At 43.2% G+C, this 144,179-nt stretch overlaps 3 protein-coding genes and 2 long non-coding RNA genes across 9 annotated transcripts in view; 1 reads left to right on the plus strand and 4 right to left on the minus strand.

The window, feature by feature from the left end:
- Window positions 1-43,579: 43,579 nt before the first annotated feature.
- LOC121841527 lies at window positions 43,580-52,827 on the minus strand. The gene is made up of 3 exons (XR_006080576.1): window positions 52,626-52,827; window positions 46,507-46,753; window positions 43,580-46,387 (listed from the first exon to the last, which is right to left on the minus strand). It is a non-coding gene; the product is annotated as an uncharacterized LOC121841527 (long non-coding RNA).
- An 18,383-nt stretch (window positions 52,828-71,210) lies between these two features.
- LOC112229928 (syndecan-2-A) lies at window positions 71,211-104,971 on the minus strand. The gene is made up of 5 exons (XM_024396076.2): window positions 104,473-104,971; window positions 80,736-80,850; window positions 80,087-80,256; window positions 78,214-78,343; window positions 71,211-73,567 (listed from the first exon to the last, which is right to left on the minus strand). The coding sequence occupies exons 1-5, from the start codon at window positions 104,530-104,532 to the stop codon at window positions 73,404-73,406; spliced, it is 639 nt and encodes a 212-aa protein (XP_024251844.1). The 5' UTR covers window positions 104,533-104,971; the 3' UTR covers window positions 71,211-73,403.
- Window positions 104,972-120,281: 15,310 nt separating this feature from the next.
- LOC112229292 lies at window positions 120,282-121,818 on the minus strand. The gene is made up of 3 exons (XR_002950162.1): window positions 121,732-121,818; window positions 121,458-121,591; window positions 120,282-121,194 (listed from the first exon to the last, which is right to left on the minus strand). It is a non-coding gene; the product is annotated as an uncharacterized LOC112229292 (long non-coding RNA).
- A 2,694-nt stretch (window positions 121,819-124,512) lies between these two features.
- LOC112229927 (probable thiopurine S-methyltransferase) lies at window positions 124,513-127,640 on the minus strand. Of its 2 annotated transcripts, none has more exons than XM_024396075.2 (9): window positions 127,527-127,640; window positions 126,469-126,585; window positions 126,235-126,327; window positions 125,973-126,105; window positions 125,518-125,570; window positions 125,346-125,420; window positions 125,148-125,233; window positions 124,976-125,020; window positions 124,513-124,821 (listed from the first exon to the last, which is right to left on the minus strand). In XM_024396075.2, exons 2-9 carry the CDS (start codon window positions 126,564-126,566, stop codon window positions 124,703-124,705), a joined length of 702 nt encoding a protein of 233 aa, XP_024251843.1. In that variant the 5' UTR covers window positions 126,567-126,585; window positions 127,527-127,640; the 3' UTR covers window positions 124,513-124,702. The 2 variants fall into 2 exon arrangements, with proteins under 2 accessions (XP_024251843.1, XP_024251841.1); XM_024396073.1 differs by having other exon boundaries at window positions 127,443-127,531.
- A 13,372-nt stretch (window positions 127,641-141,012) lies between these two features.
- Window positions 141,013-144,179, plus strand: part of LOC112229926 (exostosin-1c) — a 103,912-nt gene continuing 100,745 nt past the window's right edge. For 3 of the 4 annotated variants that reach the window (XM_042309950.1, XM_042309947.1, XM_042309951.1), the window contains exon 1: window positions 141,226-142,296. The gene's annotated coding sequence lies outside the window, so the exon portion shown is untranslated. The other variant, XM_042309948.1, reaches the window with a different exon arrangement.

The raw sequence follows: 144,179 nt of genomic DNA on the forward strand, positions 1-144,179 counted from the left end.
CTTGAAATTGCATGTGGTAATGTTTTTTGCAGGATCTTTGTAGAATATTGACCCATTTTGAGTGACAAAAAATCCTGTGTTCTCTACTCCAACAATGAATCAATCGTCGTCATCTTCTTCTTCTGTGGATTTTATATGGCGGTTGGCAAGCAACTTTACGATGCATTACCGCACCAAATGGACTGTAGTGTGGATCTTGTTCAGCTTTCAATCACCTACTTGGGGGTATATGCTCATAAAATCCAATGAGGTAGATGGGAGAGGCGGGACTTGCAGTGCATCAAGTGTCTAAAATAAAACCAAGTATTTATGACCAATTACTTTAGCGCCTGGCTATGCAGATGCATGTTGGACGCGTGCAAGCAGTTCGGATGAAATGATTGAATAACATGTACGTGTACACGCTGGCGGTCTGGTCAGCATTGTCAAACTAGGGTCAAGATGGTTGATAGTCCATAATTATACGCACTTAAAATGAACTATATAATTTAAATGATGTGTCAGTCACTGTTGCTTTAAACGCCAATGATATTGCAGCAAAATCAGGAGGCAGGCAGCTAGTCACATCTGACCTCATTTACTATTTTGAAATGTATGTAGCCCTGTAAGCATTGATATATGAGTCTTTCCACACACTTAATTTGAGCCTTTTTGCTACAGCAACAGGAAATGTGAATTATTATGTGGCTTATAATTAATGGACATTTTTGTAGGGGTTGACACATTTTTTTTCATAAGGGAAAATCAAGTCTTAAATTTCAAAGTAGAAATTACAAACTTCCGAAGCCTTTTTAAACCTCAAATACACTACAAGTAAAACCATTTGTGCATTTCAGGAAAGTTCTTCTGCAACAGGGTGATCAAATTAAGATCCTACATCTGTAGTAAGATCACATGTGAACTCAGTCTCTCAGGCAGATGGCTGTCAGTAATGTTGCATACCTGCCCTGAGTAAAATCCGTTCTAGATTGTTTGACAGGAGTTTACTGTTCCTTAAAATTGACTATCTATCTGACTAGCCATCATTCTGAATCTATAGCTAGCAGGTCTTCAAGTATACATTCCACTCTACGAAATTACATTTGGAATAGATTTGTAAGACTTCACACTTCTGAGAAAAAAGTTATTTACACATGATGGATTCTGAGAAACTTTTAGAAGAGGGCAATATAAACACATACTTTAATACAAACGAATATGAATCAGACTAAATACCATGCAGTGTGTTGCATTTCTCATGGCATTTGTAAATCCTTGCAAAGCCAATGTTTCTCAGATGTGTGAGATTAGTTGAATGTTAAATTTGATATATTCCTCAGACAGAATAGGCCGCAATGGTGGCATTTCAAGATAAAGGAACAATGTTTCAAAGTTGATCACACTGTCATTGTGGAATTCTGTTGTTGAATATTTTGGGCAATTCCAAATTTGGGAAAGAAAAATAATGTGAGTAATGGCAGGAAAGATGCCATTAGCCTTGTCTGTGGTGAGAGGCAAAACACAACCATATGAGGTACTATGGGCCCAGGCTCAAGACAAACCCGTAGGGACCAATGCACAACGCACTGCGAATGGAAGGTTTCGACATTTATCTCATCTTAAATCACCATGTACTGCAACACAAGAGAGAAACCTAACTCTCGCAGGAGAGGATTGGAATCCATGTTAGCGAGGCAAAAAATAAAATATCAAGGGAGGGTCACAGAAACTACACTCAGGGAAAAAAATAGCACACATCACATGGATCCGAATGCATATGAGACAGGGCCAATGAGGTGCATCTGACGAAGAACATTCCTAAATGATGTGTGTTCTTTATTTCTCACGCTCTTGTCTGAAAAAGTTCAGTCAACAGTCCCTGGTCTCTGTACCTCGCCACTTCTGAGATGCCGGAGAGTTGCAGTTAGCATTCCCAGATTCAGATGAACAAGTACATTTACCACAACATGACCAAAGGGACTAGCATTTCCCTCTCTACTTTTGGCTTTCAACACAAGAGAGCTAAGACACCTATTATCATTGTACATGAAAACTGACAAGTCTGGTATCTAGCAATTCTAATCAGGCAAGGACAAGGTTCAAGCCTAATTTGCTTAAAAAGACAACCATGTTTAATTACGGATAAAATGTCTCACTCCTCTCTCAAACTGCATTTAAAAAAAAAAGAGAGATACAGTACACCCCGGGGAGCTTTGGAATAATGACCCAATGGTTGTTATCGCCTCCATTTCAGACAGTTGAGGTGTTTAATAACTGAAGTACCATCTCAATCTCACCAGGGGTTTCACTGCTCATTTTAAACCTAATAATATGTTGCTCTTCGGACTTCGCTTACACTCCGAAGGCAATTCAAGGTCTGTCAAATATCCCCTGCCAGACACCCAGTCTATCCTGCCAGCACCTGATCTGATCTGCTGCTACACAATATGGTGGCGACAGGCAAAAACACCACTCTTATGCAACCCAGAGTTTTAGAGCACGTTCCCGACTCGGAATAGTGAACGGCTACAGTCAGACAGATGGGGGGGGATTACAGGGGAACAGCAAAGAAAAAGGCGAGAGGGGACAGAAGATCAAATTGCATGTAAATGAAGATTTTGAGCTTTTAGTGATAATAGTCCCATAGAGACGTCTGTATTACACAGAGTTCACAAGATGGCTAACTGCTTATGCAACTGGGGAGTGGGGACGTGCAAAGTCTCTGCATATTAAGTTAACTCCTCAAATCCCTGTCAAATTCAACCTGCCCATAGAGACTCGCTCAGTTGGTGGTATTTCTATCTGAACACCCAAGAAGAGTATGAGCCATCTTTCATGATTGGTTGTATTGGTTGTATAACAAGTTCCTTGATAAAGCGGCCATTCCCCTTTGGTAATTTCCTCAGAATTCTTTAGCCGTAGCATATTTCTTACATCTTGAGAAATTACATCAGACACCTGCACCCAACTATGCTGACACAAAGCTACACACTTTGAGGTCTGGTCCCGAAACCAGCACACTAACGTCACAACCCTCAGACACCGACACAGGACTCCGTTTTAGAGTACTTTTAACCCCCCACCCCACCCCATTTGCAGAAACAGAGTGCTCTTACTGCAGCTCCGGCAGAGTGATCCAGCTGGGCTTTTATGAGATACTGGAGTGGGGCTTTGCGTCAGGAAGACTGGCCGGCTTGTGGGGAGGACAGAGGAGCCATTTAGTTGCCCCCATCCATCCCCTCACTGATCCTCTTTAAAACATTCATTCATAAACTCCCGGAGCCACGTACTCCACATCAAACGTAGATCTTATACGAAAAGCACTAAGCTGATGCATCTAGGAAAGAAAAATGGAGAGAAACAGATAAACAGGACTATGTACAGATAGAAATGTATTTAAATATTGATGGACTAAATATATTCAAAAGGAATTGTGTTTTTTCGTGCAGTAGTGACGTCGGAATACTGATTTAAAAGCAAGAGGACTTGAATAGATTTTGAATGGCCAATTAAGCAGCTGCATCTTTGGAAGTTCAAAGTGTGGAAATGGTATTTACTGTCGGTTATACTGTATATTCTCCAGGGTCTTTCTCTAGAAAGGCTGAGATTTTTAGCTTTTTCAAAAGGCGTATGCATCTGTTCTGCCTTCACTTAGAGAGTTCAGCGTTTTTAAAATGTATTTTTATTTTTTTAAACTTTGTGGCATCTTTTGTTAATGCTGCCAAAACTTTAGTCAAATCCCAGTACGGAGAAACCATCCACATTTTTGAAATGTCAATATAATACCATTTAACATCATGGTAACAACTTAATTTAACCCTGATCACCCTTTGTGGGGTGTTGAAAGACTGAAAATGAGGTAGTCTAGGTACCGGTAGTCTACATTTTGGCTAGGCTGTTTAGGCTAATATTCTTTGATGGTAGGTATGGGTATGCTAACCTCACTAGCACTCAAGTATTTCCATGTCACTTGTGTCCTTTTTTGCAGGTGCTTATCTTCCATATTCAGCCGACCTGAATGTTGAAAGGATTTCCACTGTGTAAATACCCTTTCAAGCATTAAACTAGGATGTATCATGTATTTTTTTAGATCCACTGAAGTGGACACGCTAACCATGGCAACAAATAGAGTAACAGACACAACATAAACATTACTGTCTCGGAACATACGGCTGTTGTGTCTCTCTCGTGTTTTTCTCTTCTTTTCCCAGAAGTCTGAATTCAGAAATGTCGTCCAAACTTGCTAGCTCGCCACAGATCCCCATTCACGTCTAGAATGTAGCAGTTGATGCAATTTGGCATGACAGATTTATGCTTTAAATACCAGGGACATTACAATATGAGAGCAAGGCAAAAGAATGAGATGGGAGGAGAGCAGGAGGATGATTGTGATTAAGATGAGGAGGCAACAGTGGACGAAGATGAAAGAGAGATATTCACATGAGAATTCGATTGGACAGGCGTGTCTCTCAAACACTCCGCGGTTCACTTCACCATCCATTAAAACCATCCATCCTTTCTACAGAGCATCAGCCCTTTCACTTTCTTCACTGTCAAGGGGAAGAGACAAAGTGGACATCGACGGCGAAGGTGGGGGGTCTCTCTAAATAAATATTGGATTGTTTCTTTATTCAATGTCACATTTGATTTGTGGCTAACGCCATGCGTCGCCTTTGATTTGTTGCTATTGGGTTTGATATGCAAAAGGCCTACGTGCCAGATCCGGTGATGCACAGCTAATTGGCTCGGTGGGATGCGGAGTCGAATCTGGAGGCACCGTGTTCTACTGAGTTTGAAACCTGCGTGTCCCTTGTTAGTTCCTAGAATCACCTTGGCTAAGGTTTTACAACATGGAATCCCTTAGTTTGTCATTAGCAAGGGCAGCAAATATGCAGGCTGCCAAAACATCCCATTCTGGATGGGGTGCTGGCTCGCCCCTCTCCTCCCCTCCTTTGAACCACATAAATCACAGACTGTCTCTTCAAGGTTGACCTCTTTGTGAACTGCTGCTGGCTTTTGAGAGCTGTTTAAATAGCAGAGGCAAGAAAAAAGACACTAATGCTTCACAGGGGGATTTTACTATTCAGATTGCATACTTTAGCTCAGTCTTAGAGTATGTCAAGAGGGTGATTAGAAGTGAAAACTTTGTACAACGACAGACCCATTTAAATGAATGGGTGAAATCACACTCAGTGGACGAGACGCTGTCTCCTACTTCTAATGGGTAATGACATTTGATTAGGCAAACGATAAAAACACACAAGTTGACCTCTTCTAGCAAGAGCATAATCTACTTGCTTTTCAATATTGCTATTTGTGTATCTCTTACGAGAATAATTCATTCTGGAAGACTATCAGTTTGATACACAAGGCAAAGGACCAGTATAAACAGGTTGTAGCTAGCCGTGGTTACCGTCCGTGACTGGCACGACACCAGAGTGTTCACAGGCTCTGATAGGCTACTGTGACACCCCACAGAGATAGTGAGAAGGACAGAGAGTAAAAAAGACAAAATCATTGTGGGGCGTGGTAGGCAGGAAATTAAGTCAACAGTCTCCCTCCTTTCCTCCCCTAAAGAGAATGACTGTAGAAGCTATGGGGCCATGGTCCTTTGCTTTCTCTATTCTGCTTCGGGGGAGTTAGCGAGCTAGTTTTTTACGAAACAGCCACTACACTGAACAAAAATATAAACGCAACATGTAGTGTTGGTCCCATATTTTTTGAGCTGAAATAAAATATCACAGAATTTTTCCATATGCACATAAAGCTTATTTCTCTCAAATTTTGTGTGCAAATTTGTTTATATCCCTGTTAGTGAACATTTCTCCTTTGCCAAGATAATCCATCCACCGGACAGGTGTGGCATATCAAGAAGCTGATGAAACAGCAAGATCATTATACAGGTGCACTTTGTGCTGGGGACAATAAAAGGCCACTAAAATGTGCAGTTTTGTCACACAACACAATGCCACAGATGTCTGAAGTTTTTAGGGAGCGTGCAATTGGTATGCTGACTGCAGGAATGTCCACCAGAGCTGTTGCCAGAGAATTAAATGTTAGTTTTCTACCATAAGCCGCCTCCAACGTTGTTTTAGAGAATTTGTCAGTACGTCCAACCAGCCTCAATTGCTCACAATTGCAGACCATGTGTATGGCGTCATGTGGGTGAGGGGGTTGCTGATGTCAACGTTGTGAACAGAGTGCCCCATGGTTGCGTTGGGGTTATGGTATGGGCAGGCATAACCTACGGACAACAAACACAATTGCATTTTATCGATGGAAATTTGAATGCACAAAAATACCGTGATGAGATCCTGAGGGTCCATTGTGAGGCCCATTTTTTTTTATGTATCTGTATTCACAGTCATGTGAAATCCATAGATTAGTGGGGCCTAATGAATTGATTTCAATTGACTGATTTCCTCAAAACAACTGTAATTCAATCAAATCTTTAAAATTGTTGCATGTGGCATTTATTTATTTGTTCAGTATAAAATGAGATGAGAAAATGTAACTCGAGCTGTGTGGACTGTGGCATCAGATATGAAAACATAGCCACAAAGGAACAGAACAAATGTGTGTACGAACCTAAACACAGATATGCATGCATTGCTGGGTAGGATAATTGTATTACTAGACTTTGTAGCAGTGAATATGAAATGAGGAGTTTTCATTAATCATGTTCTGGGGTAAACACTCATGCAAATGTCAAATGTTTTCAAAATAGATGACAAAGGTCAGGTCTAATACAGAATCAGGTATCTCGTCTTTGTAAGTAATGTAATGTTGTATTCTTTCTATACTATTGTCACAAAGACAAAAGGTATGCAGAAGGAGATTAAAGCTATATTTCTGGGTTTGGGAACAACTAGCTAAATGTCTAACTGCAGTAGTGGAAGCCAGTGGTGATTCAGCCAGGGCTTTTTGGTAAAAGAAGATGAGCTCCCCACAGATGGGCAAGTGAAAGTGGGCTAATTAATGATTCATCTAACTTGGCCACAACAGAAAGACAAAAACATATCCCAGGTTGAGAAGCACTTCAGATTTCTGGCAGAGAGGGTAAACGCAGGCAAAGATGTCATCCTTCATGCTGTTTACTGGACCTTATGCACATTGTGTCCATAAGAAATTGACCAAGAAGAAAGACAGACAAGCTAAGCTACGGGCATGAATGGACCTCCATCAATGCTGAAAAGTATTCTTTCTGACAGACATTCATATTGAGTTATTAAGTTAGCCAGCTAGCCAGCTAGCTAGCTAGCGCAAAACTGTATGGCATCGGGAATATGTGAAAAGGAAAATAAATGGAGATAGAACGATATGTGGAGTAAACATAACAAGGTTTTTAATGTTGATTGGTTTTAATGAGATTGTAATTCTAATTAGCCGGTAAGGAACTCTTAATTATTGAAGACTTTAATATGAGCTGTATTAATATAATACATTAATGGGGTGGCAGGGGAGCCTAGTGGTTAGAGCGTTGGACTAGTAACCGGAAGGTTGCAAGTTCAAACCCCCGAGCTGACAAGGTACAAATCTGTCATTCTGCCCCTGAACAGGCAGTTAACCCACTGTTCCTAGGCCATCATTGAAAATAAGATTTTTTGCTAAACTGACTTGCCTAGTTAAATAAAGGTAAAATAAAAGAATATATATATAGTCTGGCCATTAATCAAATAAATCCACCATATTAGGGGTGAGATAGCAGTGTTTTCTGTGGAATTTCAATGAACTTGTTCAATTAAAAAATGTCATGTGTACAAGTACAAGGAAATGCCTTTCTTGGGAGCTCTTTACCAACAATGGAGTAATCAATGATGTAACATTTTTTTTAAATCGAAATAAGAAGGGCATGAGAAAGTAAGCTAGATAAAAACAGGGTCAGTTCCAGGGTCAGTTCCAGTACCATATTTACAATGTGCAGGGATATTGGAGTGGTAGGGGTAGATATATATAGTGGAAAAGGTGATTAGGCATTAGGATATATGATAAACAGACAAGCAGCAGTGTATACGATGAGTGTATGTGAGTGTGTGTACATGTGTGAAGAGTCAGTATGAATGTGTATACTGCAGAAACATGAGACTGGGCAATTCCACGTTAACGGAATCCCCCTGCCCCGTTGAACTCAACGTTTAACAAACCATACAACTCTATGCACAAGGACTACTTTGAACAACTTAAACAGAACATTTCACAAAAACACATTTACTGGAAGAACTGTGCCATGCAAAGTTTAGTAGCAGAATTGAGGTCAAATCTCCCTCCGTTTTTCATGCTGGCACGTTTTCCAAACCATCTTAAATATCTGCTCCAAATTAAGATTCAAAGATCGTCTTCAGAAAGAATGGGGTGTCAGCTATGACATGACACCTTGAGTTTGAAAAAAAACAATTTCGGTTATTGAGCTACAGTATGTGAAGTGGATTTACATCCGGGTAACGGAACTACGGTAACGGAATTACATTATGGGTCCTTGATCTGTACTATATAGAAATGCATAGTTATTTATATGAATATCATTATATTCATGATAATATATCCTGAATAGGTACACAAAGGTAAAAATATCCAATATCCTTCTTTCGCATATTTGGGTATTAATCTACACACCAACTATTATTGTAATGAGCTCCGCCCCCAAAACAAGACCACATTTGGTTGGTCCGGGCCTGACTGAATCGGAAACAATCATAGACGTCTTAACCTCACAAAAAAAAAATGAATGTTCAGGAACTCATTCGGGATCTCAATGTATTGTTGTGAGTTAGAATAGTAGAATACACTGACAGGCACTCAATTAGCCATGTCAGCTAACCATTTTAAGATTGGTAAGGTAGTCTAGCCAGCTATCTAAACTTGTAGTAATCATGGCCGAACAGTGACCAGGCACGCAGGGTACGTGCCCAGGGGCCCTGACCTCCAGGGGGCCTCCATCAATTTTGTTAGTCACTCTCACTCAAATATCATTAACATGGTATAAGTCATGGCAAAATGTGTAGAATTGCAGGAAATTAGCTGTAAAACTGCAACAACAACAATTGTGCCTCATGGAAAAAGAAGTAGAATTGCATGAACATTTTTATAAAATTGCCAAATGTTTTCTGCCACATATGTAAAACTGCAGAAACCACATTCTCATCTAGGGCCCCCAAAAGGCTAGAGCCAGCCCTGATCACAGCACAGCAGAGCACAACACAGGCCAATTGAGTAGAGTTCAGTACAGTATAGTACAGTACATTACAGTAAAGTAGATATGTTGAGTACAGTACAGTAAAATGAAGTACATTATACTGTACTCTACTCTAGTGTGCTCTACTGTACTGCACTGTGCTGTCCAAACTTGTTGAAACATCTATGATTGGTTCAGAATTGGTCCGGCCAGGGCGGACTGACCAAGTTTAAACTACTTTTCAAGACCGGTGTTGGTCGGTGTTTAGTGGGTGAGGATTCTTGTTACAGTAAATGGAAAGAGGGTATGTGGTAGGTGTCATGGTAGGTGTCAGTAAGAGCCAGGAGAGGTGACATTAACTGGAGAGAGTGAGAAAAGAGAGATAGGGAGAATGAGATGGAGCGGTTGTCCAGACTGAGTGTTTAACACTCTTGGTTTGACCACCAGACGACAGAAAGAGAAAGAAAACAGTTATGAGCTGAACATAACAGTATGCCAGTGGAAGGGTGACCCAACTGTGGTTTGTGACTACTACGATTTCACATTGTAGCCAATTAATTTGCAGTAATTCCGTTACCGATTTGGTAACATAATTACGAGTTTTAATTACTTAATAATTCATAAACAAACTTGATATAAGTAAAAACACTATAACTACCTTTATTTGTTTGTTTTTTTCTCCTCACGAGGGAGAGAAATCTGAAAATATTTTAAAGATACTGTTTGTGGGTCTTTGGTAAACATATTACAAGAGGCAATGTTTCTTAAACTTACAAAAGGCAAATAATTTCTCCAAAACTAAATGTAAGTGTTGATATTAGTTGGCAAGGGTCTTCACTTCAACATTATTGTGTTTTGAGACTTTTTCTGGGAGATGTTGTCTTAAACTCCACAGAGGAACTCCAGAGCTGTCAGAGTGACCATTGGGTTCTTGGTCACCTCCATGACCAAGGTCCTTCTCTCCTGAATGCTCAGTTTGGCTGGTTGCCAGCTCTAGGAAGAGTCTTGGTGGTTCCAATCTTCTTCCATTTAACCATTTAAGAATGACGGAGGCTAATGTGTTCTTGGGGACCTTTGATGCTAGACATTTTGTGGTATCCTTCCCCAGATCTGTTCCTCGACACAATCCTGTCTCGGAGCTCAACGGACAAGTCCTTCAACCTCGTGGCTTGGTTTTTGCTCTGACAAGCACTGTCAACTGTGGGACCTTATATAGACAGGTGTGTGCCTTTCCAAATCATGTCCAATCAATTGAATTTACCACAGATGGACTGTAATGAAGTTATAGAAACATCTCAAGTATGATCGATGGAAACAGGGTGCACCCAAGCTCAATTTCGAGTCTCATAGCAAAGGGTCTGAATACTTATGTAAATGAGATATTTCCGGCGTCTTTTTCTGTGTTGTCATTATGGTGTATTGTGCGTAGATTGATGAGGGGAAAAGCTATTTGTAACCTCACAAAATGTGGAAAAAGTCAAGAGGTCTGAATACTTCCCGACGGCACTGTATATAATTAATTCCTACTAAATCTGTATTGTATTTAACTGCAGTATAGTATTATTACTATTCATGTGAACACTGTTATTATTATGGACATTGGTATTGACCATGATCTTTACCCTCCTGTAACGTCATCACCCGGCGTCGAAATCTTACAACGTGGCACTACCTCACGTTGAGTTGGCAATATCGCTCTCAGTACTCCATTACTTGTACACGGCTGTACACCTTTATTTTCTAGTTTGATAGTAAAGGCAATTAACATTGAAATGTGGACATTCCTGGTCAAGTTACCACAGCGCCCATCGGTACTTTTAGATGGAAATGCCCGATCAGAAAGTTGAATAAGAATAACAGAAATCAATTTATTTCTCAAAGTAAAAAAAAAGGAGAGATATACATACAAAGGGATTTAATAGTAGGAAACATTTCTACACAATGCAAAATTTCAGCACCTTATCGAGGGGAAATATACCTCTTACAACATTACTATAAAATTTCATGAAGCGAACATGGTGTGGACTGTACTTCATGCGCTATCACAGTGATTCCCTTTTTGAACAGCTTGTAATATGTTGACAATGGGCCATTTTTAGGTGAGGTAAAAAAAGTTATCAAACTTGGTATTGACAGGAGATGGGAGGGAAAACATGAATATAACAGATTAAATGTAAAAAATTGAGTGACATTCAATTTCAAGATTATACTGCTTGGGCTGATTGACTGTCATAACAGTCTTTGGGAGATGAACTACCTGTTACGAAAGGTGCCAATGTTGTTACGTAACAAGTATAATTGGAAGCCAGGTTATGAAATTTAGCAGCCCCCCAAAAAAAAGGCACTTGTCTTTTCCTACTAACACCGACTTTGCGGATAAATACTTTGTTGAGAGAAAATGTACTTGATACAGTTGTGATGAATGCACTAGTTGTAAGTCGCTCTAGATATGAGACATGGAGTTGACAAAAAATGTAAAATGCAGAGAAACTGACAAATCAGTCCATGATGCCTCAGTGTGCAACATTTTAAACCACAACCGCTGCTCACCATGCTTACCTGGATAAACCTCAATACAATTTGTAGACACTGTTTATGCAGATTTATGTATATCTTTTCACCACTTCAAAATCACTTCACCCACAAATTACCTGCCAAAGGAGACAGCCTGCTTGTGTGCAAATTAGGCCTATTTGCTCAGCACAGACCTCCGAAATCTCCCTGTCTCTCTTTCTTCCTCTCCCTCTCTCCTTCCCTGTCACCTGTCAACACTGCCTTTTGATCAAAGGGAAGAGAAAACGGCTCAAACAAATATGCTTTTCTCTGTCAGTCCACCGTGGAAATTAACAGCTGTTTCAATCTTAAAGCGCAATCATGTGAGCCAGGCAGCCATCTGTCAATCACAACAACGCAGAATACAGTTTAAACAGAAAAACACTAACATTTACTAAACTATTTGTCCTACGCCGTTCTGTGAATGGTTCCGAGTTACTAGAATTAAGTGTGGACTAGAATTAATAAGAGGGGGCCGCTGTAGCTTGATTATTTTTGGATTCAACATTAAATTAGCGAATGAAAGTGCATTGAATAATAAATTCATACCTGACGAGTCTCAGGAAGCAAAACGGAGGACACATTTGTGTTCGTGAGAGTCTCATCTCTTGATGGTGGGGTCATATTAGTTTATAGCTCAAACCATCCAGACTGGACAGATGTTTTTGTGAGAAGACCTGTTTCGGAGTTGGGACGCCAGCGTCAGGGACTTGAGATGAGTCCCGTGAAGCTTTTGGTTGTCGTAGAGAGTCTCAGCTTTTCTAACGCTACAGAAGTTCGGACACTACAGAGTTTTTCATGAGAAGACCGAGTTTCTGATCTGACATATAACTCTGTAGCTCTGCCACCTTCCACCGCAGATGCGGAAGGCCATGGATTGAAATCTCTAGCTTAAACCTGGCCCCCAGTGTCCGGTCTGGAGCGTGAAGTCACGAGCTCTGCTGTTTGGCTACTTTGTAGCAACCTAGCGATGCCAAAAGCTCTGGTCTGCCCTAGAAAGCCTATGTAAATTACAATCGCCAGAACCGGCAAATATGTGGTTTTTGGACAGCGGTTTCTGGGCTCTAAAATTTGTTTAATGTGATCAAGTTCGATCCTCATGGAGAATTGTTTTAAAGTTTGCTACAAATTGAGATGCATGTATTCAATTAAATAGTGATTCCTTCTGAATCACACAGGACCACGCTCTGAAACAGACCAATCACGGGCAGGCAGGCAACGAGGAGGCTCGAGCCCTCATGCACGCTCTTTGCACGTGCTCCCAGCAGCGTTGGGTTGACTCGCTCAGGCAGAATGAAAATGACTACATCAACCATGATCCTTTGCTAATAACCGCCACTTTCACCATGATCCTTAGCGAGTTTTTGGTGCATTCAGGCTCATTCAGCAAAATGGCCTTCAAATTCAAATACTTCCGGCTTCATGAGCCATTGAGAGTTTTACATAGGAATACATGGATGACGGCCAGGCTATCCATATCTACTGGTTTTAATGTCAATTGCTTAAATGGATGGATGTTGATGGCAATTTATTTATTATCCTAATTCGATTTCCACACGGGCACGACATCAACCTTATTAACTTGTGTGATTTCTCTGACTCTCACAGTAATGTTAACCGACAGAAAGTTATGCCATCATAACATTTTCAACAGAAATTGTCTTCATGTTAGGTCTGAGTAAAACAGGTTCTGGCCTGATATTTTACTCTGTTATCAAGATTGAGGCACATAGGTGGTTTGAAATACATGCCTCTGCTCTGTGTCTTCATGTCAGGAGGATATTTGTTTTTGTGCTAAGAGTGCAAAGAAAACAAGGAGTCACATTAACCCTCCCCCCAGCCACACTCAGTCATGAACTTAAACTAACAAAAGAGAAAAGAGCAGGATGTGAAACCACACACAAATTCAATAAGATGCGGAAGAACCACCCCTCCCTCCACAGAACAGTTGCACCCACCCACCCATAGAACTGCTACAGGTACTCAAGGTAAGTAGATGCACGATTTTATCTGAACCACCACAGAACTCCACAATTCCAATAGTGAAAGTTATGGCTTTTTTGCGCCATGCATTCATGTCACCGAAAGCTGTAATTGAGCTACAGTGATTTCCAAAAGTATTCAGACCAAAATGTTGTTATTTTACAGCCTTATTCTAAAATTGATTAAATTGTTTCCCCCCCCTAAAAAAAACTGTTTAAGATTTTTGGGCAATTTTTAAAAAAATATTACATTAACATAAGAATTCAGACCCTTTACTAAGTACTTTGTTTAAGCACCTTTGGCAGCGATTACAGCCTCGAGTCCTCTTGGGTATAACGCTACAAACTTGGCACACTTGTATTTGGGGAGTTTCTCCCATTCTTCTCTGCAGGTCCTCTCAAGCTCTGTCAGGTTGGATGGGGAATGTCGCTGCACAGCTATTTTCAGGTCTCTCCAGAGATGTTAGATCAGGTTCAAGTCTGGGCTCAGGCTGGGCCACTCAAGGACACTCAGAGACTTGTCCCGAAGCCACAAGTCAGAACCGTCCAGAATAGTGATGCTGGACAGGTGGGTAGGTGTGGGCAGTGATCGGTTAAAGAGCACGCATTTAGTTTTGCTTGCACTTAAGAGCAGTTGGAGGCCACGGAAGGAGAGTTTTATGGCATTGAAGCTCGTCTGGAGGTTAGTTAACACAGTGTCCAAAGAAGGGCTAGAAGTATAAAGAATGGTGTTGTCTGCGTGGAGGTGGATCAGAGAATCACCAGCCGCAAGAGCGACATCATTGATGTATACAGAGAAAAGAGTCGGCCCAAGAATTGAACCCTGTGGCACCCCCATAGAGACTGCCAGAGGTCCGGACAACAGGCCCTCCGATTTGACACACTGAACTCAACTGAGGCAGTTGGTGAACCAGGCGAAGGCTGTTGAGTCTGCCGATAAGAATGCAGTGATTGACAGAGTCGAAAGCCTTGGCCAGGGCGATGAATACAGCTGCACAGTATTGTCTTTTATCATTGGCGGTTATGATATAGTTTAAGACCTTGAGCATGGCTGAGGTGCACCCATGACCAGCTCAGAAACCAGATTGCATAGTGGAGAAGGTACGGTGGGATTCGAAATGGTCGGTAATCTGTTTGTTAACTTGGCTTTCAAAGACCTTAGGATAGATATAGGTCTGTAACAGTTTGGGTCTAGAGTGTCTCCCCCTTTGAAGAGAGCGATGACCGCGGCAGCTTTCCAATCTTTGGGGATCTCAGACGATACGAAAGAGAGGTTGAATAGGCTAGTAATAAGGGTTGCAACAATTGCGGTGGATAATTTTAGAAAGAGAGGGTCCAGATTGTCTAGCCCAGCTGATTTGTAGGGGTCCAGATTTTGCAGCTCTTTCAGAACATCAGCTATCTGGATTTGGGTGAAGGAGAAATGGGGAGGCTTGATGAAGTTGCTGTGGGTTGGGAGGGTGCAGAGCTGTTGACCAGGGTAGGGGTAGCCAGGTTGAAAGCATGGCCAGCTGACATGCATTGTCAACTGTGGGACCTTATCCAGACAGGTGTGTGCCTTTCCAAATCATGTCCAAATCATGTCCAATCAATTGAATTTACCACAGGTTCTACAATCAAATTGTAGAAATATTTTAATTGTAAAAATATTTTTATTTTTTATGTATCCTTTATTTAACTAGGTAAGTCAGTTAAGAACAACTTCTTATTTACAATGACGGCCAAAAAACGCTGGGCCAATTGTGTGCCGTGCTATGTGACTCCCAATCACGGCCGGATGTGATACAGCCTGGATTCAAACCAGGGACTGTAATGATGCCTCTTGCCCTGAGATGCAGTGCCTTAGACTGCTGCACCACTCAGGAGCCAAACATCTCAAGGATGATCTATGGAAACAGAATGCACCTGAAAATGTTTTATATAATAAATTTTAGAATAAAGCTGTAACGTAACAAAATGTGGGAAAAGGGAAGGGGTCTGAATACTTTCCAAAAGCACTGTATGTCAATAAAAGACAGTAACCATTCATGTTTAGACAATGAATGGGGAGGTTTCCATCGACATGCAACCATTTTTTGAGGCTGGCCAGACAATATCCATTTTCCTGCAAAGACAGATCCAATTTGGAGGTGTCGTAGAGGAGTATAATCTGCAGTGAGCATGGAATATGTTCTGAGAGAATTGGAAGCAAATGGGAGACAAGTCTCCAGAATTGGGCCGCTTTTAAGAAATGCAAGTATAGATCAGAAACCAGTCCCCTGAGTTTAGGTCGGTTCTAAAAAAGAAAAAATGCGGAGGGGGTGAATTGGTCATGTTTTGCCCCAGGTGACACCATAAGCTTGCATGGCAGAGCAACGTTTTTAAAAGAAGAAGGATTTACCCGGTAAATTGAAAGTTGCTTGCAAATCCTGGAATGCACGGAGCCCCCCCTCTTCGAGAACATCAGCTGCGATGTGTATGCCTTTGTCACTCCACTGGTGGAAGGATATAGAATTCCCCCCCAGTCAGAGGTCGTAATTTTGGGACAAAGAAGTGTGATGGTGCCAATTGGCTTTGGTTTTGGATAACTTTTCAGAGGTGTGCCACAAAGGCGGCCGATGTTATAAAGTCGGCAAATTTTGTTTTGGAGTGTCTCAAGGAAATGTTGGAATGGATCAGATCCTGCAAACCTGTGCGGATGTGCTATGTTCTCCTCTATGGGACACTAAGCCTCAGTAATGCTAACTGACAGAAGGCTATTTCATTGTAAAAATGTTCAACAGAAATTGTCTTCATGTTAGGTCTGAGTAAAACAGGTTCTGGTCTGATATTTTACTCTGTTATCAAGACTACGGTGGTTTTAAATCCATGACTCTGTCCCGTGTCTTCTGGTCGGGAGGATATTGAATAAGAATGAGAGGTACAGTAAGTCTGGATTGATTTGTTCAATGTTGGAAACAGAGAATAAATAGCAAGGAAACCATTTGAATCAGCGTCCCTGATCGAGCTTAGTTGAGACGATGGTCCAATACAGACTGTATTACAGGATTTGGAGAACACACCTCTGTTTGGCTGTCTGCAGGAAATGGAGTCACAGTCTAAGTCTAATGACTAGCTCCTCCCAGGAGGCGAGAGTATCAGTCAAGGGAAACCTTGGGGTGCCTGAGGGATTGGATGCTGGAGAAAGCCCACTTGATACCCCTACACCAACATACACTGTACACACACACACACACACACACACTGTACAGACACACAAGTCTGAACACCCTCATACACACACACTGCTTTAGGCAGACGTATTGTGTCTGGAGTCTGGGGTTTATGACAGCTCTATTGTTGGCAGTCATCCCTTCGGCCATGGCCATCCACTTGTTAAAGCAGGGTCAGCAGAGTTTTAGAGCCCTAAAAACCTGAGACAGCAGACTGTGGAAAGTGCAAATGGTTGGACATTCTCAGGTTTGTATCCGTCTCCATTGTTAATGTTAAAGACTTGGGTCTAAGCTGGGTCCCAGACAGTGGGCCCCAATAAGAGCTTGTTCAGTATCAACACACCCACTTAAAATCTGCTCATATTAGGATGATTTATGTTGTGTAGAGCTATAACTTAATGAACACAGGAACCTGCCTGCTTTCCCTATAGCGTTAAAGAATATCCTGCTGCTTTCACAGCCACAGAGCACTAAAGCTGTGCTTTTGAAATGAATAAAATCAGTATCTCTCTCTGTTAATATAAATGTACTTTAATCAAAATAAGACACATTAAGCCCCTGTCACAACACAGAAATCTGATAATCTGAAAGATTAGTAGTTGAGGTTCTGCAGTGCTTTCGAATCAGAGGGGATTACCAAAGGGTACATGAGAGCAATGTGTTATGGGTAAAAATGTACCCAGAGACAGTGTGTCCAGCCACATCTTTCCATTGTGAACCCTTAGTGCCTCATAAGTGTCACCTTCATGACTTCTGCCCCCCGGGTGATTTACACAAGCCAAGTATTTCACTGCTGAAGCTGAGGGAGTGAAATTATATCCCTGGCTGCTACCCTGAACCTCCCCCTCAAACCCTTACAGTCGACCCCTTCCACCATTCAAACACCAGACTCGTTCAACATATAAACAGCTTTCTGTGCCACTTATTCACCCGTGTGTGTGTCTAATATTCAGATTAACAGCGTCGCTAAATGTTCTGTCATTACTGCCTGTTTCTGGGGTAGCTCATGCCTCCCTCTTGAACCATAGAGCCACCCTGAGACAACTTAATTTAGAATAGAGAATATACACTGAGTGTACAAACCATTAGGAACCCCCCACAACCCCCTCCCACACACACACACACACATTTTCCCTCAGAACAGCCTCAATTCGAAAGGGCATGGACTCTACAAGGTGTTGAAAGCGTTGCACAGGGATGCTGGCCAATGTTGACTCCAATGCTTCCCACAGTTGTGCCAAGTCGGCTGGATGTCCTTTGGGTGATGGATCATTCTCAACACACACAGAAAACTGTTGAGTGTGAAAAACACAGCAGCGTTGCAGTTCTTGACACAACTACCATACCCCTGTTCAAAGGCACTTAAACATTTTGTCTTGCCCATTCACCCTCTGAATGGCACACACACACAAACCATGTCTCAATTGTCTGAAGGCTTAAAAATCCTTCTTTAACAAGTGACATCAATAAGGGGTCATAGCTAGATTCACCTGGTCAGTCTATGTCATGGAAAAAGCAGGTGTCTTTACTGTTTTGTATGCTCAGTGCATAGCCTACTGTACACCTGAAACATAAAACACCTGGGGAGATCAAAGCACCCAAAACGGTCGATTTACCATATATTGAGTACTCATGTCACTTAATGCTAAAATGACTCTCCGTGGCTAACTGTATGCTACAATGTTTGTTTGACTGCACAAGTAATATGATATTCTATCTGTTAATTAAGTGCAGTTTTGATCTTTAGAGAGCTGTCATTCTAACCCACCAAACCTTCACAAAACAATATGCTAGCTGCACGATACTACATGTCTTTGTTAGCGTACTTATCCCACACTCTACTTCCTGCATCTCACAGGCTTCTCTCTGCACAACTACCTTACCTCATAGCATGCAACTCCAGTCTCTTTTAACTGCCCCCAAACAGTGTTGACAAGCTGTGTCTCCCAGATATTGCTAGCAGAATGCCCTACTGTTTCTCATTGCGTGCTAAACTAGCAGAAGACTCCATTGAACCTAGTAAAGATCTGTTGTACCCTAGGGTCTTTATTTTGATGTGAGACAGGACTTTTTCTAAGTTCAGAGGGAGTTTACAGATGACTGCTGGGTACCGAATGCCAGTTGAATTCTCTATGAGGTCCATCAATGTGACACATGCTAACTCCCTGTCTTTATCATACAATGAGGTAGTGTAACAAATGGTGAGGCGGAATAATGTCTTCCTCTGAACTTCTTCTACTGAGGATGGAAAGAGCCATTCACATCACCATACAGGTCAGAGAAATTCAGATCGATGAGGTGCTATATACTTCCTTTACTCTGAGGGCATGCCATAGTGTCCGTACCTTACTCAAGGTCGATGATGCATTTAGCCAGCGTGTTCATTTTCCTTTTTCTTCAGCAGCAAGTTCTGGAGAAACGCAGGCAGCACAAACAGGAAGTGACTGGTGGAGAAAACCATGAAAAGAGAGTCAGAGTAAATGAAAATGTTTCATAGATTCACCAATAATCTATGCTCCAGGGAAAGTCAGTCATTTTCTGATGATACCATGACATTTTACAGAAACCGCAGCGCCGAGCTGAATATAAATATACTTTTGAACAGCTCCCAGTGATGTCAGTTCCTGCCACAAAATTGCTGGCTTTATCTCCAGTAAGCCACAGTAAACAGTGAGCTGTTCCTAGTGATTTTGACGTTCTGACCCACTGTAAGAAGATTATATTATCACTGGACTGGGACGAGCTCTATGGTTTCCTACTCAAGGCCATACTCAACAGTGGGTGGCTTATTGCATTGTGAGAGTGGGAATAAAAAACTAGAAGGAAAATAACTTCATATAAAATAATGTCGGCCATCAGCTAGCCTTCAGGAGCTGCAAAGCATGAGTACATACTGTATTATGCAATTTCTACTGAAGGTCTTTTAAGTCCAGCTCCTGTGCTTAGTTGGATGTGCCTAAAAGCTCTATTTTCATCAAAATGAAAAGGCTCACCAGGACTTGATTTCCTGTGCTGGACGTTGAACCTGTGATTGGCTCAGTAGTCTCACTATCAACCCACCTTAAAATGAGCAAGAGACAAGGGGCTTGGTTTATTACATTAGGTGAATATGACAAACCCTTCTGACCGCGGTTGTCTGAGCTCTACAAAATGGAAGTGAACCTGATGAGGTGATTGGTGATAAATGTCCAGGGACAGCTGGATTCAGACATACCAAGCGTGATGACACTGGGTCAGAGTTCACCTAAGCTGGAGCCAATATAATTGGAAATGGTAAACTGAATCATTGCCCCAGTATCTATTTTTCAAAAATGAAAAAATCACAGCTGGAGTAAGAGGCAATAATGTCAGCTGATATCACATAGAAGTTTCTAGACTACAGTATACAACTAATGACTCTGCAGCTGGCTAGATGAGTTTCTATGGTATATAACTCATGACTACATAGATAGATGTGGTATGACAAAGTGTTGATACACAATAATTTGGACATTATACTTATGACTCATTCCTTCAGTCCATGATGAACCACGATGACCTAGATCCTCCTCTTCCTAAGGCACCACAACAATCTCCCACGAGTTATGTTTAGAGCTTCAGTGGAGGTCACAGTGAGGTTATGACCTCGGGGCAGCAGGAGTTTGCTCCGCAAGCCACCCGTCTACATTCCCCCTTATGCAGATTATTATGCAGGTATGTAGGGGCCAGATAGAGATCAGGTTACTGCCGAGTCCTCATTCATCAGGGCAATGAAGAAAGCCACATGATAAAAATCACCAGATGCCATTAATCAACCACAATACCAGGCTGATAAAGTCCCTGGGAGAACCGGGAGAACTCAAACCCACCACATTAAAATATGGAGGGAAAAGGAGAAGAGGAGGACACTGTATACCCAGCAGAGAGGATGTCTGACATAAGACTTATTAGCACAAATCAGTCCAATCATTCCACTGCTAAACTGACACAGGGGCCAGAAGAAGATTTATGGATTAGGAGTATAACTTTTCCTTGACGACGGAAGCCACCTGCTCATAGAATCTCACAGGGGAAATTGTTTTGAGAGAAATGTTATCATGGGATTAAATTTACTGCTTTAAAAATCGTACTTTACTTCCCTTACGGCCAGGCAGTCTTTAACACCGATTTCTGCAGGCCATTTGTGTAAATAACTAGCAAAATATCATAGCCTCATGCAGAGAAACTGTGTTTTATTATTTACAATATACAATATATATAAACATTCAGGTTGAATTTAAGACTGAATTCAGCAACTGAGGCGTTATCTTTTGCTACCTGAAGCGCATCCAAATGGCTCCTTCCTTGCAGAGATTTTAAATTAATTCTAAAAAGCTGCACTTCTATTTTTGTCTGGTAAGGTCTTTCATCCTCCAGTCAGATTTACATGTATATGAATATGCAGAATCCAAAACAAAAGAAGCCAGTGAGTAATGAGTATGCCGGGGATACACAATACACTTCCTGGTGCAGTAGTTCTGACGATAGGACAGATCCAGACAGCTTCCTTAGAGGAGACTAGAGAGATTTACACACGGTTTAGTGTTCTGGCTCTCTACCCACCTCTGAATGGCTTCAGGATTTAGAAACAAAGATAAAGCAAGAGAAAGGGGGGTAAATAGATAGAGCTATAATTAGGTGACAGAGAGTGAACGAGAGGCAGAGAGAGAGAGAAAGAAAGAGCGGAGGACATTGGTATTTGGTGCATTGGAGAGAGAGAGAGAGTGAGAGCAAGCGAGAGAGAGCAAAGGAGAGAGATTAGCAACCAACCAATGAGAGCTTGGGGAGGGAGTGTAACATTTTGGCCAGTGGAAAGAGTGCAGGGTTAACAATTGGCCACACATGCTCATCGTGGGTTAGTGATGGGGGTGGGGGAGAGAGCTTTTCACAAATGTTGAAACCCCTATGCATGATGTGACCTCAGACATGCAACAGGGGCCAATGGCTTAATGACTGTAGACACACACACGCAACAACCAATGAGCGTGGTATCAGCTGTTGCTGCCCCTGAAACCACAGTCCTCTCTTAGGATTGAATACACACAGTAGCATATGTCTGCCCTGCTTGTGTGTATCTGTACGCCTAGCATGGCTAAGTATGTGCATTGCACATGGGTTTTGTACAAAAATGTGTGTCCATACATGCGTACATGAATACTATATGCATTTTGCTAAACACCCTTTACTTCGACACCGTTCAAAAGTTTGGGGTCACTTAGAAATGTTCTATTTTTGAAAGAAAATAAGATTTTTTTTCTCCATTAAAATAACATCAAATTGATCAGAAATACAGTGTAGACATTGTTAATGTTGTAAATGACTATTGTAGCTGGAAACGGCTGATTTTTGAATGGGATATCTACATAGGCATACAGAGGCCCATTATCAGCAACCATCACTCCTGTGTTCCAATGGCATGTTGTGTTAGCTAATCCAAGTTTATTCTTTTAAAAGGCTAATTGATCATTAGAAAACCCTTTTGCAATTATGTTAGCACAGCTGAAAACTGTTGTGCTGATTAAAGAAGCAATAAAACTGGCCTTCTTTAGACTAGTTGAGTTTCTGGAGCATCAGCACTTGTGGGTTCGATTACAGACTCAAAATGACCAGAAACAAAACACTTTCCTCTGAAACTCAGCAGTCTATACTTGTTCTGAGAAATGAAGGCTATTCCATGCGAGAAATTGCCAAGAAATTGAAGATATCGTACAACACTGTGTACTACTCCCTTCATAGAGCAGCGCAAATTGGCTCTAACCAGAATAAAAAAAGGAGTGGGAGCCCCCGGTGAACAACTGAGCAAGAGGACAAGTGCATTAGAGTATCTAGTTTGAGAAACAGACACCTCACAAGTCCTCAACTGGCAGCTTCATTAAATAGTACCCGCAAAACATCAGTCTCAACGTCAACAGTGAAGAGGCAACTCTGGGATGCTGGCCTTCTAGGCAGAGTTGCAAAGAAAAAGCCATATCTCAGACTGGCCAATAAAAATGTAAGATTAAGATGGCAAAAGATCACAGACACTGGACAGAGGAACTCTAGAAGGTCAGCATCCCAGATTTGCCTCTTCACTGTTGACGTTGAGACTGGTGTTTTGCAGGTACTATTTAATGAAGCTGTCAGTTGAGGACTTGTGAGGCGTCTGTTTCTGTGGTTAAGTGTGCCTTGAATTCTTGAATTTGAATTTTTGAATTAAAAAAATGTGCTTATCTTTCAAAAACAAGGACATTTCTAAGTAACCCCAAACTTTTGAACGGTAGTGTATGTAAGGATGTCACTGTGAAGACGTCACGTCACGAAAATGATGTGCACACTTCAATGGGGCAGAACTCAGTGTGTTGTTGTGATTCTGAATGGCCAGATAGCTAGCAACAATGACACGAAGATGCATAGGTTGCTTTTTTCATTTTGATATTTTTGGTCACTGTCTATGTGTAACAGTATAACTTTAGATCGTCCCCTCAGGGACCCTCTGCACACATCAACAACAGTCACCCACGAAGCATCGTTACCCATTGCTCCACAAAAGCCGCGGCCCTTGCAGAGCAAGGGGAACCACTACTTCAAGGTCTCAGAGCAAGTAACGTCACCGATTGAAATGCTATTTAGCGCGCACTGCTAACTAAGCTAGCCGTTTTACATATGCTAATATAGCTAAGATTCGCTAGCTAGCTAACCGACAACTGTAACAATGTATATGAGAGTCAGCAAGTGCTCATTGTGCAATGAAAAAAAAAATTGACACTAAATATAGTTATCAACAATCTAAACCAACCGGGTCTGTTTTTGCCCCATAGTTGCGCACGCATCGTTTTTCGTTTCTTAACAACCAACCCATCTATGTGGATATGGGTCGGAGTATGTCGGCTATGAGCTTGTGTGTATATAGTAGGCCTGGGTAGTCTCCAGCCAGCAGTCCAAGCTAGCCTCATTAACAGTGGTCTCTAGCAGGAGCTGTGCTCGTTGCACTCTGAATGTGGTGACTGGGAGAGAGATAGGGTTTCAGCCCTGATGCCATTCTCAGCTGTGAATGATCCTATAACCATATGTTAGCTAGCTAGCTAGCTCCCTCCCAAACACATACACCGAGGCTCATATAACCAAACATACATGGGCCAGCTTTTTCAACAATGTGTCTGCTTACGTACGGTAGGCTACTCCCAGATACCGCACATATACAGTATGTCTAAGCATGTGTGAGTATAACAGCACACACCGACACACAAAAAGATGCAAGCATACACAGGCATAAGGGCATACATGAACGGATGCATGCAAGCACACACGCACACACACACAAACACAGGCCTTCAAAAACACACTGCCCTGAAAACCTGGACATGGACCCAGAAATTGAAACTTAAGTCTGGGTGTCTCACAAAAGCATGGCAAAATGAAAATATGTTGTGTAATTATTTCCCTTAGTGTTGTTTTCCAGGGGGAGACATTCAAAGCCCCTCTCCTTTCCTACTCTCTTGCCTCGTTCCTCCATCCTTCCCTTCTCCCAGAGACCCTCCACCTCCAAAAGCACAAGTAAGAGGATTTCAACACCCACCATCTCAGATGGTTCTGTAATCGTTTCTGTTGTAGGTGCCAGATACGATTAGTATTCCTGAAACATTATTTTGTTGAATATAATTTGATCTCTAAGCAATGTAATTTTATTTTATAGGATTCAGATAACATTAAATAAATATAGTACCCAATATCTGATTTAGACCAAACTTCTTCCTACAAATGAATAGTACATGAGGAATCCCCAAAATACATGAGGAATCCCAAATGGTCAAAAGCCGACTCCCCACATCCCATGCCAATCCCACCCCAACAACCAGTTCTCTATGTTTGACAAATAATATGAAGCTGTGGCTTGGAGTGTTGCTTCTCCATACTATGTAATGTATTCCATGTGAATCTGGTGATGTGTTTTTTCCCCGTTCATTGAAATGAGTTACTGATGTTGCTTACATTATTTACCATAAAGTAGTGTGAAAGTAACAGGTTTTGAACACTCGATGCAGCTGTTCTTGCTTTATTGCCACACTCTTTTATCAATTTTACTGGTCTCTTGTGTTAATTAAACAGATCACAACATTGGTAGGAAGACATTTGGTCCAAATTGGATGTTGGGTACTATATTTACTGAATATTATCTGAATCCTATAAATAAAATGACAAAATTTGGGTGCAATCAATTAACTTCATAAGTAAAATGACATTTCAACAAAATAATGTTTCAGGAATACCAACTACAGAAACAATTTTAGAACAATCTGAGCTGATGGGTATCATGGCTTGCTGAAATTACATGCTAATGACACCCCCGCCAGTTCACCTTAGTTCAGGAGAAGTTCGTATTTCGAGCATATGTGCAGAGACTGCCACTGTGGCGCTATTTGTTGGGAGCATCTGACAAAATGGAGCGCCCGTGGGTTGAGAGAGCTGTGAAGCAGCAGCATAAAAAACACATCGCCCTGTCACCGCAACCCACACACACACACACACACACACACACACACACACGCACATACGGGGTGGATGCAATTACAGAGAGCTCTGACTGGAGGAGCTCAAGATAAACTCTGTCAGTTTTTTGTGGTGAAAAAGTCCCGCCTTTCATCTTTGAGTTGCTCCCTGCTATTTGAGAGTTTGAGTTGGTGATATACTCCGTGACATGAAGCTCATAAGGGTGGGAGGAGATGGGTGTATGGAAGAGGATGATGAGACAATGTGAGGAAATTGAACACGACTGTAAAAAAATAAAAAATCATCTTTATAGGTAATTGGAAGCCCATTGCTTTTACAGTGGACGACAGTGACCTCTTGGTTTGAGAGTGAGTGAAGAAGAGAATGCAGGATACTATGTAAGCGCTGTATGTTTGCTGTGTACTTTACAGATGGACCCTAGTCCTATTGGAAGTATGGCTCAGTGTGTATGGACTTGATGAAACGTCTAATTCAAATAGACAATGTCCTGCTGTAGCTAAAAGTAAATATTCACAAAGGTAAAGTCAATGTGTATCTATCTAAAAAATCAATGATGTATAATCGTGGCACAATCACCATCACGTACACCAGGGCTTAGTGGCAACACAAATCGTCCAGGTGTTCCCAGTTGACACGTGGTGATAAAACTATACAGGCATGACTAATACACAGACCTTTGCAGAGGAGAATAGGGGTTAGCCTGCCCAGATGGAGGCCCTCATTAACACCTAGCCTAACGACATTCTGTTTCCTCTCAGAGAAAAGAAATCCAGGAAATCCTTTGGTAACTATGTTGGCGCCCGACGTGGTTCTCTCCAGAGTTCTAGGCCTTGAAATAGATTAGAGACAGCCATTTGCTCTCAGCTCTTTCAAAAAACACGTCAAGAACTGATAGAGGAAGACGGAGCTACAGAGAGTGTGAAGAAAGGTGTCACATTGTCGTAAGGGTCTGCTCGTTCATCACTGGCCCCATCCCGAGGAATCGTCACAGAGTGAATAGTCCTTGATAGAACCAGATTGATGTCGTCGCAATTTACTTGACAGCAAGTTGATTGTGTCACCAGCCTTCTTAAGCGCCCTCTTTCATCCTGCCAATCCATCCAATCCACACAAGGGGCCTCATCTTTCAAAGGCCCCTCTGAATGCGATAAGCAAGGGAGATCATAGTGATGTATGCTGGAGGTGAATGGAGAGGAGAGGGGGATGGGATGGAGGATAAATCTAAAGGCTAGTTAAAGAGGTTGCTGGGCGTTTCCATTCAAGGAAGGCCCAAAAATACTTTGGGCATTTTAGATTGTTATGGTAATTCTCACATAAAATCTTAATTGAGAGGAAGGATATTTTATATGCTTTTATATTTGTAACACACTATTTTGAGAAAATTTTAGCCCAATTTTAGGCCCTTTTTAGACTTATACATGCCTCCTGTAAGACACTATGATCCGTGAAATGTACATGAACACAGACAACATCTTGGTGTCATGATACAACTTTCTTTTCTTCTCTAGAACCTTCATATATACTCCTTATTTTAGAACAGCCATAAAGAAGTATCCTATATTGACACCAAGATGTTGACTGTATCATGTGCGGTTCATGAATTACTGAACCAGTTCATAAAGTTAGCCTTCAGGTCATTAAGCCCTTTTGTGAGTCAAGCTCCACTGTTTGCCTATTGGCCGCTCTATTGACTTGCCTGTACATAGCTCAAACTGTTTTCGCACTAATTTAATAGTGCAGGTCGCTCGTTCCCAGCAGTAGCCACAGTTACCAGCCCTGAAGAGGTAGCAATGCTAACAGACAACATGATCCTCATGCGCTTTGTTATCCCATTTAGGCAAATGAAATCAATCTCAGTGCTCTTCACGAAGTACTCTCAGTGTTGCTGTCTGGGCCAAATGGGTCAAACGAATGTATTTTCATCAAATGTTTAGGATTAAGATGAAAAATGGGGTAAAACAGATAGATTTACGTCCATTGTTTAGGATTAAAGGGTATTTCTAGTAGGTGGAGGGATTATGTTTGCTGCAGGTTTATATGATTGCTGGGGAAAAGAGATTAATGATGTCATCAGTGGAGGATTCAGCTCATTACCGTGGCGACTCTGATGTATGTAATCCAGCATTCCACTAATGAAATCATAATTATTTTGCTTGTTTTTAATTACTATGACAAAACGCCACAGCCACAATAGCAATACAGATGCAATAGACTTAATAAAGCATGACTGTACTCCATGACAATGCCCATTCAATATCCATGTCCACATGATCATAAATCAATTATAATATATTAAGGAGAAGACAGGGGGTTGATAAAACTACTAAAACTATATGCTCTCTCTCTAATGCACTGTCAATGCGTTTCCCATTGTGGAGAAAAGTTTTATGGAGAAATAGAAATGAAATAGGAGAGAATATGAGATATGGAGAGAGAGAGAGAGAGAGAGAGAGAGAGAGAGAGAGAGAGAGAGGACATGAGCCAGGTTTGCGGGGTGGTTGTGAAAGAGGAGCACAGTGAGATGCCAGGTCTGGAGATGATGTCCTCGTGGCCCATGGGGTGAGCTAGCTAGCTAACGATAGCAGAGGGGGTTAGAGTTCATTTGAATGTCTGAATGTCCCCCATTGTTTAGGTGCCTGCCTGCTCACAGATGTGCTTCAAACGACGACGGGGGGGAAGGAACGTCACGCTCTGCGACGCTATCTCTACATCTCCACCCGCATCTGCTGCTACCAACCAACATCTCTCTAACCTCCCTCCTCCCTCACCCCCCCATCCATCCCACATACAGTCACTGGAGTCATTTGTCATGTGTGCCATATAGCCTTGATGTAGTTGGAACGAACAAAGCATGAGACAAAAGTTCCTTGCGGATCCAAAAATGTACCCCCCACTTGTATCCTCACTGCACGCACAAGTATGCACACAGAGACACGCATACACACACGCATACGCACATACCCCACACATACAAACACTAACTTTCCCCCTTGCCCACATGCATTATTTATGAGCATCAATTCCCCTTACCTTTGATCCCTAACCTGTGTTTTTAACAGTTCATCCACTCTATCCCATAATAGGTGACTTATTGTGTCCCAGGCTGTGGACACAGGTGACATGGACCGATGGACTGAGCTGTCGATAGAAGTCGGTTGTGTCCCAATCAGGCACCCTATTCTCGTGACTTTCGACCAGGGCCCATGTAGGGAAGAGGGTGCCATTTGGGGACACCGCCATTGTGTCGTCAGAACCAGAAGGCCTTGTCATCCCGGTCACTCATCTGCTTTGACCGGGACTGAGTGACCGAGTACCAATGACGAGCTCTATCTGTTTGAGCAGCTCTGATGAACCAAGAGGATATGAAACAGGCTTTTAGCTGCTCTCTGGATAATTGGAGACTATTGCATCTGTAATGTTATGCCAATGTGAAGGGTCTTAAAGTATGTCGAAACAAAGTTAGCACCATTTTGTACAAGTCACATGTTCTGTCTCATCATAAACACACATGTGTTTGAACTGCACTAAAGGCTGTGAATTTAGTCCCAGAGTTTCTTCCTTGTCGGATCACGGTCTACGAAAAAACTCTTGACCCTACTTATTTAATGTATACACAATATACAGACAGTGTACATTAAGATGGAGGTTTTCATTATTGGTGACATGATGTATACTCTGGCCACTGTGACTTTTAACCCAGTCATTCATTGTATCTCATATGGAGAGCACAGTTGTTCGCCTTACACGTGTTGGCCTCTGGAGGGGATTAGCTGTACAATAACAAACTCTCAGTTGGGTGTGCGTGCGCACGCACGCGCGCTCACACACACACACACACACACACACGTCACTCACTTCCTGCCTATTCTACCGAGCAGAATGTAAAATACAGAGAGTTCTACCACCTGCTCCTGTTCACTCTCAATCATGACCGTAACCTCCATCCTGTCCCAGTCATCCTCCAGTCACATTACTATTCAATATGATGTAAAAAAGAGCGCATGACTCCTTGAGCTTGGTTGGTACCAATGCAAACAACAACAGGAATGTCCCCCTCTAACCAATCCATACACACACGATGCAAGCACACACAAACATAAGGGCACACACGTGTGTGCAGGTATAACAACAAAAAAATCCAGAAAAAATGTTATAAATTGATTTGCATTTTAATTAGGGAAATAAGTATTTGACCCCTCTGCAAAACATGATTTAGTACTTGGTGGCAAAACCCTTGTTGGCAATCAGAGGTCATACGTTTCTTGTAGTTGGCCACCAGGTTTGCACACATCTCAGGTGGGACTTTGTCCCACTCCTCTTTGCAGATCTTCTCCAAGTCATTAAGGTTTTGAGGCAGACGTTTGGCAACTCGAACCTTCAGCTCCCTCCACAGATTTTCTATGGGATTAAGGTCTGGAGACTGGCTAGGCCACTCCAGGACCTTAATGTGCTTCTTCTTGAGCCACTACTTTGTTGCCTTGGCCGTGTGTTTTGGGTCATTGTCATGCTGGAATACCCATCCACGACCCACTTTCAATGCCCTGGCTGAGGGAAGGAGGTTCTCACCCAAGATTTGACGGTACATGGCCCCGTCCATCATCCTTTTGATGCGGTGAAGTTGTCCTGTCCCCTTAGCAGAAACACCCCCAAAGCATAATGTTTCCACCTCCATGTTTGACGGTGGGGATGGTGCTCTTGGGGTCATAGGCAGCATTCCTCCTCCTCTTCCAAACACAGCGAGTTGAATTGATGCCAAAGAGCTCCATTTTGGTCTTATCTGACCACAACACTTTCACTCAGTTGTCCTCTGAATCATTCAGATGTTCATTGGCAAACTTCAGACGGGCATGTATATGTGCTTTCTTGAGCAGGGGCACCTTGCGGGCGCTGCAGGATTTCAGTCCTTCACGGCGCAGTGTGTCACCAATTGTTTTCTTGGTGACTATGGTCCCAGTTGCCTTGAGATCATTGACAAGATCCTCCCGTGTAGTTCTGGGTTGATTCCTCACCGTTCTCATGATCATTGCAACTCCACAAGGTGAGATCTTGCATAGAGCCCCAGGCCGAGGGAGATTGACAGTTATTTTGTGTTTCTTCCATTTGCGAATAACCACACCAACTGTTGTCACCTTCTCATCAAGCTGCTTGGCGATGGTCTTGTAGCCCATTCCAGCCTTGTGTAGGTTTACAATCTTCTCCCTGACATCCTTGGAGAGCTCTTTGGTCTTGGCCATGGTGGAGAGTTTGAAATCTGATTGATTGATTGCTTCTGTGGACAGGTGTCTTTTATAAAGGTAACAAACTGAGATTAGGAGCACTCCCTTTAAGAGTGTGCCCCTAATCTCAGCTCGTTACCTGTATAAAAGACACCTGGGAGCCAGAAATCTTTCTGATTGAGAGGGGGTGAAATACTTATTTCCCTCAGTAAAATGCAAATCAATTTATAACATTTTTGACATGTGTTTTTCTGGATTTTGTTGTTGTTATTCAAATAAACCTACCATTAAAATTATAGACTGATCATTTCTTTATCAGTGTGCAAACATACAAAATCAGCAGGGGATCAAATACTTCCCCCACTGTACACACACATACGCCGCACACACACAAACACACGCGGGCACACACACCATATATGTACTTACAGAAATAAAGGCATAACAGCCCCACCTGTCCTGCTCTGTCACGTTCATCAACGACAGACAGTCATGTCCCTGTAAACCATGTAGTCATGGCCCTGTAAACCATGCAGTCATGTCCCTGTAAACCATGTAGTCATGTCCCTGTAAACCGAAGACTAATGCTATTTTAACCATCAAGCTATTACTCGTGTGGTCAGGGTGGCCACGTGCGTAGGGAGTGGATGAAAGGATGAGTGAGGGCATGCTAAGCAGCGACTACGCTCTTGAAAAGACAAGGAAATGAACAAGAATCTGCCACATAATCAGCTTAGTCAGGGACCTGCAGTTACACAGTGTGCTTTTGAGGGCCTTTCATTTAGAACAAGTGATACCTCAACAAGAACACCGCTGCTGGAATGAAATGGACCCTGGTATAATCACGGCAGGCACAACTGTGGTAGTGGGTGAGAACAGATCTGCGTGTGTGTGTGTGTGTGTGTTGTGCTGTGCCTGTGCATTTGTATGTCTCCCTCACTGTACATCTGAGACCTTCAAGTCAAATCCAAGTGTATTGGTCGCGTTCACAGATTTGCAGATGTTATCACAAGTGCAGCAAAAATACTTGTGTTTCCTGCTCCAACAGTGCAGTAATACCAAGCAATGGAGAAGAAAAACTACACACATAATCCGGAAAAACAAACAAATGAAGTTATATAGGATGAGCCATGACCAGAACACAGTATATACATACATTGACTGTACAAAATATTAGGAACACCTTCCTCATACTGAGTTGAACCCACTTTTGGCCTGAGAACAGACTCAATTTGTCTGGCCATGAAATGTAAGGTGTCGAAAGCATTCCACAAGGATGTTGGCTATTGTTGACTCCAATGCTTCCCACAGTTGTGTCAAGTTGGCTGGATGTTCTTTGGGTGGTGGACCATTCTTGATACACATGGGAGACTGGTGAGCGTGAAAAACCCAGCCGCGTTGCAGTTCTTGACACACTTTATTACTTTTCTCTGGCAAATGTCCACATCCACATGTCTAATCAAACTGAAGTGAGTCTCTGCTTTACTCTGAGGAAGTATCTATGGACTGAGTCACTGAGTGACCCACTTACTCTCAGGAGTACACCTCCATAATGATGAGCAGCAAGTTGCATGCTAGCAGCTAATGAATATGAAACTGTGTTATAATTTAAACTGATCTAAAAGATAATCTGTAGTGATATACATATGAAGACTGTTGTAATGAATAGTAGAAAAGTGATTGAAGTCAATTGTCTCAAGGCTTAAAAATCCTTATTTTACCTGTCTCCTCTCCGTCATCTACAATGATTGAAGTGGATTTACCAAGTTACATCAAGAAGGGATCATAGCTTTAAACTCGATTCACCTGGTCAGTCTATGTCATGGAATGTTTTGTATACTCAGTGTATAAAGTGGCTCACTTCTTCCCTGTAGGCTGTCTCATCGTTGATGGTAATCAGGTTTACCGCTGTTGTGTCGTCAGCAAACTTGATGATTGAGTTGGAGACGTGCATGGCCACGCAGTCAAGGGTGAACATGGATTACAGGAGGGGCTGAGCACACATTTTACCTTTGCTTTCTTGGGTACAGAAACAATGGTGGACATGTTGAAGCAAGTGGGGACAACAGACTGGGATGTGGACTGGATAATGGTGCCGAAGGAGATGGCGGCCATTTTACGACCCCATAACCAATTATGCTATTTTGTATGTTTTTGTTGCGTTATTTGTAACTTATTTTGTACATAATGTTTCTGCCATCGTGTCTTATGACTGAAAGAGCTTCTTGATATCAGGGCAGCAATTACTCACCCAGTACTGGAGAAAATCTTCTTCAATGAGTCGGATGGGACAGAAAAACTGTAATATCTTGTGTTTCACAGAGTCGAGGCTGAACGACGACATGATTAACTTACATACAACTGGTATGTTTTAAGCTTTTTCGGCAGGATAGAACTGCGGCCTCTGGTAAGATAAGGGGCGGCTGCCTCTACATATTTGTAAACAGCAGCTGGTGCACCAAATCTAAGTAAGTCTCGAGGTTTTGCTCACCTGAGGTAGAGTATCTCATGATAAGCTGTAGACCACAGTATTTACCAAGAGAGTTTACATCTATATTTTTAGTAGTTGTCTATAAACCACCACAGACAAATGCTGGCACTCAATTATACAGCCATAAGCAAAAACGCTCATCCAGAGGCGGCATTCCTAGTGGCCAGGGACGTTAATGCAGGGAAACTCAAATCAGTTTTACCTAATTTCTATCAGCATGTTATTCCCTCCGCAAGGCAATCAAACAAGCTAAGCATCAGTATAGAGACAAAGTAGAGTCGCAATTCAACAGCTCAGACACGAGAGGTATGTGGCAGGGTCTACAGTCAATCACGGACTGTAAAAGGAAAACCAGCCCCGTCGTGGACCAGGATGTCTTGCTCCTAGACAGAGTAAACAACTTCTTTGCTCGCTTTGAGGACAATACAGTGCCACTGACATGGCCCGCTACCAAAACCTGCGGGCTCTCCTTCACTGCAGTTGACGTGAGCAAAACATTTAAACGTGTCAACCCTCGCAAGGCTGCAGGCCCAGACGGCATCCCCAGCCGCGTCCTCAGAGCATACGCAGACCAGCTGGCTGGTGTTGTCACGCTCGTCATAATGATTGGACCAAGGCGCAGCGTGCGTAGAGTTCCACATATTTTAATTAACCGAAAATCACCAAACAAAACAAACAAGAACAAACTAAACGTGAAGCTAATGGTGTGCACACAGGCAACTATCTGTAGACAAGATCCCACAAAGCACAATGAGGAAATGGCTACGTAACGATAAACAGCTGTCTCTGATTGGGAACCATACCAGGCCAACATAAATCATTAATCACCTAGATGATCCACCCTAGTCACTATCACACCCCAACCAACATAGAGAATAAACAGCTCTCTATGGTCAGGGCGTGACAGGTGTGTTTACGGACATATTCAATCAATCCTTATCCCAGTCATGCTTCAAGAGGGCCACCATTGTTCCTGTTCCCAAGAAAGCTAAGGTAACTGAGCTAAATGACTACCACCCGTAGCACTCACTTCCATCATCATGAAGTGCTTTGAGAGACTAGTCAAGGACCATATCACCTCCACCCTACCTGACACCCTAGACCCACTCCAATTTGCTTACCACCCCAATAGGTCCACAGACGATGCAATCGCAATCACACTGCACACTGCCCTAACCCATCTGGACAAGAGGAATACCTACGTGAGAATGCTGTTCATCGACTACAGCTCAGCATTTAACACCATAGTACCCTCCAAACTTGTCATCAAGCTCGAGACCCTGGGTCTCGACCCCCTCCCTGTGCAACTGGGTCCTGGACTTCCTGACGGGCTGCCCCCAGGCGGTGGGGGTAGGTAACAACATCTCCACCCCGCTGATCCTCAACACTGGGGCCCCACAAGGGTGCGTTCTCAGCCCTCTCCTGTACTCCCTGATCACCCACGACTGCGTGGCCTCCAACTCAATCATCAAGTTTGCAGACGACACTACAGTGGTAGGCTTGATTACCAACAACGACGAGACGGCCTACAGGGAGGAGGTGAGAGCCCTTGGAGTGTGGTGTCAGGAAAATAACCTCACACTCAATGCCAACAAAACAAAGGAGATGATTGTGGACTTCAGGAAACAGCAGAGGGAGCACCCCCCTGTTCACATCAACGGAACAGTAGTGGAGAGTGTAGAAGAGTTCCTTGGCGTACACATCACGGACAAACTGAAATGGTCCAACGTAGCAGCTCCTCTTCAACCTCGGGAGGCTGAAGAAATTTGGCTTGTCACCAAAAACACAAACTTCTACAGATGCACAATCGAGGACATCCTGTCGGGCTGTATCACAACCTGGTACGGCAACTGCTTCGCCCATAACCGTAAGGCTCTCCAGAGGGTAGTGAGGTCTGCACAACGCATCACCGGGAGCAAAATACCTGCCTTCCTGGACACCTACACAACCCGATGTCACAGGAAGGCCAAAAAGATCATCAAGGACAACAACCACCCGAGCCACTGCCTGTTCACCCCACTATCATCCAGAAGGCGAGGTCAGCACAGGTGCATCAAAGTAGGGACCGAGAGACTGAAAAACAGCTTCTATCTCAAGGCCATCAGACTGTTAATAAAACAGACATCACTAACATTGAGTGGAAAAATGTATGTAATAATGGAAAAATGTATGTAATAAATGTATCCCTAGCCACTTTAAACAATGCCACTTTTATATGTTTACATACCCTACATTACTCATCTCATATGTATATACGGTACTCTAGACCATCCACATAAATATATATTTTTTATGTACATATTCTTGTTCATTCCTTTACACTTGTGTGTATAAGGTAAATGTTGTGAAATTGTTAGGTTAGATTACTCATTGGATATTACTGCATTGTCGGAACTAGAAGCACAAGCATTTCGTTACACTCGGATTAACATCTGCTAAACATGTGTATGTGACAAATTCATTTGATTTGATTTTGATTTGGGGTGAAATGTGCAACCAGAGGGACAAAACTCGAGACCACCTTTAGTCCACACACAGAGATGCGTACAAAGCTCTCCCTCGCCCTACATTTGGCAAATCTGACCATAATTATATCCTCCTGATTCCTGCTTACCAGCAACAACTAAAACAGGAAGCAACAGTGACTTGGTCAATGAGAAAGTGGTCAGATGAAGCAGATGCTAAGCTACAGGACTGTTTCGCTAGCACAGACTGGAATATGTTCCGGGATCATTTCGATGACAATGAGGAGTACACCACATCAGCCACTGGCTTCATCAATAAGTGCATCGATGATGTCGTCCCCACAGTGACCGTATGTACATACGCGAACCATAAGCTATGGATTACAGGCAACATCCACATTGAGCTAAAGGGTAGAGCTGCCGCTTTCAAGGAGCGGGACTCCAACCCGGAAGCTACGCCCTCCGACGAATCATCAGACAGGCAAAGCGTCAATACAGGACTAAGATTGAATCGTACTACACCGGCTTCGACACTCGTCAGATGTGGCAGTGCTTGCAAACTATTACAGACTACAAAGGGAAGCACAGCCACGAGCTGCCCAGTGACAGAAACCTACCAGACGAGCTACAGTACTTCTATGCTCGCTTCGAGGCAAGTAACACTGAAACATGCATGAGACCACCAGCTATTCCGGACGACTCTGTGATCATGCTCTCCGAAGCCGATGTGAGTAAGACCTTTAAACAGGTCAAGATTCACAAGGCCGCAGGGCCAGATGGATTACCAGGATGTAAACTCTGAGCATGCGCTGACCAACTGGCAAGTGCCTTCACTGACATTTCCAACCTGTCCCTGACTGAGTCTGTAATACCAACATGTTTTAAGCAGACCACCATAGTCCCTGTGCCCAAGAAGACTAAGGTAACCTGCCTAACTGACTACAGACCTGTAGCACTCACATCTGTAGCCATAAAGTGCTTTGAAAGGCTGGTCATGGCTCACATCAACACCATTATTCCAGAAACCATAGACCCACTTCAATTTGCATACTGCACCAACAGATCCACAGATGATGCAATCTCTATTGCACTCAACACTGCCCTTTCCCACCTGGACAAAAGGAACACCTATGTGAGAATGATATTCATTGACTACAGCATTCAACACCATAGTGCCATCAAAGCTCATCACCAAGCTAAGGACCCTGGGACTTGACACCTTCCTCTGCAACTGTATCCTGGACTTCCTGACGGGCCGTCTCCAGGTGGTAAGGGTAGACAACAACACATCCCCCACGCTGATCCTCAACATGGGGGCCCCTCAGGGGTGCGTGCTCAGTCCCCTCCTGTACTCCCTGTTCACTCATGACTGCATGGCCAGGCACGACTCCAACACCATCATCAAGTTTGCCGATGACACAACAGTGCTGATCAGGCCTGATCACCGACCGCAATGAGACAGCCTATAGGGAGGAGGTCAGAGACCTGGTCGTGTGGTGCCAGGACAACAACCTATCCCTCAACATGATCAAGACAAAGTAGATGATTGTGGACTACAGGAAAAGGAGGGCCGAGCACGTCCCCGTTGTCATCGACGGGGCAGTAGTGGAACAGGTTGAGAGCTTCAAATTTCTTGGTGTCCACATCACCAACAAACTATCATAGTCCAAACCCACTAAGACAGCCGTGAAGAGGGCATGACAAAGCCTACTCCCCTCCCTCGAAGGAGACTGAAAAGATTTGGCATGGGTCCTCAGATCCTCAAAAGGTTCTACAGCTGCACCATCGAGAGCATCCTGACTGGTTGCATCACTGCCTGGTATGGCAACTGCTCGGCCTCCGACCACAAGGCACTACAGAGGGTAGTGTGTACGGCCCAGTACATTGACTGGGTCCAAGCTTCCTGCCATCCAGGACCTCTATACCAGGCGGTGGCAGAGGAAGACTGTTCTCTCTGCTACAGCACAGAAAACGGTACCGGAGCGCCAAGTCTAGGTCCAAGAGGCTTCTAAACAGCTTCTACCCCCAAGCCATAAGACTCCTGAACAGCTAATCAAAGGTCTACCCAGACCCATATTTTACACTGCTGCTACTCTCTGTTTATAATCTATGCATAGTCACCCATATGTACATATTAGCTCAATTACCTCAACTATCCAGTGCCCCTTCACATTGACTCTGTACGACTCTGTACGACTCTGTACGACTCTTGACTCCTCGCTTGTTATTTTACTGCTGCTGTTTATTTATTTGTTACTTTTATTTTCTATTTTTCACTTCTCTATTTTTTTTGTTTTGTTAACTTCTTAAAGCATTGTTGGTTGAGGGCTTGTAAGTAAGCATTTCACTGTAAGGTCTACACCTGTTGTATTCGGCGTATGTGACAAATGCAATTTGATTTGATTTGATTTGAAGAGGTTAAATATATCCTCTTCCAATACATACATTGGGGAACGTAGCATCACTGCAAAGACCGAACAGATGGTAATTTGGTATTGTATGACGCTAACAGGATGCTAACTTGAGTCCTGTGAAGTCGATTGGAAACACTTCTCAGATTGAGGGATCTCTTTAACTCTTTTCCAGCCTTTCTTGTTCCAGCACAAGGTCAATGACCAGTCGCCATGACAGAGTACACACAGTTCAGCCCAGAAACCGCCCACTCTCAAACAGACACAACAAATATGTACTCAAGTAAACCAAAAGCGGAGGTGTACATTGCGACACATCCCCATAGATTTTGTAACACAGAGCGTCCACTCTGAAATGTCCCTGGTACTCTGTGGACAAAATACACCACCCCCCCCTCCAGCGATGACAGGCTTCATTAGTCCTGTACTTTTCCATTTTCCCAAAGTGCTTTCTCTCCCATCCCTCTTCATTAGAAAGCATCTCTGAGTGACATAACACATGTCACAAATATCCTCCTCCCTCCTCCTGACCCACAGCAATGATTAAAAAAGGCTGAAAAGGGAATAGGATAGGATTTGCGCCCTCTGAGCTGGTGTGTGTGTGTTTGTGTGTGTGTGTGTTGTGCTGTGCCTGTGCGTTTGAAAAATAAGTCAAAATAGAAACCAACCTGGCATATTGCATGTGTGTGTGTGTGTGTGTGTGTGTGTGTGTGTGTGTGTGTGTGTGTGTGTGTGTGTGTGTGTGTGTGTGTGTGTGTGTGTGTGCGTGTGTGCGTGTGGGTGTGTGTGTGTGTGTGTGCAGAAGAGTATGACAGATATTCTCTCTCTCTCACACACACACACACACACACTCCCCAGCATAACTAAAGTACATGAGTTGTGAGTTGACGTGAAAATCTCTAATATATTTTAGTTCAAATTTTCCTCTCCTGGAAAGTAACAAAGTGAGCTATCATAGTACGTCATTATTATGGTGTACTGGAGGATGAAGATGTCTCTGAGGCCTGATCTAACATCATTTATGCGTCTTCCAGATGGCCAGAGTATGTAGATACATTTTGTAAACTGATCCTACATGTGCCGTTATGGGAAACCTGTACTTTAAAATATCCAAGACAGAACCGCAGATTCATCCTTGGTCCCCGTTGAGTGTATTATAAAACCTGAGTGCTTTATTAGGGCTGTTGCAGTGAGCAGCCCAGACAAAGAGGAGTGTTTTATAAATGGTGGCACACCCATCTATGGCAAACAAATGTTCCATTCATTCCCTCAGTCAGTGTATGTCCTCCAACAATAGACTTGTACCACCAGTCCACCTATGAGATTCAACAATTGGCAGACATTTTAGAGAAGTAGAGTCTACAATGGTACTCCCTGCTGGTTTATGCCCACTGATGGTGGGAAAGGTAAAGTTGTATCACGGAGGGCCAAGCAATTACGATCAATATTTAATCTAAGATACATACATGTACGTACTTCACTTGTATAACTTGGCTGGAATGGTGATGTTACTTCATACAATGTACTTTCTCTCTAAGCTATTGAGACGCAGCAATCTGTTCTCTATATAAGCCTTTAATAAAGATACTTATGGGTGTCTTTAGGTCCATTTTGAATTGGCAGAGAACAGGAATCTTGTTTCACCCAGATGAAATCATGGATCTCTGCCAAATGACCAGCTGTTTCTCCACCCTTTCTCAATTTCCTTGAAATAGTGTGTTATGAAAGTAGTAGGGTGAGGGCAGCAAGGGTAACCTAGCAACAAGACAGACAGACTGTCCTAAGGACTTAGTGGTGTCATCTAGAGGCTACTGACCAATGGTGAGAGTGGGGAGAAATTAAGAGAAAAAGAGTGAGAAAAGAGGGTGAGAGAGGGAGGAGCAGAGGTGGATTGGCCAGATGGGCTGAACCATTTTTTATTTGGGTGGGCTGGTCGAAATTGTCACATATCCAAATATATATTTTTTATATAAAAATAAAACAATGAAAAAGGTGACACGACCGGTATTTCTCTGTTATGCTCATCTGTAGGGTAGGTGTTGATTCAGGGGAACACATATGACAAGCACTAATTTGCAATATAGCCTAAATTGTTAGCTTGGATTTTATAACGTATAAGGCTTAAAGGGCAATTCCACCACTTTTCAACCTCATATTCATCATCACCAGCACTAAACCAGTGCACCGTATGTGAAAACAGTGTGTTGCTATGATCTGTTGTTAAAAAGATAAGGATAAAGGTCCTAAAAAATGCAGGGTAGGATTAAAACGTTTTTTTTTTTTTAAATGTAATTTTCAAAACCTGCAAGGAGTTTCTAGCCAGAGGGAGGGTATTTTCTTGCTCCCCATGTCATTTAAAACATGTCATCAGGTTAGAACTTTTTAACTTTATACGTCTTTCTACAAAACATAGAATTGTACCATTTTGACATATGTTGACACTGGTATTGTGCTGGAGATAATGAAAATGAGGTTGAAAAGTGTTTTAATTGCCCTTTAAGTAGACAGACAGACAGACAGACAGACAGACAGACAGACAGACAGACAGACAGACAGACAGACAGACAGACAGACAGACAGACAGACAGACAGACAGACAGACAGACAGACAGACAGACAGACAGACAGACAGACAGACAGACAGACAGACAGACAGACAGACAGACAGAGGCAGACAGACAGACAGACTGTGTGTGTGTGTGTGGGTGTGCTCAGTTGTTCATCTATTGCAGGCATAGTAAAAAAGGCAACCTTGCAAGGACAGACACACACACACACACAGACAGACAGACAGACAGACAGACAGACAGACAGACAGACAGACAGACAGACAGACAGACAGACAGACAGACAGACAGACAGACAGACAGACAGACAGACAGACAGACAGACAGACAGACAGACAGACAGACAGACAGACAGACAGACAGACAGACAGACAGACAGACAGACAGACAGACAGACAGACAGAGAACAAGAAGAAGCATAGTGGCAGCAGAGAAGATGCTGAGACAGATAGACAGCACAACAGGGTGACAAACAAAGTGTCCAGAGCGGAGGACACAGTTATAGTGGTGAGTTGTATCTCTAGTGGTGTTTTTACATGTTGTACTTGTTTAAAACATGAGCTAGTTCAAAAAGTTACTGGTACAGAAATTGTTGAGAAACTCTATACTGTATTGCCAATGTTATTGTGTCAGTACTTCTACCTGTGTCTCAGTACAGCTAGAAAAAAGGGTTCCAAAAGGGTTCTTCAGTTGTCCCCAGTTTTGGTTTCAGGTAGAACCCTTTGGAGGTGAGTTGGTAGCATGCACAATGATGTGGATAAAATTCCACGGTCGAATTCTTGTCCCAGTCTGCCCCTGGAGAGGAGAGAGATGGGGAAGAGAGAGCTCTATAAAGCAAAGGAGACAGAGGGAGAAAGAGAGAGAGAGAGCAGAGAAAGAGAGAGGAAAGTGCCCTCTCCTCCAACTCCCAGGCTGCCGCCTCAGACAGCTTGGCATAAGTAGCGGGGTGGCCAGCCGGCCTCCCATTTCATAAACACTCTGTAAAAGCGTAAATTGGTGCTAATGGGCGACTGTCTGGTTTTTTAAGATGTTGCATGCAACAACTAGAACTTTACAGTGCATACAGCCCAATTTTCTCAGCGAGTGAAAAGTTAGAGTGAAATTGGTGCCACGGCTAAGGGTGGGGTCAAGGCCGAAAACGTTGTTTCCTCACAGGCTTTCAAAAACAAGACCACAAAAATGTTAAATATGACTTGTGACTCAAAATGAAAGGATTTTCTGACTCTAGAGTATTGTGTAAACCCATAACGCATAGGAATCAAATTACTTTACAATGTTATTTTATGCTATGGGCTGATATTATGTAACATATTGCTTCCTGGTCTATAATTTAACAGTCTCCATTTTCTTATGAACCAGACACTAAAGCCCATTGATAGATATGATGCCGACAGTAGGGATACAAGTAATTTATGCAACGAGATTACTTTGCTCATCCACTATTACATTACCCTCCCCGAAACCACCAGTGAATCAAATGTGAATTACACTCTCAAAAATTCTGCCTATATACTTGCTGTAAAATAACGAACAACTTCAGGGTGTTTTTTTCAAAGGAACAACTGAGAATGTGTTGTTGAATGCACACTAAACTCTAGATTAGAGTCACGCCAGTCAAGAAAAAGTAGATACTGATCTATTTTGAAAAGAGTCTAACATATCTTATTGACTATGGTTCTGCTATGCATAATGATGAACAGAAATGGTCTTGAAAGTATGGAGTGGTAGATACTGAGTGTACAAAACATTAGGAACGCCTTCATAATATTGAGTCGCACCCCCCTTTGCCCTCCTTTGCCCTCAGAACAGCCTTAATTAGTCGGGGCATGGACTCCAAGGTGTCGAAAGCATTCCACAGGGATGTTGGCCATTGTTGATTTCAATGCTTCCCACAGTTGTGTCAAGTTGGCTGGATGTCCTTTGGGTGGTCGACCATTCTTGACACACATGGAAAAATGTTGAGTGTGAAAAACCCAGCAGCGTTGCAGTTCTTGACACACTCAAACCAGTGGGCCTGGCACCTACTACCATACCCTGTTCCAAAGCACTTAAATCTTTCACCCTCCGAATGGCACACATACACAATCCATGTCTCAATTATCTCAGGGCTTAAAAAATATTTCTTTAACCTGCCTCCTCCCTCCCCTTCATCTACACTGACTGAAGTGGATTTAACAAGTGACATCAATAAGGGATCATAGCTTTAACCTGGATTCACCTGGTCAGTCTATGTCATGGTGTCACGCCCTGACCGTAGATTGCTTTGTATGTTTCTACTTTTTGTTTTGGTCAGGGTGTGATGTGGGTGGGCATTCTATGTTTGTATGTCTAGGTTTTGTATTTCTATGTTTTGGCCGGGTATGGTTCTCAATCAGGGACAGCTGTCTTTCGTTGTCTCTGATTGAGAACCATACTTAGGTAGCCTGTTTTCCCACTGTTAGTTGTGGGTGGTTATTTTCCGTTGAGTGTTTGTTGCACCTGTCAGAACTGTTTCGGCTATTCTTTTTGTTATTTTGTATTCAGTGTTCAGTCAGCATAAATAATATGAACACGTACCACGCTGCACCTTGGTCTTCACCTTCTTCTAATGAGTGCCCTTTACACACGGAAATAGCATGTTTTGTGCATTCAGTGTATATGGATTGGTATATACAGTTCCTTACGTATTTATTTGGGACGCTAAAACGTTAAAATGCGTCTCTATACACAAGCGTTTTGGACTTCATATGAAGCGACGGTACAAAAGGTCACCTTTTATTTGAAGGTTTTTTTTGAGGTTTATTTGATCTGTTTTACCGTTTAGAAATGAAAGCACTGTGTACCAGTCCCCCCCATTTGAAGGTGTCATAAGTATTTGGGCTAATTCACCATGTGTTTTAAAGTAGTCAAAGGTTTAGTGTATGATCCCATATTCCTAGCATACGATGACAACATTAAGCTTGTGACTCTACAGACGTATTAGATGCCTTTGCATTTGTTTTGGTTGTGTTCCAGATTATGTTGTGCCCAATAGAAATGAACGGTAAATCATTTATTGTGTCGTTTTTTTGTCACTTTTATTGTAAATAAGAATCAAATATGTTTCTGAACACCTCGACATTAATGTGGATGCTACCATGGTTACAGATAATAATGAATTCATCGTGAATAATGATGAGTGACAATGTTACAGAGGCACAACTATCATACCCCAAAGATATGCTAACCTGTCATAATACCCACAAAAACGGTCAAACAGGGAAATGGTTCCAATCGTTTTCCACCATTCGTTTGTCCCATAGGGGTTTTAAAACCCCATAATAAGAGCTGTGTTTCGTATTGGCTACGGTCGTTTTGATAACCATGGAAATCTCTTTCGGACAAGGAGACTTTTATCAATATAGTCGGCTCCATTTATGCTCAGATTCGAAAAGGCTAATTAGCATCAAAGTAGACATCATACAAGACTACAAATCCCTGCAAGCTCCTGCACGTCATCTCTAGCTGACACCTTTGCTAACGGGTATTGTGTCATTTTAAACTTGCACAAGACAGCAGAGAATTGTCCATTAAATGGAAATGTAGAGAAATGTACCCAATTTATTCATTACTACATTTAGCTAACATTAGATAGTTAATCGAGAGATTCTTCCACATTAGCAGCTAATTAGCATTTCATTTTTAGGGGGTAAATACAGGCAAATACATTGATAAAAGTCACCTTATCCTGGAGAGATTTCCACGGTTACCAAAACGTCACGCCAGCATAGGCCTACACGAAACACAGCCCTGATTTGAAGTGTTTCTGAAATCCCCTATGGGAAAAACGAATGGTGGAAAAACGATTGGAACTATTTCCCTGCTTGACTGCTAGGTTTTATGGGTATTGTCACTCATACTGCAAAAAGATTAACACAAACATACATTTCTCTTGAGTCTAAACTGAGATGATGACTCATGATGACTCATGAGTAACCCAAAGTTACTTAGAAGTAGCTCCACTTCATTCTCTGCATCTCTGCATGTCTGCAATGTTGTGAATCATACAAAAACCATACAAATGAAAGAGTCCTTGTTGCCTAGATCTTACCCTATATTGTACCTGATGGTCTACTGTATTTGTATTTTTTAGTTATTATGGATCCCCATTAGCTGCTTCCCAGGCAGCATCTACTCTTCCTGAGGGGGAAAAAAAAACATTAAGGCACTTACATTACACATACAACAAAATATAAAACATCATATAACATTGTTACACCACTACATATCTACAACACAAAATGTACAATAGCACCATCCAACAATATCACAATGTATGTGTGTGCAGAGTGTGTGTGCTAGCCGCCGTGTGTGCGTGTGTGTGTGTGTGTGTGAAATTGTTAACGCCATTCCCTATTTTGTGCAGTAGTATTTGAAACAGTGAACACATTTGCAACTTTTTTCTCTCCTGATGAGAACAACGTGTTGATATTCTGTGAACAAAACACTTTTAATGAATTTTGTATTCATTGATGATCTTGTATTTACAGTTTTGCAAAAGTGGGTCTAAAATATGCAATCCAGAAAGAAAGGCAAGGAAACGATCAGATATTCTTCAAATGTATTTAAGAATTTGATCATTATACATTTGTAATACTGTAGGTAAGTTTAACCACATTTGCAAAAATGAATTACTTAAAAATCATACAATGTGATTTTCTGGATTTTAGTTTTAGATTGAAGTTGAAGTGTACCTACGAGAGAAATTACAGACCTCTATATGCTTTGTAAGTAGGAAAACCTGCAAAATCGGCAGTGTATCAAATACTTGTTCTCCCCACTGTCCTCCCTGCTCAAAATTGAATTCTGCACACAAATGAGACACACACAAACATCAAATGAATGTAACTTAGTGACAACCGAGATCACACTAACATGACATATTCAAAACACTACTAACATAACCTATTTGAGTGAAAAGACTAAGATTTTGTTTTTATACTTTATACTGTCTGTGTTTACTCAAACAAGAAAGGAACACACATGCAAACATTTTCGTTTATATATCTCAACATGACAAGTAAATACATTTTGCATATACAAAGGAAGAAAAATAGGCCTATTTGTACTACTGTACTGTATATTAGATCAATTGTACGGAATAAATAAATAAACTGTTTAAAACATAGTAACATCTAAATCATTTCAAGAAACAAATAATCCATTGCAAAAATAAAATCAGTCATGTCTCTTGTTTTGGTCCGGCCACAGATTTTCACCAATATCACAGGCAATATTCTCCTTGGCCAGACAGCGCAGGAAATATCTTCTGTCATGACGCCTCCACACCTGACAGAACTCTGTTGAAATGTCACCACAGGCCTCCTCCATTGCCTGGAGAAGGGCCATACGTTCATGGGGTTTGTGATCATACACCTTCAACCGCCGTGCTGAAAACAACTCCTCAGTGGAGTTGAGAAATGGGGAATATGGTGAGAGATAAAGAATTGTAAACCAGGGATGGTCATGGAAGGAGTTGTGGACCTGAGCAGCCCGAAGAAAACTCACGTTGTCCCAAATCAGAACATACATTTGCTGTTCAGGATCACCTGGCCCTATCTGCTCTGGCTGAAAAGATTGTCATGTAAGGTGTTCGGGAAATGAAGGATTTGGGCAGTGTTTTATGGTCCAAGGGTGGCATGGCAGTGGATTACCCCATTGTGGCTCATTGCTGTGCATATGACGACATTTGCCCCGCGCTGGTCAGGTACCTCAATGAGGGCGCGTTGACCAAGGATGTTCCTTCCTCTCCTCCATGTCTTCTCTAAATTGAACTCAGCATCATCGGTGAATATGAGTTCTTTGGGGATAGGACTTGCATCCAACTCCATGATTCTCTGAAATGACAGTAAATACTGTAATTGCTGTATAGTGAAGTTCAGTGGCAACACCAATGGGTCTCTGTTTCAAGAGGGTAATACTAGTACATTACTTACTTGCACATACCATTACTTACTTGCACGTACCGTTTATCCTTCACTCTTTGGGAATTCCTTTCAAACGGGACTCTGTAGATTTGCTTCATCCAAAGATGGTGTTTCTTAATTAAGGATGGTTGATAAGCTCACTCTGATGTTAAGGAAGATGGCAGGGTTTTCAATAATCTGTTGCTGGATTTCTCGTAGTCTTGTGGCATTATTTTCAACTACTATTTACACAATGGCAGCCTCCTGTTGGTCTGTAAATAGACGCGTCTTTCAGTTCTACAAAAACAAAATTGCATACAGTACAGTAAACACTGTAGTAATACAGTATACAAGATAAACATGTTACAAAGTAGTATAGCTCCCAATTTCACACATACAGTAATACATGAAACATTTGGTGGTTTGACCACATGGACCACCACAGTTGCCCGAATGTCATCAGATATTACTCTCCTTGTTCTTGGTCCTCCTCCACCTCGTCCTCCACCACCTCCACCCCCACCTCCACCTCCACCATCTCCTCCTCCTCCTCCACCACCTTCACCCCCACCTCCTCCTCCACCTCCACCTCCTCCTCCACCTCCACCACAACCTCCACCTCCACCTCCACCTCCACCCTCCACCAACTCCACCTCCTCCACCTCCACCTCCACCCCTACCTCTCTCTCTGCCAAGTTTGCTTCCATTGTTCTCCAAACACAGGAGTACTCACCTGTGGCCTTTTTATCCATACCAAAGGTTGCAAAGTGAACATTTACACAATTAGTGTTTGCCCATGTGAAGAGTGAAAGTGACCAATTGGTAATTGAGCTTAGCTTGTTGAACCATGCTGCTTTTCATTTGCACACAAGATATTTTAGTTTTGAAGGTCGTGCCAAAGGTAGAGAATTGTGTTGTGTTTTGCCAAATGTTTTTTAAAGAATTGCAATCTGAGTGTAAAGCAAAACATGTGCCAGTAGTATTGCAGATTTGGTGTATGGTTCTGCTAAAGGAGTTACAGGTTTGGGTCATTGTGCCTCAAGTTTTGTGTGTAAACAATTGGGAAAAACTGTAAACTGAAACATGTTCTTGTACAGTGGCAATTTGGAATTACCTGGATTTCTACATACACTTTACATAACATTTGATCTAAATCACAACAATAGACAAGCTCAGTGTGCTTAAACTAACAACACACATATTATTGTATTGTTCTTTTCTATATTGAATACATCATTTAAACATTCACAGTGTAGGTTGGAACAAGTATGTGAACCCCTAGGCTAATGACTTCTCCAAAAGCTAATTGGAGTCAGTTAACCTGTCAACTAACCTGGAGTCGAATCAACGAGGTGAGATTGGAGATTTTGGTTAGAGCTGCCCTTCCCCATAAAAAACACTCACAAAAATGTGAGTTTGCTTTCTACAAGAAGCATTGCCTAATGTGAACCATGCCACGAACAAAAGAGATCTCAGAAGACCTACGATTAAGAATGGTTGACTTGCATAAAGCTGGAAAGGGTTAGAAAAGTATCTCTAAAAGTCAGTCCGGTAAGACAAATAGTCTATAAATGGAGAAATGTCAGCGCTGTTGCTACTCTCCCTAGGAGTGGCCGTTGTCACGACTTCCACCGAACTCGTTTCCTCTCCTTGTCCGGGCGGTGTTCGGCGGTCGGCGTCACCGGTCTTCTAGCCATCGTTGATCCACTTTTCATTTTCCATTTGTTTTGTCTTGTTTTCCTACACACCTGGTTTCCATTTCCCTCATTAAGTGTTGTGTATTTAACCCTCTGTTCCCCCCATGTCCTTGTGTGGAATTGTTTGTTTGTACTGGTGAGCGTCAGGTTCATGTTACTGGTGAGCGTCAGGTTCTGTACCCATGTAGGTTTTTCTTTTATTGCCGTTGGTTTTGAAATTAAACTGGTCCGGCTATTACCTATTTCTACTCTCCTGCGTCTGACTTCAATGCCACCAGTTCCGCAACCCTTACAGCCGTCCTGAAAGATGACTTCAAGAGCACAGCGCAGAATGCTCAATGTTAAGAAGATTCCTAGAATGTCAGCTAAAGACTTACAGAAATCTCTGGAAGATGCTAACGTCTCTGTTGACGAGTCTACAATATGTAAAACACTAAACATGAATGGTGTTCATGGGAGGACACCACGGAAGAAGCCACTGCTGCCCAGAAAAAAACATTGCTGCACGCCTGAAGTTCGCAAAAGACCACCTGGATGTTCAGCAGCACTACTGGCAAAGGATTCTGTGGACAGATGAAAGTAAAGTTGTGTGTGTGTGTGTGTGTGTGTGTGTGTGTGTGTGTGTGTGTGTGTGTGTGTGTGTGTGTGTGTGTGTGTGTGTGTGTGTGTGTGTGCACATGGGTGAAAGAGAGAGCTCATGCAAGAGAGAGCGAGATCATACAAGAGAGAGAGATCATGTGAGAGAGAGAGACAGAGAGAGAGAGAGACACAGAGAGAGAGGCAGAGAGAGAGAGAGACAGACAGAGAGAGCGAGATCATACAAGAGAGAGAGATCATGTGAGAGAGAGAGAGACAGACAGAGAGAGAGAGAGAGACACAGAGAGAGAGGCAGAGAGAGAGAGAGAGACAGACAGAGAGAGCGAGATCATACAAGAGAGAGAGATCATGTGAGAGAGAGAGACACAGAGAGAGAGATCATGTGAGAGAGAGAGACACAGAGAGAGAGAGACAGAGAGAGAGAGAGAGATGCTGCCTGGAGGTGACAGCATTCCCTCCCACATATGCCCCCCCTAGGCACAAATATGACAACATAACCAGCAAAAACGGGTCACAACTCCTGCAGCTCTGTCGCACGCTGGGTATGTACATAGTCAATGGTAGGCTTCGAGCGGGCTCCTATGGTAGGTACACCTATAGCTCATCTCTTGGCAGTAGTACTGTAGACTACTTTATCACTGACCTCAACCCAGAGTCTCTCAGAGCGTTCACAATCAGCCCACTGACACCCCTATCAGACCACAGCAAAATCACAGTCTACTTAAACAGAGCAATACTCAATCATGAGGCATCAAAGCCAAAGGAACTGAGTAACATTAAGAAATGCTATAGATGGAAGGAATGCAGTTTGGAAACCTACCAAAAAACAATTAGGCAACAACAAATTCAATCCCTTTTAGACAATTTCCTGGGTAAAACGTTCCACTGTAATAGTGAAGGTGTAAACTTGGCAGTAGAAAATTTCAACTCTATATTCGACCTCTCAGCTTCCCTATCAAATCTAAAAATCTCAAATAGAAAACCGAAGAAAATTAACAACAATGACAAATGGTTTGATGAAGAATGCAAAAATCTAAGAAAGAAATTGAGAAACCTGTCCAACCAAAAACATAGAGACCCGGAAAACCTGAGTCTACGCCTTCACTATGGTGAATCACTAAAACAATACAGAAATACACTACGGAAAAAGAAGGAACAGCATGTCAGAAATCAGCTCAATGTAATTGAAGAATCCATAGACTATAACCACTTCTGGGAAAATTGGAAAACACTGAACAAACAACAACACGAAGAATTATCTATCCAAAATGGAGATGTATGGGTAAACCACTTCTCCAATCTTTTTGGCTCTATAACAAAGAATAAAGAGCAAAAACATATACATGATCAAATACAGATCTTAGAATCAACTATTAAAGACTACCAGAACCCACTGGATTCTCCAATTACATTGAATGAGTTACAGGACAAAATAAAAACCCTCCAACCCAAAAAGGCCTGTGGTGTTGATGGTATCCTCAATGAAATGATCAAATAAACAGACAACAAATTCCAATTGGCTATACTAAAACTCTTTAACATCATCCTTAGCTCTGGCATCTTCCCCAATATTTGGAACCAAGGACTGATCACCCCAATCCACAAAAGTGGAGACAAATTTGACCCCAATAGCTACCGTGGAATATGCGTCAACAGTAACCTTGGGGAAATCCTCTGCATTATCATTAACAGCAGACTCGTACACTTCCTCAATGAAAACAATGTACTGAGCAAATGTCAAATTGGCTTTTTACCAAATTACCGTACAACAGACCATGTATTCACCCTGCACACCCTAATTGACAACCAAACAAACCAAAACAAAGGAAAAGTCTTCTCATGCTTTGTTGATTTCAAAAAAGCCTTCGACCCAATTTGGCATGAGGGTCTGCTATACAAACTGATGGAAAGTAGTGTTGGGGGTAAAACCTACGACATTATAAAATCCATGTACACAAACAACAAGTGTGTGGTTAAAATTGGCAAAAAACACACACATTTCTTCACACAGGGTCGTGGAGTTAGACAGGGATGCAGCTTAAGCCCCACCCTCTTCAACATATATATCAACGAATTGGCGCGGGCACTAGAAAAGTCTGCAGCACCCGGCCTCACCCTACTAGAATCCAAAGTCAAATGTCTGCTGTTTGCTGATGATCTGGTGCTTCTGTCACCAACCAAGGAGGGCCTACAGCAGCACCTAGATCTTATGCACAGATTCTGTCAGACCTGGGCCCTGACAGTAAATCTCAGTAAGACCAAAATAATGGTGTTCCAAAAAAGGTCCAGTCACCAGGACCACAAATACAAATTCCATCTAGACACTGTTGCCCTAGAGCACACAAAAAACTATACATACCTTGGCCTAAACATCAGCGCCACAGGTAACTTCCACAAAGCTGTGAACGATCTGAGAGACAAGGCAAGAAGGGCATTCTATGCCATCAAAAGGAACATTTCAACATACCAATTAGGATTTGGCTAAAAATACTTGAATCAGTCATAGAGCCCATTGCCCTTTATGGTTGTGAGGTCTGGGGTCCGCTCACCAACCAAGACTTCACAAAATGGGACAAACACCAAATTGAGACTCTGCACGCAGAATTCTGCAAAAATATCCTCCGTGTACAACGTAGAACACCAAATAATGCATGCAGAGCAGAATTAGGCCGATACCCACTACTTATTAAAATCCAGAAAAGAGACGTTAAATTCTATAACCACCTTAAAGGAAGCGATTCCCAAACCTTCCACAACAAAGCCATCACCTACAGAGAGATGAACCTGGAGAAGAGTCCCCTAAGCAAGCTGGTCCTGGGGCTCTGTTCACAAACACAAACACACCCTACAGAGCCCCAGGACAGCAGCACAATTAGACCCAACCAAATCATGAGAAAACAAAAAGATAATTACTTGACACATTGGAAAGAATTAACAAAAAAACAGAGCAAACTAGAATGCTATTCGGCCCTACACAGAGAGTACACAGCGGCAGAATACCTGACCACTGTGACTGACCCAAAATTAAGGAAAGCTTTGACTATGTACAGACTCAGTGAGCGTAGCCTTGCTATTGAGAAAGGCCGCAGTAGGCAGACATGGCTCTCAAGAGAAGACAGGCTATGTGCTCACTGCCCACAAAATGAGGTGGAAACTGAGCTGCACTTCCTAACCTCCTGCCCAATGTATGACCATATTAGAGAGACATATTTCCCTCAGATTACACAGATCCACAAAGAATTTGAAAACAAATCCAATTTTGAAAAACTCCCATATCTACTGGCTGAAATTCCACAGGGTGCCATCACAGCAGCAAGATTTGTGACCTGTTGCCACGAGAAAAGGGCAACCAGTGAAGAACACACACCATTGTAAATACAACCCATATCTATGCTTATTTATTTTATCTTGTGTCCTTTACCATTTGTACATTGTTAAAACACTGTATATATATATATATATGACATTTGTAATGTCTTTACTGTTTTGAAACTTCTGTATGTGTAATGTTTACTGTTAATTTTTGTTGTTTTTCACTTTATATATTCACTTTGTATGTTGTCTACCTCACTTGCTTTGGCAATGTTAACACATGTTTCCCATGCCAATAAAGCCCTTGAATTGAATTGAATTGAATTGAAAGAGAGACACAGAGAGAGAGAGACAGAGAGAGAGAGAGAGAGAGAGAGAGAGAGATAGAGAGACACAGGGAGAGAGAGAGACAGAGAGAGAGAGAGAGAGAGACAGACAGAGAGAGAGAGAGACAGAGAGACAGAGAGACAGACAGAGACAGAGACAGAGAGATTAGATTGTTCTACCTGGTTATGTATTTCTCTAACTTCTCTTGCATTGTAGGAGTAGAATATTATTCTCACCTATCATTGAACTGTTATAGATCCAGCAGACATTGTCTCTATCTAGGTTATTTCCCAAAGGTATAACTCCTGAAAATCACACACAGAGCATAGCTGTCTCCAGCATCTAGACACATGCAGAAGAATTCCATTTTTCCATCTTTCATGTTAGCTTTTAATACTTCTCTTTTGACAAAGGTTACACACGACTTCACAATGCAGTCCCGATTGCCGTCTATTTCTTGCTTTCTTTTGACTTGCCAATCACAGTGACTAACGTGACTGGTTTTGCCGCACATTGCCATGCAAGCCCACACTTGTCAGTGCAAGCCCAGGGAGCATTTAAGATGGGTGTGTGTACAACTGAGTGTTTGAGCAACAACAAAAAAGTCCCTTACTTTGATGTCACACTTCAGTGGAGTCCATAGTTACTGAGAAGTACAAGTGGCCTTGGTCTGGCTTTGCAGGAAGGGAGCATACCACAGCAAAATGAGAAGATGCTGCCTTTCCTATTCGCTTGAAAAATGAAAGGGAGGACCTTCGAAATGTGATTTAAACTATTATTGAACAGTTTCTACACCATTGTTCCAGTCATGATTTGTTCATGTTCATCAACATACATGCATATGAATAAATGTATAAACCTTTCATTGTGAGGACCTGTAATCACCATGAACAACAGTAACACAAAGTTTGAACGCTTTTGTTGGTTGACAGGTTGTACTGTAGGTCATGTGCTATTTTACAAACATTCCTTGAAATCACAAGAGGTTGGTGGCACCTTCATTGGGGAGAACAGGCTCGTGGTAATGTCTGGAGTGGAATGGGTGGAATGGTATCAAATACATGGTATTAAATACGTACATGCAATTACATACAGTGCATTCGGAAGGTATTCAGACCCCTTCCCTTTTTCCACATTTTGTTGTGTTACAGCCTTATTCTAAAATTGATTAAAACATTTTCCTCATCAATCTACACACCGCTACCAAGGACCCCCTCTCCTTCTCCGTGGCCAACGTGAGTAAGACATTAAAACGTGTTAACCCTCACAAGGCTGCCGGCCCAGACAGCATTCCTAGTCGCGTCCTCAGAGCATGCGCAGACCAGCTGGCTGGTGTGTTTACGGACATATTCAATCTCTCCGTAACCCAGTCTGCTGTCCCCACATGCTTTAAGATGGCCACCATTGTTCCTGTACCCAAGAAGGCATAGGTAACTGAACTAAAGGACTATCGCCCCGTAGCACTCACTTCTGTCATCATGAAGTTCTTTGAGAGAATAGTCAAGAATCAATCACCGTCACCTTACCTGCCACCCTAAAACCACTTCAATTTGCATACCGCCCCAATAGGTCCACAGACGATGCAACCGCCATCACACTGCACACTGCCCTATCCCATTTGGACAAGAGGAATAACTATGTAAGAATGCTGTTCATTGACTACAGCTCAGCATTCAACACCATAGTACCCTCCAAGCTCATCATTAAGCTTGAGGCCCTGGGTCTCATCGGAGCCCTGTGCAATTGGGGCCTGGACTTCCTGACGGGCCGCCCCCAAGTGTTGAAATTAAGAAACAACATCTCCACTTTGCTGATCACTGGGGCCCCACAAGGGTGCATGCTCAGCCCACTCCTGTACTCCATGTTCACCCATGACTGCGTGGCCATGCACGCCTCCAACTCAATCATCAAGTTTGCAGACGACACAACAGTAGTGGGCTTGATTACCAACAACGACGAGACAGCCCACAGGGAGGAGGTGAGGGCACTCTGAGTGTGGTGTCAGGAAAACAACCTCTCACTCAATGTCAACAAAACAAAGGAGGAGATTGTGGACTTCAGGAAACACCCTATCCACATCGACGGGACAGCAGTGGAGAAGGTGGAAAGTTTTAAGTTCCTCGGCGTAAACATCACGGACAAACTGAAATGGTCCACCCACACAGACAGTGTGGTGAAGAAGGCACAACAGCGCCTCTTCAACCTCAGGAGGCTGAAGAAATGCTCCTTGTCACCTAAAACGCTCACAAAGTTGGCCAAATGAGAGCATCATGTTGGGCTGTATCACTGCCTGGTATGGCAACTGCACCGCCCACAACCGCAAGGCTCTCCAGAGGGTGGTGCAGTCTGCACAACACATCACCAGGGGCAAACTACCTGCCCTCCAGGACACCTACAGCACTCGATGTCACAGGAAGGCCAAAAAGATCATCAAGGACAACAACCACCCGAGCCACTGCCTGTTCACCCTGCTACCATCCAGAAGGCGAGGTCAGTACAGGTGCATCGAAGCTGGGAACGAGAGACTGAAAAACAGCTTTATCTCAAGGCCATCAGACTGTTAAACAGACTTGAAATCATTGGCCACTTTAAAAAAATGGATCACGAGTCACTTCAATGATGCCACTTTAATCATGTTTACATATCTTGCATTACTCCTCTCATATGTATATATTGTATTTTATACCTTCTATTGCATCTTGCCTATGACGCTTGGGCATCGCTCATCCATATATTTGTATTTATATGTACACTACCGGTCAAAAGTTTTCGAAAACCTACTAATTCAAGGGTTTTTCTTGATTTGTACTATTTTCTACATTGTAGATGTCACGACTTCCGCCGAAGTTGGTGCCTCTCCTTGTTTGGGCGGCGTTCGGCGCTCGCCGTCAAGGGCTTTCTAGCTGCCACCGAACCATGTTTCTGTTTTCCATTTGTTATGTCTTGAGTGTACAAACCTGTTTCCCATTTAGTTATTGTTATTTCCCTTATTTAACCCTCTGGTTCCCATGATGTGTTGTGCGTGATTGTTCCTGGTTTGTGTTAGTTGTTTTGTGTTAGGGTTTGTTATTCCCTGCGTGGATTTATTTTCCTGATTATTTTCCAGACTAAAGTTCGTTATTTTACTCAGTTCTGTGTCCTGCGCCTGACTCTGTTCACACCTCTGCACAACTAACACCTGACAGTAGAATAATAGTGAAGACATCAAAACTGTGAAATAACACATATGGAATCATGTAGTAACCAAAAAAAGTGTTAAACAATCAAAATATATATTATATTTGAGATTCTTCAAATAGCCACCCTTTGCCTTGATGACAGCTTTGCACACTCTTGGAATTATCACAACCAGCTTCTTGAGATAGTCACCTGGAATGCATTTCAATTAACAGGTGTGCCTTCTTAAAAGTTCATTTGTGTAACTTCTTTCCTTCTTAATGCTTTTGAGACAATTAGTTGTGTTGTGACAAGGTAGGGGGAATACAGAAGGTAGCCCTATTTGGTAAAAGACCAAGTCCATATTATGGCAAGAACATCTCAAATAAGCAAAGAGAAATGACAGTCCATCATTACGTTTAAGAAATGAAGGTTAGTCAACACGGAACATTTCAAGAACTTTGAAAGTTTCTTCGTGTGCAGAGGATAACTTCATTAGAGGTACCAGCCTCAGAAATTGCAGCCCAAATAAATGCTTCACAGCTTTCCAGTAACAGACACATCTCATCATTAACTGTTCAGAGGAGACTGCGTGAATCAGGTCTTCATGGTCGAATATTGCTGCAAAGAAACCACTACTAACGGACACCAATGAGAAGAAGAGACTTGCTTGGGCCAAGAAACACGAGCAATGGACATTAGACCGGTGGAAATGTGTCCTTTGGTCTGGAGTCCAAATTTGAGATTTTTGGTTCCAACAGCCGCGGGTGAACGTATGATCTCCGCGTGTGTATTTTCCACCGTGAAGCATGGAGGAGAAGGTTGATGGTGTGGGGGTGCTTTACTGGTGACACTGTCTGTGATTTATTTAGAATTCAAGGCACACTTAACCAGAGAAACAGACGCCTCACAAGTCCTCAACTGGCATCTTCATTAAATAGTACCTGCAAAACAACAGTCTCAACGTCAACAGTGAAGAGGCAAATCTGTGATGCTGACCTTCTAGGCAGAGTTCCTCTGTCCAGTGCCTGTGTTCATTTACCCATCTTAATGTTTTCTTTTTATTGGCCAGTCTGAGATATGGCTTTTTCTTTGCAACTCTGCCAAGAAGGCCAGCATTCAGGAGTCGCCTCTTCACTGTTTACGTTGAGATGTTTTGGGGGTACTATTAAATTAAGCTGCCAGTTGAGAACTTGTGAGGTGTCTGTTTCTCAAACTAGACACTCTAATGTACTTGTTTTCTTGCTCAGTTGTGCACTAGGGCCTCCCACTCCTCTTTCTATTCTGGTTAGAGCCAGTTTGCGCTGTTCTGTGAAGGGAGTAGTACTCAGTGTTGTATGAGATCTTCGGTTTCTTGGCAATTTCTCACATGGAGTAGCCTTCATTTCTCAGTTGCTGATAATGGGCCTCTGTATGCCTATGTAGATATTCCATTCAGCCGTTTCCAGCTACAATAGTCATTTACAACAATAACAATGTCTGCACTGTATTTCTGATCAATTTGAATTTGAAAAAAAGTATGGACATTTCTAAATGACCCCAAACTTTTGAACGGTAGTGTGCATACCCACAAGTTTTATCAACACTGTTTTCTTACTTTATTTGACTGTTTTTCTACATAATTACTTTATCTCAACAGACCAGAGTTTAATAGACAATCAACAGTTTTATTTTTCATTCATTTACCTTTCAAAAGATAGTCAACTAAAAAAGCCCTTCAGTCTTTTGGAATGCACCAAAGCAAGCCTGTTAAATGTATACTGTTAAATGTATATTACCAATCATAGTTAAAATGTTTAAAAAAAAATTTGCAAATGTTATGCCAACTTGCATATGAATGCCTGCCGAACTGCTCATTTGATGAATACATCATTTAAAACGGTCAGACCCTAAAAATATGACTCAATAAATCATTTACGGGGTAACTATCGGGCTTGTTCTCAAGGCATATGGCAGCTCCACAGGACTTAAAAACCTCTGAAATTGCTTTGGCAAGCCGCTCAAGGAAAGGAGCAATAGAAAGGGGGAATAAGTCATTACGGGACGTTCTGCTATACTCCGTCTGAAAACACTTTGGAGAAGCCTTTTCTTCTCTCCACACTGCCTATATGGAATAAGTGTTGATCTCAGTCATTATTGACTCGCCCAGCCATCTCATAACCTAGCTATTGACTGAGCTATTTGGTGCAGCAAATTATACTGCTCCCACAGAACAGCTTTATATTCTAGCACTAGCCATGTGAGTACAACTACTTGCGAAAAGACTAGAGTTACAGAATAGGGTTTTTGATTATATGAGGAAGTGCTAGTTGTAGCAGTTGGACAGAGGCAATATGGGAATAATAGACCTATCTAGGGAGAACCTTGTTAAATTGAATGTCAAGATGCTTCGAGTTATACTTTGTGTGAAATTGCATGTGGAATGTGATTGTTATAATTCTATATATTTGCATACGGTATACGAGTGCAATATTGCAATGTGGTTATGAATGCATACTTTATGTTTATCACATTTATCACCATCATCATATAATACAGTATGAATGCCGAGATATCCCTTTCTTATATAGTTCTCCTGTCAAACATCCTCACCTTCTCCCCTCTCTGACTGGACGTTGAGTCAGATTGTTTGTTCAGTGTTCCTGGATAGCTGGGAAGTGTGAGGTGTTCCAAGCGAGTGCCTGAAACCTTCTGTTCGACCACCCGTGGAAAAACACCTCGTACACAGAGTCACGGTGCTGACTTCATTGTGTCTACACAGCAGCGGAGAGGGGAGGGGAGGAATAGGGAAAGGAGAGAGAGAGAGAGAGAGAGAGAGAGCAATGTAAAGAGGTGAGACTAAACCATGCTGCTGCACTAGTGTTTTCTTTCAAGTCATTAATCTCTCAGTGGGTGCCCAACAAACACCAGGGCCGGGATGAGAGGGGCCTAGAATCACACAGACCAGTCTTGGCTCGAACCCTGCACAGTCTCCCTTCCAAACAACGCAACCAAGTGTTAAATGTACGCATGCCAGCCCCAGCCAGTTTAACACAACATCACATGGGGCGGCAGGGAAGCCTAGTGGTTAGAGCGTTGGACTAGTAACCGGAAGGTTGCAAGTTCAAACCCCCGAGCTGACAAGGTACAAATCTGTCGTTCTGTCGTTCTGCCCACTGTTCCTAGGCCTTCATTGAAAATAAGAATTTGTTCTTAACTGACTTGCCTAGTTAAATAAAGAAAAAATAAAAACATGACGATACGTGGAGCCTCGATGGAGAAAAAAAACTCACAGAATACATTATTCATTGAATTTATTGTATAATTCCATAGATATGCATTACATAGTTACATATACTGTATAGACTGTCATTGATTACAAATGTTTCCCTCAGTTCTAATAAATATTGAATCTATAGTATTAAAAATTTATATTTTTCTCCCCCTTTTTTTCTCTCCCCAATTTCATGGTATCCAATTGGTAGTAGTTACAGTCTTGTCTCATCGCTGCAACTCCCGTACGGACTCGGGGGAGGCGAAGGTCGAGAGCCACACAACACAGCCAAGCCGCACTGCTTCTTGACACCAAAGGAAGAGGGGAGTGATGGAGAGAGGAGGAGAAAGAGGAGGAGGAAGAGGGGAGTGATGGAGAGAGGAGGAGAAAGAGGAGGAGGAAGAAGGGAGTGATGGAGAAAGGAGGAGGAAGAGGGGAGTGATGGAGAAAGGAGGAGGAAGAGGGGAGTGATGGAGAAAGGAGGAGGAAGAGGGGAGTGATGGAGAGAGGGGGGAGTGATAGAGAGAGGAGGAGGAGTGATGGAGAGAGGAGGAGGAGTGATGGAGAGAGGAGGAGGAGTGATGGAGAGAGGAGGAGGAGTGATGGAGAAAGGAGGAGGAGGAGTGATGGAGAGAGGAGGAGAAGTGATGGAGAGAGGAGGAGGAGTGATGGAGAAAGGAGGAGGAGGAGTGATGGAGAAAGGAGGAGGAGTGATGGAGAGAGGAGGAGGAGGAGTGATGGAGAGAGGAGGAGGAAGAGGGGAGTGATGGAGAGAGGAGGAGGAGGGGAGTGATGGAGAGAGGAGGGAGTGATGAAGAGAGGAGGAGGAGGACGTGAGTGATGGAGAGAGGAGTAGGGGAGTGATGGAGAGAGGAGGATGAGGGGAGTGATGAAGAGAGGAGGAGGAGGAGGGGAGTGATGGAGGGAGGAGGAGGGGAGTGATGAAGAGAGGAGGAGGAGGAGGGGAGTGATGGAGAGGAGGAGGAGGGGAGTGATGGAGAGAGGAGGAGGAGGAGTGATGGAGAGGAGGAGGAGGGGAGTGATGGAGAGGAGGAGGAGGGGAGTGATGGAGAGGAGGAGGAGGGGAGTGATGGAGAGGAGGAGGAGGGGAGTGATGGAGAGGAGGAGGAGGGGAGTGATGGAGAGGAGGAGGGGAGTGATGGAGAGGAGGAGGAGGGGAGTGATGGAGAGGAGGAGGGGAGTGATGGAGAGGAGGAGGAGGGGAGTGATGGAGAGGAGGAGGGGAGTGATGGAGAGAGCAGGAGGGGAGTGATGGAGAGAGGAGGAGGGGAGTGATGGAGAGAGCAGGAGGGGAGTGATGGAGAGGAGGAGGGGAGTGATGGAGAGGAGGAGGGGAGTGATAGAGAGAGCAGGAGGGGAGTGAAGGAGAGAGGAGGTTTTTCTGTAAAATAGCCCATGGACCCACTTTGTTAAGATAACAGTGCCGCAGCGCTATCACCTGGGGCAACAGCCAATCGGCAGCACTTTCCCAGAATCCTATAGGGGTTCCATCTCTCTTTTCTGACCCCCCCTGTAGGTAATGAGATGGGTCCTGCATGCCTAGTTAAGTGTGCACATTATCCATAACCTGATCATGGAGAGATGGAGATAGAGAGAGGGAAAGAAGGGTGGAGAGAGAGTGAGACGGAGTGAGATAGAGCAGGGTGGGAAGAGGAGAGAAAGCATTTCGGGGAGACGTAGGTCCTTTTTGAAGAGGACACGGGCGCTGCACAATCATGGCATACTTCAAACAGGCTTCATTAAAACATTGCCTGGAGACCAGAAACCCCCGCTCCTTCTCTCCACTTTTCTTCTCTCTCCCTCTTTCTCTCCTCTCCTCAGCTGCAGTGACAGCAGGTAAAGAGGGAGTGAAGGAAGGAGGGACAAAGAGGAGAGAGAGAGGGAGATAAGAGAGAGATCAGCGAGGCAACAAAACGGGGTCTTTGGAGTGGATAATGTATTTTCTTAGGGACTTTTTTCTCTTGTGGTTGCTCATGTATGCCCAGGAATCCTTTCTGATCCTATTTTGTTTTCTCTATGGTGAGGTTACAGAGAGAACAATATGTGTGCATGTGCTTGAGTGAAGAATTCAAATGGGACCATTGCCAATGGCTAAGGAGCCTACTGTAGCTTGTCTGGTCCGAGTGTAAAAAAACATTAAGAACTCCTGCTCTTTCCATGACATAGGCCGACCAGGTGAAAGCTATGATCCCTTATTGATGTCACTAGCTACATTAGTGTGGATGAAGGGGAGGACAACCGGTGAAAGAATGATTTTTAAGCCTGCAGACAATTGAGACATGGATTGTGTATGTGTGCCATTCAGAGGGTGAATTGGCGAGACAAAAGGCGTATGTGCCTTTGAAGGGGGTATGGTAGTAGATGCCAGAGAGAGTAAGGGTTAGCTTCAGGATAATGTTATGACCATGCACTATACAAGAGGACAGTAAAAGTATCGCCCACAGACAGTACAATATTAATAACTCCTTAATCCACACTACTCGTAGTATAAAACCCTTTCCTACCATCATCGGGTTCAACATTTTATCTGATGGATATCTCATGAATATGGCATTATAGTCGTTATAACTTGAATGCCTGTTCTACTATTCCTGACAGCAGTCGTCAGATGTATATCGCCACGGGTTAGATCAGTTGAAAATTATAATCGGCATGAAAAACGTCGTTTCATTTTCCATGATTTGTTAGCAGGCATTTTGCTGCTCATCAGGATGGAGGTGTACTCCTGAGAGTTGGTGGAAGATCAGTGACTCAGTCCATTGGTAATTCATCAGAGTACAGCAGACTCCAGTTTGATTAGGCGTTTGGACGTGGACATCGGCCAGTAGGGAGGTAATGAAAGCAGGAGTAGCTCGTCACTTAGCGGCACACGGATATTTGTCACCACTCGATGATACGGCCGAATTGTCGAACGCGATGAAAACAGCTTGGTGACAAAAGTCAGTAAAAAAGTGTCACGACAGCTTCATTCGTCTCATATATTGACGTGTGGAAGAGAAAACGAATGACACTTCGAATCACCTTTTTGGAGAGACGTTGTATCCTTCTCTTTTACATGATTAAGGCAGAAGAATATTGAACATGTTTTAAAAGTTTGTTTAAAAAAATTATCCAATGTTAGTGTCTCTGGGCAGTAGATAACGTGTCCTTTGTGAGAATGAAGATGTATTTTCCAATGTCTTAGGAGAGAAATGTCTTGTTGCTAAGGTAATGAGATCTCCAGGGGTCCGGAGCTCACAAAAACTGTTTGTGATGAATAGATAATTATACATGGGGAGAAACAAAGCAAAGATGGGATCAGCATGTTACACTTATCCCGCTCATTGCATTGCCTCTGTGAGGGGGGTCGACACTATAAAGTGTATCTGATGCAGCTTTGATTCTCCTTTCCCTTCATCTCTATCCGCAGCACAAAACGTACAATATGTTACAAATTTACAAAACGTATGATATGTTACGACTTCCAATTTGTTGTGGCTGTCATTAGCCAGGTGGCTAACGCTAACGTTAGCTCACTCTAGGGTTTAGGGTTTAAGGTCAGGATTAAGATTAGGAGTTAGGTTAAATCACTCATTCCATGGAGGGCCGAGTGTCGGGTTTTCGCTCAACCCTTGTACTTAATTGATGAACTAAGGTCACTAATTAGTAAGGAACTCCCCTCACCTGGTTGTCTAGGTCTTAATTGAAAGGAAAAAACAGTTAAGGTTAGGGGAAGGGTTAGCTAAAATGCTAAGTAGTTGCAAAGTAGTTCAAAAGTAGTAGCTATGTTGTTGCAAAGGTGTTAACCTTTCACTTGTGAGTTCCAAATATCTCTTACAGTCACCACCAGCGTGAGGGAGAGGTTCCAAAATGTGATTGTTACGCAACAGGACAGTTAACCCAAGCCGCCTTCAAACCAAGGCACACTGCCTGCGAATTATATATAGGCTATGTTGCAATTTGTCAATTTCAAATTATTTTCCAACAAGTTTTATTTTCTAACAACAGTTTGAATTGAGGTGTGCTTCACATAGAAGGAGCCCATTTCACTGTTGCAAACAATTTATGTTTGTGGCTTTACTAAGCCGGACAAACATCTCTCTTCGACAAGAGCCCAAGCACTTCTCCAGTGTTTCCCCAGATCAAGTATTTAGACATCTGAGCATCTCCCGTCAGAACAGAACCTGCACAAACTGTGTCCCCATGGCACATTTTCAGGCTGTCGCCCGCATTGCATTCGTTGCTGTTTTCCTTATTAATAATAACTTTGGACATGTGTGTGTTCCTATCAAAGTAAGTACCTTATTATGTTATCATTATAGTTTCTGTATATTGGGTTGTCATTTCTACTGTAGCATAACGCACTGTATGTATGCATGGAGCATAATGTATTTACTGTTTTATTCACATGTTTTCAAGTACTGGTGACAAATCATGCATTACGCTTCTTGCATAGATTGTAATGGACACATATGATATGTGTAAAATACTTTTTGGAAGATTGTACTGATTATGATGAGCTAAATGCCAGGTATGTGTGGCGCCATGTTTGTTGATATTACACAATGCATTCCGGTTGTCACGTAAACGTCTGTCAGACCAAAGATGTTATAACAAAACGAGGTGAAGGGATGGTTCACTTGACTGACTTAGATTGTAACTGTTGTTCCTCAGGGTTGCCAGATAAGACCCCTCTTTCCAGGGGTATTATTTTTGTTTATCTTGTAAACTTCTCCTGTATTTGGCCCATATTTATTGATGAATCCCCCCACAATACCTTCCCCCATTTCCACCCAAAAATGCTGTTTAGATGCGTTTGTTGCATCTCACATTCTGTTGCTATTGTTCCAATCACATGTTTGCGGTGGCACGCTGCAGGGACCACTCAACAATGATCACAAATATGTGATCGTTTACATCAAAGGGTTAATTAGCTAAAATGCTAAAGTTGTCCGTGATGAGATTCGAACACGCAACAATTTGGCTTGCGAGACATTTGCGTTCTACGCCTACTCATCCACACGACCAACTACCCTCCTTTCGTTTTTGCCTAAGTAACCTATCATACTAATTGGAGTGTCTCAGATTGATGTTTACTATGTTATGTCTAGTCTATGAGACCAGTCTGCATGCTGCGGTTACCGAGAACCAGAGTCGAAGAACACGGTACAGCATAGTTCCAATATTGCTTCAGATACCAGAACTAGAGGCCCGTAACTTTACTAAACCCTTATTACAAAATGACCAAGTGTGACTTATACCATTACCTCTACATATTTTCCTTGTAGCCCTAGATAAACACACCTCATTCAACTCATTGAGGGCTTGATGATTAGTTGACAAGTTGAATCGGGTATGCTTGTTCAGGGTTACAATGAAAAATGTGTACTGTTTGGTGTACTCGAGGACCAGTGTTAGTTAAACACAGATTTCTACAACGAATTTCCATGGGCTCAAAGCTCAAATCCATGACTCATTCTCTCTCCTGAGCATCCAACTTAATTAGAATATAATGATTATAAACGGTCCTATCAGAAAGGCCTTAATCAAAACAAAACTTTCATTTTTCAAAATAGGCCTCCAATGAGCTGGTGGTATTAAAATTAAGCACACTATCGTGTTCCTTGGTGGAGGGAAGAGGAGAATGCTGCCGTGATGATTTCTAAATCCTATCAGGGGGTACTATGGTGGCACATTGGCATTTATTATCAGTCAGTGTTTAATCAAGCGCCGGAGTGATTAAGTAGCAAATTGAGGAGCTTGTCATTTCTCAAAATTGAGTTTGTTGTGTGTGTGAGCAAGGGATATTATTCGTTATCATCTCACAGCCATTTAATGATTAAGATTCTAATTCTGTTATTTTTACAAAACTAAATTCTTTTTTTACCATTTTGTTTGACATTTGAACTAACTTTGATTGCCAGATTTACGGCTTTTCTCAAACTGAGACACCGTTTAAAGCTGCATTATGTAACTGTTTGGGCGACCCAACCAAATGCACATAGAAATGTGAGTTATAGATCTGCCATTCTAATTGAAAGCAAGTCTAAGAAGTGTTAGATATGTTCTATAAGAAGTGTTAGATATGTTCTATATGCGCAATTTCTACGCATCCTGTTCCTATGTTGTTTGCGTCTTTTACTTCCGGTTTTGTACACCAGCTTCAAACAGCTGAAAATACAATATTTTTGGTTATTGAAAATACAATTGAAGTCGGAAGTTTACATACACCTTAGCCAAATACATTTAAACTCAGTTTTTCACAATTCCTGACATTTAATCCAAGTAAAAATTCCCTATTTTAGGTCAGTTAGGATCACCACTTTATTTTAAGAATGTGAAACGTCAGAATAATAGTAGAGAGAATTATTTAATTCAGCTTTTATTTCTTTCATCACATCCCAGTGGGTCAGAAGTTTACATACACTCAATTAGTATTTGTTAGCATTGCCTTTAAATTGTTAAACTTGGGTCAAACATTTCAGGTAGCCTTCCACAAGCTTCCCACAATAGGTTTTGGCCCATTCCTGCTGACAGAGTTGGTGTAACTGAGTCAGGTTTGTAGGCCTCCTTGCTCGCACATGCTTTTTCAGTTCTGCCCACAAATTTTCTATGGGATTGAGGTGAGGGCTTTGTGATGGCCACTCCAATACCTTGACTTTGTTGTCCTTAAGCCATTTTGCCTCAACTTTGGAAGTATGATTGGGGTTAAGCTTTAACTTCCTGACTGATGTCTTGAGGTGTTGCTTCAATATATCCACATAATTTTCCTGCCTCATGATGCCATCTATTTTGTGAAATGCCAGTCCCTCATGCAGCAAAGCATCCCCGCGACATGATGCTGCCACCCCCGTCCTTCACGGTTGGCATGGTGTTCTTCGGCGTGCATTATGGCCAAACAGTTCTATTTTTGTTTCATCAGACCAGAGGACATTTCTCCAAAAAGTACAATCTTTGTCCCCATGTGCAGTTGCAAACCATAGTCTGTTTTTTAAAATGGTGGTTTTGGAGCAGTGGCTTCTTCCTTGCTGAGCGGCCTTTCAGTTTATGTCGATACAGGACTCGTTTTACTGTGGATATAGATACTTTTGTACCTGTTTCCTCCAGCATCTTCGCAAGGTACTTTGCTGTTGATCTGGAATTGATTTGCACTTTTTGCACCAAAGTATGTTCATCTCTAGGAGACAGAACGCATCTCCTTCCTGAGCGGTATGACAGCTGCTTGGTCCCAAGGTGTTTATACTTGCTTACTATTGTTTGTACATATGAACGTGGTACCTTCAGGCGTTTGGAAATCGCTCCCCTGGAGATCTACAACGGCTAATTTCTTTGGATTCTTTTGATTTTCCCATGATGTCAAGCAAAGAGGCAATGAGTTTGAAGGTAGGCTTTGAAATACATCCACAGGTACACCTCCAATTGACTCAAATTATGTCAATTAGCCTATCAGAAGCTTCTAAAGCCATGACATCATTATCTGGAATTTTTCAAGCTGTTTAAAGGCACAGTCAACTTAGTGTATGTAAACTTCTGACCCACTGGAATTGTGAAACAGTGAATTATAAGTGAAATAATCTGTCTGTAAACAATTGTTGGAAAAATTACTTGTGGCATGCACAAAGTAGATGTCCTAACCGACTTGCCAAAACTATAGTTTGTTAATAAAAAATGAGTGGAGTGGTTGAAAATATTTTTTAATGACTCCAACTTAAATGTTTTTAAACATCTGACTTCAACTGTATATTTTACAACTGTTTAGACGGTACAATTATTCTCTACACTTTAGATTGCTAATTTTGTCACATAAACTGAAATTAGGATAACTATTTGAATTTTATCAACAAGGAAATGGAAGAGCGATTTCAGCATATTGCACCTTAAAGGAACAAAATGGCCCCACTGTAGGTTTTGCTGTCCAACGATCCATGTAACATCCCTCTAGGTTTAACTCAATAGTTAATACGCAAAGGAAACTATGAAACTTTATAGTTTGCGTTGGCTTCGTCAATGATTAAACGAGTTACAGCCAGGTATGTGATACATTAGCACCATTCTCATCTGAGCATCGGAAATGTTCAAAACCTTATCAAGCTAAATCTGTAAGCATAAATCGTGTCATTACCGTAGGTTCATCTGAAAACGAAAGCTGTTAAGCGTTTCAGAGATCACAAAGTGTGTTTTTCACGGGATTCTGACACGAAACGTAGTTGCAAGTAGCTAACTGTTCAAATGATGATAAATGTCTTGCCTGGAGAAAGACAGTGCATGATATACACTACCAGTCAAAGGTTTGTCTTTATTTGTACTATTTTCTACGTTGTGGAATAGTAGTGAAGACATCAAAACTATGAAATAACACATATGGAATCATGTAGTAACCAAAAAATGATTAAACAAATCAAAATATGTTTTATAGTTGAGATTCTTCAAAGTAGCCACCCTTTGCCTTCATGACAGTTTTGCACACTCTTGGCATTCTCTCAATCAGCTTCATGAGGAATGCTTTTCCAACAGTCTTGAAGGAGTTCCCACATGTAATGAGCACTTGTTGGCTGCTTTTACTTCACTCTGCGGATGCCAGGTCATCTGATGCAGCACCATCACTCTCCATACTGATCAAATAGCCCTTACACAGTCTGGAGGTGTGTTTTGGGTCATTGTTCGGTTGAAAAACAAATGATAGTCCCACTAAGCGCAAACCAGATGGAATTGCATATCGCTGCAGAATGCTGTCATAGCCATGCTGGTTAAGTGTGCCATGAATTCTAAATAAATCACTGACAGTTATCACTGACAGTATCACCCGAAAAGCACCCCCACACCATCACACCTCCTCCTCCATGCTTCATGGTGGGAACCACACATGCGGAGATCATCCGTTCACCTACTCTGCATCTTACAAAGACACAGCGGTTGGAACCAAAAATTTCAAATTTGGACTCATCAGACCAACGGACAGATTTCCACCGGTCTAATGTTCATTGCTCTTATTTCTTGTCCCAAGCAAGTCTCTTTTTCTTTTTGGTGTCCTTTACTAGTTGTTTCTTTGCAGCAATTCAACCATGAAGGCCTGATTCCCGCAGTCTCCTCTGAACAGTTGATGTTGTGATGTGTCTGTTACTTGAACTCCTTGAAGAATTTATTTGGGCTGCAATCTAATTTATCTTATTAACTTCTCCTCTGCAGCAGAGGTAACGCGGGGTCTTCCATTCCTGTGGTGGTCCTCATGATAGCCAGTTTCATCATATCGCTTGATGGTTTTTGCGACTGCACTTGAAGAAACTTTAAAAGTTCTTGAAATTTTCCGGATTGACTGACCTTCATGTCTTAAAGTAATGCTTATTTGAGCTGTTCTTGCCATAATATGGACTTGGTCTTTTACCAAATAGGGCTGTCTTCTGTATACCACCTCTACCTTGTCACAACATAATTGGTCTGCTCAAACGCATTAAGATGGAAAGAAATTCCACAAATTAACTTTTAAGAAGGCTCAACTGTTAATTTAAATGAATTCCAGGTGACTACCTCATGAAGCTGGTTGAGAGAATGCCAAGAGTGTGCAAAGCTGTCATCAAGACAAAGGGTGGCTACTTTGAAGAATTTGTTTAACACTTTGTTGGTTACTACATGATTCCATATGTATTATATCATAGTTTTGATGTCTTCACTATTATTCTACAATGTAGAAAATAGGTTAAAAAAAAATCTAAAACTTGAAAGAGTAGGTGTGTCCAAACGTTTGACTGGCACTGTATGTGTTATAGAAATTGTTGCGCAACCTTAGAAGACAATATTCGCCGTATCCATAGATTTCTTGTGTCTCGTTGGTACAATCAACAGGGAGGAAACAGTAGTTCACCTCCCCACAGGGGCCAATTACAGTATCAGGCCATTTTGCGGGGGGGAGACTGCTTTTCTTTTCCTTTTCACTTCCTCGCCTGTCAAAACTTGAATCCAATAAAGTGTCTTCAACAAATGAACAGCTCTTTGAATGACTTTCTCTCGCAGTCCTGAGAATGAAGAAAAGTGGGCAATCGAGAGAAACATGCTGACCGCATGAGTGATGTAGCGGCAACAACAACAAAAAAGGGTGGGTAAAATAGTGTTTACGCCGAGAGCATTACAAACGTGTTCTCTGACCTTTAGGGTACTTGTTGTGGCGTGAAGCTAGAAGTGGGGAGTTTGAAGGTGTACCGGAGGCGGTATTGTTGGGAGTTTAGGCCAGAAGAAAACTATTTGGTACATAACTAAGGCCCCTACAATTTTTCTTGGTGCGCTTTATAGGGCGGCTGTGGTGCAGTCACACTTCATTACACCATGTTCAGCTGACTTTGCTCTTAGATCTGTCTGGTCAATTCGGATGAAGTGTCTGTAACGGCTGTCGTAGGTGGAAGAAGGTGAGGACCAAGGTGCGTGTTCATACGTTTAATAATGGAACTGAACACTGATTAACAAAAACACAGAGAACAAACCCAAACAGTTCTGTCTGGTGCAGACACAAAAAAACAGAAAGCAAACACCCACAACCAAAATGGGGAAAACAGGCTACCTAAGTATGGTTCTCAGTCAGAGACAACGAACGACACCTGCCTCTGATTGAGAACCATACTTAGGTAGCCTGTTTTCCCCATTTTGGTTGTGGGTGTTTGCTTTCTGTTTTTTTTGTGTCTGCACCAGAGAGAACTGTTTCAGTTCTTCTTTGAACCAAACACATAGAAATATAACATAGAAAAAAGAACATAGACTACCCGTCTCCTGCCTGGTCATTTCTCCACAACACAAATATTACACTACCCAACCCAAATCACGCTCTGACCAACCTAACACAAAGACATAAAAAAGGAACTAAGGTCAGAACGTGACAGAATCAGTCCAGAAATGCAGTCATTTAGCTACCTTGCAATTTGGCACAGAACAGCTTGGAACTAAACTCTTTCCACTGATGCCTAATAATACCATCCATCCATCCATACAACCCTTCTAACCACCTCTTCTTGGCACAGATGTTTGGCAATGATAGGTGTTGTCCAGTAAGGTTCCTGTGGTGTTTGACCCTGTTTGTGGCCATACAGATGGCTGTATAGTACAGTGCAGTGGCCCAGTGGTGTGTCAGTTGGCTGTGTTTGGTTCACTGAGGTGCTATGGGTCCACACCGGCCCTGGCTTAGCCTCCAGCCATGAGTCCTTATGAGGCTTGACAGCGTGTTTACTTTGGACGCCATTTCCTAGAAGTTTCTGCATGGTTTGGTGCTCACTAACAGTTGATGGCCGGCCTCTTTATTGAATTAGTTCTGTGTCAGAGCATGAGAGTGAGAGAGGGAGAGAGATAGAGAGAGACGGAGTGGCTTTTGTCCTCTTTCGACATCCACCTAAACCCCTTTCCCTACTCTCTCTCCTACTGAGAGGGTCATGAATTTATGTTCCACGCTCTGACATATGCACGCGGACACTAACCCCAACACAAACATCAACAGAGTCAACCATTCAGGGGGTTATACATTGTGGTCGCACACAAACAGAAGTGGGGAAACTGGATGGATGTGTCGGAGATCCTATTGGATCTCTGCTTTATTCTATTGAGATGCCTCTCTTTGGGATGTGTTGTACATGTATCGCTTTCAGGGCAAATATCACAAACTGACGTATAACGACCTTGTCCTGTATAGAGAAGCGTATTCGTACAGCAAAACGGCCTGTGCTTCAACCAGTGATAGCATGTCTTCCTTGACCCATTGATCAAGCAAGAAAAAACACACAAACTCACATACGGTACTCTCCCACGCTACCAACTATAGCACACCCACATCCCGCATCCTCCCACTTCTTCAAAGAGAATACAAATGGCTTCTTCAATCCCAACACTTTGAAGCATGGAGGTCCTCGCAGCCATTATTCAACTGGAGCGTGAGTAGCCCCATTCTGAATGAACCTTGATCGCATGCTAGTTGTAGTGCGCTGGCACTCTAAGCCAAGATTTCAGATGCTCTTTAACCTGTCATCTATGACGGATCCGGAAGCCTCAGGAGCACTATGTCACTACTGTAACAGATATGGAAACCAAATGCAGGATAATCCCCCAGTTAGCACTTTACATCCCCATTATACTAATCTCAATCCGGAGCCCATTCAGATTAGTTCAGTAAAATGATAATGTTCCGTCCATCGCTCATAAAGATTAGTCATCACACTGATAATCCCAAATCGAAGCCAAATGGTTATTTATCGGTTATTGGGTGGCGATATATGTGCTGACGGGTAAGTAATGTATGCTTTTATGGTATATAGTTGATGTTATTCATTACCTAGATGTCAGCATCTGTAAAAAGGCATCTTGGGAAACCAGTATACAGTATTCCTCGGTCATTGATTGTGGCCTGAGGGAGGAAAAACAGTGAAGAGAAAAGACACTGAGATCGATATTAGGCCACAATGTTTATTCAGTAGTGTTGTTTCAACGTATAGGTACAATACTGTCTGCTTTTGTAAGACAAAAAAAAAAAATGCCAGTCATTATCATCACCCCCCTGGTGTAATGTACGCACCTCCCTATTCTCTCCAAGAGAGCGAGTACATTTCCAAATGGTAGGCACTTTGAAGGTTTAAAACATTGGTGAATATACATTTGTATATATAATATATCTTTTCATATACTAATAAGCAATTGGACTCAATGGTCAGAGCTCTAATAGAAATAAAAATATATATATTTTTTAAAACAAAGAAAGAAATGTGGCCATAATGGGAATATGTATAGTGATGGTGAGAATACCGTCTTTGGGTTTTGTTTATGCAGTTCAGTACCTTCCTTTCTATGATAAGCTGAGAGAGAGAGGGGGGGGGGTTGCAGGTAGAGGGCAGAAGCTTGAGGGTATAGCAGAGTGGGGAAGGAGGAGGAGGGAGGGTTGCATGGAGAAGGATGGCCTCAGATTGGTGGTAGGAGTTCAGATGACAACGTCTATTTCACATTACCGTACAGCTCAACATCTCAAAAGGCAACTTCACTATCTGTTGTAACTTTCTCCTCGTTGCAGGTTCATGCAGAGGGGACCGTTTTCATGAGAAAGGGTGACGACAACAACAGGTCAATCCCGTACCTTTGTACCTTTGTTGGTACATGTTTTGTGCTTGGTAACCAACCTCACACTGTCTGATAATCGCTCTCAGGAAAGCTCTTCCCCGGTAAACAGAGCAATTCTGCGGACCAGCACCTGTATTGGGATTAGCACAAATCGAGATGCATTGACTGACCACAACACTTGAAGCTTTAGAAAAAGGATCCAAAGTTCCATTTCACTCTTAACAACTGGTACTGAACCACTGGGAACATCGCTGCCATCCGCACAGAGCTGACTCATTTCAATTGGCAGCTGGTGCGTGTCCAGTAGTACATAACAGGCCGCCAGAAAGGATCTCCTGACTAAACCAGCGACACGGGGAGACAAAAACACTGGGCGAGCTGGCAACACAGTGGAGTGAGACAAAGGGGAGGGGCCGACAGGTCCATTGGCTCTGGTCCAATCTGATTACCATGAGGAGATGGAGAGAGTGCTGGGGGTGAGAGTCAGAGGTGGAACAGGCAAAGTAAACTAGGGGGAAATATTGGGGGTGGAAGGGAGCCAACGCCCCTGAGCCAAATTTAACCCCAAATATACTAAACACTCTGAGCTGAACGAGACCAGCAGAGGAGCAATGCAGTGAATGTGCAATGTGAAAAGTTGTATGCAATTAAATCAAATGAAATAAACATCCACAAGACACACTGTAAAGTAGATCTTATGTCTTTTTCTTGAGCCCCTGCCACATCTTCGCTTTTAAAGACCAATTCCCGATTATAAACACGTACGCTGTATAAGAAATGGTTTTGACCAAGAGAAACATTGAAAGAAAACAAAACAAGACAAACAAAAATGAAATTAAACGCTCACTTTCCACTAGATGGGTGTGAGAGCAAGAAAATAAACATTGTAACCTGAAGGGAGAACATTTACATTGACCGTTATCAGCGTTAATATGAAGACCAAAGTACTTCATGAAAACTACAAAGGCATTTTTTTTTTTTTTTTTTTACATCTGAGAAAAAAAAAGATAAATTAATGAAATACACATTTTAGAGATCAATGTCAGACATGCTAGGACAAAAAAAAAAAAAAAAAAAAATATGAAGTAGGATTGATACAGAATAATTATATTCAATTATTTCCACTTTTAAAAATATTCTTTACAAATACATACTGCTACAGTTAAATAGTAGTCAGTGACTAAAAACAGCTCCTTTGACAGAAGACAGATGGAATCAGTTTTTCTCACCTTTACAGATTGTGTTTTTTGTTTAGTTTTTTTCAGCCTTTTCAAATAATACACAAAATGTTTAAATACACTGAGATTTGCCATAAAATAAGCAATGCTTGGCTTTTCATTTAAAAAAAAGAAGAAAGAAAATGTCTTAATTACAATACTCTATGCAAAAGCTTTCCTTTATGTATTTTTTCGTCAATAAATGTTTAACTTTTTTTGTTGTTGTTGTAATTTAACAGCTTTTGTCGTTGTCATGGACTGCCATAAACTGTCACTGTGATTTGTCAATCTTCTCGCGAGGGGGCGGGGCTTTAGGCATAAAACTCCTTGGTTGGGGCCTTCTGATATGCTGCCCCAGAGGGTTTCTTCTCTCCCAGGTCGTAGCTGCCCTCATCCTTCTTCCTCATGCGGTAAACCAAGAGGAGGATGAGGAAGATGGCAAAGAGGAAGCCAATAACTCCGCCCGCAATGACAGCTGTGGACAGAGAGCAGGAGAGATCAGAGGTTAGAGGTCAAAGGCTATTCAGAGGACACTGAATCTTACAGCATCTAGAGAGGGAACTTTGAATGCACTGTACCCTTTCGTAAGCAATCTACCAGTCAAGCTACTCAACATTACTCCCAGATCTTGCCCTTTTTTCTTGTGTGCTAATTCTTTACATAGGCTTTCGTAATTTTCCCATTAATACTTGTATGAGGTTTCTTTATAGTCCTTAATCTGTTTTAGGGCCCTCATGATGAAACAATCTCCCCTCTGCTTCAGTTTTATGTCCACATCTTGGACTGGCCCCTTAGCCCCATGGGTAAAAAGAAACCTGCCACTCTTACAGCAAATTACCCTCCTGGAAACCGTGCAGTGCCTCGGTGTGGAGCGGATAAATGTACATGAAATGACGACAATTAGAGTTGTGGGAGCCATGGGGGACAGGAAGAGGAAAATTAGAGGTATCGAGGACAGGAGGAGGTTAGCTAGCCACGTCTGTTTGCACAGTGGGCTGGGCCTTCTGGTCTCTGGGTTTTACATTGAGTTAATCCACAGTATTTACAGGCTTGTCAAGGCCTGGGTTTCAGTGGATGTGGCCAACGTGACAGTAATTGAAAACAAATGAAAAAAGTAGCATACCTAGCAGACAGACTTTGAAAAGTCAGCGCCTCACATGTCTACAAGGTAGATCGTTTGAACAATTTTGAAATACACTAGTTAGACAAATATTCAAGTTTGGGTGTAACTTTTAGAAATGTCAAACTTTGGAATAAATATAAAAATCCAAATGCGCAAAGGCAACTAACTGGATGGATGTTTGTGGGATACACACTACATGACTAAAAGTATGTGGACAACTGCTCGTCGAACATCTCATTCCAAAATCATGGTCATTAATATGGAGATGGTCCCACCTTTGCATCTATAACAGCCTCCACATACTTCTGGGAATGATTTCCACTAGATGTTGAATCATTGCTGCGAGGACTTACTTCCATTCAGCCACAAGAGCATTAGTGAGGTCGGGCACTGATGTTGGGCGATTAGGCCTGGCTCGCAGTCGCATTTCCAATTCATCCCAAAGGTGTTCGATGAGGTTGAGGTCAGGGATCTGTGCAGGCCAGTCAAGTTCTTCCACACCGATCTCGACAAACTATTTCTATATGGACCTCGCTTTGTGGGGGCATTGTCATGCTGAAACAGGAAAGGGCCTTTCCCAAACTGTTGCCACAAAGAAGGAAGCACAGAATTGTCTATAATGTAATTACATGCTGTAGCGTTAAGATTTTCCTTCACTGGAACTAAGGGGCCTAGCCCGTATCATGAAAAACAGCCCCAGACCATTATTCCTCCTCCACCAAATTTTATGCATTGGGGCATGTAGCGTTCTCCTGGTATCCGCTAAACCCAGATTCATCCGTCGGACTGCCAGATGGTGAAGCGGGATTCATCACTCCAGAGAATGCGTTTCCACTGCTCCAGAATCCAATAGCGGTGAGCTTCACACTACTCCAGCCGATGCTTGGCATTGCGCATGGTGATCTTAGACTTGTGTGCAGCTGCTCGGCCATGGAAACCCATTTCATGAAGCTCCCTACGAACAGTTCTTGTGCTGACGTTGCTTCTAGAGTCAGTTTGGAACTCTGTAGCGAGTGTTGCAGCCGAGGACAGATGCTGCTCCTAGATGTTTCCACTTCACATCAACAGCACTTACAGTTGACAGGGACAGCTTTAGCAGGGCAGACATTTGACGAACTGACTTGTTAGAAAGGTGGCATCCCAGTTTGTCTATGGAGATTGCATGGCGGTGTGCTTGATTTTCATACACCTGTCAGCAACGGGTGTGTCTGAATTAGCCAAATCCACTCATTTGAAGGGGTGTCCACATACTTTTGACCATGTAGTGTATTTCCAGCACAACTATATTGACGTCCGAATTCATCCTCATCCATTTCACTTCTTCCCAGGAACTAACAGACGGCTGTCACAACAAAGCAGAACTAAAGTAGCAATCCATTTGTAGCACACGACATGTGTATCTCTGACACTGAAGGGAAAACTGCATCAGTGAGTGTGATTTCCAGTCAGATCATTTCCCTAGTTCGCATTTCGCTAGAGCCGGGGAATTAACACTAAATTGGAGCAAACCGCATTATGAACTCTGGAAGGTCCCACTGAGGGGTAATTTAGTTTATATATTAAACTGGTTATTTTCAGGAGCTGTAAAGAGCTTAGAGAGCTTGACAGACGTGGGGAGAAATCCCCCTTGCCCTTAGATGTGTGTTACTGCACCATTACTACCCTGACCTATTAACAGCACGATTAAGGAATGATCAGGAAATAAACTAAATGTATAACATCAATGTTAAAACGACTGTATTATAGATGATTAGGTGTTTTCATCAAGAGTCCCTTTGCAGAACATAGATGAAGTTGCTGCACAAGTGCCTAAAGATAAAGGATGTAGTGAAGATGCAACCAACTAAATGTGCCTGACATCAAGTAGACACATTTTGATCCAAGCATGGCACCTGACCTACTTCATAATCAAAGACGTACTCAAGAACTCAGTGGAGAATTCAAACGGCAGTCCAGTTACCTGACAGTAGCTAGGTTTCCATCCAATTGGAGACAGATTTTAGTGTGAGTAATTCAAAAATCTGCATAAAAACATGTACTGAATTAAAAAGGAAGTGAAATGGGTTTCCATCGCATTTTGAACTCTACTGATGGTGTTGTCACAAAAACAATTGTGTTATACAGCGAATGTGCTCACTCTGGACTTGGCAAATGCCCTCTAGCCAACAGCACGCAGATACAGTGCGGATAGGCTACCTACAGTGCCTTCAGAACGTATTCAAACCCCTTGACTTACTCCACATTTTGTCATGTTACAGCCTGTTTTCAAAAGGGATTAAATCCATTTTTTTCTTTGCCATCTACACACAATACCCCATTATGCCAAAGTAAAAACATGTTTTTTACATTTATTTGAGCAAATATCTCATTTACAGAAGTATTCACACAAATGATTCAAGCTCTGTCAAATTGCCATTTTCAAGTATTTTAAGCCGAATTAAGTCAAAATTAACTGGGCCATTCAGGAACATTTAATGTCGTCTTGAAAAGCAACTCCAGTGTATATTTGGCCTTGTATAATTGTAATTGTATTCTTAAAAGCTGAATTTGTCTCCCAGCGTCTGTTGGAAAGCACTGAGTATACTACTTTTATAAAGCCAGCTTCAGTTAGCTTCACATTCTAGCTCAGGCTTCATCCATACTATGACTCTAGCTGGCTTGTCATATGTGGCTAGGATGTTTTGCTTTGCTCTATTCCGTTTTTTTTAATCCTAAAAAACTCCCTTGCTGATGACAAGCATACCCATAACATGAAGCAGCCACCACCATGCTTGAAAATATGAGGAGTGGTACTCAGTAATGTGTTAGATTTTCCCCAAACATAACGCTTTTTATTCAGACAAAGTTGATTTCTTTGCAAAATTGTAGCAGTTTTACTTTAGTGCCCTATTGCAAACAGGATGCATGTTTTGGAATATTTTTTATTCTGTACAGTCTTCCTTCTTTTAGTATTGTAGAGTAACCACACTGTTGTTGGTCCATCCTCAGTTTTAAGCTTTCACAGCAGTTCACAACAGTTTAAACTCTGTAACTGTTTTAAAGTCACCATTGGCCTCATGGTGAAATCCCTGAGACGGTTTCCTTCCTCTCCGGCAACTGAGTTAGGAAGGACCCCTGTATCTTTGTAGTGACTGGGTGTATTGATACACCATCCAAAGTGTAATTAATAACTTCACAATGCTCAAAGGGATATTCAATGTTTGCTTTTTCATGTTTATCGATCTACCAATAGGTGCCCTTCTTTGCTAGGCATTAGAAAACCTCCCTGGTCTTTGTGGTTGAATGTGTGTTTGAAATTCACTGCTCGAGTGAGGGACCTTACAGATAATTGTATGTGTGGGGTACAGAGATGAGGTAGATATTCAAAAATCATGTTAAACACTATTATTGCACACAGAGTGAGTCCATGCAACTGATTATGTAACTTGTTAAGCAAATGTTTACTCCTGAACCTATTTGGGCTTGCCATAATGAAGAGATGTATTACTTGATTCAAGACGTTTCAGATCAAAACAATTCTATGAATTTGTCAAAAATTCTGAAAACATAATTCCACTTTGACATGACGGGGTATTGTGTGTAGGCCAGTGGCACACAACACCTCTATTTAATCCATTTTAAATTTAGGTTGTAACACAACTAAATGGAGAAAAGTAAAGGGGCTGTGAAAACAAAAAAATACAAAAGAGCGAGATTATTTGTATTTGTCAAACAGCAGCCAAGTATCGATCGCCATGTCACCCGAATAAGACCCTCGATATATATTCGAAAATAGCATAAAGCTTAAGTACTTTAGGCGCATAAAAAGGTTAGATGGAAACCTGGTTGGTCATATAAGAAATTCAACCTAATTTCCTATTTAAAAGCTCACAACTCATAATCAACCTCTAGTCGATCACAAACAGTAGTCTAGTGTAGATGTGTAGACGCAGGTGCAAGGACTGCAACCTGTGTCCACTGTCCAAACCACCAAACCCCAGTGTGGTTTCTGTACATACCTGCCAGCACCTCTGTTCTCTGGAAGAGGTTTTCCGAACGCACCTCGATGGGTTCCAGGGGGGAGCTGGGGACACCGGTGGTGCTGGTGATCTGGTTCTTACGCTCGTCCTCTGTGACGGATACAGGGGGCTGGGAGGAGAGAATGAAAGAGTTACAGATTGAGGGATACATACGGGTTCTGTACCAACATAATGGCCTGGAGCCTCATTTGTCAATCGTGCGTAGGCACAAGTCTGGGCGTAAATCGGCCGCGCGGGATCATTTCCACGCAAAGTGCGAGATTTAGCAACGTTTCCTCGACAGTGTGCGTACGTTTACGCACAACCGTGACCATGTGTACGTACGCATAGTGCCAAGTGGTGGAATAAGTGAACTGCTTGTCAAGCGTAGAATGTTGAAAATGTCATAATAAGTAATCATTCAAGAAAACGTCATTGTATTTACATTTGACCACGTCAGTGCATTTGTACGATAATAATCCATATAAAGTAGAGTCATTTGTTCAATTAGAGGCACGTGTGAAAGTGAAAATATTGTTGAAACACTATAAAAGTCTAAGATGATGGGGAATCGAATGAGAGGCTAATCTTGCTCTGTTGGAAGATTCAGCACACGCTGCATTTTGCAGAGATTGCGTTTTTAGAGACGTGCTATCCACCCTTGTGTTTTTGGCAGCGGGCACATATTCAGCGGGCGCTTGCCAATCGGCATCTTTCAGCCCTCGACGAGCCAATGTTTTGGATGCAATTCTCAGCAAAACAAATGTACAATCTCCAGACACCATCGCACAACAGGTTGAAGTCAAGGGGGATTTCTTTACCATCAACGGGTTCCAAAATACGACCGGAGCAATAGAGGGCACCCACGTGGCCATAAAAGCACCATCCCAAAACGAGTTCAACTCTGTGAAACAGAAAAGGCTTCCACTCTTAATGTGCAGGTGATCAGTTAAGTGATGCGCAAAAGACGCTGCTGAGATTGGTGGCCAGGTGGCTAGGTGGTACGCACGACTCGTTCGTTCGGCACGACAGCGATGTCGGCCTATACGCCTACAGGAGGGCGCTGTTGAGGATGAGGGGCTTATTGGTGAGTATATTTTCCATCGCTAAAAGCAACTAATTGTCCTAATGGTCGTCTCTTTATAGCTGTGTTTTTAATTCTAACGGTCAAGCCACAACTGAACGAGCCAAATAAAACCTTTTGGTTGTTTGTTTTTTGTTTTTGCGACGTTGTATTTCATGGTACGGCGTTGTATACTCCCCACGGGCTTTAAAGGGGTGACATTTTGACCATATTTGGTTAATTAGGGTTGTTTGGAAATGCATATAGCCACGGTCGTATTGCTACTATCCATCCCTAGTCTCTTCAGATCCGTAATGATTGAAGGGGCTAGGGGAACAGGAAAGAGACCACTATTGGCAACAAACCTGTGTCCTTGACTTGGCTTAAGGGGAAGTGACTGCCCCTTACCTAGGAAATAATCCCCCTGTACACCATGGTGGGTCCAGGAGTTGATAGTGTTCCAAAATGTGAGATTATGGCTGTTGGTACAGTAATCCAGCATAACGTACCACAGACCAGATCAACATCAGGGGTCTAGATGACTACTTGATCCTTATTGATCCTAGAATTCCAGCATTGGGGTCAATGCATGTTCAACTATTATCTGGGGGTGGTGAATTGAAAGGCCCTCAAAGAAAATAGCAGTCAATTGTCAACCTGTTGATTGTACTAAGGAATATCTACCATATGCAGCAGATAAGGACTGGTCATAGGGCAGTTCGGGCAAATGCTCAATGGGCTGGTCCATCTTTAGCTCAGTGGGCCGGTCTAAATAGTCTGGTGTATGGGTTGGTTGTTCTGTTCCCTCACCTCTGTCCGGACTGGCTTCCTGGGCGTTTGCATTGGCAGGTCCTCTCTGGGTGTGGCTGTCTCCACTCTGGGAGTGAAGTCTTTGGTGGAGTCCTTGGTGGGTTCTGCTTTGGGGGCAATGTACAGCGTGCTCACGGTCACCGCCTCCTCGAACACCTCCTCGCCAATGCCTGCAGAGCAAGATGAAGAGATAGCACTGTTTGTACTACTTCCCCGGAACTCAATCACTTTCACTTTAATGTCTGCTGAAGGCGAAAGGTCGTTTGAGTCTGTGTTTAAATGAAATCCTGAAATCATAAGATCTTTGTTTTTAGAAGTACGTTACATTCGCATTCCTAATTCAATTGCAACAGACAAAAGCCACCTCCTGATATTCCCGAATGGGATGAGGTGGAGCTAATGTGAGGTAAAAACAAGAGTTCGCTACAGTTGCCATAGCACTTTGTTACAGCCTGCTTTGCTTTGGCCGCCTGCCTGTCGTTAAAACGTTTCGTAAAAGGTGCTTCGATACCTAAGTGAAACCTCAGTTTCGACAGACATGCCTGTTCTGGGTGAAAGACACAGTATACAGCAGTGACTGTTTGTGTCCGCCAGCCTGCCTCCCTGTGCGTGTTGACCCAGTTGAAGGCTACCGTGACCAGACTCTTACCTGACCCTGACCCCGAGTTAAAGTCGTCGTCGTCCTCGGGGTAGTAACCCCCGGACCCTGTGTCGTCAATGAAAAGGTCGTCCACTTCGGAGGACGACTTGGCCGCGTCCGCTATCTGAAAGGGAGAACAACAGAAACATAAGACTAAAGTGTTGGAGGATTTAGACTGTAAAGAGACCACTTTTCAGTGTGCGAGTCTGACATAACATTCCTGTAGCCACCACTTTTGTCTTGGAAAATACTTCTAGCGGTGAACACATTCTTGGATACTACGGTCTCACCTTTGGTAGGAGGCACTGAGTTTCATTGAAAAGTGAACACCAACGCTCTTATCACTGGACTCAAAGCCGTAGTTGCCCCAAAAAGAGTTGCATTGGTAGTTTCGGGAACTACAGAATGTTCTGCCAGGTACGACCATTGTTATATGCTTGAACATCGTAGTCCGTGTACCTCCGAGGAAACTTGTCTCCACAAACCGCGCTGGATAATATCACTTTCTCAAGAGATATAACACCCCCCTCTAAACAGATGAGCATTAAATTAGACGTCTAGCCCCGCCCGCCATCGTTGCCGGGGGGTGAAAGTCCATAGAAGTGTGTGTGTTTGTCTTACAGCTTAAACGGAGTAGCCAATAGGGAAGCTGAAATTGAACTATGCTGTTTGTGTGACTTGCAAAGGCATCAACCCCCTCGAGACTATAGCATGCTAGTTAATAAAATGTTATGTCATCCATCCTCAATTTCCTTTACACACAACATCATAGAAACTCTGTGTAATGACTGCACATTGGACAAAACATTGCCATTGCTGTGTGCGTGCATGTGGAATAGCTGGGTAGCTGGGTAGGCCCCATGGCAACCTCCATGGCAACCTCCAACCAACCTCCATTCAACCTCACTCAGAGCCCGGGTGTGATGTCCCCTCCATACTGATGCTACTTAAGAAAAGGGCCACAAAAGAGGGCCAACAATAAATCATCCCAGCGTTGCTAAGGTGCTTGTGTGGTGGTGGTGCGAGGTGCTGATAAACCTGACACGAAATGAACTGGGATTTGATTTTACACTCGGTGCTTTTCCAGAAAAGGCCGGGGAAGAAAGAGTTTCGGAGGGCCTGACATAAGAGATTACTCTTTTCTTTGGAAGGAAGCTGTGATAAAGGTAGAAAAGTAGTAGGTTTGTGTTGTCTGTCTGTTTGTCTGTCTGTCCTTGCAAGGTTGCCTTTTTTACTATGCCTGCAATAGATGAACAACTGAGCACACCCACACACACACACACACACACACACACACACACCCACACACACACACACATTATTCAATACATCACAAATATAAAGAAAGAAACGCTAAACAATGACACTGCTATAGTGTACAAAGGGCAAGCACACAGTGAATCAAAGCAGATATTAATTCTAGAGCGGAAATTGTCAGTAAACTCCTGCCCCCTTATCACTATTGACATTTTGAACCTTCCAGGAAGACTTGCCTTTGAATTAAAAAAAAAAAAAAAAAATTTAACCTTTATTTTACTAGGCAAGTCAGTTAAGAACAAATTCTTATTTTCATGACGGCCTAGGAACTGCCTGTTCAGGGGCAGAACGACAGATTTGTACCTTGTCGGCTCAGGGATTCGAACTTGCAACCTTTCAGTTACTAGTCCAACGCTCTAACCACTAGGCTACCCTGCCGCCCCAATTATTCTCACAAGCTGGGAGTTCCAAGCCTAGAACCCCATAACAAATAAGTGCCATCCCCATAGAAACATTAGGCTACTAGTAATTCTATTTCTAACCATTCTCTCGTGTATGGAAACCCTCTTCTCCTTCCAGATAGTGTCTTCTGTGTTTGTTTACTTTCTTTCCACAGAAAGTGAGAGGCCAGACAGTGCACCGATTCTTTTTCAGCTCGTCAACTAAATGGCAATTAGGCTATTACAGCCTAATGCTGTTCCCCCTCGTGGTGCTCTTCACAAACAAAGCCTGCTCTACACATGATCTGACTACTGCGCACTGGCATTCTTTCAACTCAAGACATAAAGGCTTTCTTCCAAGCAGGCTTTTTCTCTATAAAGACGAGGGCTCTAGAGTACGGACAGACATCTGTTAAGGCTTCAAGCACACACACACACACGCATGCACGTACACACGCGCATTTGAAATACTTTATTTGAATCCACCAATCAAATTTGCATTAAAAAAAAGGATCTGAACATTTCAAAGGTCCCTGTATGTATGACACTCAAGGGTACAGAAAGCACATCCTTCTCCAAACAGCCAGGCTGCCCACCACAGCTGAAAGAGAGCAGTACCTAGCCAAATGCTTTGCCCTAGTTTTTGTCGGGCCCGCAGTCTGGAGGCCACGCGCCGCACGCCTGTGTACGTGGCCGAGACTGCCAAATATCAGCCCCACCAGCTTGCACCTCCACCCGAGACTGTCCAAGCGTGCCACGCGGGGCTGGTATTTAAGAAGCTTCCTGGCAAAGGCCTGCTCCATGGAGCCGTCAAAAGAGCAGCCCACTTCCAGAATGAGCCCTTCCCCCTGGCCTCCCCCCCACAACAACAATATTTGACACACAGGAACACATCATCATCATCATTATCGTCACACCAGCTTCCCCTTACACAAGAATGTTTCTGTATGTGTGCTGGTGGTGAGACTACTTCACCTCTCTGGCTATCAGGTCAACAAGGTGGTCATGTCTAGCAACGCACCAATCCTCTAATGACCAGCAGCCATTCACCACATGGGCAATGGACTCCATTACATTTGACTCATGTAGAATACAAAATGGGTCATGGTTCGCAGGGTTCCAGAGTGGTAGATTATATTTTGTTGGTAGGACTTGCAGCCTCGCCTTGGATGAGATGTTCCATCATGGGTGACAGAAGCCTCCACGACAACACCGAGATCTGACCACAACTGCATCAGAGGCCGTCACTGGCTCAGTTTGCACATCAGTCCGTGTCCACCTGAGCTCCACTCCAGTCTGGTTACACAGGTCGTTGAGGTCAGGTTGAGGTCAGGACAGTCTGACCAGACACCAAAGCACGCAGCGCGAGTGTCCAATTTCCCATTGACATTCCTCCAGGAAGTTGTCCTCGGCGTCCATGTCTAGTGGAACCTTCCTCCCCTCTTTTCCCTTGCATTCATTTATGTGAAATTTGTAAAAAATAAATTAAAAAAAGGCTATTTAAATAATTTTTTATTCTAGGTCTCTATAGAGTATGGACAGACATCGGTTAATGCTTCAAGCACACGCACATGCACCCCCCCCCAAAAAAAGTGATAATGACGTAGTCATTCTCCACCTCCAGCTATGACCCTAACTAACACAGTGAGAGTGAGAGCGGTCGGATACAAAACATACAATCCCTCTCCACTGGTATGAATAAAGGGGAGAAAGCCCGTAGAGAATTCACACAGCCAATCAGAGCCTTAGCCGAGACCCTAACAAGCAACGAGCAGCACCTAGTCGTGCGCCTGACCGACTGACTGACTGACAGGGAGACTGCGATAACAAGGGTCTAGCAGCACTGTGGCTTCTATTAGAACTGAACTACAGCAGTTCCTACTGTCTGTCTGCTCCTCATGAACAACTAGTGGCCAGCAGGAGGCTTGGTGGTGATGCAGTCGGTCTCCATAGAGACCTTGTCTAGGGAAAGAAACATAATAGACAAGAGGAGGAAGAAGAGAGGGGGAGGAGAGAGGAGAGGAGAGGCAGAAAGAGGAAAGAGGAGAGAAAGAGAGAGAGATTATGTGCTGCAGTAGACAATCTGTTGCCAGCAGGTTGCTTTGCTAAAAGCCTGTCAAACCACCAAACCTATGCCTGGCGGTGTCTGGAAGCCAAAGAGGCTCTCTCGATGGCTTGGGCAGTTAGCTGTGAGCTAGCGCTATTGTATGTATGTGTGTGTGTGTGGGGGGGAGGGGTAGTTAGAGTAGGGGATGGGTGGCTAAGGGTCGTGGGGTTAGTGTAGGGTAGCTTGGATGAGCCATCTTGCCCCATCTCTAATCCGCGTTGACACACTGCATTCACTTCTTACACGGTCAATATTAACTCACCCCGAGACAGGGGAGACGGGAGAGACGGGGGAGAGACGGGGGAGAAAAAGAGTGTTCCTCAAAGGTATGCAGACACGCATGAATACACTCACACACGCATGGGCTCACACACACACGGACACACGCGCGCACACACACAGACACACAGTAAGGCTTCACAGGAGTGGAAAACAAGAGACAGGGGACAAGGGGGCAGACACTGCCTCAGACATTCTTCGTCAGTCTGGTGCTCTGTTCCCGCTCTAAAATATTTCCTTAAGAGTACCTCAAATGAACTATGAGGGCGAGCGACGCCCATGACATCAGAAAGCACTTGACTTGCAATGCCGTCCTTTCATGTTTCATGAGAATATCCACTCATGCCACCTATGGTACCTCACAGTACAGTGTCCAGGCTATATTAAGCCTTCAATGGTCATCGGTCAGTATTGTCCTCTTCTGTAAGACCATTGGCTACCGCTGTACTATCAAAAGAAATCGGTCTCCTCTCTCCTCTCATGGCAAATAAAAGTAGGGCCTGCTGAACGTCGATGACTTTCTGAATGAGAAAAGGCCTGGGTGTCTCTGTGTTAATCTCTAAATAATAAAGTGCAGGTAGCTGTGAGTTTATCTGTAAACTCAGCGAGCCCAGATCCATACGGCTCAATACTGCCACCACTCTGGCCTCCTTCCTGTCTCTCTCCCACTGGCACGTTTACAGGTTTTTTTGTGTGTTTTTTTGTTATCGGCCCTGAATGGATGGACGGCTACGGCTTTTCCCTGTGGCCGACCTGGCTGGGAGGAAAAGATTAGGGGGGTGACTGGGCGAGAGCAATTAGCTTGAGTGGGCTAAAATGGCTGGGTTCAAGATGCAGTGTTTCAATAGTGAAGTGTTTCAAGAAGTTAAGAGTTGACTCTTGCTATTGGTCCTATGTGGAATTTAGTGTGTATCTTATTGCCTTAAGAGATACCGACAACAACAACGGACTTCTAGGTTGGCATCGGTCGGCGGCCATTTTGTAGGATAACGCTAGAACCTGCTAACACTAAACAAACCAGCAGGAAGCTAGCTTCATAATGTATGTTTGCTGGTGAGGATTTGTTTGTCGAATGCATTTGGGGGTTGAGAAATGAGTTGAAAAATACCAACGCTGCACCAATGGAGGTGGAGTTCAAACAGGGACCCAGAAAATAAACAAAATGCTTGTGGTGGTGGGGGAAAGGAGGGGGAGTAGGGTGGTGGGGATGGGGGTCGTCTCTCAGCCGCTCTTCAGAACCTTCAACTTTTATTGCCCTCCCGGGGATCATAATAAGGAACTAATCGATCGTCTTTGAGACACTGGAGGGCAGGGGCTGTTACAGCAGGAAGTTGACACAAATCAAACTCTCCCTAAAACCAGACTGTGTGACCTAGAGCTATTCCAGGAGTGTGGGGGACAGCTTTGTAGCGTGTGTGTGTGTGTGTGTGTGTGTGTGTGGGGGGGGTGACATTTACCATGAGAAGCAGCCTAATCCAGGAAACAGAATCTGTTCATCTGGCTCTGTTGCTAGCAGCTCACTTTGCCACATGTTTCTTTTTGCATCACGCATAATAGCACAACATAATGCATTCATGATAGGGATTTCTGGTTAATGATTGAACTTCATATTCTTTTTTAAAAGTATATAAAGTAGAAGTCGACCGATTAATCGGAATGGCCGATTTTAAATATTTTTTTTATATATTTTTTATACCTTTATTTAACCAGGCAAGTCAGTAAAGAACACATTCTTATTTTCAATGACGGCCTAGGAACGGTGGGTTAACTGCCTCGTTCAGGGGCAGAACGACAGATTTTCACCTCGTCAGCTCAGGGGATACAATCTTGCAACCATACAGTTAACTAATCCAACGCTCTAACCATTGCACTCCAGCGAGGAGCCTGCCTGTTACGCAAATGCAGTAGAAGCCAAGGTAAATTGCTAGCTAGCATTAAACTTATCTTATAAAAAACAATCAATCATAATCACTAGTTATAACTACTAATCCAGTTTAGCAGGCAATATTAACCAGGTGAAATTGTGTAATTTCTCTTGCGTTCATTGCATTCAGAGTCAGGGTATATGCAACAGTTTGGGCTGCCTGGCTCATTGCGAACTAATTTGCCAGAATTTTACGTAATTATGACATAACATTGAAGGTTGTGCAATGTAACAAGAATATTTAGACTTAGGGATGCCACCTGTTAGATAAAATACCGAACGGTTCCGTATTTCACTGAAATAATAAACGTTTTGTTTTTGAAGTGATAGTTTCCAGATTCGACCATATTAATGACCAAAGGCTCGTATTTCTGTGTGTTATTATGTTATAATTAAGTCTGATTTGATAGAGCAGTCTGACTGAGCAGCAGCAGGCCCGTAATCATTCATTCAAACAGCACTTTTGTGCGTTTTGCCAGCAGTTCTTCGCAAGCACAGCACTGTTTGACTTCAAGCCTATCAGCCTAATGGCTGGTGTAAGCAATGTGAAATAGCTAGCTAGTTAGCTGGGTGTGCGCTAATACCGTTTCAAACGTCACTCGCTTTTAGATTTGGAGTAGTTATTCCCCTTGCACTGCAAGGGCCGCGGCTTTTGTGGAGCGATGGGTAACGCTGCTTCGAGTGTGGCCTTTGTCGATGTGTTCCTGGTTCGAGCCCAGGTAGGGGCGAGGAGAGGGACGGAAGCTACACTGTTACACTGGCACGTCCAATAATCAAAGGTATATGAAATACAAATGGTATAGAGAGAAATAGTCCTATAAATACTATATTAACTACAACCTAAAACCTCTTACCTTGGAATATTGAAGTCTCATGTTAAAAGGAACCACCAACTTCCATATGTTCTCATGTTCTGAGCAAGGAACTTAAACGTTAGCTTTTTTACATGGCACATATTTTACATGGCACACATTTTTACATGCCATATACATGGCACATATTGCATATTGGCACATATTACTTTCTTCTCCAACACTTTGTTTTTGCATTATTTAAACCAAATTGAACATGTTTCATTATTTATTTGAGGCTAAATTGATTTTATTGATGTATTATATTAAGTTAAAATAAGTGTTCATTCAGTATTGTTGTAATTGTCATTATTACAATAAAAAAATATATTTAAAAAATCGGCAGATTAATCGGTAACAGGGTTTTTGGTCATCCAATAATCGGTATCTGTATCGGCGTTGAAAAATCATAATCGGTCGGCCTCTAATATAAAGACTTTAAAATCCTAATTGGAAAACGAAAGACCCAGTTAAGAGGAGCTAGACAGACGAGTGCTGACAGTATATGCAGTATATACCTTTTGAATCCACACCATTATCACTCGTAATAAACTGAAAGGTAAACACTGAAATGAACACAGCTGAGGTGCTCTTTCCTGTTTCAAAGCAGTGCCACACTTGCGTTGAGATGAGGGTTTACCTTTTTATTTTGTGGTGCTGTGGACGGCGGAGAGCAGACATTTACGGCTTCATTAGCAGATCTTTATGTCCTCGTAAAGATTGAGTAAACGGTCTGAGACTGCGCTGAAATGAAAACCAGCAGACCTTGCTGCTCTATGGACCTGGATCAGTTCACCCCATACTTCTGGGTAAATACGCTCAGTACTTTCAGAACCATTTGACCCGTTTCAGTTCGCCACAAAGGTAGGACATTCGATACCCTCAAAAAGGCCTTCGAGTTCCGACACGGGGGCATTAAAAAGTTTCAGCGTAGGCTTTGATTTAGTCATCCTAACAAACAATGTGTCAAAGTCCAGTCAAGCACCTCAAACCACCTCAAACTACATCCATATGTGAACAAACACAAGCTGCATAAGCAACATTTGTTACAGTTTGACTGAAATAAGTCCTGCCTCGGGAGTTTTGGCAAAAATGCCAGTCTCACAAAGGAGAACAGAGAGTTTGACTAATTCCCTCCTCACATACACTGAGGATTCATCTACCTCAGACTGCATAAATAACACACGAGGCAAGAATCATAAAGAAGCCGATAACACAGACAGACAAAATACTTATTTTTTTTAAAAAACGAAATACTTTTCTTTTGAGCGAGTGCCAAAACAAATCCAACGTTTTTCCTACAGACGCCCAATAAGACACAACACACTCCAGCTATGACTTCCCCTGCTTCCTGAGTGGAAGAGAGTCAATTGCATGGTTTCCAACGAAAAACAGATGCGCACTGATAGCCTGGCCACGGGACAATAGAGTACACTTCGCTTTCACCCCTACCTGTGCAATCCTATTTACGCCGTTCGGCATGACAAAATAAGAAAAGCCAATGTGCCACAATCTCGCTGCGGTCTCGGTGTGTCTGCGAGCGCTCACACGCTGCGACACATTATGGCTCATTTACTTCCATCTCAGACCATGAAATAGTTTACCAGAATACCAATTAAAGCCTGTCTACTTGACTCATCCGCAGAGGCACCTGATGAGCCTAATATAAAGTTAATGTAACCCTTCAGTGAAACCCCCCCCCTCCAACACACACACACACACAGCACCCATAAAATAATAAGAAACAACGTGGCTCATGTGGTTTCAACATGTCGAGTTTTCAGTGAATACCTCAGCTCTGTGGCATCTAAGCCCGTAGTCCGTGACAATAGTTCTTCCTGCACACAGCCCTCTACGGATTCCCAAATCCACCGTTCGGTATACTACCTGCCCCCGGGTGGGAATTGGGAAATTCCTCAGCCCCGTTAAACAGCTTTGATATGCACTGGAAACCCAAGGTTCTTTGTCAGCTCGGAAACCCAATACGCTGGGAAATGGGCTTCACCTGCGAGTCATTTTTTGTGAGGAGGGAAACTGAAAGATTTGCTGCAGCACAACAGGTTCCTTCCCTCAAGTCACAGTGGAAATAGGAGGCTGTAACAGGCATGGCTGAACAGAAACAAGCACGGGGTAGTTTTAAGTGCTTAGGCCTGTATAAAACAAGTCTCATATTCAATAGCCCTAAGACCTCTAGCTATAACAAAAAAAAGGGATCAGTAATCTAGAATTCCTACATCCAGGAGTGGCGTTCTGGCTTGACTACCATACATCAAGTCCACTACCCTCACAAATACCACTGGGCCAGTCAAAATGGTGCCCGTATCAACATGAATGGTACCCTCTTCAGGGGGCAGCTCTGTGAGGGGAGGATGTTGCTTGTTCAACAGGGGTGGGGAGAAAGGTTGAAGGGGGACTTAGAAAAGTTTCAATCCTCAAGCAAACCACTGACCCTCTAATTGATATCGTCTGAAGTGGAAAAGTAGCGTGCCGTGTTCGCAAATTCACCCAATTGGCCGGTTCTGACTTGTCTGAATGACGTTGGAGACGCACTAGCGTTCATATCACACATCCCTGACTAACTCAGCAACACATTCCTTCTCACAAAGGAACGTTTCAGTAGAGCTTTGAACGGTCCTTCCTTTCACATTCCAGCTCGCCGAAAAGTAACACATTATCAGCGACAAGGCAATGACCGTTGGTCCTCAAACATCTCCAGTGAAACGAGCATGAGGACGAGAGTGGAAGAGCGGTTAACAAATGTGATCTTTAAAGGTTATATAGACTGAATTAGTCCTCCAGCCAGTTAATCATTGGCTCATATCACCTAAAGAGAGGTTGATGAGGGGAGAGAGAGAGAGAGAGAGAGAGCACAAAAGAGAAAGAATATGAGGAGACATTTGAACACACACACACATTTCCACAGGCGTCATCAGTTTCACCTTTAATTAATAGCCAGGCCAAACCTCTACTGATGCACTTTTGGCTAGAGGCACATTAAAGCAAGATGAGGCGCTTTCAATCTCAATCATGGGGAAAATGAGAAGGCCTGCCCCGCGGTCGGCTCTAGTCGCTCCCGCTGAAGAAAACGTGCACTTTCCCAAGAGCTCATTCCCCAAGTCTGAGTAACCTTCCCATGACTCATTGATCTTAATATAAAACAGATCGGATTTCCATTCCTGTAGTAAAATCCCTGGGGGCCCGGGTTGGGGGGGGGGATGTTTAATTTGCCTTCTGGCCTCAAAGACGTAGATTACACCTTTCTGACTTCTCCTGCAGCACATTAATATTGTCTTACTTAGCTTTGAGCCTACAGGTGGAAGAGAGGACTGCTTTTTCTGGTAAAATAAGGAAATTAATACTTTTGCTCCCAGGCAGGTATAATTGGCTCTTCGTCATGGGGGCCTGTACACATTAGGCAGAGTATACAGGATGGATATTGCAGGAAACAGGCCTTGGGTTCTGTTCAAAGCGCTCATCTCTTTGGCTTGATATGCAACACTCGAGCGCGATTGGGCTCTCCCTGAACACAGGCCACAGGCTCAGCTGGCCCACGTGTGGTCCAGATTCGGAGCGCCGTACCGTTCCGCCGGGAGCTGTCAACGACTGAAAGGCATTCCTGCCTGATGAAAAGCTATCGGAGGATGAATGCTGAGAGGACTTGCCAAGTCCTCTTCTCGGAGAGGGAAAACAGGTCTTCGCTTTTTCCTTATATCTTAATATGAGCCAGAGGGAGGGTATGGACGAGGATGGATACTTTTCACCAAAGATTCACTCCTGATTACTGCAATAAGAAGAGGGGTGTGTACTTTGACTGTGACACGAACAGCGACTGGACCAAATCCGCTCAACAGTATTCAGCTTTATATTCCAAGGACTCGATTCAAACTGTTCACATGAAAACAAGTTACGTAAAACAGGAGCTAACACCTGGGCCGCGGGGGGGGGACACACAGGGACACGCGCTCCCTCGCGTGTGCACTCCGATTTTTGTTCATGGGCCTTTACTGTACAAGGTTATTAAATTACCTCTGATCCATGCCACTGTTGCCATCGTGTCACAAGGCACTTCTCATTCACGCTTCAAACAGTCGGCGATCCCCTTCAGCGTGTCAGGATAAAGGCATGGCTTCAATCAGCATCGCTCAAAGCCTTTGTGTTCGGTTCCCCCCGGGTCTCTAAAAGAGCTATGGCATCCAGGGAGGGGGGGCGTGATGGATAAATTACCTGCTGGTTCAAAGTTGAATTGAATCCAGATTCTAAGCCTCGGCCAGAGTGGTGAAAAAAGTAGCTGTATGCGCCTTTGTCCGGCTTCCATCAAGGCTTTTAAACCCTTTCTTAACAGGAAACTCATGAGTTCTTCAGAGCCAGCTCATTAACCCCATGCAGCCAGGAAGGGCCGTGACATGAAAGAGCTTCTAGGAGCGATGGGTCAAAGGTGACCTGACCACAATGTCATATTGTCTTCCTCACAACATAAAGCAGAAGAGTGGCTCATTGGGGGGGGGGTAGTCAAGGCGCAATGGAGATTGCATGTGACTTTTGAGTTTTTTTGTCTTTTCGACTTTTTTTGTCTTTTTAATTGATAACATCCAATTTTATAGGCATGGACAGTTTTGTGTTGACGTAACAAGATTATTTTCCAAATGTATTTAGCATTCAGAGTTTAGCGTCGTTTCCAATCTTATTCCTTTCATTTACCGTAAGAAAACTTAAGAATGGACCGGTGGGATGTGGAAAAGTTCATGCTCTTTCACCCACACTCAAGCTCATTTACACATATGGCCTTTTCCCCACCCACTTATCTATTTGTGCCGAAAAAATTATGACCTGCCAAAGCTCTATCTCTCACTGCCACACTGCTGCAAATGGGCCTTTATCTGGAGAAATAAAAGCCATATGTATGAGGGAGGGTGGACGGGTGGGAGGGGCGATTTCACTGCTTCAGTGGCTGATCTACCTCAACCCTCACAGCGCAGCAATTGAATTCCCATCCAACCCTTCCCTTAAGAGGATTTGAGTTCAGGGGAGTCAGGGGGGGGACAGTACGAAGAGGGTGGGCTGCGAGGAATAGGGAGGGGGGGAAAAGGAGGTGGAGTTGCCATAGGGGTGATGACGCGAGTTCCTCTGAGAGCATGATGTTGACTATGATGCTGTGTTGACTATGAGGCTGACTATGATGTTGACTATGATGCTGACTATGATGTTGACTATGATGCTGACTATGATGTTGACTATGATACTGACTATGATGTTGACAATGATGTTGACAATGATGTTGACTATGATGTTGACTATGATGCTGACTATGATGTTGACTATGATGCTGACTATGATGCTGACTATGATGCTGACTATGATGTTGACAATGATGCTGACTATGATGCTGACTATGATGTTAACTATGATGCTGTGTTGATTATGATGCTGACTATGATGTTGACTATGATGTTGACTATGATGCTGACTATGATGTTGAAAATGATGCTGAATATGAGGTTGACTATGATGCTGACTGTGATGTTGAATATGATGCTGACTGTGATGTTGACTATGATGCTGACTGATGTTGATGATTACGCTGACTATGATGCTGTGTTGACTATGATGCTGACTATGATGTTGAAAATGATGCTGACTATGATGCTGACTATGATGCTGACTATGATGTTGACTATGATGCTGACTATGATGTTGACTATGATGCTGACTGTGATGTTGAATATGATGCTGACTGATGTTGACGATGACGCTGACTATGATGCTGTGTTGACTATGATGCTGACTGATGTTGCATATGATGTTGAATATGATGCTGACTATTATGTTGACTATGATGCTGACTATGATGCTGTGTTGACTATGATGTTGGCTATGATGCTGACTATGATGCTGACTATGATGCTGTGTTGACTATGATGCTGACTATGATGCTGACTATGAGGGGGAAGGGGAAAATAAATGGCGAGAGGTTGATGAAGGGAGCGAGGACACACAGTCAGTACCGGCAGAGGGAGGAGGCAAGAAGCAGGAGGACACACTAATGGTGTTACGGGAGGGACGGATGACTCAGAGCGAGGGCGTCAGGTGGTGATCTCTGATCACAGTATACAGGGCTAATACCAGCAGAGGACACAAACTGGCGCTGGCACAAAAAAATAACTGGAGCATCGACCCGGTCTCAGCACAACCTGCAAGAACAGTGATCCAGGACCAGGGGGGTTAGTAATTACCTGGTCGGGGTAGCCATGCCCCGTCGCTACATTCAGACACTGATCCAGAGACAGGTCTAAAGTTTCACACTGAGGCACCAGACCTCACCGCAAGCTACAAATGTTGACCGCACTATGAGGTAAGATGGGAAACAATAACAACCTTAAAGGCATGCTCAAGTCAAGCGGCAACTTATGAAGAGTGGGAAGCCAATATTAATGTAATAGCCGATTAATGAGGCATGATCCCAGCAAGGCCCTGGGAGCTGGGATAGTGGCCTTATGGGTTTGCACAGTCATAGACTACTCAACAGTGCATCATAGAGACATTAAAACATTGACCTAAACCTCCGATGGCCAGATGCTCGTAGAACAAAGCTGCTCTCTAATGCAACAGCTTTAAATATGTTTTGGTAACTCTGCGGTGCTGGGGACACACCTACTACCCTTTCACACAGTTACACAATTACTGGGTGGATTATCAGTTTAGGAAGTCACCCGGGGTATAGTGGCACATGCTGAAGATTAGCTGCTATAGCCAGCGTTCAGGGAGCGATTCACAGGAAGAGATCAAACACCACTCCACAGAGAGGAAGCCATTTGAATGTGTGTGTGACGCTTGACAGAGCACTACCGCTCCATCCGATTCGGTCTCCACGTTTGTTGAAACAAACTGCTCCACAACAAAAGGGAAATCATTTCCTCCCCGTGTTTTACATGTGCAACCCAGCTGCTGGGAGTCAACTGGAAAACAATGTAGCCGCAGTTAGTTCACAAAGCAAGGGGGTAAACGACTCACAAGGCTCTGGACAATATCATCGACACATTATGTAGACAACTTTTGTAAAGCAGCCACAATAGACCAGCCTTTTCCGGTCTCAGTTTATTATCAAATGACAAAAGGCCATAGGCGTAGAAGCTACCCTCGGACTATAAATATCAGGGCTTTTACAAAAAAACAGGTTGGCTTGGATTCTATGGCGCTTTTATGTGACTGTTCAAAGCAGCGCTTTAGCCCTGAGCTCATGTTTGAGAAAGATGAGGCAAAAGGTCTCATTCATATTCCATTCTGTGTAAATAATTGAGTTTGTGGCTACAGAAATAGGTCCTGTGCGAGTAACCACGGCTTGGCTTCGTTCTCAATCTTTAATGATTATGTGGCAGAAAGAGCATTTTCCCCCGTCAGGGCCCCTTGGAGAAGCCCACTTTATCAAGACATAAAACACACTTTTGAGACAAGAGACATACCCACGCACGCACGCACACACAGCCAGAACTTCCAAAAAGGACCATTTTGTCCTCCGTCGAGAACTACTGATAGTCATCGCTGACAAGACTGTGCGGCTAAAAACAGCTTTAATGTATCTGCCAAACCTCACTCTCGCTACGCAGCCCAATTACATCCCTCTGCTGTAATTCCTGAGGAATGTGCGGTTCGGAAGTCCGCCGTCTCGCTTTCCCTGAGTTCCTGAAACAACACAAGGTCATCCCGTGCTCCACCCTCTGTCTTACTGCCTCCATATGGACAGGCAGAAGGTGCTGAGGATACGGTAGAAGAAGCATTCCGATTGGTCCCAGAGACACACCGAGCGCCTGTATTCATTGGTTACCAGAAAGTTCAAACACAACATTAGAGCCTTTGAATGGGTCTCGGTAGCTGGTATGTGGAACAACTTTGAAATGCCGGTCCTCTAAGCAGGAACAGAAGATATGTAGAGCGCTGAAAAGCTGGAGAGCAGAGATTGTGGTGGTACACACCACACTAAAGGGGAGATGCTACTATACCCCACACAAGTACAGATGTCTTTAAAGTATTTGTACCCTAGACCCCAACAAAACCTGTCAAGATGCCTTATGTGGTCAATAACTCACACATAGTGATGGGAAGCCACACAAAAAAAGACAAAAGGGGAAGAGACTGCTTCAAAAGATGCTATGAACTCCAGAACATTCCCGAGGAGGTTCGGAAGACTGTAAATCTGTACGTAATGTCCAGGCCCGGGCACTGGCTGGTAGGGTAGGTCATGTCTGGTATTTTACTAAGCCTTGGTGTTGGATGCGTTCTGGGAGACAGCCACGAGGCTCTATTTTCTCTAGAGGATATCCTGGGTCTGGAGTCTGGGAAGTCGGCCATCATTCCAGCCGGCCAATGAATCACTTGATTAAACAAATTATTGTCATCAAGCCTCACGCCTCCGGGCTAACCGGTTTAAGCATAGCATGACAATGCCAAGATTAAAAAATAAATGACCTTTGGCCCAGTCAGGGATGGGAGAAAACGGAGATATGATATACACACTATCAAAGGTGACAGATTGGGAAAGTGGATTTTCAATGAGGTCACTGGGGGCCAGAATTTGAGGAAACGCCATCCACAAAAGTCTTGTTTTTTTTTGGAGTCTTTCCTTGAAATGTTCCACCCATTAAGACTTTGCCGTTGCCTCAAAAGGAGAGTGAGGACATTAGCGTGTCAGTGGCATTTACATTTAAAATCAAAATGGATTCCATCTCACACGGTTCTTCAACGGCTCCTCCCCCCGTTTAATAAAAGTGTCCTCGTTCTCTCTCTCGGTAACGGGAGCATTTCGGGACACTGGACATGGCTGGACACCTGAGTCAGAGATGGCACCATATCAGGTTTTGTTCAGCTCTATAAATTATACAAGTGTACCGTTTTTCATGCTTCTATTCCAGCCTGAACAATTTTCCGGTTTATCTACTGGACTATTTGGACAGTGTGTCTGCCACCACTGCCCTGGAGAATCAAACTAAAGCACATCTGAAAAGGGCCTTTCAGTCATGACAAGGGGACGCAGGAAGCTGTATACTTGCTTCTAAAAATGCCTAAGATTTAGGATAATAGAATGTAGCTATTTTACAAAACACAAAAAGGTTTAAAACATCTTTGTACAACTGAACCAAATCTGAATTGGCGGCATTTTTCCGGAGAGCAAGAGAGTAAAACATAGCTGTGCCTTGGAGGGCAATTATTAGTTTGAAAAACATTTCCCTACAGTACAGTGTACCTAGACAGAGAACTAAAGTACTTCCTGTTTTTGTCAAACTGTTCCTATGACGACCACAACTCTTTGCTGAATATTCATGACTGCTCCATTAAATTCAATGCTAATGAGTAGAAACGTTTACACATGACCTCAGCATTTGGATGAGAGGTGCTATTTCGAAAGCCTCTAACGAATCTTTACGGAAGTGCCTCAAAACCCTCTGGAATCTGTGGGATTTCTCATGAAAACAACATGAAATTACAGTGTTGCACTGAATCAAGTCAGGGTTTATAATGGAAACACCAGATATTAAAGTGCATTTTTCTGCTTGGCGGAGCACAGTACAGATTTCAATTAGGTGCTTTTTTAGAACCGATAAAACATGCTCGGAAATATGAGTGAGAACAGACGTGGGAAATGTGGCATGTTGTTTTCCAGCACAATCTTGGGAGCGGGATGGAAAAATTCAATTGAAGTCACAACTTCTTCATATATCCCCCATTTGTAGATAACACCCCACAGATGAAGCACATTCCCACTTGGATCCTTGTCTTTACAGGAGAACAGAGCCAATAGGGAGAAGGAGAGGTTTCACAGGCAGCAGATATACACAACAAGCTTGACCACAAACTATGAAACTCTGCACCAATAAGATTTCTGTAACTTAATGTGGTGGTCGTGTGCCCAAGTCCGAGCAAGGAGATGGAGAGTGTCGGTCAAAGTTTCTGTTTTTAATTAAGTGACATGAGAGTAACTCCGTGCCACATAAAATACAATGTGTACACCATCACTCTAACGACGTACGCTGAGAGTGATGGTGAAGCATGTTCAGGGAGTGAGTGTTTTAATAAATAAATGAAACCAACACGTAACACAAACAACGCACAAACATGACCCGGGAACAGAAACAATGACGACTGGGGAAGAAACAAAAGGTTTCTCCATCTGCAGGACGCCGACCAAGATGACGATCCTGGGGATCAGGAACGGACTGGTCACCTCTGCTAAGGCGCTGGAACCTGTCGATCCAGCTGAGGCGTGGGAGCATGGCGACCTAGAGCTCCGGAGAGAGCACACTTGACAGTACCCCGTCCCCGGTGCGTTCGGCTCCAGCTACAGGACCTGGGGATCTGGAGAGAACTGGTCGCCTCCGCTGAGGCGCAGAAACCTGACGTACCGGCTGAGGCGTGAGAGCCTGATGAGCTGGCTGAAATCTCCCGGTTGCTTCGGTCGAGGCACGGGAACCTGTTCACCCAGCTGAGGCATGGGAGCCTATCGAGCCAGCTGAGGCATGGGAGCCAATCGAGCCAGCTGAGGCATGGGAGCCTATCGAGCCCGCTGAGGCAGGGGAATCCGACAAACCGGCTGAGACCTCCCAGGTAGCTCTGGCTCCAACACCTGGACCCGACATCACCTCCAACACAAAAAAAACACTCCCTGATGCTTCCCTTTATTGAGTCGTCATTCTGTAACGATGTACGCTGAGAGTCGGGAAGCAAGTTCAGGGAGTGAGTGTTTTAATAAATACATGAAACCAACACGTAACACAAACAACGGACAGACATGACCCAGGAACAGGAACAATGACGACTGGGGAAGAAACAAAAGGGAGTGACATATAAAGGGCAGGTAATCAAGGAGGTGATGGAGTCCAGGTGAGTGTCATTGTGTGCAGATGCGTGTAACGATGGTGACAGGTGTGCGCCATAACGAGCAGCCTGGTGACCAAGAGGCCAGAGAGGGAGCACACACATGACAATCACATACAATTTTGAGGTTTCATCTGACCTCACTCAAAACAACGATCGAATGCGTTGCATGACAATAAGTCCAAATAGCGTTCCAAATATCAACGGGAGATAAGAGCATGCAATTGAATTTTTGGATCATTCATTTGTCATTTCATTGGAATGATTCAAAGCAGAAATGGCTTTTTTTGACCCAATACAATGGGTATTTCTCTTGGCAACTGAGACTTACTGGGGATAGTGTTAGGCAGATGTGGGATCATGTGCTCAGGCCAAACACTTGACTCTCATTACTGTCCTAACTAGCCTAATCCAGCGCCATCCTGCTCGGCACATAGGTCTGCTCCCCCACCCCCACCCCCAAGTCAGACATCCTCAAGCATTCCTAGCAGTAAAGCACCAGACAGAAGGAGCCCCCTTCGCCAAAAGGGAGAACAAATTCACACTCTCCTCTTCATTTAAAGTGTAACCAGGCTGCAGGCATGGTAGTACAGGAAGGAAGCAGACAGGTTAAACACGGGGTCTTTTCCCTGCTTTTCTTTTCTTCTTCACAACCACAGAACCTCCACCACAATCCTCTGAAGGAACTTTTCATTTGCTAGGCGAATTAAGGGGTGAGAGAGAGAGAGAGAGAGAGAGAGAGAGAGAGAGAGAGAGAGAGAGAGAGAGAGAGAGAGAGAGAGAGAGAGAGAGATGGGCTGCTTTATAAACAGTTACTGTTTTCAACAAAAACTTGACATCCACGTTAAGAAAGGTGGGGAGTCACTAGTTTGTCAAATTGTGGCTCCTTACTGTCTACACATGCACAGTGGCAGGGGCCACCGTCCATGTGCTGCCTCTCCCTAATGTGTTTCCCCAAGCCTAGAAGGCTGGACTTTGTCTTTAATAAAGACAAACTAATACACACACACACACACAACCTCAGCCTCATGAAAAATCCCTTCCAAAAAGTCAAGAGAAGAGAGGGGGTGGGGGGGGTTCCTTTCAAACAAACGCACACACGTCCTGCAGATGTCCGCGAGGCGTACACAAACACTCCCTTCTCGAGTGTCAACAAAGCAGAGTGTTGGTGCTGCATCTCTCATCTTAAAAAAACAACAACATTCTTTTCAGCTGTCTCAATATGGAATAATAATGCAACTGTTCTCAGGGAAACTTAAGACGCAGCGGTAATGACAAGCAGCGTCTTAGCCTTGGGGGTGGGGTCGACAAAGCAGGGCTGCGTGCGTGGCTGATGACAAAAGAAGAGCGCATGGGGACAGATGCTTTCCTTCAGAGGCCCAAGGAGCCCGGGCCTGCAGAGTCCATTAGAGATTGCGTAACGCTTGGCAGATAGGGAGATTGAAAATGCTAACTTTGAACGGTAACACCCCTCACCCCATTTGACCTAAAATCATGAAATTAGGTACATAGGTCCCTCTCCTTACAAGGAACAAATGTCTCAGGGACCCATAAGGTCAGCCGTGATGGATTTTCCGCCATTTAGAATTTTGGGCTAAACTTATAAAACGCTACTCTTCTGGCAACGAATGACCGATCTGCATGAAACTTGAAGTTTGGCATCTATAGACAAAAGGTCTCTCAATGCAATATTTTTCCAACTAGTACCTAAAACCACAGGGCCCCTATTGACCAATAAACATTCACGTGGGGTTGGTCTGGCACATAAATGCATATAAATCAGTCAAGGATACTCATATTGTAACAACACAGTTGCAAACACTATAACTGGCGCTATAGGGGACAAAATGTGATGACATTTGGCTCACATGCTCAGGGATATGAGTCGAGCTAACCCACGCGATATCACAGACACCGCTGGCCTGATTTTGACAAAACTTGGGTGAATTAGGAGTCTTGCCATAGAGATCTGGCATTTACAAAATTACACTGATTGGCCCAACGGGGGCGCTGCATCATTTGTGGGGGGCGACATGTTTACTGTTCATTCTTGTTTGTTCAATATTTCTTAAATGATAGATGATGCACTTTTTTTTTTTTTTACAAAAGGAGGATGGGATAAAGCCCTCTTATAGTCACTTTAAAAGAGACTGCGAGTCGGGTTCTAAAACTGCGCAGAGTCGGGGTGTACAGCTATTCAGGTTAGAACATTCAGAGAAGTTGCAAGAATCTACAGGTATATCAATAAAGTTGGTTGAAAATTGTATACCGTATCTAGAGGAATAGGAAATGGAAAAAGGCTTGGCATCGGTGGTTCTGGGCCTGCTAGTGAACGCAGTTTGTGTATTGATGTTGCTATTGTCTTCTTTAATACAGAAGCCAAAGACAGCCTCAGGTGTGGAGCTTGGCAGGAGTGTGGGGTGATCCAGCGGTCAGCTAGCAACCTGTGCTACTCGGGCACAACATTACTTCAAATCAGTGAACACAGAACAAATGAGGTGCTGTGTAGTTCTACCCATGGATGCATCTCCCCTGACTTCCTTGTTTTACGTTCCAGTGTTATTTAAGGGCACGGGATCATAAAGCATACAATGCACATCTATAAGCACATCATAAACATTGCTTTGTTGCTACATAGCATTATTGCAACTTAATGCAAGTATGCATGCATTTATGGTGTGCTTATAGATGTGTAAATCCTTATGATATACAGTTTGTAAACAATCACATATTTTGTTATATACAAAGTGTATAGATAACCTCAAAAGTGGAATGGAATTTTTGTGTTTTTCCCCACATTCATTGGTCAATTCCATTTGTTGAGTTATTCCTTTGAGTTCCTGCATCAGACACTGAGACAGTGCTCACATAAATCATCCATTTGAAAGGAGGTGAACACCCACGCTTCCCACCAATACCTGACAAAAATTGACATGCTCCCACATCTGGCAACTAGCGGGAACCCAAAACATAGCTAGGGCCCAACCTTCTTCGCATCCGGGTTACAGGAAATAAAGACTGGGAGAAAAAAAATCCCAGCGGGCATTATAAATCACCTTCGACTACGGCTCTGTCCAAATTGACCCACTATTCCCTATACGTAGTGCACTACTTTTGATGAGGGCCCATGGATCTCTGGTTGAAAGTAGTGCACTATACACAGAATAGGTTGCCATTTAGTCCCATGTTGCTCAGTTGGTAGAGCATGGCACTTGCAACGCCAGGGTTGTGGGTTCAATTCCTGCGTGGGACCAGTATGAAAATGTATGCACTCACGACTGTATGTTGCTCTGGATAAGAGCATCTGCTAAAGGACAAAAATGTTAATGTAAATAGACAATTTGGGATGAAGACCCCAACTGAAATGTCTTATCTGAAGGGTACAGTAATAACTGTGCTTGAAGGAGTGTGGTAATTAACTGCAGGTTGGCCTTTTTTGTTATGAATCTTGCCCTGTAGGCAGCTCTGTAGAGTAGCTGGCACAGTCACAAAGTCACAAAGTTAAACATAACCCTAACCTTAACCACACTGCTAACCCTGATGCCTAACCTTGAATTAAGACCAAAAAGCTAATTTCCCCACAGGAATTTAAACAATAGAGCCAATTTTGACTTTGCAGCTGGTACATCTAGCGGAATTCGCTCAGTTCTGCCTCCAGGGCAAGATTCATGACAATAAACGTCAACCTTATAATTAACACATAGATTTGCCTGGTGGTTATCAGCCAAACCACTTGATTGCCATGTCAACAGGGGTGCCAACATTGAGAATCAATGTCACGCGTCGAGTTTCATTGAGGCGGATATACGCCTCTCACTGCTGCAGGGTACACACAGATAGAGAGAAGCGATAGATTGATAGGGGGAGGGAGAAGGAGGGGGTTTATGATAGTCAAACATACATGGTGCTGTTGCAATGTATGTGTGTCGTTGCCATGCCCACAAAGCCATGGATCATACCTTGGTAGGCTACAGCCCAAAGGACCAAGGGGTCAAAGAAAATGACAGGTTGAGGGGCTCTCTTCACAACTGCCTGATGACAATGTACTTCAAAACAACAAAAATACAAAGTAACATGGCCACTTTGGTGTTTTTGTGAGCTTTGACTTTCTCTCCAATAGTATCCAATGGAGGGAGACCCTATGAGTCAAGCAGACACAAGGGCTTCTGGATCTGAGGCTCATCTGTTAAAAACATGCCCTCTGGGGGTGACTTCATGCAAAACAATGACTCGTTAAAAAACACTGCTGGCTGAATCAGCTAATTGGACAACCATTCCGAGAGGAACGGAGCCAAGTGACAAGACCTGTAAAGCCACAGAGAAAGCAGTGGGACACTTTGAATAAGAGTTCAGTTATAGCACCAAATACACGAAAGACACAAATGCTCAATTATATTTTTCCAAGTCCATTCCAGCATTCTAGACAATTTGTGGGATAATCAGTGGGCCCCAATTATATTACCAAACATGAGGATATAGAAACAGCATGATCACATAATAGTAAGTTTGGATATCTATAATAAAACAAATTCCATACATGTCTCTAATATGTTTGGCTCTAATGCTGACTTTCCACTGTAACACCAGTGTTACACTTAAGCAATAAGGCCCAAGGGGGTGTGGTCTAAGGCCAACATACTAAGTCTAAGGGCTGTTTTGGGCACGACGCAACGCCGAGTGCCTGGATTACAGCCCTTGGCCATGGTATATTGGTCATATACCACAAACCCCCGAGGGGCCTTATTGCTAACGTAATCTGGTTACTAACGTAATTAGAAGAGTAAAAATACATATTTTGTCATACCCGTGGTACCAAGGCTTTAAGCCAATCAATATTCAGGGGCTCGAACCCCCCCGGTTTATAACAGTGTATAACACCCTTATGTTGCAATAGGGAAATTGTGTTTTGAGGACTAGTGTAGGGCAGCATCAACAGCATCGGCGTCATCAAAACAGTACGTCTTGTGTGAGGTGTTAAAGTTCACAGTTAGCTACTGTTATCTAAATGCCAGCTGAAAAGTACCAGTGGCCTGGCTTTGGCCCCACGCCGGAGCCATGGTCCAATGAGACACGGATAGAGCCCGTGTAGACGGGAACAGACAAGTCTGAGCCTTTTGGGTAATACACTAGGTAAACAACCTATTGTTACACTGCCATAAACAACTTATTTAGCTCTCACTAAAGTATTTGTGAGCATTACAGTAGCTTATTGGGTTGCCTGGAGTTGTGTCTCACTCTGATAACCAAAACGGTCAACTGAGCTGGGCACATAACGGAACATAACGTAGCATAAGGATGTATATAACTAGGTTATACTTTCCTGGTTTAGTGTTTGATTAGCCTAGGCACGTTTACGCAGCCAAAATGATTTTTGGAAAGGCTGCATGCAGCAATAGCGTTTATTTGCATTTCACAATAATAACCTATGAATTGGCCATTACATCTAAACGACAAAAAGCTTCGTAAATGGAACCAGGCTGGGTTTTATGAACTCCAAAGGCCAACTGATAACAGGTACCGTTAGCTTATAATAAGCAGTGATTTGTAAAAAATAAAATAAAAATGATTCTTGTCATTTCCATCCAGAAAGGTTTCCTCTATTTTTGACGAGCAACCTGCCACGTACGTAGAAATTATAGTTTCGGGAAGATGTTCAAATACAGAAATTAAACTAGACAAAATTAAAAAAAAAAAAAGAATTAAAAAAAGAAGAAGATATATCTCTTCAAAGCAAACTCTGAACGTTGAAACATAGACAAACTTGACCGGTCAAAAAAAAATGTAACATTGACTACAGTTCAAGAAATAGCTCTGTCCGGAATTAAATTCACATTGCTCCTAAATTGTAATATGACCGGCTACAATGTGGCACATTCAGGGCAACAATGGGCTACAGTCACAATTACTTCAAGTGCGTTACGGTATAACCTACAAGTGTGAGTGGTCCCAGATTCAACGTTGTTTCCCCCCCATTCTAACGTTACCCTCAAGCAAATCGATATGGTTCACTTTTTTTTTAACTTACCCTTTCCCCCGAGAGAAAGGCCGTCATGCCGAGGGTCAAAATTATCCAAATGTCCCTCATTATTCCTTCAGTGAAATGTGTAGATACAGCCAAAATACCAAATCGTCTTCCTTCTCTCCCTTCCCTCTTCTGTTTGCGACTATCCCCCTCTCCCCTTGCACCCTCGCTCCGGTCCTTCGCGTTTCTCTCACTCTAGAGTGGAACACCGGATACGTGTTGCGTTTTCTTATTCCGCCACGCACTTTTTCCCTACCAAAATATATATATATTTGGGTAATACACTAGGTGAGTCAAATTTCTGCGTAGGACATTTGACTTGGTTGTTTCACAGTTGAATCCGGACTTCTATTCACTTATAGTACAGTTCCGTTAAACTCGCTACGATTCGGCCATTTCACACTTCACAGAAAGTCAACAGTATGCAGAGAGAGAGAGTCGGGAAGAAAACACAAGGACAGATAGTGCAATGATTGACAGTTACTCCGACCATATGGGTGCATCGTTCAAGCATTGCCTATCTGTATATCACTACAACGCACTGCCATCAAATGAAATGTCCTATTGGTTGCATCTAGATGTACTTTATCGACGTTTCTGTCATTTAGCAGGCGCGCTTATCCAGCGAGACTTTCAGTAGTGAGCGCATATTCTTTTAAGTACAAATCCCAAATGGGTATCGAACCCACAACTATAGCGTTGCAAGCACCAAGTTCTATCAACTGAGATACACGGGGACATGATATACATAGAATATCACTTAATAGCTCACATAATGATAAAATATTGTTTAATGTTCCAGAAAAGTACAGTTACCATTAGTCAACTATAATATAATGTATCATCTTAAATTGTGGGTTATAATTATCTGCATCTTTTAAATCACTGCAGTCATGTCGTCAGGCCTTATCGTTCCCCTTTAACAAAGTATTACTTTACTGAAATGACTGTGACAGCTTGAAATTATAATTGTGCTACTAACTGTTTTTCCTGATGGCCTCGATAGTCCAGTAGAGAATCATTTTAAGAAATGTTCCAGTCTTGTCCATTTCTATAGTTAATTTCCATGCAAAGTCTCCCCCTGCTGGTATAACTCACTCCTAAAGAGACATGAAACGGGATCCAGTTTCAGTAGGCCTACGGTATGAATCATACAATCATATCAAGCATAAATGACACTATTTGAATCTTGAATGAGAACTTTGTTTCATTTGTTTGACATTCTCATACTGTGAATGGCAAACATGGCTTCTAACTTACAAGAAACCATGCATTTATACTTTGTATCAGACTATATGCTTGTATATTGCCTTTCTCGCACAAATCAAATCCAATTTGATTTGTCACGTGTGCAGAATACAACGGGTGTAGATTTTACAGTGAAATGTTTGCTTACGAGTCCTTCCCAACGAGTAAAACTTGTTTGTATAAAAATAGTAACCCGAGGAATAAAATACACAAGAATAAAGCTATATACAGGGGTTGTTTAACATGATTTTTTGAATGACTACCTCATCTCTGTACCCCACACATACAGATAATTGTAAGGTCCCTCAGTCGAGCAGTGAATTTCAAACACAGATTCAACCACAAAGACCAATGCCTCGCAAAGAAGAGCACCTATTGGTAGATGGGCAAAAAATAAAACAAGCAGACAATAAATATCCTTTTGAACACGGTGAAGTTATTAATTACACATTGGGTGGTATATCAATACACCCAGTCACTACAAAGATACAGGCGTCCTTCCTAACTCAGTTGCCAGAGAGGAAGGAAACCGCTCAGGGATTTCACCATGAGGCCAATGTTGACTTTCAAACTGTTAATGGCTGTGATAGGAGAAAAAATGAGGATGGCTCAAAAACATTGTAGTTTCTCCACAATGCTAACCTAATTGACAAAGTGAAAAGAAGGAAGCCTGTACAGAAACCAATATTCCAAAACATGCATCCTTTTTGCAAAAAGGCACTAAAGAAATACTGCAAAAAATGTGGCAAAGCAATTCCCTTTTTGTCCTGAATACTAAATGATTGATTGTTCAGGGAAGAGTACCACTCTCCATATTTTCAAGTATAGTGGTGGCTGCATCATGTTATGGGTATGCTTGTAATTGTTAAGGACTGGAGAGTTTTTCAGGATTAAAAAGTTAGTGACTGGAGCTAAGCACAGGCAAAATCCTAGAAGAAAACCTGGTTCAGTCTGCTTTCCATCAGACACTAGGAAATGAATTCACATTTCAGCAGGACAATAACATAAAACACAAGGCCAAATCTACACTGGAGTTGCTTACCAAGAAGACAGGGAATGTTCCTGAGTGGCCGGGTTATAGTTTTGACTTAAATCTGCTTGAACATCTATGGCAAGACCTGAAAATGGTTGTCTAGCAATGATCAACAACCAATTTGTCAGCACTTGAAGAATTTTAGAAAGAATAATGGTCAAATGTTACACAATCCAGATGTGGAAAACTCTTAGAGAGTTATCCAGAAAGAATCACAGTAGTAATCACTGCCAAAGGGGATTCTTACCGAATCAAGATGTATTAATGTTTACGTTTTCATAAATGTTTTACCCACTTTGACATTAACAGAGTATTTTGTGCAGATCGTTGACAAAATACATGACAATTAAATCCATTTAAATCACACTTTGTAACACAACAAAATGAGGAAGAAGTCAAAGGGGTGGGAATACTTTCTGAGGGCACTGGATTCAGTCTTGTTAGTGTGCATAGAGTCAATGCAAGATAGGGTCCATGCAGATAGTCTGTGTAACCTTTTAATTAAAATCTTTAGCAGCCTTATGGCTTGGGGGTAGAAACCGTCTTGGAGCCTGTTGGTCTGAGAGCCAATGCTCCTCTGTACCGTTTGCCGGATAGCAGCATAGTGAACAGTCTGTGGCTTGCTGGCTGAGGTATTTGGCCATTTTTCGGGCCTTCCTCTGACACTGTCGGATATCGAGGTCCTGGATGGCAGGGAGCTCAGCCCCAGTGATGTTCTGGACTGTCCGAACCACCCTCTGTATCGATTTGCAGTCGAGGGTGGTGCATTTGCCATACCAAGTGGTGATGCAGCCAGTCAAGATGCTCTTGATGGTGCAGCTGTAGAGCTCTTTGAGGATCTGAGGGCCCATGCCAAATCTTTGCAGCCGTCTGAGGGAGTAGAGGTGCGGTCTTGCCCTCTTCATGACTGTGCAGGTGTGTGTGGACCATGTTAAGTCCTGAGTGATGTGGACGTCTCTGACCTCCTCCCAGTAGGCTGTCTCATCGCCTTCGGTGATCAGGCCTACCACCGTCATGTTGTCAGCAAACTTGATGATGGTGTTGGGAGTCGTGCGTGGCCACACAGTCGTGGATGAACAGGGAGTACAGAAGGGGAGAGGCAGTGTGAAGAGCAAAAGAGATTGCGTCATCTGTGGAGGCGGTATGTGAAATGGAGTGGGTCCAGGGATGATGGTGTTCATTTTTATTTTACCTTTATTTAACTAGGCAAGTCAGTTAAGAACAAATTCTTATTTTCAATGACAGCCTAGGAACAGTGGGTTAACTGCCTGTTCAGGGGCAGAACAACAGCTTTGTACCTTGTCAGCTCGGGGATTTGAACTTGCAACCTTTCGGATACTAGTCCAACACTCTAACCACTAGGCTACCCTGTGTGTCATGACCAGCCTTTCAAAGCATTTAGGCAGGTTACCTTGGAATTCTTGGGAACAGGGACAATGGTGGTCAGATTGAAACATGTTGGGATTACCGTCTGGGACAACAGAAGCCTTGTCACCTTGCTGCCAGACTTTTCTCTCAGCTCAGTCTCACTATCGGTTGAGAAAGGACACCGGCAAACTTCTGAGGAGGATTTCTACATAGCACTGTTTAAATTAGGAGTACAATAGACCTATACCCTTTCGTAGTCAGCACTGTATAACCCTCAACTTTATGAAACACAGTTTTCCTCTTTCCTAATCACGAGCAGGGTGCTCTGCTTTTGGTCGTCTGTCGTCAAACAGAAATCCCTTTACATCCCCTGTCATTGTTGAATATGGATTGTAATTACAGGCATGACTAGTCCTTTACAAGAGGTGACATGCGTCAACTGCAAACTATTTCAGAGAGCATAGACTTTAGGACCGCAACGTTCTGAAGAGCAGAGCAAGGACCTAATGCATGGAGAATAGAGGAGGCTTTGTGGGAATTTATTGAACTATTTGTCAGAAACTTTTAGTGAGTATAGTTCCAAGTTGGGGGTGTTGTTCTTGAATGTGGTTGTGCTTTTTATAGCAAGACGAAACCAATACATTATGTATCAGGACAAAGATCTTTTATGGTGAAAGGTTAACTACACCATCAACTCTGAGTGAGTATATTGAACTCATAATAATGCTTACCAGAATTGACCAACTTAGGGTTATCTTTTTTTGATAACTTTGCATACGGCCTTGCAACTATTAACTTAGGTTTATCTTTTTTGATAACTTTGCATACGGCCATGCAACTATTTGGCCCACAAGTTACTTAGTACCTATACCGTGTGTCATTTTTCTCTCTACTACTATCTCAATAAAACTGATCATCTTTGATAACCACTATGTCATTACTTAGCTATACGTGGTAACTGCAGATAACGGGCTGGAAACAATGACTGAATTGTAATAAATAAAAGGCCCCTGTTCCCACAGTATCTGTGTAACTTAATATAAAGTGTGACCCTGTATCTCCTTCCCCATGCTTACTTCTTAAGGGAATCTTCTGTGTTCAGAGTCTGGAGCATGGCGCAACCTAGCCATTGCCAAGGCTGGTGGAATGAAATCTATAGGGGGGTTTGGCTCCTGCCATCATGCCCTCCCGGTCGGATCCAGCCCGTGTAAAGGAGGAGCCATGGAGAGATCACCCTCCAGCGGCCCCTTCCATCCCTACACCCTGGGTCCCATCCCCCAGTCTCTAGAGCAGGCTTAGCTCTTGCTCTGGCATCCCAGATTACCCAGCCAATTAGAGTGAAGGCAAAGCCCCTTCTGCCACAGTGGCTGGTGCAGCCGCAGCATGCTGAGAAGCTATGGCCCTGTGTTGTACGAGGATAGGACACAGGCAGCACTGACTGGTAGACATGCAAGTCACCCTGGGGGAAAGAGTCATGGCAGCTGTCTTACGTCAAATGGAGATAATGTATAAGTCAGTATGAAAGACGCAGGATTTACATACTGTAGCATGAGATTTACTTAGCAGTTATACATTTTATAGAGGATAGTGATGCATTGAATACATGCCATGGTATTTTGTGATCATTATATATGCTTTGAAACTGAACCATATACAATGATGGATTGATTGTACAGTAATACTGAAAGAGGAAATCACATTTCGTTATATCTCAAACAACAGCACCACCTGGTGGCAAATAATAATAGTTCCGAACGTCCAAACACATTTAGACAGTCTACTGGGGGAAACCGTAAACAGGATATAAACATTATATTTCAAGTGATAGCCCAGAGGCAAAAGTCTTAAATGTTGAGACAAATAATACAAAAATAAACCTGCAGGCATATGTTTGGGAAAAAGCAGCTATTGTCTGTATTTTGCTCCGCCTCGGTTCAAGGCTACAATGTGAAACTCAACACACACACACAGTAGCAGTGTGTGGGTAAAATCTCTGGGTTAAGCCTAGCCAGGAAAAAAAGCCATAATATTTTTTACAACCTGTTATGATAATTGCGTATTTTCCTCTATAACCCACTGTGATATATATAAGGCCGAGACAACAAGAAGAGAACAGTCACACAGTGGGCAGAATCATTGGTGGAAAAAGTACACAACTGTCAAGATACCTTAATAGAAAATGACTCAAGTAAAAGTGAAAGTAAAAGTCTAAAAGTATTTGGCTTTAAATATACTTAAGTATCAAAGTAATAGTAAAAGTATAAATAATTTCAAACTCCTTATATTAAGCAAACCAAATGGCAGAATGTTCTTGTTTTCTTCATTAATCAATAGCCAGGTGCAAATTTCTGTTCTGCTGAGCGCAAAATTGAACGTTGAACTCTGTGCAACTTCCAGCATGGCTTTACTATGAACACTGAGGCTGTACCCACTTTAGGTTAGAGTTTTAACAGTGGCCAAGTAGGCTACTGTGGTTATTTGATCCTAATGTAGACCTACCAGGGTGACCTACCACCAAAAACAATGGAGAAAATGCATCCTAAAACACTTTAACATGGAAATAACTGTTCTATCATTCAGCCTACAGTAGCGGACATGGTGTGGTGTTCAACGTAGACCTACATTCCATGAGACTTTTGGGGAAAAAAACATGCAGGGCTTAACATTAACCTGTTTATCCACTTCACCTTCAAACAAGGTGACTGAAAATGTTGTTTTGTTTTGTGATGCAAGAAACCACTTAACAAAATAAAATGCATTATTATTCCCATACCATTATTACAGAGAATAGGTCAAATTATAATACCCTCTGCCTATTGGCTACTTAGCTTATTCAAGCCTGTCTCAAAATACAACACTGCCCCTTTAAGACAAAAAAAATGCTCTTTACCTGACTTGCTTTTAAAAGATTTCTAGAAATGTACACGTTTTGTGCTCTTGTAGGAAGCAATCACTCCCCTATTGCTGACTACAAATGTTCTATAATTGAACTCACTAACTAGCAAAGGATATGAACAAAATGTGGACACCTGGCTACATGCAGCTCTCACTTTGATCTCAAAACAAGCACATCTATTCACGACCACTCATGCTGTAAACACAGTCCAGTTCAAAGTGACTGGCACAGATCCATATATGGCAAGGATCTATTTGCATATAGGCCTACTGCAGCTCTGATTGTTTATCCGACACCGGTCTGTGTAGAATACACAGTTGTTGTAGAGTTGTCCATGTCAATGCAATAGAATCCTACTCTGATGCGTTCTGCCTACAACAAAATATCTTGCATAGTTAGTTTTGTTTCAGTAAGTTGCATTGAAAGTGACTAATACTGCATTGATTCTATCACAATTGCCACAGTAAAGGGAAACGTTGATAGTGTTAACAGAGAAAACTCTAGAACAGTGGTCACCAACTTCAAGATCACTTTTTGAGTTAACTTAAAAAATGGAAGCCTATGCAACATTAACCAATTAAAAACAGTACTATAGCAATGAGGTTTGTGCATTCAGCTATAGGCCCAATACATTATCACTGCATATTGTCTTTGCTTGAATTGCCATGCCTCTGCATTGTTGTTCAGAACATTTAAAAACATTATATTTCAACATTTGAGGTAGGCTATATGATCACACCGGTAATAGATCCCTTGTTTTATTTGTGAGGCACAGCTGAGTGAGCATACATTTAAATAATTAGCTTTGATTTTACTGGGTTGATGGTCAATCTCAGCGGAGGGAGAGAGCAGCAGACTGAGGTGACTGTGAAACTCGAGTTGCACCACATTATTTCGGCCTCAAGCACAAATTCATGTTGTTACTCCTATGAACAGAGAAAGTGAACTATTCCTCTATATAAAAAAAAGACCCAAGCCGCTAATAATAACAACAACGACGCAAGCCTATAGATACACTTTCATACTCATTCATTACTGCTGCAGTACTTGTTGTAGTGCTGAGTGGGAAAAGGAAGGACGTGCCTTATAAAAGTGTTGAATACAACGCGTTGACAGTGCTGGGCAGTGGAGGCTCCTCAGAGGAGGAAGGGGAGGACCAATGAAAGTTTTTCAATTAAGGTCTACAGTAGCCTCAGCAGCACTCTGTAAGGTAGCACCATGTTTTAGCCAAAGGACAAAACCTAGGAGGCTCATGGTTCTCACCCCCTTCCAAAGACTTACACAGTAATTATGACAACTTCTGGAGGATGTCCCCCAATCTTTCAGAGCTCTTGCAGCATGAACTGATGGTGTCCACCCAATCAAAGGATCCGAGAATGAATCTAGTACTGAAAGCATAAGCTACAGCTAGCTAACACTGCAGTGCATACAACGTGGTGAGTAGTTGACACAAAACAGTTTTTAACAAATTCATTTCTTCCAAAATTAAGAAGAAGCAAGAGCGAGAACGAGAGGCAGAGAGAGAGAGAAAGCTAGCTATATTTGGTTGTATTTTATTTTTGTTCACTTAGCTAGCGAATGCAACTACCTAGTTTACTCAAATACCCAGCTCAAACAGAGAGGGATGCTATGTTAGCTAGCAGCTGGCTATGGCTATCCAACACTGGACCTCTTCCAAGTCAAAGTAAGCTTTTGGTGGTATTTATTGCCACCGGTCTAACTGCTAAACTGCTTTCTGACTGTACACTGTGCTGCATGATTGTAGGTGGTTTACCAATGCGTTAGTTCTGGTATGTTGACTATGTTGTGACAAAGATGTAGGCTGTGTGTAGCAGTTACAGGGCATGATATGGTTTGGCTTGGAAAGGTTTTTTCGCCTGGTCACACAGCTAATGTTTTGTGCACTGAAGCCCACAAGGAAAGGGAAAAGGTGAGAGGAGAGCCCGTAGACAGTTGAGAGAAGGAATTATATGTACAACATGCAAAGTGATCATGCTGTTTTTATGTGGCTGCTATGAAAGTGAACTGTATTCAGGGGTGTATTCATTCTGTTGATTTTGTTGAAAAACATTTCTTAAACGAAAGCAAATGGAACGAAACGGGGATAAACATACCTGAATTTGTCCAATAGAAACTCTTGTTTGCAACTGTTGGACTAATGATTACACCCTAGATCAGCTAGATGCAGGCAAGAGTGTGCAAGGCGGTATTGAATGTGTCACGGTCGGTCACCTTGATTACTCAAAATTCGCTCGATCTGGGCACCTACGTTATAAACTTTCATTCATAGACTAGGTTGTAGCAACCTCATGATGGGTATAGGGAAAAGTAGTAGCATAAAACCAGCTGTGTTACATTGAGCTAGGTGAATGGAATAATGAATGTCCATGGTACTGGAGTGTGTGTGATTATGTGTGTGTGTGTGTGTGCGCGCACAAGTAGAAAAAACATGTTGATTCACCCTACTTGTAGAGGAACGCCTATGCAATCTTCCTCTCTGACATACAGTAGCCAACCTACTTTTAGTCTTTGTTGTCCTAGACTAGGCTACCAGGCTAAAAGGCATGCCAGCAAGCCTAACCTAATTTCATGGCCGACGATGAGCCAACTCGTTCACGTTAGGCTAATATATCTAGTTACATGTTGAACTTCCATCCTCTCAGGCCAGGGGCACAATGTATGACTTTATGTTTGGATCAGAATTGCCGTTATAATCATTGGCTGGTACACCAAGTCCACAAGTCCAAATCCCTATCTCCACCCATGGCTAATTTAGGAAAGGGACGATTTTATCTAACTAGCTAGCCACCGGAGGACAACTTCACAACGAGATGGAACAATTTTTAACAATTCTATCAGTGCTTTTGATGCAATATGATTTGTGTGAAGTCAAATCCAAAATTACTTCCCTTGACACTTTTGTTTGGTGCGCCAGGACCATTCACAGTAGAGATCACTCAGTTTAGCTCAACACTGATTGGCTATTATTTTATTTAAACATTATCAAGGGAGTCCAAATGCTTGCTGGCTTCTCTTGCTAATGAATTCAATGCTACAGGCGGCAACAATGTCATACTCTTTTTGGCCAGACATACTGAGACAGAGGGATGCTGTTTCGCTCTCTGGTGAGATACATTCAGCCACTTGTGAATTGAAGGACAATTATGAAACACAAAGATCATAAATACGCGCCACTGCACACAAACACACACGCAGACACACAAACGCGCACATACTATCACTTTGTGTCTGAGGGCCCACTGTCACGTAGAGTAGGCCAGAAGGCTAAACTGAAAAACCTAACCTCTATCAAATAAAAAGAAGGCGGCGCCGCAAAAGTACTTCTGTGCTTCTGGGTGTTTATTTGCATAGTGAATACTGAAGAAAAACAACAGTACTGCCATCCGAAGTATCCATTATGGGACAGCTATAAAATTAAAATAAATTAAAATAACAATGCTGCCCCATCAACAGCTCAATCCAAAATGGTCCCCCCCTTGAACTGAAAGAGAGGTTCCTTTTGTAGGGGAAGCCCATCCCATCAGAGCATACCCAGCACTAATTAATTAAGCAATTACCTTCATCAAAGCCTACATTTCCCACTCAGCTAAACATCATGAATGATATACATTGCAACATGTTTCTCATGATACAACATTTAACATTTACAAAATCCCATCCCTACTGACATGGAGTCTTCCAATAAGCTCAGTCACATGAACGAGCCATTCGGGACAGGCACTACAAAGCCAGCCCGATTACCGTAGCTCTGGTCCTTATCCCAGCATACCTGGAAGCTACAGAGACGGAGAGAGAGGAACAGAACCAAACAAACAACGCACTCACGCTGCTTAAATTAAACCTGAACGCTTGTCTGTATATTCTTTATACCATGAACTGTTACTGACAGGAGGAAAGAATAAAGTGTGAAATGTATGTACTACGATAGAGTTAACTTCTCTATCTTAGTACATACAACTCTCATTGTTAATGTAGCTAATAACGGAGCAGGGAGGCGCGATGAATGTGTGTGTGTGTGTGTTAGTGTACTGACGGACTTCTCCGTCACACACTCCCTCTGTGGGGGCCCGTGAGGCGACTGTATTGGCACGGCTGAGGCTGCTGCGTTGAAGGTGTTCTTACTGCTTCTAACATGGACGCCGGGGTCTTCATCGTCATCTTCCTCCTCCTCATTGTTGGCTCCCTTGTGCATGAGGGTGGTGCAGCTGAACTGGCTCAGAGGCTTCCCTAGAAACCCAAAGCTAGGAAAACAGATATCAAAGTACACACATAACAGACATAAGTTCAGGTGTGTGGAAATACAGTGCATTCGGAAAGTATTCCCTTTGGCACATTTTGTTACATTACAGCCTTATACTAAAATGAATTAAAAGCATTTTCCCGCTAATCAATCTACATACAATATCCCATAATGACAAAGCGAAAACAGGTTTTAATTTTTTTTTGCAAATGTATATCCAAAATAAAAAAACAGAAATACCAGATTTTGCTATGAGACACAAAATTGAGTTCAGGTGCATCCTGTTTCCAGTGATCAGCCTTGAAATGCTTCTACAACTTGATTGGGGTCCACTTGTGGTAAATTCAATTGATTGAATATGGTTTGGAAAGGCACACACTTGTCTATGTAAGGTCCCACAGTTGACAGTGCATGTCAGAGCAAAAACCAAGCCATGAGGTTGAAATAATTGTCCGTAGAGCTCCAAGACAGGGTTGTGTCGAGGCACAGATCTGGGGAAGGATACCAAAACATTTCCGCTGCATTAAAGGTCCCAAAGAACACAGTGGCCTCCATCATTCTTAAATGGAACCACCAAGACTTTTCCTAGAGCTGGTCGCCCGGCCAAGCTAAGCAATCGGGGGAGAAGGGCCTTGGTCAGGGAGGTGACCAAGACCCCAATGGTCACTCTGTCAGAGCTCCAGAGTTCATCTGTGGAGATGGGGGAACCTTCCAGAAGGACAACCATTTCTGCAGCACTCCACCAATCAGGCCTTTATGGTAGAGTGGCCAAACGGAAGCCACTCCTCAGTAAAAGGCACATGACAGCGCGCTTCACAAAATCACAAGAGTCATACTGTAGAATTTCCTTAACTTCTTATGGCTGCAGGGGCAGTATTGAGTAGCTTGGATGAAAGGTGTCCAGAGGTGCCCAGAGTAAACGGCCTGCTCCTCAGTCTCAGTTGCTAATATATGCATATTATTATTGGAAAGAAAACACTCTGAAGTTTCTAAAACTGTTTGAATTATGTTTGTGAGTATAACAGAACTCATATGGCAGGCAAAAACCTGAGAAGAAATCCAAACAGGTAGTGAGAAATCTGAGGTTGGTATATTTTCAACCCAGGCCCTATTGAATTCATATTGGGATATGAATGAATTTGCACTTCCTAGGGCTTCCACTAGTTGTCAACCGTCTTTAGAAACTTGTATGAGGCTTCTGCTATGTTGTGGGACTGAATAAGAGCTTAATGAGTCAGTTTACTGGCAGAGAGCCATTTCCTGGTCATGCGCATTCCACATAATATCGACTTGCGTTCCGTTGCTTCTATAGACACAAAGGAATTCTCCGGTTGGAACTTTATTGAAGATTTATAATAAAAACATCCTAATGATTGATTCTATACTCAGTTTGAAATGTTTCTTCGACCTGTAATATAACTTTTTGAAGTTTTTGCCCGAAGTTTTTGTCCAAACGCATGAGCGTTTGGATATGTGTACCTAACGCTAACAAAAGCAGCTACTTGGACATAAATAACGGACATTATCGAACAAATCAAGCAATTATTGTGGAACTGCGATTCCTGGGAGTGCATTCTGATGAAGATCATCAAAGGTAAGGGAATATTTATCATGTAATTTCGGGTTTCTGTTAACTCCAACATAGCGGCAAATTTGATTAATTTTCTGAGCGCCGTCTCAGATTATTGCATGGTTTGCTTTTTCCATAAAGTCTTTTTGAAATCTGACACAGTGGTTGCATTAAGGAGAGGTATATCTATAATTCCATGTGTATATCATCTACATTTATGATGAGTATTTCTGTTGAATCGATGTGGCTATGCAAAATCACTGGATGTTTCTGGAACTAGTGAACGTAACGCTCCAATGTAAACTCAGATTTTTTTATATGAACTTTATCAAACAAAACATACATGTATTGTGTAACATGAAGTCCTATGAGTGTTATCTGATGAAGATCATCAAAGGTTAGTGATTAATTGTATCTCTATTTGTGCTTTTTGTGACTCCTCTCTTAGGCTGGAAAAAATGGCTGTGTTTTTCTGTGGCTTGGTGGTGACCTAACGTAATTGTTTGTGGTGCTTTCGCCGTAAAGCCTATTTGAAATCGGGCACCGTGGTGGGATTAACAACAAGATTACCTTTAAAACGGTATAAGATACATGTATGTTTGAGGAATTTTAATTACGAGATTTCTGTTGTTTTGAATTTGGCGCCCTGCACTGGCTGTTGTCATATCATCCCGTTAACAGGATTGCGGCCCTAAAAGGTTTTAAGCCAGGAGAAACTAAATTATATTAAAATACCAGCGAAAGTAATTCTAATAACAAATATTATAAAATACAGTATACAGTGGGGCAAAAAAGTATTTAGTCAGCCACCAATTGTGCAAGTTCTGCCACTTAAAAAGATGAGAGAGGCCTGTAATTTTCATCATAGGTACACTTCAACTAAAATCAAAAATCCAGAAAATCACATTGTAGGATTTTTAATGAATTTGTTTTGGCCTGGACCTGACAGCATAACAGCAATAGACCTCAAATGACTTACAGAACTGTCTGTCAGATCTTAGGAGCTGACATTAAACATCCTGTCACTCACTCATATCTGACAAGTCTGACAAGTCTTAAATCTGTCTCAATCAGTCCTATAAGTCCTATGGGATGGGAGGTAGCTAGACATCATTCAAGCAGAGATGGCTTTCCAAACCAAACCATTTGGTTCTTTACTGCAACATAGAAATCACTCAACATTCAATGTGGGAGTGGATAGATAGCCACGCACACACCCACACCACCCTAGCCCTCCCCCACTCCCCACACACCTTTGGTCTGTCCTTTGTGGCCTCCATCCTGTTCCTGAGGGTGGGGAACGCAGCAGGAGCCCTACCTCCTCCTGGATGCCCCCATTCCTAATGAACGTAGCAGAAGAAGCTGTACAGACACTGGGACAGCAGATAGCCAGGTAAATGTAAAGGTTACCTGAAAAACAGAGCTGAAATGCTACAGTTGAATTGGTGCAGCTAGTTTGTTTATGTTTACTGCTGTCGGCACCATCTTCAGGAGACAAAGGTACAGTTATCCATCCATCCATTCATTCAGGAAGTCAGCCAGCCAGCCTATTTCAAGGTGCTAGTAAAACACAGAATCTGGGTTTGTGTCACATCATTCCTTTTTTTTTTCAAAAGACATTTACTAAGGTCATAAGAGCTATTCTGGTACTAGATGCAGACACACCGGGTGCTAAGTTACCCTATAATAACCCTGATATACTATACCACCACCGCTGGTTAAACAGTACTGCCTGTCAAAGCAGTAGCCTCTGTTGAGTCAACATCTCCTCTGGAATATACAGTCGCAAAGGTCAAATCCCCACTCTGTGGTGTTTGGTACTAACCTCATACAACTGTCTCTTTATAGGTCAGTGCCACATCTCCTGTATAAACAAAGCACTTAAAGTGATAGTTTAGCACAGTAGATGAAATGTTTTGTGCATGGAGGTTTGGCCGCCACACACAATTTCTGGACATATTAGATGTGGTGTATAATCTACGTACATAGATTATTCTGAATATAGGCTTTAACTGCTAATCGCATTGGCTCTAAGCATCTTCTTAATAATAACCAAATTAGTATATATCCCCTCCAGCCTTGCTGAGCGGTGACTGACCTGCCATAATCATTAATAAGTGAATTAAATAATAATAAAAAAATACATTTATATACACCTACCCAAATAATAGTGCAAAAAATATGTGCACAAAAATAAGTCCAGAAAATATTGTAACATTTGCTACTGCTGTAGCTGCCTGTTACCTGCTAACCTCAAGGGCTTGGGTTTCATCATCCCGGATACATTGCCCAGGTGGATGTATGCTGATCTGGTCATATGAAATAACCATTGTCATTACTGTAAAATGAATCGTTAACTCGTTCACGATTGAGCGTCGTTATTGCAGCAACACGTGCTCGCTTTGTTAAAACGTTGCATTCGAGCCCTCTCGGGCAGTTTGTTGTTCTTTTTGTGGCACATCGTACAATTGCTACATTGTAACATTCACAAAAACTCAATGGCAACATTATGTCAACCTTGTCACGTTTTACAAACTTACCGTTTCCTTCTGTTGTGGCTTCGGGCACGTCTACTTTATAAAATAACGCTTATCTTCGTCCCTGACTCCCTCGATTTGTTAACAAAAAAAGTGTAGGCCTAGGGGTGTGTTGGTAAATTCAATCTGGAGTGTCAGAGTGCGCTCAGAGGGCGTTCAGATGGCGCTCAGAGTGCGCACTGGGCGTTCGTAAATTCAGAGTGTTGTCAGATGCGTTGATAGATTGCCCGTTGGTAAATTCCGAGTGTTTCGCTCTCTAAGCGTCCAGAGCGCATACTGGACGCTCTGGCCTAGGAGTAGGGTTGACCCCAACGTTCTGACCTCACAACGGCTGTCAAGCACCCAAGCTAACTGGATATCTTGCTGTCTTCTTCCAGACACAAATGAGAGAACACCTCTCTGCCCATTTATCTCGCCCTAGCAGAGCTTTTTAGGCTGTTTTCATGTTGGCGTTGTTGACTGTAACTGTGCTGCTGGCAACAATTGATTATGATTTTTTTTTGCCGACGTTTACTGACACGGTCCATAGTCAACGGGTGTTGAGCATTCATAAATCCATCAGTTATTCTGCACTCTGGCACACTCGGACGAAAGTGCTCTGAAATCGGAGTAGATAGCCAGAGTGAATTTACGAATGCACCCCTAGTATCTAGGCAACAGCAAATCGGTGTCTAGTGGGGAGCAGAACGTGACAGCACGTGAACAAAGAGAAGTGCAGAATCCAATGTATTGGTTAACAATGAGGAACCTATGCATTTCAAGACAGGTCAGAATTATTATAACAATTGCTGTGGAGTATCTAATGCATGTTCCTTGCTTTCATTGTAGAGAATTGTTTTCTTCTTCAACAGGACACAATATCTATGATACAAATAATAAAAAGCAAAGGCACACGGCTATATTTTTATTTTATTTTAAATGCCAGACATTTAAAAAACACTGTAAATTCAGTTCATTTCCCATATGAAAGAATTGACTTGGCATATTTCGACATGAGGTCATTTCCAAACTGTCAACAAAGCTAATAACAACATCAAACCTTCACAGAACATCTAATATCCTGACAATCATTTTCAATGCGCTATTTCGCTCAGACATCTCTCCCTGTCGTCCTATGAAGACATCCAAGCCCCATTCCTTATCCTTCACGCCTGAGAGAGCACCTGAAGACTGTATAAACTCAATATCACAACTCCTCCCTGGAATACATATCAAATCAAATGAATATTGTGAAACTACCTTGCCACAATTCTCTCCTACAATATCTTCTCATATTTCACTCAATTGGTTTTTGTGTTAAATATCAAATACAGTTCAATGACAGGTATACAAAGGAATATCAATAAAGGTACTATCAATGACAAACACAATTGTATTAATAAAACTCACCAGAAAGTCTGTTTACACAAGGCACATAAAATGGAGGACATATAGAGAGGTGTTAACGAATGACAATGGAAGGTTAATAAACTAAACGCATACTCGACTGTATGTTTGAATAAATATGCTACTCACATGCATCTAGAACAAATGGAAGACAAATATCATTTGAGCTGTTATTTCAGGGGAAGATCTCACCTTTGAACTATTCAGAATTGTATTTCTTTGTTTGTTTAAGTGTCCAAGAGGTATCGTCAGTCCTTGTCCACGGACGACATGATCAGTGCTGCATACCTGTTACAGACGTAACTTGTGTCAAAACAAGCTGTGCTTTCCTGTTGAATCTCAGAGGGAGGTCCAGTTCACGTGGTCTTACTTTTTCTTTGTCCCGTGGATTGATGGCCACCAAGGAGCCTCTGTGGCTCAATGGCACTTAAAAAAAAAAACATTCATAGTTTTAGAAAAATATTATGTTACCCTTTTACAAAAGAAATGCGGGGAAATGGGTTACTGTTCAAATTATCTTTACATGGAGAATTTGTATTGGTCACACCGGTACAAGGATAGCTTTCCACCTGAATGTTTCAGTTAAGGCATAATCAATATGATCCACAAAAGGAGTAGATGGAAGGATGGACACGCAAACGAGATTGGCCCTCAGGAATGCGAACCGAAGTGCATGGTCTTCTTCATACCTTGTAAACCTTGGCACCGGGTATTGCTGGGACCACTTCTTCACTGTAGATCAACTTCTGATCTTCAAAGAACTGCCTGATACCCAATCTCAGCTATATCCACACCAACAACTGGGTGTCCCATATCTGCAAGCCTGCGTATCAACAGGTAGGAGGAGATAATTCAGGCATGTACAAGTTCTTTCTAAATAAAAAATAAATAAAAAACATGTCTATGGTTATAGAAGTGTAACATTATGTTCGTGTGTGTGTGTGTTGAATTTCCGCAACCTACCATTTCATATCAAAACGGACTCCCTTCCGTTCACAGAGAACCTTGTCAATATAGCTCTCCAACATCCTATTACATAAGAAAAATGAGCAATGTTGTACCACTGAAAAAGGCAGTGAAAGGCATGTCAGTCATTTCACACAATAAGCCTATTCAGATGACAGACACACCTTGAATTATTACACTCTGTAATTCCTTGAGAACTACAGCTAGTGATTCAGTAATATCAAAAGAAAAATAAGTAGTGAGAGCCAATCGCTCCCTCTTTCCAACCTTGCTCCCATTCTCCCAGAGTCCTGACTCTATACGCCTGAGCTTCCATTCTGTAATACCTTCCACCCGCTCAGACGGCAAGAAAATAACAACAGAGGAAATGGTTGGAATGCCAGACCAAATCACATTGCCAAATTGAAATTTTACTGCTGATCAATTCAAATCAAATGTTATTTGTCACATACACATGGTTAGCAGATGTTAATGTGAGTGTAGCATAATGCTTGTGCTTCTAGTTCCGACAGTGCAGTAATATCTAACAAGAGATCTAACAATTCCACAGCAACTACCTAATACACACAATCTAAAGGGGTGAATGAGAATATGTACATGTAAGTATATGGATGAGTGATGGCCGAGCGGCATAGGCAAGGTACAATAGATGATATAAAATACAGTATATACATGTGATATGAGTAATGTAAGATATGTAAACATTATTAAAGTGCCATTATTTAAAGTGGCATTGTATAAAGTGTCTAGTGATCCATTGATTAAAGTGGCCAGTGATTGGGTCTCAATATAGACAGCACCCTTTCTGAGTTAGTGATGGCTGTTTAGCAGTCTGATGGCCTTGGGATAGAAGCTGTTTTTCAGTCTCTGGGTCCCAGCTTTGATGCACCGGTACTGACCTCGCCTTCTGGATGATAGCGGTGTGAACAGGAGGTGGCTCAGGTGGTTGATGTCCTTGATGGTATTTTGCACTATCCATCCAAACACATACAGGCAGCTATGAATAATGAGTCATCCAGAGGCCATTAACCCATAAAATATAATTTCTTACTTCATAAGTTACAAATCAAATATTGTATGTGTGAAGCTGGATGATAGTACCATTGACATAAGTCATAAGTAGATGTACACATGACGAATTCAAGAGCAGAGAAGTATATGTAGCCAGTGACGTATATGCATTTGGAAAGTATTCAGGCCCCTTCCATTTTCTGTATTTTGTTACGTTACAGCCTTATTCTAAAATGGATTCAATAAAAGTGTTCCTTATCAATCTACACACAATACCCCACAATGACAAAGCGAAAACAGGTTTTTAGACATTTTTGCAAATGTATTAAAAATAGAAAACATAAATACCTTATTCACATAAGTACTCAGACCCTTTCATATGAGACTCAAAATTGAACTCTGGTAATGTTTCCATTGATCATCCTTGAGATGTTTCTACATCCTGATTGGAGTGCACCTGTGGTACATTCAATTGATTGGACATGATTTGGAAAGGCACACACCTGTTCATTTAAGGTCCGAAAGTTGACAGTGCATGTCAGAGCGAAAACCAAGCCATGAGATTGAAAGAATTGTCCATAGATCTCAGAGACAGGATTGTGTCGAGGCACAGATCTGTGGGGAAGAGTACCAAAAAAGAAATCTGTAGCATTGAAGGTCCCCAAGTACACAGTGGTCTCCATCATTCTTAATTGGAAGAAGTTTGGAACCACCAAGACTCTTTCTAGAGCTGGCCGCCAGGCCAAACTGAGCAATTGGGGGAGAAGGGCCTTGGTCAGGGAGGTGACCAAGAACACAATGGCCACTCTGACAGAGCTCCAGACTTCCTCATTGGAGTTGGGAGAACCTTCCAGAAGGACAACAATCTCTGCAGCACTCCACCAATCAGGCCTTTTTGGTAGAGTAGCCAGACGGAAGCCGCTCCTCAGTAAAAAGCACGACAGCCCGCTTGGATTTTGATGAAACCAAGATTGAACTCTTTGGCCTGAATGCCATGCATCACATCTGGAGGAAACCTGGCACTATCTTTACGGTGAAGCATGGTGATGGCAGCGTCATGCTGACTAGTCAAGGATCATATCACCTCCACCTTACATGTCACCGTAAACCAACCGCAATTTGCATACCGCCCCAATAGGTCCACAGACGATGCAATCGCCATCACACTGCACAATCTCATCTGGACAAGAGGAATACCTATGTAAGAATGCTGTTCATTGACTACAGCTCAGCATTCAACACCATAGTACCCTCCATGCTTGATCCCTTGGGTCTCAACCCCCGCCCTGTGTGATTGGGTCCTGGACTCCCTGATGGATCATTAGCAAAAATTTCTACAAACTTGTTTTTGCTTTGTCATCATGGGGTATTGTGTGTGAATTGATGAGGAAGAAAATTATTTAATACATTTTAGAATAAGGCTGTAATGTAATATAATGTTTAAAAAAGTAAAGGGGTCTGAATACTTTCCGAATGCACTGTATATCATGTGCCTCTACACCTGTAGTCAAACATGATTTTTGCCAGAGGGAAATTGGCTGAACCAACTGTCTCAGCAGTTATTTAAATTGTCATTAACTACTGATCCCATACAGCAGCAATACAAAATGGCTACTCACTCATTATTACAGCTACTACTATTCCATTCAGGTAAAGAGATTTAGAAACTATTTTTACATTTATTTTTCCCTAAACAAAAACTAAATCCTGGATCAGTTATGTTACAAGTCTGGAAATGTATGACTTCTACAATACTGTGTTTACTAATGAGTAAAGAACATGGGTTTATTTATATTAAAAAATGTATTTATTGACATTTCTTCATTCCATCATAAGTAAAAATGATTCACCCAATTCAAGTCACATCATGCCACTAAAAAGCTGAAGACAAGCCACTGAGAGTATCTTCTTCAATATGTCCATATTTGAAACCTAAATAAGAGTCATCACTGGTTCCTCAGTTGGTCTTTAGAGTGATCAGATGCACTTTTTCTGTGAAGAAATCCATGCCCCGAGCCTTCTCTCTGTCTGTGAGGGCATCCAGTGACTGCAGCAACTCTATATCACAGCTCTTCCCTGGAATTAAAAACACAATCACACATGGAAACTAATCTCTAAATCCTCCCCGACGATGTACACATCACATTTATTTCTATGTAGTTTGATCTGAAAAATCAAATACGGACAGAATTACAATCACAGAGACAATCTCCGCCATGAAATAACTTACCAAATAGACTTTGCACTTGCTCGTCGGGCACAAAAAAAGGAGGACCTAAAGAAAAAAAGGGGTATTCATTTTAACTCGGATGTACTTACAAGTGACACGCAACTACTCTGCGGTCTAATACAAATAGCATATCATCATTAGCTACAATGCTAGCTATGGGAAAAGTTGTTACCTTTGTATACTTCCGGGTTGTAGAGCAAAGTGTCCAAGAGGTATCGGCAGTCCTTGTCCATTAACGACGTGATCAGAGCCGCGTACCTGTTACATACAGAAGCGACAGAGTTTGCCATCAGCCAAAGACTCTTCCCATCATGCCATGCTCTGTTCTCAGGTTGACTTTCAGAAGAAAGTGAAGTTCATGTGGTCATACTTCTGTCTGTCCCGTGGGTTGATGGCCACCAAGGAGCCTCTGTCCCAAATCCCTCCAAACTGACCCTCAATGGCACTGTTATACAAAGTGAGAGGATGTCATACTGTAAATGGCCTCCTCCTTCTGACCCAGTCAAAAGAGAAAATGTATTGATAATAGTTTAGACTCTTACCTGGAGAAATTGTATAGATCACATTGGTACAAGGAGATATTTCTCTCTGAGCTCTGTGGAAGAAAAGCATACGAACCACACAAGTTAAACGCACTGCAACGTTAGCTCTTTCGCCATTGGAACATGACTGTGCATATTGGCAGCAGAGTCTTAAAATAATTCTATGAACTCCTTTCACAAACACCAATCATTATCTATGCTGGATCTGTAGCTGGTATGAATAAAATCCAAGACTTTGAACTTCTAGGGTAAGAATGCATTGTTTCCCCTATATGCCACCACAGCAATTGTTGGTTTTCATGCGTAGATGTATGCCTCAAGAAGACCACATCCGCAGGAAGAACCCCACATTGCCACCGCTGCTGAAAGAAAATCCTCGTAACATCTCGTCTTCCACATACTCCTCCATTGTAGCGTCATAGCAGCCAACCCAGCCACTCTCTGGCACACAGTACCTTGTAAACCTTGGCTCCAGGTAATGCAGAAACTGTCTCTTCACTGTAAGTCATGTTACTCTCCTCAAAGAACTGCTTGATGGCCTTCTCTGCAATCTCCACCCCTACAACAGAATGGCCCATATCAGCCAGCCTGGAGTCGAACACGTGGTAAAAGACAGTAAGGTCAATGGTCATTTATGGATGTTAATTCATGAACTGTGACTTTCACTAGTTAATGTTAATTGAGAACACACGTTTGTTTGTAATGCACATCACTTACCATTTCATGTCCAGAGCTTTCCCACATAGAGGGAAGAAGAACTTAACTCCCTTTCGTCCGTCGAGAACTTTCTCAATATTACTCTCCAGCATCCTGTAAATATAATCAAATTCGTCATATGAAGTTTACCTTATGGGCCTAGGAATAACATGCTGGCAAAGACATGTTAAACAAACAAGCATGAATTCACTCTTTAATCCACGTCATTGTAAGGTAAATAAAAGAGATCCTTACTTGTTTACGTGGGGCCGGTGCCAGCCTGTTTGGTCTTCCCTCCACCGTTCCTCCCACTCTCCCAGGGCCATCACTCTGTCCGCCTGGGCTGACAACATTTTGTTTGTCTGACACCAACTATAGTTGGTCAATGAGGGGGAACAAAGAGAAAGGATAGGTGAAAATGACCTCTTTCACACAACTGATCCAGAGAGGGAGTTCACGGGTGGTATTCTATGCACGCTCACAGACACACGAGTAAAAACAGTCAATGTGGACTGTGCCAGGCTAATTGTATGGAATTGTGTCATGTCATTGTGACTCATGATCATTACGTGTGAAAGACTAGGGGTGTGCACTTTGAGGCAAAAACTACAGATAAGGTTGGAAGACTTTGGGCTTTTCATATAAAAAAGGGCTCTTTGTGCACCTACCAATGTTTAGGGTCATTTGTCAATTGTTTGGGTCAGTCTGTTGAGATATTGTCCCTAAAGTGGATAACACTACTGGACATGGAGTAGTCCAGACTCCAGACTGACCTAGTACTGGTCAATCATATGCTGATCAGCAAAAATGTTTATTGAGGTGTGTCAAAGACCAGTGTAGGCCTATTCATGAGCAGAATTGCCTCATTTGACACGGGTGGCCTAAACATGATACAAAGAACAGCTATCATTCAGGATAAACCATCATTTCACAGGCAACTTCATAGGAAATACAACAGCATGTTATTTTGTAAAGGAACCTCCTCTTATAACACCGATCACCAGAGAATGAATTTCATAACCTTGCTGTAGACATTTAGAAATGAGTGAGTGGGCGTATTATTACGATTGTGTTACGCAAGTTTTTAGTAGGCCCAAATAGTAGTCCTGTAAACAGAGCAGCAATTATATCGACTGCATTAGTTACTTTAGCAGTGTCTATTGAAAATAGGTTGCCATGCGCAGTCTTTCTCTAAGCCAATTCCGATTCGACATAACGTATCGGCTTACCTCGGCTTCCCGCCAAGCATAAACATTACGCTGACGAACATAACTGAACTCGACTCGTACAACATGTCCACGGTCGTCGCTTACCTTCTCAAAAATGTTGATATCGATTTATACGTGATCTTCACCGAGCCACAGCCAATGAGTTGCACTACTGGTGTGGGAGGAGCCTTTGTCAACACTGCTCTCCACGTGATCGATAGCGGATGTTCATTTCAAAGGAGATTTTTTCCCCCGCTCAACTTTCGTCCTCAGCCACGCAAAGGCTCCGCAGAGCAGAATACAAAATGTACTCTAGTACAATTTATGTGACAGTACTGTATCTCTTACTAGTTTAAATATGAAATCCTTGCTCGAATCCCACTGAAAAAGGAACCATTCTGGAGTAGTCCTGACAATTATCGGCAGCAGTTCATTTTATTAAGGGATCACGTAATTACACGGTTCACAACGGTCGACATGAAAAACTACTTTAAATTGTTACATCTTTAAAATTACTTTAAGCATCAATTCAACAATTTTAGACACATTAATACAAATTGTGAGATAGTAATGCTAGATAGGGCTTGTCAAATTGTAAACCTATTAAGATTAGTTGAATAATGGTTTATAAATCCACTTAAAAATGGTCAAAGACAAATTCTTATTCCATAATTTAACCTTGCAAGAGTTTCACTCTTTAGGAGCAGTCTCCCTTTTGGAAGCATCATGTTAAGATCTGCCCATCTGCACGCACGCTTAACACGCTTAAACATAAGGACAACCTACAACGTGCCTACGTGTTGATACTGACATTATGTTACAGTGTGAAAGAATGGGGTCGAGTTCGAAGGTCAGTGTGCAGAATCAAGACATGAAAGATTGCAGCGAAAGAAACAATGTTGTAGGTCAAAAATGTAAACACAGGAGAGAGAAAGTTTTCTCCAGTGTGCCAGTGGCCATTGTAGGTGAGCAATTGCCCACTGAAGTCGGTTACAACGCCAAACTGCAGTCAATTCAAGACCCTGGTGAGGGCGATGAGCACGCAGATGAGCTTCCCTGAGACGATATCCTTTTGTTGTTTCCTCAGCTGTCTGGATGGCTAGTGTCAGATGATCCTGCAGGTGAAGAAGCCGGATGTGGAGGTCCTGGGCTGGTGTGGTTACACGTGGTGAGGCCAGGTGGACGTACTGCCAAATTCTCTAAAATGACGTTGGAGGCTGCTTAAGGTAGAGAAATGAACTTCCATTTTTTTGGGAACAGCTCTGGTGGACATTCCTGCAGTCAGCATGCCAATTGCACACTCCCTCAATACATTTATGGCATTGTGTTGTATGACAAAACTGCACATTTTAAAGCTATGCCTAACAAGCTATACACCTAAACTACAGTGTTTTCAGAAAGTATTCGGACCCCTTGACATTTTACAAATTTTATTAAGTTACAGCATTATTCTAAAATTGATTAAATAAAATATTTTTCTCATACATCTACACACAATACCCCATAATGACAAAGCAAAAACAGGTTCTTAGACATTTTAACAAATGAATTAAAATCAAAAACAGAAATTCCTTATTTATCTAATTATTCAGACCCTTTGCTACGAGACTCAAAATTGAACCCAGGTGCATCCTGTTTCCAATGAATATCCTTGAGATGTTTCTACAACTTGATTGGAGTCCACCTGTGGTCAATTAAACTGATTGGACATGATTTGGAAAAGCACACACCTGTTGACAGTGCATGTCAGAACAAAAACCAAGCCATGAGGTTGAAGGAATTGTCTGTAGAACTCAGAGAAAGGATTGTGTCAAAGCACAGATCTGGGGAAGGGTATCAAAAAAATTCTGCAACATTGAAGGTCCCCAAGGACACAGTGGCCTCCATCATTCTTAAATGGAAGAAGTTTGGAACCACCAAAACTCTTCCTAGAGCTGGCTGCCCGGCGACACTGAGCAATCGTGAAAGAAGGGCCTTGGTCAGGGTCAGGGAGGTGACCAAGATCCCAAGCTCCAGAGTTGATCTGTGGAGATGAAAGAAATAATAAGTTATAAAAGTTAAGGAAAATGTTTATATATTTTTTATATTTATGTTTAACTCACATAATATTTTGAAATTTACATTTAAAAGTATGCAATAAGGTTTCTGTCATAGAGTACATGTGTCAAAAACGACAGTAGACATTAAAAAAAGTATTTATATTGTCACGCCCTGGTCGAAGTATTTTGTGTTTATCTTTATTTATTTGGTCAGGCCAGGGTGTGGCATGGGTTTTTGTATGTGGTGTGTATATATGGGGGATTGTAGCTAGTGGGGTGTTCTAGATAAGTCTATGGCTGTCTGAAGTGGTTCTCAATCAGAGGCAGGTGTTTATCGTTGTCTCTGATTGGGAACCATATTTAGGCAGCCATATTCTTTGAGTTTGGTGTGGGTGATTGTCCTTAGTGTCTTTGTTCCTGTCGCTGTGTTAGTTGACACAAGTATAGGCTGTTTCGGTTTTCGTTACGTTTATTGTTTTGTAGTGTTTTGTGTGTATTCGTGTTACGTTTGTTTGATTAAACATGGATCGCAATCTACACGCTGCATTTTGGTCCGACTCTCCTTCACCACAAGAGAACCGTTACAGAATCACCCACCACAAACGGACCAAGCAGCGTGTCAACAGGCAGGAGCAGCCCAAAGAGGAGATGCGTAAGAAGGATTTCTGGACATGGGAGGAGATCCTCGACGGGAGAGGACCCTGGGCTAAACCAGGGGAGTGTAGCCGCCCAAAGGTGCAACAGGAGAAGAGGCAACAGAGGCAGCAGCAGCAGGAGCAGCAGCAGCTACAGTGGGAGAGGTTGCACCACCTGGAGAAATGGACATGGGAGGAGGAACTGGACGGTAAAGGACCCTGGGATCAGCCTGGAGATTATTGTCGCCCCAAAGCCGAGCTGGAGGCAGCAAAAGCAGAGAGGCGGCATTATGAGGAGCTAGCACGGCAGAGCGGATGGAAGCCCGGGAGTCAGCCCCAAAAAATTCTTTGGGGGGGGGCTCACAGGGAGTATGGCTACGCCAGGTAGGAGACCTGCGCAAACTCCCTGTGCTTACCGGGGGCTAGAGAGACCGGGCAGGCACCGTGTTATGCAGTGGTGCGCACGGTGTCCCCAGTGCGGTGCATAGCCCGGTGAGGTATATTCCAGCTCCTCCGATCGGCCGGGCTAGAGTGGGCATCGAGCCAGGTAGGTTGGGCAGGCTCGGTGCTCAAGAGCTCCAGTGCGCCTGCACGGTCCGGTCTATCCAGTACCACCTCCACACCCCAGCCCTCCGGTAGCAGCTCCCCGCACCAGGCTTCCTGTGCGTGTCCTGTCCAGTACCACCAGTACCAGCACCACGCATCAGGCCTACAGTGCGCCTCGCTCTCCAGTGCTGTCGGAGCCTTTCTGCTCTGGAGCGCTGCCGGAGTCTCCCGCGCTGCCGGAGTCTCCCGCCTGTTTAGCGCAGCCAGAGCCTTCCTCCTCTCCTGCGCTGCCGGAGTCTCCCGCCTGTTCAGCGCTGCCAGAGTCCTGCACAGCGCTGCTGGAGTCTCCTGCCTGTTCAGCGCAGCCAGAGCTACCAGCCTGCATGGAGCAGCCAGAGCTGTCAGTCTGCATGGAGCAGCCAGAGCTGTCAGTCTGCATGGAGCAGCCAGAGCTGTCAGTCTGCATGGAGCAGCCAGAGCTGTCAGTCTGCATGGAGCAGCCAGAGATGTCAGTCTGCATGGAGCAGCCAGAGCTGCCAGTCTGCATGGAGCAGCCAGAGCTGTCAGTCTGCAAGGAGCTGTCAGTCTGCATGGAGCAGCCAGAGCTGCCAGCCTGCATGGAGCAGCCTGAGCTGCCAGTCTGCATGGAGCAGCCAGAGCTGCCAGTCTGCATGGAGCAGCCAGAGCTGCCAGTCTGCATGGAACTGCCAGAGCTGTCAGTCTGCAGGAGCTGTCAGTCTACATGGAGCAGCCAGAGCCGCCAGTCAGCGTGGAGCAGCCAGAGCCGCCAGTCAGCATGGAGCAGCCAGATCTTTCAGTCTGCCAGATCCGCCAGTCAGCCAGACTCTTCCAGATCTGCCAGTCAGCCAGACTCTTCCAGATCCGCCAGTCAGCCAGACCCTTCCAGATCCGCTAGTCAACCAGACTCTTCCAGATCTGCCAGTCAACCAGACTCTTCCAGATCTGCCAGTCAACCAGACTCTTCCAGATCCGCCAGTCAGCCAGACTCTTCCAGATCTGCCAGTCAACCAGACTCTTCCAGATCTGCTAGTCAACCAGACTCTTCCAGATCTGCTAGTCAACCAGACTCTTCCAGATCTGCTAGTCAACCAGACTCTTCCAGATCTGCTAGTCAACCAGACTCTTCCAGATCTGCTAGTCAACCAGACTCTTCCAGATCCGCCAGTCAGCCGGGATCTGCCAGAACTGCCAGTCGGCCAGTATCCGCCAGTCGGCCAGTATCCGCCAGTCAGCCAGGATCCGCCAGTCAGCCAGGATCTGCCAGATCCGCCAGTCAGCCAGGATCTGCCAGATCCGCCAGTCAGCCAGGATCTGCCAGTCAGCCGGGATCTGCCAGTCAGCCAGGATCTGCCAAAACCACCAGCCAGCCAGGATCTGGTAGATTTATCTACATGCCTGAGCTTCCTCTCACTCCTGAGCTTCCTCTCACTCCTGAGCTTCCTCTCACTCCTGAGCTTCCCCACAGTCCCGAGCTGCCTCAGTCCCAAGCTGCCCCTCAGTCCCGATCTGCTCCTCAGTCCAGTGGGTTTCTGGGTGAGGACTACTAGGCCATGGTCGGCGGCGAGGGTGGACTATCCAGGGATGCAAGGAGAGGGAACTAAGACATTAATTGAGTGGGTTCCACGTCCCGCGCCGGAGCCGCCACCATGGACAGACGCCCACCCGGACCCTCCCTATTTGTTTTGAGGTGCGTTCGGGAGTCCACACCTTAGGGGGTTCTGTCACGCCCTGGTCGAAGTATTTTGTGTTTATCTTTATTTATTTGGTCAGGCCAGGGTGTGGCATGGGTTTTTGTATGTGGTGTGTATATATAGGGGATTGTAGCCAGTGGGGTGTTCTAGATAAGTCTATGGCTGTCTGAAGTGGTTCTCAATCAGAGGCAGGTGTTTATCGTTGTCTCTGATTGGGAACCATATTTAGGCAGCCATATTCTTTGAGTTTGGTGTGGGTGATTGTCCTTAGTGTCTTTGTTCCTGTCGCTGTGTTAGTTGACACAAGTATAGGCTGTTTCGGTTTTCGTTACGTTTATTGTTTTGTAGTGTTTTGTGTGTATTCGTGTTACGTTTGTTTGATTAAACATGGATCGCAATCTACACGCTGCATTTTGGTCCGACTCTCCTTCACCACAAGAGAACCGTTACAGAATCACCCACCACAAACGGACCAAGCAGCGTGTCAACAGGCAGGAGCAGCCCAAAGAGGAGATGCGTAAGAAGGATTTCTGGACATGGGAGGAGATCCTCGACGGGAGAGGACCCTGGGCTAAACCAGGGGAGTGTAGCCGCCCAAAGGTGCAACAGGAGAAGAGGCAACAGAGGCAGCAGCAGCAGGAGCAGCAGCAGCTACAGTGGGAGAGGTTGCACCACCTGGAGAAATGGACATGGGAGGAGGAACTGGACGGTAAAGGACCCTGGGATCAGCCTGGAGATTATTGTCGCCCCAAAGCCGAGCTGGAGGCAGCAAAAGCAGAGAGGCGGCATTATGAGGAGCTAGCACGGCAGAGCGGATGGAAGCCCGGGAGTCAGCCCCAAAAAATTCTTTGGGGGGCTCACAGGGAGTATGGCTACGCCAGGTAGGAGACCTGCGCAAACTCCCTGTGCTTACCGGGGGCTAGAGAGACCGGGCAGGCACCGTGTTATGCAGTGGTGCGCACGGTGTCCCCAGTGCGGTGCATAGCCCGGTGAGGTATATTCCAGCTCCTCCGATCGGCCGGGCTAGAGTGGGCATCGAGCCAGGTAAGGTTGGGCAGGCTCGGTGCTCAAGAGCTCCAGTGCGCCTGCACGGTCCGGTCTATCCAGTACCACCTCCACACCCCAGCCCTCCGGTAGCAGCTCCCCGCACCAGGCTTCCTGTGCGTGTCCTCGGTCCAGTACCACCAGTACCAGCACCACGCATCAGGCCTACAGTGCGCCTCGCCTCTCCAGTGCTGTCGGAGCCTTTCTCCTCTCCTGCGCTGCCGGAGTCTCCCGCGCTGCCGGAGTCTCCCGCCTGTTTAGCGCAGCCAGAGCCTTCCTCCTCTCCTGCGCTGCCGGAGTCTCCCGCCTGTTCAGCGCTGCCAGAGCCTTCCTCCTCTACAGCGCTGCTGGAGTCTCCTGCCTGTTCAGCGCAGCCAGAGCTGCCAGCCTGCATGGAGCAGCCAGAGCTGTCAGTCTGCATGGAGCAGCCAGAGCTGTCAGTCTGCATGGAGCAGCCAGAGCTGTCAGTCTGCATGGAGCAGCCAGAGCTGTCAGTCTGCATGGAGCAGCCAGAGATGTCAGTCTGCATGGAGCAGCCAGAGCTGTCAGTCTGCATGGAGCAGCCAGAGCTGTCAGTCTGCAAGGAGCTGTCAGTCTGCATGGAGCAGCCAGAGCTGCCAGCCTGCATGGAGCAGCCAGAGCTGCCAGTCTGCATGGAGCAGCCAGAGCTGCCAGTCTGCATGGAGCAGCCAGAGCTGCCAGTCTGCATGGAACAGCCAGAGCTGTCAGTCTGCAAGGAGCTGTCAGTCTACATGGAGCAGCCAGAGCCGCCAGTCAGCGTGGAGCAGCCAGAGCCGCCAGTCAGCATGGAGCAGCCAGATCTTTCAGTCTGCCAGGATCCGCCAGTCAGCCAGACTCTTCCAGATCTGCCAGTCAGCCAGACTCTTCCAGATCCGCCAGTCAGCCAGACCCTTCCAGATCTGCTAGTCAACCAGACTCTTCCAGATCTGCCAGTCAACCAGACTCTTCCAGATCTGCCAGTCAACCAGACTCTTCCAGATCCGCCAGTCAGCCAGACTCTTCCAGATCTGCCAGTCAACCAGACTCTTCCAGATCTGCTAGTCAACCAGACTCTTCCAGATCTGCTAGTCAACCAGACTCTTCCAGATCTGCTAGTCAACCAGACTCTTCCAGATCTGCTAGTCAACCAGACTCTTCCAGATCTGCTAGTCAACCAGACTCTTCCAGATCCGCCAGTCAGCCGGGATCTGCCAGAACTGCCAGTCGGCCAGTATCCGCCAGTCGGCCAGTATCCGCCAGTCAGCCAGGATCCGCCAGTCAGCCAGGATCTGCCAGATCCGCCAGTCAGCCAGGATCTGCCAGATCCGCCAGTCAGCCAGGATCTGCCAGTCAGCCAGGATCTGCCAAAACCACCAGCCAGCCAGGATCTGGTAGATTTATCTACATGCCTGAGCTTCCTCTCACTCCTGAGCTTCCTCTCACTCCTGAGCTTCCTCTCACTCCTGAGCTTCCCCACAGTCCCGAGCTGCCTCAGTCCCAAGCTGCCCCTCAGTCCCGATCTGCTCCTCAGTCCAGTGGGTTTCTGGGTGAGGACTACTAGGCCATGGTCGGCGGCGAGGGTGGACTATCCAGGGACGCAAGGAGAGGGAACTAAGACATTAATTGAGTGGGGTCCACGTCCCGCGCCGGAGCCGCCACCATGGACAGACGCCCACCCGGACCCTCCCTATTTGTTTTGAGGTGCGTTCGGGAGTCCACACCTTAGGGGGGTTCTGTCACGCCCTGGTCGAAGTATTTTGTGTTTATCTTTATTTATTTGGTCAGGCCAGGGTGTGGCATGGGTTTTTGTATGTGGTGTGTATATATAGGGATTGTAGCCAGTGGGGTGTTCTAGATAAGTCTATGGCTGTCTGAAGTGGTTCTCAATCAGAGGCAGGTGTTTATCGTTGTCTCTGATTGGGAACCATATTTAGGCAGCCATATTCTTTGAGTTTGGTGTGGGTGATTGTCCTTAGTGTCTTTGTTCCTGTCGCTGTGTTAGTTGACACAAGTATAGGCTGTTTCGGTTTTCGTTTTGTAGTGTTTTGTGTGTATTCGTGTTACGTTTGTTTGATTAAACATGGATCGCAATCTACACGCTGCATTTTGGTCCGACTCTCCTTCACCACAAGAGAACCGTTACATATATAGCTTCCGAAATCTTTAAAAAAAAATGTTTTGTACAATTTTTAGTACCAAGTTGGCTGCTAAGTGGCTTCAGTCAATACATTGCCCCCTGTCAGTCATCCAGTGGTTATACACAACATTGATAATAACTAGTGTCACGATCGTCGTCAAGGAAATGACCGGACCAAGGTGCAGCTTGGTCAGCATACATACTTTTATTTTAAATGTCGCCAACAAAAACAATATACAACAAAACAAACTTGAAGCTCTGTAAGGCTATACATGCCACTAACAAAGACAACAACCCACAAATGAGAAAAGTAAAAAAGGCTGCCTAAGTATGATTCCCAATCAGCCCTATGAACTATGCATGCCTATGTAACGTGTCTGTAACCAGTATATAAGGGAACTAAATGGGACTGCCCCGTTAGAGCTCCTGACAGACGTGTGCATATGGTGCATTGAGTTGGTTGGAACCTCTCCAGCGCGCTGATAATAAACAATGATTAATTTAAGATTGACTTTGAGTGTCCCTGTGTAAGAATTTCCACGACAGTGTATTAATGTGTTTATTTTCTCACTTGGATGGCGCTTTCAGAAGCTTACGATTAGATTGTCACAATGGGTAATGTACTTTGTAGGTACACAATAATGACAAGAAAGTACACCTCAAGATATGTCATTTTAACTAGATAAATCCTGTGTAACACTTAGTAATAACAATGGACGTATGCAGATATTACATGTACTCTGTACACTAGTGTGTTCATTTTCTCACTCGGATGGTGCTTCCGGAAGCCTTAAAATAATGGCCAGGTTGTCAGGATGGGTAATGTACTATAAAAGTACACATTCATTTCAAGTAAGTACCCCTCAATATACACTTCATTTTCACTATCTAAATCCTGTGTAACACCTAGTATTTACATTGTACTTCTGTAGATATTACATGTACCCTTTGGTGTATTTGTGGTTGTAATGGTCTCACTTGGATGGCAAGAGGTTCAGGTTGTCATAAGAATAATGTACAGATTAATTATAAATTATTTTTTGTTATAATCTGGGATGACACCCGTATGTAGACCCCAGTCAGTGAGGTTGACCTACACAATATATACAAAAGTATGTGGACATACAAACGAGTGGATTCGGCTATTTCAGCCTCACCCGTTGCCGACAAGTGTATAAAATTGAGCACACAGCCAAGCAATCTCCATAGACAAATATTGGCAGTAGAATGGCCTTACTGAAGAGCTCAGTGACTTCAAAGTGGCACCGTCATAGGATGCCACCTTTCCAACAAGTCAGTGCATCAAATTTCTGCCCTGCTAGATCTGCCCCGGTCAACTGTAAGTGGAAATGTCTAGGAGCAACAACGGCTCAGCCGCGAAGTGGTAGGCCACACAAGCTCAGAGAATGGGACCGGCGAGTGCTGAAGCGTGTAGCTCATAAAAATGGTCTGTCCTCAGTTACAACATTCACTACCTGTAAGGAACGACGCTGGAGAAGAGAAGTAGGTACGGTGAGTTGACATTTAATTTGAAATGGACAACTCTCCTTCCAGACTCACATTAAGCATCTCCAATCCAAAATTTAATCTAGAATCAGCTTCCTATTTCGCAACAAAGCCTCCTTCACTCATGCTGCCAAACATACCCTCGTAAAACTGACTATCCTACGGATCCTTGACTTCAGCAATGTCATTTTCAAAATAGCCTCCAACACTCTACTCAGCAAACTGGATGTAGTCTATCACAGTGCCATCCGTTTTGTCACCAAAGCCCGATATACTACCCACCACTACGACCTCTATGTTCTCGTTGGCTGGCCCTCAGTACATATTTGTCGCCAAACCCACTGGCAACAGGTCATCTATAAGTCTTTGCTAGGTAAAGCCCCACATTATCTCAGCTCACTTGTCACAATAGCAACACCCACCTGTAGCACGAGCTCCAGCAGGTATATTTCACTGGTCATCCCCAAAGCCAAAACTTCCTTTGGACGCCTTTCCTTCCAATTCTCAGCTGCCAATGACTGAAACAAATTTCAAAAATCACTGAAGCTGGAGTCTTTTATCTCCCTCTCTAACTTTAAGCATCAGCTGTCAGAGCAGCTTACCGATCACTGTACCTGTACACATCCCATCTGTAAATAGCCCACCCAACTATCATATTGTTATTTATCCTCTTGCTCTTTTGCACCCCAGTTTCTCTACTTGCACATTCATCATCTGCGCATCTAATACTCCAGTATTAATGCTAAATTGTAATTATTTCGCCTCTGCGTGTAAGGTCCTGGGTGTTGTGAGGCTGAAATCAGGCGCAGGAAAGCAGAGAGTTCAATAAAGTGCTCCTTTAATGCACACACAGTGAACCACGGCCACTCCACTTTTGGGTGCTCAAACAAAATTCCCCAGACACAGGGAACGAAAACAGTCTAGCACTAAACACACGAACACGTTCGTCTGTAGCAAACACCAGGGCTACAATGATCAATCCCGCACAAAGAAACGGGCAGGCCGGCTGACTAATAAAGCCCAACTAATTACAACAAACTCAAATCAGGTGTAATCAATAAACACATAAGGAGGGGGAGAAAAGAATCAGTGGCATCTAGTAGGCCGGCAACTACTATCGCAGACGGGAAGGGGAGCCACCTTCGGTTGGTGTCGTGACACTGCGGCCTATTTATTGCCTACCTACCCACTCTTCTACATTTGTACACACTGTACATAGATTTTTCTATTGTGTTATTGACTGTACGTTTGTTTATATGTAAATTTGTGTTGTTGCTTTTGTCGCACTGCTTTGCTTTATCTTGGCCAGGTCACAGTTGTAAATGAGAACTTGTTCTCACCTGGCCTGCCTGGTTAAATAAAGGTGAAATAAATAAATAAACAAATAAAATAGTCTTTCTAAATATAGGTTTTTGCCTTGCAATTTATTCACTGTACATATGGACATACTGGACTTCTTCATTGTAAAAAAAAAAAGCACTTGAAAACGACCTTCCAACATCTCCCTTGGCTACTAAGGTCATGATATTTACGGAATGCAACTGAGAAAATGTATGTTTTTTCCCCCTCATTCTTACACTGACACTTATCTAATGAGGAGTGTGTCTCCTACGGTTTCAGATCATCAATTATGTATAAAAAAATCCAATCCAATCTCATGAATACAAATTAAACCTTTTGTGCTTTGAAATATAATTTGTGTGTTGTGCTTTGACATAGAATTAAGATCATATCATTTAAGGATATTATGAAGCTGAGCAATTATTCTAACGGTGCAAATTCACTTCAGGTTTCATAGAGTTTTTAAATAATGTTTTATTTTGATTAGCCCACACACTGGCTCATTGTGTGGAGTACGATGCAGTCAGGGTGTTTGGAACACAACTTCATCCTAAATGTAGCCTACTTTGTTTCCATTTGGAGAGAAAGCATCCTGGAATCACGTTGAAACTGTGACAGATGCTGTTTCTAATCTGCAGACAGCCTGCACAGCGTTGTACAATGATCTCAGTCCTGGGAGATAGCAGATAGGGGATAGGCTATGATGTCATCATGAGAGCAGCCCGTTGACATGGGTGTTTTCTCATTTGGTCAAAAGTCCGTCCTCCACCCTCTCTCCTCCGTCCTCTCTCCACCGTGACCCGGAAATCGATAAGTGGTTAAGTGGTGGAGGAGATGTCAATTCATTAATAGGCGAACGGAAGAGTGTCCCCTCCCCCTCCTCGATAGCCACCTTTCATCGAGGATAGTCATGTAGTATCCTACCTGAGTCCTTCGTAGAACAATTCTTTAACCCTCCCACACCCCCTTTGAGGCTTTTGTTTTTTGTTGCATGAGAAAAGCATGCACAAGTTTCAAAAACAATATGCTACTCATCATTGTATCTATAAAATGTCATGCAAAACTAACTAAATTCGTTTTTAGCACTGTACACATTATATTTGGACTCCACCCTTGTAAATGAGTGGAAAAGGAGAGTCTCATTTCATACAGAGGCATTTTCATCCCAGGTTCCCTGTCCTTGCCACCTCGCCTCGATTACCTATGACCTTTTTCAAAAGGAGGAGAGAGAAGATGGAGGAGAGAGGATGTAGGAGTTGAGCAAAACAAATTGAGAAAAGGCCAGGGAGCATGGAGCAGCCTCACAAAGGAGACAGAGACAGTGTGAGTAGTTACAACTTTTGAACACAGGGAGGCGCGAGGTGCATAGAAAATTACCAGCATTTGGGTGTGGGCTAGTCACAAAGAGGACCACCTTGATTATACTGATGTCTTTATCATCTTCCTCATATGAGCATAAAACCCTTTCCTTTCTCTTCATTTTGATGATAGCCCTGTATACTGTAGGCCTACATAATATTTAATTGCCATTGTAACATATTAATTAGGAAATAGGCTAAATTATGAATTGTGTGTGTTTGTGTGTGTGTGTGTGTGCATGTGTGTGAATTGAAATGTTCCATCGTTGTCCTTTCTGCTATACTGAAAAAAATATTTAAATGCAGCATGCAGCAATTTCAACAATTACAGTTTATATAAGGAAACCAGTCAATTGAAATAAATTCATTAGGCCCTAATCTATGGATTTCAAATGGCTGGGCAGTGGCACAGCCATGGGTGGGCCTGGGAGGGCATAGGCCCACCCACTGTGGAGCCATGCCCAGTCAATCAGAATTAACAAAAGGGTTTTATTACAGACAGAAATACTCCTCAGTTTCATCAGCTGTCTGGGTGGCTGGTCTCTGACAATCCTGCAGGTTAAGAAGCAGGATAGGGAGGTCCTGGGCTGGCCGTTGGATGTACTGGCAAATTCTCTAAACCGACTTAGGAGGTGGCTTATGGTAGAGAAATTAACATTCAGTTCTCTGGCAATAGCTCGGGTGAACATTCCTGCAGTCAGCATGCCAATTGCACCCTCCCTCAACTCACTCAACTTGAGACATCTGTGGTATTGGGTTGTGTGACAAAACTGCACATTTTAAAGTGGCCTTTTATTGTCCCCAGCAGAAGGTGCACCTGTGTAAGGATCATGCTGTTTAATCAGCTTCCTGTATGCCTCACCTGTCAGGTGGATGGATTTTCTTGGAAAAGGAGAAATGCTCACTAACATGGATGTAAACAAATGTGTGCACAAAATTTGAAAGGATTAAACTTGGAAAATGTCTGAGATCTTTTATTTCAGCACATGAAACATGAGACCAACACTGTACATGTTGCGTTAATATTTTTGTTGAGTATAGATAAAATTATATTACAGAAAAAGTCAGCATGCAAGACTAGTTTAGAGTTACGCAATGGGTATCTTGAAACCAAATCAATTGCCGACGTATGTACGGTTCACTTCAAAGTCGAAGCCGTTCTGTGTGCGTAATTCAGTGGTTCCGAAATTCTCCAGTTGCGCGGAACCGCTGGCCAGATCCAGATGTGCCTGTTTTCTTTAAATACAGCTTGCGAGACCGAAGTACCTCGGCACCGCGAGAACCAATCACAAACGCCGGGGGCGGGTCATCTTTGGAATGTTGTGGATGTTTAAAATGGACAACTTGTCGCAGATACCCCAATACCGGTATCGAATAATAACCTGTGCATTCATATGGAGGTGATTTGCAAATGATTGGTCGAGGAGTGAAAAGGAAATCGCCTGAGCGGGGAATTGCGCTTTGTTTCCCCCCGGTGAGGGTGAGTTCTCGGTCCGGAGAAAGCAGGCGGATTGCACTGGCGATGTAGCCCGGAGACTATTGCTGGGCGCTCTTATTTCTGTATGGTTGTTCAATAGCCTATATCAATGACTGCATATTGCACTCCGGAAGTAATCTACGGGATTATCTTCAATCACATAATATAGACAAGTGTTTATAGACGGAGAAGTGAACCTGCATGTGATATCGTGCACAGTGTCCAAGGGCATTGTGCCTCTTCAATGTTCATATTTAATATTAAGTGAACGAGCATAGCATAACCTACGGAGTCTGCATATTCGACTAGGTCATTACTGTCACTGTTGACATATTCTACGAGTAGCCTATCAACCGATGGCAGTGCATTTGAATGCTTGGTTTATTTTGTCGCCACCACTCAATTGTTTATTTCCCCTATGCATTGTTTCCATACCTTCTGCCGAATTGCTCCAACGGCCTCGACACACTCATGCTCAGATAAAGAGAGTGCAAATACGTGCTTGTCGTGACAAAGGGATAGGGTGCAGTCTATTACCAATAGGCTGGCATATAGTGGCAAATTGAATATTGAGTGAGAGTGAATGATCTGAAATACTCTGTTCATTTCCTTGGTGCACAGAAAGCGTGTGGTTTAATGTGGGTCCAGGTAGTGCGAACATCAAAATTACGCCACTTGTGGAGAGGGAGAAAACTGTAGCCTGTGAGCACAGACAGGGGCGGTGAGATTCTTTTTATGGACGCGCCCTGAGTGATTTGCGCGTGTCAGTCGTGTGTACTCAATCATGTTCTCGAGCTCGTAAATCGAGAGGACCGCCAGTGCGAAGTGCCTCAACCAGAAGGGGCATTAAATCCCCGGTGCCGCTAAAAAGGACGCTCAACTTGTACGCAAACAAAACGTGCCGCTGTAGCTAGAGGAGCGTCAAGAGAACAGAGGCAAGCAATGACAGATTTTGTTGACAAATTGCTGACAACTCGGTGAATATTGCCGACAAGGACTAAATCATTTCTTTCGAAAGTGGATAACACAGTCTGCCTGTCATTTCCGTATAACCACAATAAAGGACCACAATAAGTACAGGTAACAACACAACAACCTCGGCTACTATTCTACTGTCTGCTTGTTTTTTGAGAATTAAGAATGATGTAGAAAATGATAAAGGTAGACTTTTCTCTGCTTCAGAAATGATCTAATATGGGTGTAATTTTCTTGATGCAATAGAACGATGGCACACGTAAATGACATTTCAAATCTATTAACATAACATTATGCATGACCATGTGTGTGTCTTGGATATGCCCTTGACACATTTTGAGTTGTGATGATGGATGACCCTGTTTTTTCAAGTGTGGGTGTTGAGAGATGCCTTTCTTGCACACTCCAATTGGATACTGGCTGAGCTATGAAGCTCAGCAATCCCCAATGTCAAGAGAGGTGTCAGAACCAATTCAGTTGTGAAGTATGAGGGTGGAAAATGACATGGTGACATCTCATGACAATAACTCATTTATGGTATTGACTGAGGAAGTGGTATTCTGATGAAGTGCAGCCAAGGACAGGGTCAAACGGACACCCCAGAAATAATTTGAAACCAAAACACAAATCCTGTGGAATGATTTCACATTCACTGCTACTAAACAGTCATAGCTTTTAAAGCTAGCTGAGGGATGGGCCTGGAGAAATGTAACAACTCTCAAATTCATAGACAGAGCTTTGGAAGCAAGAATTGACCATCCATGATAACAAAATTAGTTTTAACCATGTTTTGAGGCTATACAGCGTTTGTTTACATTTACATTGTTTACAAACATTGGACTAAAACAAGCTTTTATTGAGGGTTTTCTTCCAGAATTAATGAGTATACACTGAGTGTACAAAACATTAAGAACACCTGCTCTTTCCATGACACAGCCTGACCAGGCGAATCAAATCAAATTTTATATGTCACATGTGCCGAATACAACAAGTGTTGACTTTACCGTGAAATGCTTATGATCCCTTGTTGATGTCACTTGTTAAATCCACTTCAATCAGTGTAGATGCAGGTGAGAAGGCAGGTTTAAGAAGGACATGGTTTTTGTATGTGTGCCATGCAAAATGTTTAAGTGCCTTTCAATGGGGTATGGTAGTAGGCGTCAGGCGCTCCGGTTTGTGTCAAGAACTGCAAATCTGCTGTGTTTTTTCATGCTCAACAGTTTCCCGTGTGTATCAAGAATAGTACAACACCCTGTGGAATGCTTTTGACACCTTGTAGAGTCCATACCCCAACGAATTGAGTCTGGGGGGGGCGTGCAACTCAATATTAGGAAGGTGTAAATCAATCATTTGTAAGTCTCAAAATGAATGTAGCAGCTAAGGATTCTAGCTTCTCTTTCAGGATACTAGATTCTAGTTATTATTTTATCCGTATTTGGAGAACGTACCGTAGTAAAGGTGTTGAAAGAATCATCATGCAGTCTGACTGTATAACTCCTCTTGAGTGTCATACCATGGTATCTAGTGATGTGGATAGGTGACTCAAAGTGACCCATTCCCTGCTGCTCTGACAAGGATGGCGGACTCATTGCACCATGCCACACTTAATATATTACCTCATTTTGTATAGGGAAGGACGGGGTACGAGTTGGCTGCTTCTAGAATGGGTATCATAACGGCGGAAGCTATGTTTGAGTTATAGGATTGCTGGGCACTGCCATAACAAATCAGGGCACCCCCATAAAACACTGGCACCCCATAGTCATACAAATATTATCTTTCCTTGGACTGATCATCATGTAGCTGTGAAATTGTCCTTTTTTAGAATGGATCCAAGATCACATTTTGCTTTCATCCCTTGCAGTCAAGGTTAGGATATTTCACTATAATCTGATCCCAGATCTGGATACAGAGGGCATCTTCTGCTTAGAGCCCCATGCAGATAGCACGATAAGTTGTGTTCCATATCCTGCATGCTCTGCTGTGCG

The sequence above is a fragment of the Oncorhynchus tshawytscha genome, linkage group LG31 (genome assembly GCF_018296145.1).
Source record: "Oncorhynchus tshawytscha isolate Ot180627B linkage group LG31, Otsh_v2.0, whole genome shotgun sequence".
Taxonomy (NCBI): domain Eukaryota; kingdom Metazoa; phylum Chordata; class Actinopteri; order Salmoniformes; family Salmonidae; genus Oncorhynchus; species Oncorhynchus tshawytscha.

Excerpts from the sequence above, each read along its gene's own strand:
- LOC112229928 (XM_024396076.2), bottom strand. The coding sequence starts at position 104,532 with ATGAGGGACATTTGGATAATTTTGACCCTCGGCATGACGGCCTTTCTC. Across the intron at positions 80,851-104,472 it reads CCTTTCTCTCGGGGGAAAGG|ATAGCGGACGCGGCCAAGTC; the intron begins GTAAGTTAAAAA and ends TCTCCCTTTCAG. Across the intron at positions 80,257-80,735 it reads TAACTCGGGGTCAGGGTCAG|GCATTGGCGAGGAGGTGTTC; the intron begins GTAAGAGTCTGG and ends CTTGCTCTGCAG.
- LOC112229927 (XM_024396073.1), bottom strand. The coding sequence starts at position 127,507 with ATGTTGTACGAGTCGAGTTCAGTTATGTTCGTCAGCGTAATGTTTATG. Across the intron at positions 125,021-125,147 it reads CAACCCGGAAGTATACAAAG|GTCCTCCTTTTTTTGTGCCC; the intron begins GTAACAACTTTT and ends TTTTTTCTTTAG. Across the intron at positions 124,822-124,975 it reads GCAAGTGCAAAGTCTATTTG|GGAAGAGCTGTGATATAGAG; the intron begins GTAAGTTATTTC and ends TTTTAATTCCAG.